The sequence below is a fragment of the Ornithorhynchus anatinus genome, chromosome 7, assembly GCF_004115215.2.
Source record: "Ornithorhynchus anatinus isolate Pmale09 chromosome 7, mOrnAna1.pri.v4, whole genome shotgun sequence".
Classification (NCBI taxonomy): Eukaryota; Metazoa; Chordata; class Mammalia; order Monotremata; family Ornithorhynchidae; genus Ornithorhynchus; species Ornithorhynchus anatinus.
In genome coordinates this window covers 59665431-59789725 of record NC_041734.1, presented here as the reverse complement: position 1 = coordinate 59789725, position 124295 = coordinate 59665431, and the positions used below count along the sequence as shown (strand labels likewise).

At 49.1% G+C, this 124295-nt stretch overlaps 3 protein-coding genes across 9 annotated transcripts; all 3 read right to left on the bottom strand.

Moving 5' to 3' along the window:
- Window positions 1–48300: 48300 nt before the first annotated feature.
- On the bottom strand, window positions 48301–57820 carry SNRPE (small nuclear ribonucleoprotein polypeptide E). Its single transcript, XM_001513264.5, has 5 exons — window positions 57675–57820; window positions 53453–53479; window positions 51326–51388; window positions 50644–50722; window positions 48301–48569 (listed from the first exon to the last, which is right to left on the bottom strand). The coding sequence occupies exons 1-5, from the start codon at window positions 57726–57728 to the stop codon at window positions 48514–48516; spliced, it is 279 nt and encodes a 92-aa protein (XP_001513314.1). The 5' UTR covers window positions 57729–57820; the 3' UTR covers window positions 48301–48513.
- Window positions 57821–60244: 2424 nt separating this feature from the next.
- ZC3H11A (zinc finger CCCH-type containing 11A) lies at window positions 60245–110423 on the bottom strand. Of its 7 annotated transcripts, XM_039912586.1 has the most exons (19): window positions 95186–95206; window positions 88228–88285; window positions 86863–87312; window positions 84385–84571; window positions 82308–82427; window positions 81407–81530; window positions 80623–80826; window positions 80270–80386; window positions 79989–80069; window positions 77455–77565; window positions 76584–76646; window positions 74128–74223; window positions 72057–72125; window positions 69385–69882; window positions 69197–69276; window positions 67042–67387; window positions 64696–64862; window positions 63239–63306; window positions 60245–62334 (listed from the first exon to the last, which is right to left on the bottom strand). In XM_039912586.1, exons 4-19 carry the CDS (start codon window positions 84436–84438, stop codon window positions 62070–62072), a joined length of 2463 nt encoding a protein of 820 aa, XP_039768520.1. In that variant the 5' UTR covers window positions 84439–84571; window positions 86863–87312; window positions 88228–88285; window positions 95186–95206; the 3' UTR covers window positions 60245–62069. The 7 variants fall into 7 exon arrangements, with proteins under 7 accessions (XP_039768520.1, XP_039768518.1, XP_039768517.1 ...); XM_039912584.1 differs by lacking the exon at window positions 95186–95206 and adding an exon at window positions 108671–110423 and having other exon boundaries at window positions 86863–88285; XM_039912583.1 differs by having other exon boundaries at window positions 86863–88285; window positions 95186–95221.
- Window positions 110424–110583: 160 nt separating this feature from the next.
- Window positions 110584–120912, bottom strand: LAX1 (lymphocyte transmembrane adaptor 1). Its single transcript, XM_039912471.1, has 5 exons — window positions 120408–120912; window positions 118084–118217; window positions 117705–117815; window positions 113461–113546; window positions 110584–111716 (listed from the first exon to the last, which is right to left on the bottom strand). Exons 1-5 carry the CDS (start codon window positions 120608–120610, stop codon window positions 110958–110960), a joined length of 1293 nt encoding a protein of 430 aa, XP_039768405.1. The 5' UTR covers window positions 120611–120912; the 3' UTR covers window positions 110584–110957.
- Between the last annotated feature and the right edge of the window lie 3383 nt (window positions 120913–124295).

Here is a 124295-nt window from a genome sequence, read left to right as displayed (position 1 = left end):
ACTGGGCCTTCCTTGCCATCGACCCCATGCTCAGGTCCTCCTTTCTGCCTGGAACTCCCTCCCTCTTCGGGGTCAACAGATCGCTGCTCTCCCCATCCTCACAGGCCTTCTGAAATTATGACTCCTTCAGACTGTAAGCTTGCTGCGGGCAGGGAACACGTCTTCCCACTCTTGTTGTATCGTGCTCTCCTGAGCACTTAGTACAGTGCTCTGCACATGGTAAATACTCAATAAATATGATTGATTGAATAATCTCTCATCTCCCCACGCTATCTTCCTTCCTAATGCCACTTCAATACTTCTGCCTTACGTGAAAACATATGTCCCTTCCTCACTCCTTCTCCCGCAGGCCCACCCACTGACAGTACTTATCTTTAAACCGGGCTGCATCCCTGCACTTGTTTAATTTATTTTAGTGACTATCTCCCTAACTAGACTCTACACTCTTTTGTACTCTAACTCTGTTGTACTCAACTAAGTGCTTAATTCAGTCCTCGGCACACAGTGTTCCCTCACAGGGTCTCACCCGGAGAGTTTCCAGTATTCTACCAGTCTTGACTATGGGAGGGAGAGTCAAGCAGAGGCCTACCCATTCTTAGTTTGGGCAGTAGCTAGTGAGTGGAAAGGAATCTGTTACAAGGCAAAACTCACCTGTGCTGGGCAGCAGCGGCACGTTAGAGAGTCGAGGGTGGAGACTCAAGTTTACTGCGCGGAAGGAGGCAGTAAGAAAATTCTATGGATCCACTATCGGAACGATTGCAGATGGAGGTGGGGCGTTCTAGGAGAGATGCGTCCAAGGTGTCGCTATGGGTCGGAGATGACTCGATGGCATAAGACAAGACAAGACTGCACACAGTGAGTGTCCAATAAATACCACTGATTGATCGAACAAGCTTACAAAATGTCCCCCTAAGTCAGCACCTCTCCCCAAACAGAAGGAGAGAGGTGTCTGCTGGGTGACTCTGAGCAGGTCACTTGACTTGTCTGTGCCTCAATTTCCTCATCTGCAAAATGGGGATTTACTCCTACTCCCTCCTACTTGGACTGTGGGCCCCACTGGGGAACAGTGACTGTGTCCGACCTGATTGTCTTGCATCTACCCCGATGCTTGGTACAGTCCTTAGCACATACTAGACCCCTAATAAATACCATAATTAATTATTATTCATTTTTCTGAACTTGTTCAACTTGTCTCTTACCAAAGAACTCATGATTACCTTTCTTAAACTACAGCATGTTTTAAAGAAGCTGGCATCACCTCATTTCACATCCAGAATGAAACGTTCTGATCCCTCTTCGCGATTAGCACCCACTGTGAAGGGCATGCAGGATTTTACACACAAGAGCCATTTATGGCCAGAGTGACTCCAGCAGAGGGGCAGTGGTTGCCAGTGGTAGCCAGGGTTCGTGCCACAGTCTTCATTCCGAGATCGTGAGCCCCTCGAGGGACAGGGTCCGTATAGTCTTTCCCAGTGCTTAACAGTGCTCTGCACACAGTAAGCATATAATAAATAATAATAATTGTGGCATTTGTTAAGGGCTTACCATGTGCCCGATAATCAGGTTAGACAGAGTCTCTGTCCCACAAAGGGCTCACAGTCTTAATCCCCATTTTATAGAAGAGGTAACTGAGGTCGAGAGAAGTTAAGTGACTTGCCCAAAATCACAGAGCAGACAAATGGGGGAGTCAGGATTAGAACCCAGATCCTCTGACTCCCAAGCCTGTGCTCTTCCCACCAAGCCACGCTACTTCTCTATTGCTACTAGAAGGGAAGATAAAGGGAGTTAAATTTAAGACAGAGGGAGCCTGGGCTCCTTGTCTGGCTGCCTCGGCTATTCAACCTAGGTGTGTGGGCTGAAGCCTCTCACATAGACGTCTCCTGATGACTTCATTAATTAAACCAAACGGGAACTAATTTGACCTTCGAAAGACTCAAGTGCGATTTGGGTCTCAAAACTCAACTCAACCTGGGCTTTTGAATGTTCCGATGCTACTTGTCCAAGGAACCCGAGCCCTTCCCCAGTTGCATTTCCATCTCCTGCCACCTTCCATGGTCTTCAGCTAGTTCCATGGTCTCCGGCTAGTTGCTTGGTCGGGGCGAGGATGGAGGGGGTGTTTGATGCTGGGGGGGGTCATGAAAATGGGAGAAGGAAGTTGATTGAGTCCTCCCTGAGAGTATTCTCTACAATACCCTCAGAGCCCGCCCAGGGCTCTGGACTGAGAAGCTAGTATGGGAAATTAAATAATAATATTATATTAGTATATTATTAATAATATAGCAATACTATTATTATTATGGTATTTTTTAAGGGCAAACTATGTGCCAGGCACTGTTCTAAGTGCTGGGGTGGATACAAGAAAATCTGGTTGGACACAGTCCCTGTCCCATGTGGGGCTCACAGTCTCAATCCCCATTTTACAGAGGAGGTAACTGAGGCGCAGAAAAGTGAAGTGACCTGCCCACGGTCACACAGCAGACAAAAGGCAGAGCCATGATTAGAACTCATGACCTTAATAATAATGTTGGAATTTGTTAAGCGCTTACTATGTGCAGAGCACTGTTCTGAGTGCTGGAGTAGATACAGGGTAATCAGGTTGTCCCACATGAGGCTCACAGTCTTCATCCCCATTTTACAGATGAGGTAGCTGAGGCCCAGAGAAGTGAAGTGACTTGCCCACAGTCACACAGCTGACACGTGGAAGATCCTGGATTCGAACCCGTGACCTCTGACTCCCAAGCCCGTGCTCTTTCCACTGAGCCATGTTGCCAGGCCCATGTTCTATCCACTAGATCATAATTCTGGTATTTGTTAATTGCTTACTACATGCCAAGCACTGAACTAAACACTGGGGTAGAAGAAGCAGCTTGGCCTAGTGGACTGAGCACAGGCTGGGGATCAGAAGGACCTGGGTTCTAAACCCGGCTCTCCCACTTGCCTGATGTGTGTCCTCGGGCAAGTCACTTCACTTCTCTATGTCTCAGTTTCCTCATCTGTAAATTGGGAATTCAACAACCGTTCTCCCTTCCTCTTAGGCTGTGAGCCCCATGTGAGACGGGGAATAGGTTTGATCTGCTTATGTCAACCTTAATACGGTGGTCTGCACATATTAAGCACTTAACGAATACCACAGTTCTCATTATTATAAGTGGAGGAGCCGGGGATTAGAACGCAGGTCTTCTGACTCCCAGGCCGGTCCTCCTTCTACTAGGCCACACGCTGGTACATTTTAGGCAGAAGAGGAACAAGGTCTGCGGGCGGTGGGATCTGAAGAGGGGTGGGGCCAGAGGAAGCCCAGTGGGACAGAGAGAAAGAGGATAGAAGAGGAGAAAGAAGAGGGAAAGGGGAGAGGAGGAGAGTGGAAGTTAAAGTTCAACCCTTTCTACTGTTACTGCTGCTGCTGTGCCACCATCCTCCAACTTGAAAGGGCTGGGTAGTGCGGGCTGGACAGTGCAGGCCAGGGAGTGGGGGCTGGGCAGCGGTGGCTGGGCAGTGCAGGCCAGGAAGCGGGGGCTGGGCAGGGCGGACTGGACAGTGCAGGCCAGGAAGTGGGGGCTGGGCAGCAGGGGCTGGACAGAGTGGACTGGACAGTGCAGGCCAGGAAATGGGGGCTGGGCAGGGTGGACTGGGCAGTGTAGGCTAGGAAGCAGAGGAGAGCAGAGGGGAGAGAGCAGAGCAGAGGGGCCGGGCGGCGCAGGCCAGGGAGGGGGAGGCTGGGCAAGTGAAGACTGGACGGTGCAGACTGGACAGTGCAGACTGGATGTGAGGGGTCGAGCAGCAAGTGCCGGGCAGCAGAACCACCGCCCCCGCTAAGCAGGAGGGCCGGAAGCCAGGGACGAACATAGCAATAAGGTGGCCGATGATGGCCCTTCCATTTAGGGAACAAGGGGATGACCATGACATCACCTGAGTTCCAACGGGCACACAGCCGGATGCCAGCACGTCCTTGTGACATCGGTTGGAAATGTGCGGATCCCGCCCGCTCCTAGAGCATTTCTCTACGGTGCTCCCCAATTCCCCATTAAAAAAAAATTTCTTTTTGGTATTTGGTAAGGACTTATTATGTGCCAGGCACAGGTCTAGCCGCTGAGGTAGATACAAGGGAACCAGGGTGGACACAGTCCCTGTCCTACATGGGGCTCACAGTCTTAATCCCCATTTTACAGATGAGGGAACTGAGGCCCAGAGAAGTGAAGTGACTTGTCCGAGGTCACGCGGCACTTCCCGCAGGGACTCGGAAGCAGGAGCCGCGATGGAGGGAGGCTCAGGGCCAAACAGAGGGGCCCCGGGATGGGTCATCTGAAAGTCGGACTACCCCTAAAAAGTGTGGGTGGCTGGTCACCCTTGGCCCCAACAGAGGCTGCCGCTGGCCATACTTTGCTACTGGAGGAGGAGGATAGGAGGAGGAGGAGGAGGAGAAAGAGGAAGAGTTCTCCTCTCCTTTCCTCCAACAGTGGCCACTGAAGCTGTCAACACCACTACTGACCACCCCCGCTGTCAATACTGGCTATTTCCACTGCCAACACCATCCCCGACACCACCCTCCATCACTATCACCACCACCCACCGCCACTACCAGCTGCTGCCACGATAATAATAATATTTAATAATAATGGGGGTATTTGTTAAGCACTTACTGTATGTCTATCGTTGTATTCATTCATACAATAGCATTTAGTGAGCGCTTATTACGTGCAGAGCACCCTCCTAAGCGCTTGGAATGGACAATTCTGCAACAGATTAAGTGCTGGGGTAAGATACAAGACAATCAGGTCCCACATGGGGCTCGCAGTCTAAGGAGGAAGGAGAATACGGAATCCCCATTTTGATGTTCATTTTGCAGATGAGGGAACTGGGAAGTGAAGTGACTTGCTCAAGGTCACACAGCAGGTAGAGGGTAGAGATCAGAACCCAGGTCCTCTGACTCCCAGGACCTGTGCTCTTCCCATTATTCATTCATTCATTCAATAGTATTTATTGAGCGCTTACTATGTGCAGAGCACTGTACTAAGCGCTTGGAATGGACAAATCGGTAACAGATAGAGACGGTCCCTGCCCTTTGACGGGCTGACGGTCTAATCGGGGGAGACAGACTGCTTCTGATGCTATTGCTACGACCGCCATCCACCGCCGCTACCCCTCCCCCTCACATCTGCCTCCACAACCAACACCGCGACCAACCATTGCCGCCACTCCCACCACCACCGGCCGCCACCACAATCGCCGCCTCGGCTGAGAATCCCAACGGGTCCTTCTGCGGTCTTTCATGTGACTGAAAGCCCACCAATAAAACATGACCCTCCGGCCCAAATTGGAACAAATGGTCACCTTGGGCTAGTGGCCCCCAGAGTGGGGCAGAGCAGTAGCTGGGGAGAGTGGAAGTGGAGGAGTTGGCTGATTTAAGAAGGACAGAACTGCCGTAGACTTGGGGATACCTAGAGGGGACGGGAGGCCTTCTCCATGATTTTACAGAGGGAGACTGAGGCCAGGGAGGAAGAAGAGGAGTCCAGGCTCCACAAGAGGAAGGAAAGGCCCCACCAGAGGATAATAAAAATAGTAATTATGGTATTTGTTAAGTGCTTACGTCTCCCAGGCACTGTTCTAGGTGCTGGGGTGGATACAAGCAAATCAGGTTGAGCACAGTCTCTGTCCCATGTGGGGCTCAATCCCCACTTTACAGACGAGGGAACAGAGGCACAGAGAAGCGAAGCGACTTGCCCAAGGTCACATAGCAGACAAGTGGCGGAGCCGGGAATAGAACCCATGACCCAGGATGCTTGGGCAACTGAGCCAGCCTGAGAGGGGAAGGAGCAGCAGCTGTTTGGAGGGGGCGGGGTGGGCGGCATGAACTCCCGTGTTCAGTGATTGTGGGGTTGATACCCAGCTCGGAAGCAGGGCTTGTTGTGGGGAGATAACCCATCTGCTTCTGAGGGGAAGAGGAGGCCCGGGGGGATCTTGGGATCTCACTGACAGAGTTCTGCAGCCGCCTGAAAAAAACACCTGAGCCGTTGATTCCCATCCAAAGCAGGGGACTGAATTTCAGTCTCTCTTCCAGCTTCTCATCCACTTCATAGTGTAAACACTAATAAACAGAGAGTCGCCAGCCTCTAGTTCCCCCAAACAATCAGTCGGTGACATTTATTGAGCTTGTACTGAATGCAAAGCATTGTACTAAGCACCTCGCTTAGTAAAACAGATGCAAGACGCATGCTTCCCGCTCTCAAGGTGGTCACAGTTAAATGGGGAAGACTACAGACAGGCAGACAGGCAGGCAGACAGACTGGCTGAAATGATCTATAAGCAGCAGTAGCAGGAATAGAGAAGACAGTGTTGGCTTCCATCCCAAGCTGGGCATGGGAGAGCCAGGAACAGAAGGCTTGTTATCCCACCAAGGGCCTGGAAGGGGTGGAGAAGACTGCAGTAATAACACCCCTCTTAGGGGTCTTCCTCTGGATTTTCCACTCTCTTCTTTCACTACACTCTAATTGACACCTTTCATTCCTCTCAAGCCAACCTCCTCACTGGGCCTACTTTTCATCTCTCTGGCCAGAGACCCCTCGCTCTGGCCCTCCTCCCTGCCTGGAACTCCCTCCACGGCCCTGTCCATTGTCAAAGCCTTCCTGAAATCACACCTCCTTCAGGAGGCCTTCTGTGATTCATTTCTAATCTCTCCTGTTTATATTCCCTGATTCCCACAGAAGCACTTGCTTGACACCTTAGAAAGGCAGAGTGGCCTAACAGAGTACGGGTTTGGAAGTCAGGAGATCTGGCTTCACGTTCTGGCTCCTAGACTTGCCTGCTGGGTGACCTAAGGCAAGTCATTTTACTTCTCTGTGCCTCAGTTTCCTCATCTGCAAAATGGGGACAGAATACTTGCACGCCTTCCTCCTTAGACTGGGAGCCTAATGTGGGACAAGGACTGAAGATCCTATTCCCTTGTGCCTACCCCAGTGCTTAGTACAGCGCTGTGCCCACAGTAGATGCTCAATATAAGCTACTAGTGGCTTGATGGATTGTCTGCTGTAACCGGGTCAGGGGAGGTGAAAAATCGGAGGCAGTGGCGATCCAGGCCTACCTTACCAGAGAGGGGCTACAGAAAAGATAAGATGGCCACCCCTCCTGGGGCGATGGCCCAGGGTGAGTCACACTGGGTCAGTGGATGGGCCATCAAAAGGATCAAACTTTAGGGGAAGCTGGAGCTGACACAAGAGTAACAGGGGCTGGGAGCCCTGGGAGGAGAGGAGCAGGAGCTGGAGGCCCTGGGTGGGGAGGAGCAGGGGCTGAGAACATTTAATAATAATAATAATGGTATTTAAGTATTTGACTATGTGCCAGGCTCTGAACTAAGCGCTGAGCTGGTTACAAGCAGATAGGGTTGGAAACGGTCCCTGTCCCGCGTGGGGCTCATAGTGTCAGTCCCCATTTTCTAGATGAAGGAACTGAGGCCCAGGGAAGTGAAGTGACATGCGAGAACTGACGCCCAGGGAAGTGAAGTGACCTGCCCAAAGTCACACAGCAGACAAATGGCAGAGCCGGGATTAGAAGCCACGATCTTCTGACTCCCAGGCCTGTGCTCCCTCCACTACGCCATGCCGCTTCTCTGCAGCAAGGAGAATTCCTGAATATTCGGGATTTATAATAATAATAATAATATTGGTATCTGTTAAGCGCTTACTATGTGCAGAGCACTGTTCTAAGCGCTGGAGTAGACACAGGGGAATCAGGTTGTCCCACGTGGGGCTTACAGTCTTAATCCCCATTTTACAGATGAGGTAACTGAGGCCCAGAGAAGTGAAGTGACTTGCCCACAGTCACACAGCTGACAAGCGGCCGAGCTGGGATTCGAACCCATGACCTCTGACTCCAAAGCCCGTGCTCTTTCCTCTGAGCCACAGTGCTTCTCTATTTATGGCAGAAGAGAAAGATGCCAGTGAGGTGCAAACCCCTCTGGAGTGCAGAGCCTAGTTTCTCTTTGAGTCAACAGCTCAGGCAGCCGTTTTTGGTCACCAGGACTTTTCCACCCCTCCAACTCTCCCTTGCCCAACCTCCGGGCAGGTAGAGGGTGACCCCACCCCCAGCGACCTGCCTCTGAGATTTCCCCTCTCCCTCACCCCATCCCCGGACAGGAGAAAAGGAGAAAGAAGGGGAGAGAATGAGGGACAAGGAGACCGCGGATCCAACCGAAACCGTCTCATCTTTCTATCTGCAACCATGCAAGGAATATTGTTCAGTGTGGCACAAAAGCGGCCCTGAAAATAGCAGCAGCAGAGGCTGTCCTGCCGCCAGCCAGGGCCTGAGATAGCGTCTACTCCGAAACACTAGTGTCTTTGTGGGCTTGTCAGTGCCTCTATTGTTCCCGGCCCATTGCCTGGGGAATACTGTTCCCAGCTTTTGTCTCCCCCGGCTCACTTTTGTTTGCCTTTACTTACCATTTCATTCCTCTCTCTCTTTGTGTCCTCCCCATTCCTTCCTTTGTCTCTCCCGCTCCTCTGCAGCCCGAGGGCTGCCGTCCAGGGGGGCTGGGGGGGGGGGACCCTGGCCTCCGGGGAGTCGCGACGTCCACCGCCTCGGTTTTCCATCCTGAGTAATGGGACCACGCGACCGGTCCTTGGCGGGGAAGGGAAAGAGGGAAGGATCCACAGCTTGTCTGCCTCGTGGCCTTGGAAAAGCCACTTTACTTCTCTGAGCCTCGGTTACCTCATCTGTAAAATGGGGATGAAGATTAGGAGCCCCACGTGGGACAACCTGATTATCTTGTAAATAAATAAAATAAATGATGGGATTTGTTAAGCGCTTACTCTGTGCCAAGCACTGTACTAAGCACTGGTACAGATGCAAGGTAATCAGGTTGCCCCAGGTCTTCATCCTCATTTTACTGATGAGGTAACTGAGGCCCAGAGAAGTTAAGTCACCTGCCCCAGGTGACAGAGCGGAGAAGTGGCGGAGCCGGGATTAGAATCCACGACCTCTGACTCCCAAGGCCGGGCTCTTTCCACGCTGCTTCTCCAGTGTTTAGAACAGTGCTCGACACACAGTAAGCGTCTAACAGATACCATCGTCATCATTACTATAATAATTAAGAGAGAGAGGAGCCCTGCCTCGCAGTCCAGGGACCCCAGGCCCGAGCCCTGCACACTCCCCCCTCCAAAATCTGCCCAGCTCTCTGCTCGCCTTTGCCCTCCGGCCCTCTCCCCTTCCCCCTCCGCTCTGCATTTCTCCATCAAAGCAACTTCTGTTTATTTGCACATTCAAATCCGGCCGCCTCCAGTAACCCGATTCCCCCAGGCGCCAGGGTGGTGGGGAGAGCGGCCTGCCTCTCCCACCCGTCTCCCCAGAAACGGGCTAGCACCCCACCTTCACCCCCAGCTTGGCATCTCTTCGGCCCGCAGCCCCCAGCCCCGGGTTAGGGCACCGAGATCCCAGGACAGGGACATTTTGGGACGGCAGGGTTAAAACCAGTTCCCTGGGCATTGGCCGGAGTGGGAATAATAATAATGGTATTTGTTATGCGCTTACTATGTTCCAAGCGCTGTTCTAGACACTGGGGTAGATACAAGGTAATCAGGTTGTCCCACGTGGGGCTCACAGTCTTCACCCCCATTTTACAGATGAGGCAACTGAGGCACAGGGAAGTTAAGTGACTTGCCCAAAGTCACAAATCCGACAAGTGGAGGGGTCAGGATTAGAACACATGGCCCCTGACCGCCAAGCTCCTGCTCTTTCCACTGAGCCACGCTGCTTCTCTGGGAAGGGGCGGGGTGGGGGAAACTGAGGCCTGGCAGAGGGTAAGGGGGTTCAGCTCACAGCTCAGCGAGCAGGGAGCAGGATGGGAGGCCCGGAGGGTCCCCAGGGATGCACCAGTAGGGCCCAAGACCTCATAGGGAAGCAGCGTGTCTTAGAGGAGAGAGCACGGCCTTGGGAGTCAGAGGGCGTGGGTTCTAATCCCGACTCCTCCACTTGTCAGATGTGTGACCTTGGGCAAGCCACTTAACTTCCCTGTGCCTCAGTCATCTGTAAAATGGGGATTGAGACTGTGAGCTCCACGTGGGACAGCCTGAATACCATGTCTCTACCCCAGTTTTTAGAACAGTGCTGGGCACAGAGTAAGCACTTAACAAGTACCACCATGATGATGATGATGATTATTATCCTCTGCCTAACTCACGGTCTGCTTTGATCCTCTGAGCTGGGGGTGGGGGAGGGGGTCGGAAGCCCCTGACCCGAGTGGGAAAGGCGGGGGAGGGGAGTGGGGGCGTGGCTGGGCCCGTTGTCTCATTGTTCTGGATTCCAGGGACAATAAGCATTGTGTTCTCCGGAGACCCCATTGTTCCGCTAGGCTGGAGGTGGGGGAGGGAAGGCTTCCTGAAGCCTGGGCGGAACCCACAGTGGTGGGCTGGGCTGGCCGGGGCTGACCAGAGCTGGCCAGAGCTGGCCAGAGCTGGTCACGGTTGGGAGCCGAGCAGAGAGAGGAGCTGCAAGCCGAAACTCTGCCTGTCAGCTCATTACTCCCTCCCTCTTCATATCCTCCGGTCCACCACTCTCCCCACCTTCCAAACCCTCCTAAAATCACATCTCCTCCCAGAGTCCACCCTTGACGAAGCCTTTTATTTTCCCGCCCTTCTAAGTCGCTTATGCACTTGGCTTGTGGAGAACTCTGCTGGTCACCCCGGCTCCACGTTATTCATGTAAATATTCCTACACTGTACTATTTCCTCTATCTGTAATTTGCTTTGATGTCTGTCTCCCCTTGTAAATAATAATAATAACTGTGGTATTTGTTAGGCACTTACTATATACCAAGCCCTGGGGTGGATACAAGAAAGTGGGGTTGGACACAGTCCCTGTCCCTGTTGAGGCTCACAGTCTTATATCCCCATTTTACAGATGGGGTAACTGCCAACTTCTTGGAGAAACAGTATGACCTAATGGATAGAGCATGGGCCTGGGATTCAGAAGGTCATACGTCCTAATCCCCGCTCTGTCACTTGTCTGCTGTGTGACCTTGGGCAAGTCGATTCACATCTCTGTGCTTCAGTTCCCTCATCTGTAAAATGGGGATCAAGACTGTGAGCCTCTCGTGGGACAGGGACCGTGTCCAACCCTATTTGCTTGTATCTACCCAGTGCTCAGTACAGTGCCTGGCACATAGTAAGACCTTAACAAATACCATTATTATAATTATGATTAACTTCTTCTGGGCTGGGATCATGACTCTGTTGTGTTGTACTTCTGCTGCCACTATTCACCTCAGCACTTATCTAGATATCCATAATGTATTTATATTAACGCCTGTCTCCCCCTCTACACTGAAAGCTTGTTCTGGGGCAGGGAATGTGTCTACCAACGCTGTTATATTATTATATTGTATCTCCCAAGAGTTTAGTACAGAGGCACACAGTAAGTGCTCAATACAGTTGATTGATCTGATTGATACTTTTCCAAGCTCTTAGCACAGTGCTCTGTATCTAGTATTCATTCATTCAATAGTATTTATTGAGCGCTTACTATGTGCAGAGCATTGTACTAAACGCTTGGAATGAACAAGTGGGCAATAGATAGAGACAGTCCCTGCCGTTTGACGGCTTACGGTCTAATAGGGGGAGACAGACAGACAAGAACAATGGCAATAGAGTCAAGGGGAAGAACATCTCGTAAAAACAATCACCCAATAAATACCACTGAACGACTGCTTCCCCAAAAAAGCAATTTTCACACCTGCAAACCCTCTACTGTTCAGATTGGAAGCATCCTCCAACCTTCCTTAACGTCCGTCTCCCCCTCTATCTAGAATGCATGCTTCTTGTGGACAGGGAGCACATCTAATGCTGAGCTTCTAACTGTGCCTCGATTTTGTCTATCTCACTGCCGACCCCTCACCCACATCCTTTCTCTGGTCTGGAACGCCCTCCCTCCTCAAATCAGGCAATTACCCCCCTCCCCTGCCCTTCAAAGCTTTATTGAAGGCCCATCTCCTCCGAGAGGCCTTCCCTGTCTAAGCCTCCCTTTCCTCTTTTCCCACTCCCTTCTGGATCACCCTTTGTTCTTTGTTCTTTCCTTCTTCCAGTCCCACAGTACTTATATACAAACCTGTAATTTATTTATTTATATTTATGTTTGTCACCCCATCCTCTAGACTGTAAGCTCATTCTGGGCAGGGAATGTGTCTGGTTATTGTTTTATTGTACTCTCCCAAGTGCTTGGTACTGTGCTCTGCACACTGTAAGGGCTCAGTAAATTCGATTGAATGAACTATTGAACTCTGCTGTATTGCACTCTTTCAAACACTTAGTACAGTGCTTTGCACACGGTAAGATCTCAATAAATACCACTGATTGATCCCTCTCCTTCTAGGCAGGACGGTGGGCCTCAGCTGGAAAGGGGGTGGGAGTTCCTGGAAAATACCCTGGTCTGGGTGGAGGTTGAGTGGGGAGGGATCAAGGAGAGGGGAGAAAGACAGGAAGAAGAATCCCTGAGGCTCCAGACCAATGCAGAACCCTCCAGCTTCTCCTGCTGGAGTTGACTCCGGAAGGAGCCAATCATTCAATCAATTGATGCCATTTATTGAGTGCTTACTATGTGCAAGCCACTATATTAAGCACTTGGGAGAGTACAGAACAACGGAATTAGCAGATACGTTCCCTGCCCATATCGAGCTTACAGTCTAGAGGGGAGACAGACATTGATGTTAATAAATATGTAATTTATAATATAGGATTTAAAGATTTGTACATAAGTGCTGCGGGGATCCCGTCGGTACCTCTCCACAGCTGGCTTCAAGAGTTTGTTCATTCTTTCATTCATTCAATCATATTTATTAAGCTCTTACTGTGTGCAGAGCACTGTACTAAGCGCTTGGGAAAGTACAATGCAGCAATAAAGAGAGACAATCCCTGCCTACAACTATAGAGAGGGGAGACAGACATCAATACAAATAAACAGGCATCAATACAAATAAATATAATGACAGATATATGCATAAATGCTGTGGGGCTGGGAGAGGGGGGAAGAGAAAAAGGAGCAAGTCAGGGTGATGCAGAAGGGAGTGGGGGATGAGGAAAAATCGGTTCTGCATCGGTCCCACTGGGGGCCTCAGTTTTCCCATCCAGAAAATGAGAAAGCAGTATCTGTCCCTTTAGAGAAAATGATGAGTGCACTTCATTACCCAGGGACTGGTATTGATGGCAACAATAATAATAATGGTCTTTGTTAAGCACTTACTGTGCGCCGGACACTGTACTAAGCGCTGGGGTGGATATAAGCAAAACAGGTTGGACACAGTCCCTGTCCCACATGGGGCTCCCAGTCTCAATCCCCACTTTACAGATGAGAGAAGTGAGGCCCCGAGGAGTGAAGCAATCTGCCCAAGGTCACTCAGCAGACAAGTGGCAGAGATGGGATTAGAATCCACGACCTGACTTCCAGGTCTATGCTCTATGCACCACAACATGCAGCTTCTCTAGTGGGGGCTATTTGAACTTCTTGCCTTTCTGCCTCTTAAAAATCTGCCTGCTTCTCAGCACCATTTCTAGAGGGTGACGGGGGAAAGGGGTAGAGGAGGAGGAGGACGAAATGGATAGGGGGAGGGAAGAAAACACACAAGCCTATATATTCCTCCCTTCCTTGTTAGCAGAGAATAAAGAAACTGTCAGATACACAGGAATTTTGGCTTATCAGTTGATTTCAATTATCCAGGTCCTGCTTATCTCTTAAGGGCAAAGATGAGTAAGCTTTGGCAGTATTTTAAATGTAAAATTATGGGTTGAGTATTCCATGGGAGTAACAACATGGCCTAATGGTAAGAACATGGGCCTGGGAGTCAGAGGACCTGGGTTTTGATTCCAGCTCTGCCATTTGTCTGCTGTGTGACCTTGGACAAGTCATTTAACTTCTCCGTGACTCAGTTTCTTCATCTGTAAAATGGGGATTCAATACTTGTTCTCCCTCCTTTTAGACCGTGAGCCCCATGTGGAACAGGTTCTGTGTCTGACCTGATTATCTTGTAATTATCTACCTCAGTGCTTGGTACAATTCTTGGTACATAATAAGCACTTAAAAATGCCACAGTTATTACTATTGCTATTATCATAGGTATTAGATAGACCTAATTAAAGAATGGTATGTGTTGTTTACTACATGTCAAGGGCCGAGGTAAATACTGTCCAATTAGATCAGACACAGTCCCTGTCCCACGTGGGTTTATAGTCTAACGGGGAGGAAGAACAGATATTTAATCCCCATTTTACAGATGTGGAAACTGAGGCACAGAGCAATATAGTAACTTGCCCAGGGTAACACAACAGGTAAGTGACAGAGCCGGGATTAGAAAGAAACCAGGTTTCCTGACTCCCAATCCTGTACTCTTCTCACTAGGAAATGCTACTTAGTAACAATTAATAATCATTATAAATCATCATTATTACTGTTTCAGGCCCAGGACCAGGCTGTCCCCATCCCCTGATTTTTTCACCTCAAATAACCCTGACCCTGTTCTCGGCAAACTCTCTGCTTCCACTGGACCTATTCTTATTCCTATTCTTATTCATATTATTCCTCCTCTATCTCCTTCTCCTCCCCTATCCCCTCTTTTATACCTCCTCTCCTCTGTCTCCTCCGCCTCCTCTATCTCCTTCTCCTCCTCTGTCTCCTTCTCCTCCTTTTTCTAGTCCTCCACCTCCTTTTCTTCCTCCTCCTCCACCTCCTCTCCTCCTCTATCTCCTCCTCCTCCTCTTCTAGCTCCTCTTTCTCTTCCTCCACCTCCTTTGTTTCTTCCTCCTCTATCTCCTCGTCCTCCTCTTCTATCTCCTCATTCTCTTCCTCCACCTCCTTTTCTTCCTCCTCCTCCCACCAGGAACCACCCCAAGCAACCCACCAAGGAGACAATGGAGCTGTGAAAAGGCCCATTTCCTGACCTGAAGTGGACTGAGTTGCCACTCCTCTCCAGGAACCCGGAGAACGGCTAAGGGAAGGAACCAGCTCAGATGCAGGAAATCACTCAGGTCAGATGGGGCTGCTGGACAGTGGGGGACAGGAGTGAAGGCAGGACTGTGGCTTGACCAGCCCGGGGGACTGAGCCAAAGATCCACCCTTTCCTCCCTCAGGATCACTCCCTTCCTCCCTGCCCAGAGAGACACAAAAACTCCAAGGTGGCCTCAGGGACTGAACAGGGGTAAGTCTCATTCGCCCAGGAGGCATCTAGAGGACACTGAACTGACTCCTAGGTTCTTAATAATAATAATAATAATAAGAAGAAGAATTATAGTATTTGTTTAGTGCTTACTATGTGTCAGGCACTGTACTAAGAGCTGGGGTGGATAAGAGCAATCGGGTTGGACACAGCCCTTGTCCCACATGGGGCTTACATTCTAAATCCCCATTTACACATGAGGTAACTGAGGCCCAGAGAAGTGAAGTGACTTGCCCAAAGTCACACAGCTGATAAGTGGCAGAGCAGGGATTAGAATCCATGACCTTCTGACTCCCAGGCCCATGCCCTATCCACTACTCCATGCTGCTTCTTATTAATCAGTCAATCACTCTATGGTATTTATTTAGCAATTACTGTGATCAGAGCATAGTTCTACATACTTAGGAGGGTACAATGCAACAGAGTTGGTAGATATGTTCCCTGCCCACAACAGGCTTACAGTCTAATAATAATAATAATAATAATAATGAATGTGGCATTTGTTAAATGCTTACTATGTGCCAGGCACTGTATTAAGCACTGGGTGGATACAAGCAAATCAGGTTAGACTTAGTTCCTGTCCCTCATGGGGCTCCCGATCTCAATCCCCATTTTACAGATGAGGTACCTGAGGCACCAAGAAGTGAAGTGATTTGCCCAAGGTCACAGCAGACAAGTGGTGGAGCAGGGATTAAAACCCATGACCTTCTGACTCCTAGGACCGTGCTCTATCCACTACACCATGCTGCTTCTCTAGAGAATAAAGATATTGTCTAGTTTAGAGTGGGATCTTATCACGACTATTCTCTTAGCTTTCTGGTTTACATGGGACTATTTGCTAGTCCTCTCGGATCTGAATCATTGAGCCCTATCCCAATTCTAACACTATTGCCCATGACCCTCTCCCCATCCCATGGCCCAGAAGCACCCCACCCCAGAAGCAGTATAGCCTAGTGGATAGGGTACAGGCCCGGGAATCAGAAGGACCTGGGCTCTAATCCCAGCTCCGCCACTTGTCTGCTGTGTGACCTTGGGCAAGTGACTTCACTTCTCTGTGCCTCAGTCCCCTCATCTGAAAAATGGGGATTAAGACTGTTGAGCACCATATGGGACAAGGACTGTGTCCAACCAGATCAGCTTGTATCTTTCTCAGTGCTTAGTACAATGCCTGGCACATAGTAAACTCTTGAAAAATGCCAGTAAAAAAACCCTAGTAAGGATCTTTTTGGGCAAAGTGGTATAAATCAGTCAATCAGTCAGTAATATTTACCGAGTGCTTATATGTGCCGAGCACTGTACTAGGCATTTGGGGGAGGGCAACACAGGATGTGAGTTCTAATTCTGGCTCCTCCACTTGACTGCTGTGTGACCTTGGTCAACTCACTTGACTCTTTGGTGTCTCAGTTACCTCATCTGTAAAAAATGGGGATTAAGACCGTGAGACCCATGTGGGACGGGAACTGTGTCCAACCTGATTACTTTGTATCTACTCCAGTGTTTAGAACAGTGCTTGGTACATAGTAAGCGTTTGGTACATAGTAAGTACATACCATAATGATCATTATTATTATTAGAATTGAGAGATGCAGTCCCTACTCATGAGGAGCTCATAGTCTAGAGGAGGAGACAGAAATAAAATCAATTATTGATTGAAGAATGGGAAAGTATAGGGATATGTATTCAAGTGCTGTGGGGTTTGGGGTCAGGTGAATATCATGTTCAAAAAAAATAAAGGGCTTTCAGAATTCTGTTGTACTCTCCCAAGTGGCACTCTGCACACAGTAAGTACTTTGCATACAATAAGCAAACAATAAATACTATTGATTGATTGAGAACCCCATCCTCCCAATTCTCTTTCTCCTTCTCCCTCTCCAGGCCCGATGTGGATAGCACTTTCCCCATGTAAAACTTTATATCTGGGTACTTAAATCATGACCCTTGACTCTCCCTACCCTTCTTCAGTTCGTTCTTCCTCTCTTCCCCATATAGAGAAGGAAAAATCATTATCAGATTCATTCAATCGTATTTATTGAGGGCTTACTGTGTGCTGAGCACTATACTAAGCACTTGGAAAGTAAAATTCAGCAATAAAGAGAGACAATCCCTGCCCTTCAGACAGAGTTGTGTGGGTGGCTCGGCAGCTGTATTAGCTACCACTGGGCAGATAAATTAACTATCACTGGCCAGTTCTATTTCCTTTTATTGGTCAGCTGTATTAGCTGCTGTTGTCTGGTTGCATTAATGATCTTTGGCCATATGTATTAGCTACCATTGGCCACATGTACAAGTAAACAGGCATCAGTAGCGTCAATGTAAACAGAATTATAGATATATATACACATCAAATGAGAGCCCCGTTCTGGCCAGCCAGCCAGTCATCCCATGAGGCTGGGTCCGAGGACACATACAGAGCATTCACAGTGTCTTAAAAACCAGACTTCCACTACTCCACTCCCCATCCCCAGGCTTCTAGCCTCTGGTAGCTGATATAGCTGACCCATGATAGGTCATTCATCTGGCTAATGGCAGCTAATACAGCCGCCTAATGGTAGCTCATCCATGTGGCCAAAGGAATCTGATAAAGCTGGCCAATGTTGGCGAATACAGCTGGTCAGTGGTAGCTAGTACATATGGCCAAAGATCGCTAATGCAACTAGACAACAGCAGGTAATACAGCTGGCCAATAGGAAATACAACTGGCCAGTGATAGTTCGTTCATTCAATAGTATCTATCGAGCCCTTACTATGTGCAGAGCACTGTACTAAGTTCTTGGAATGTACAATTTGGCAACAGATAGAGACAATCCCTGCCCAGTGACGGGTTTAGAGTCTAATTCATCTGGCCAGTGGTAGCTAATAAAGCTTCCACACCACCCACACAACTCCACCTGAAGAACCCTGGCTTCTCCCCTGCAGGAACCCAAGGGGAAGCAGTGTGGCCCAGTGGGCAGAGAATGGGCCTGGGGTCTAATCCTGGCTCTGCCACTTGACTGCTGTGTGACCTTGGACAAATCACTTCACTTCTCTGGGCCTGTTACCTCACTGTAAAAGGAGGATTAAGACCATGAGCCCCTTGGGGGACATGGACTGTGTCCAACCTGACTAGCTTATGACTTCCCCGGTGCTTAGAACAGTGCTTGAAACATAATAAGCGCTTAACAGATTTCATAATAATTATTATTTACAGCCAGAATGAATAACAGTGGACGAACACCTCCAGCTTGACTGTGGCCAGTGTCCCTATCTCATATGCAAGCCTAAGCCCCCAGCTGTTCTTCCTCTTTTCCGGGAGCCATTTTCTAGGAAGAGGTCCAATTTGGAGAAATTGGGATGAGCCCACTTTGACATAGTTAAGGGGACGTTGGGTTTAAGCCCAACTAAAATCTGGGAAATCCAGAGGATCTGGGTTCTTAATCTGCCATTTGTCTGCCGTGCAACCTTGGGCAAGTCATTTACTCCTCTGCCCCTCAGCTTCCTCATCTGTAAAATGGGGATAAAATTCCCCCCCTCTCTGACAGACTTTGAGCCCAGGTGGAACATAGGTTGTGTCCCACCTGATTATCTCGTATCTAACTCAGTGCTTAATACAGAGTCTGGCACACAGTAAGCGCTTAAAAAGTATCATTAAAAAAACCCTCCAAAACTTCAAAAGAAACAGAGTGAAAGGGAGCTGTATGCTTGCTACCGGTCGTCATGAATAGTCTTGTAAACATCGAATCAGTTGAAGTTATATAAGTGGGCTCAGAGGAACCACGTGGAGAAGATACCTGGCGAAGCAGCATGGCCTAGTGGATAGATCATGGGCCTGGAAGTAGGAAAGACCTGGGTTTTAATCCCAGCTCTTCCACTTGTCTGTTATGTGACCCTGGGCAAGCCACTTAACTTCTCTTTGCCTCAGTTGCCTCATCTGTAAAATGGGGATTAAGACTGTGAGCCCCATGTGGGACACGGACTTGGTGCAACCTCATTAACTTGTATCTACCTGAGCACTTAGTACAGTGCCTGGCACATAGTAAGCGCTTAACAAATACCGTAACGAAAATTCCTTACCCTTGGCTCTAAAACACTCAATCGCCTTGCCTCGTCCCGCTGATTTCCTACCACAACCCACCCTGCTCACTTTGCTCCTCCAATGCCAACCTACTCACTGTACTTCGGTCACGTCCATCTCGCTGCCGACACCTCGCCCACGTCCTGCCTCTGGCCTGGAACTCCCTCCCCCTTTGGGGTACTCCCGGCTCTGCCACTTGTCAGCTGTGTGACTGTGGGCAAGTCACTTAACTTCTCTGTGCTTCAGTTACCTCATCTGCAAAATGGGGATTAACTGTGAGCCTCATGTGGGACCACCTGGTTACCCTGTATCTACCCCAGCCCTTAGAACAGTGCCCTGCACATAGTAAGCGCTTAACAAATACCAACATTATTATGTTCACCTTAGCACTAGGGCCAGAGAAGGTCACTTTCTTCCTAGCGCCTGGGTTTTGTGCGGTGGTAATACACCACCCAGCCCGCTGCCTCTGGCTCCCTGCCACTACCCACCGTCCCCAGTCACTCTCTTCTATGCCCTCATGCCTCTGCTAGGGCTTAGAGAATGTGGACAATGACCCTCTGCCCAGGGCCAACAGACCAGTGAGGGAATGAAGGGAAGACCCCTCTCCCCGGTCCCCAAAGGCCCAGGGCCCCCCTGGGAAACTGCCACCCTGCCCCTCATCATCAAGTGCCGTTGAGTCGTTTCTGTTTTATAGCGACTCTGTGGATGTATTTTCTCCAGAACATTCTGTCTTCCGCCATGATCCCTAACCTTTCTAACGGTTCTTCCGTTATCGCTGTCATGGTCTCTATCCATCTAGCTGCCGGTCTGCCTCTAAATAGATTCTAAATAGAATCCCCTTGATTCTATTTATCGTGATAATGTTGTCTTGTTTTTGTTTCGTTCTGTTTTGTTCTGTCGTCTGTCTCCAATTAGACCGTAAGCCCGTCACTGGGCAGGGATTGTCTCTATCTGTTGCCGAACTGTACATTCCAAGTGCTTATAGTGCTCTGCACATAGTAAGCGCTCAATAAATACTACTGAATGAATGTCTCTTCCACATTTCCCCTGGACTTTTCCTAGCATTAGTGTCTTCTCCGGAGAATTAGTCTTCCTGATTATGTGTCCAAAATACACTAATCTAAGTCGAGTCATTTGGCCTTCTATCCTCCAGAATCCCCTCCCTGCCTCCGTGTACCCTCAATTAATCTGTCAATCATTTTTACTGAGCACTCTGAGCAGAGGACTATACTAAGCACTTGAGAGAGTACAATATTACAACGTAACAGACACCTTCCCTGCCCACAACTAACGTACAGTCTCCCAGAAACAGCCCAAATCCATGCCAAACTGAGTTAACGGGACAGTATTCCCCTCTGCTCCCGGGCCAGGTTCTTTGGAAGTGAGTTGTTGGTGCCATGTAGACTAAATCCATTTCCCCACCCAATTATTGCTTGCAGAGCTCGTGGGGGCTTTCAGGGGCAGATGCCCGGTCCGACTCGAGGCATCTCTGAGCAGGCCCCACCCCTTCCTGAGTGAGGGCTGGGGGACTCAGAGGGGAGGGCCAAGCGGAGCCGACGGCGGGGAGGGCTGTGAGCTGTGTGGTGGGTTTGCCGTTGGCACAGCTGGCACTGACTGGGCGGCCCCTTGCCACCTGCTGTGCATATAGGCTCATCAGTGGTATCTTACCTCCTGCCCAGGAGGGAGAGAGGTGGGTGAGGGGGGGAAGAAGAGGCAGGACCACTTCCTCTCCCCTTCCCCCCGCCTCATGCCATGTCTTGCCACAGCGTCCTCTTTCAACCCCCTCTCAACTCCCTGCTCTTTCCTCAACAGGAACCGCCCCCGATTCTATCGCGCTTCCGAGATTCACCAGTGTTTGTGAAGCTGCAGATTGATGATAAACCGACTAACCTTCAAGGGGCTGGGGCCGGGAGGGGTGGAGGACTGACCCCATCTGAGCCCCGTCACTCCGGCAATCAAAGCCTCAAGACCCCTCTTCCCCCACCGCCCCCCCAGCCAGGTGCTGCTGTGATTTTGGGCAAGTCACTTCACTTCTCTGTGCCTCAGTTCCCTCATCTGTAAAATGGGGATGAAGACTGTGAGCCTCACGTGGGACAACCTCATTCTCCTGTATCTCCCCCAGCGCTTAGAACAGTGCTCTGCACATAGTAAGCGCTTAACAAATACCAACATTATTATTATTATTATTATTACCCACCCCTCTGAGTCTGGCTGGGTGGTGGGTATAATTCCCCATTTTGCAGAGGGGAATATTGAAGAAAAAACCACCTTTCAAGATCTGCGTCACTGGAGACAGCTCCCCCTTCCTCCCCTTTTAATCAAATCAGGCTCCTTCCCTCCTTTGACTCTACTAGGACCCATTTCCTCCAGGAAGCCTTCCCAGATTTATCCCATCTTGATTCTCTATAATCATTTCAGGTACCCCATGGTCCTTATGGATGTCTCTATCGTCTCTGTTTCGTATTTCTCTGTCTGTTTGGCTTTCTGAATCTCTCCTCCCTCCTCCACCGGATCAGCTGCAACCCTCTGTCTTCTGCCTCTCCCCAAAACATCCAGGCCCGGGCTGTGCCCCAGCTGGGTGCCTGATCTTGGAGGTCGGGGTACCCCAAAGCTTGATTGAGTAGAGTCATTTATTAGCTGGGGCCCTAGGTGGCAGGGCTGCATGACATTTTCACCACATAAAAACAGCAGTGAGAAATTTATCATAAGAAGCAAACAGCATGGCCCAGCGGAAAGAGCACAGATATGGGAGTCAGAGGACCTGGGTTCTAATCCCAGATTCTGTTAATTGCTTGCTGTGTGACCTTGGGCAACTTCTCTGTGTCTCAGCTACTTCATCTGCACAGTGAGGATTAAATCCTCCTCCCTCCAAGTTAGAATGGAAGCCCCAGGTGAGACGGGGACTGATAAACTCGTACTAATAATAATTATTATTATGGTATTTGTTAAGCGCTTACTGTGAACCAAGCACTGTTCTAAGTGCTGAGGTAGATACAAGGTAATCAGGTTGGATACAGTTATCCCGTCTCACATGAGGCTCATACTCTTAATCCCCATTTTATAGATGAGGTAACTGAGACACAGAGAAGTTAAGCAACTTGCCCAAGGTCACGCAGCAGACAAGTGGCAGAGATGGGATTTAGAACCCATGATCTCTGACTTCCAAGCCTGTGTTCTTGCCACTAGGCTATGCTGCTTCCTACTGTGCCTACCCTAGTGTTTGACACATAGTAAGCACTTAACAAACATCATTTCTTTAAAAATGGTATTTATTGAGCACTTGCTATGTGCAGAGCACTGTACGAAGCACTTGGAAGAGACTGTGAGCTCGATATGGGCAGGGGTTGTCTCTACTGCTGCATTTTACTTTCCCAAGTGCTTAGTACAGTGCTCTCCACAGAGTAAGCGCTCAATAAATACAATTGAATGAATAATGAATACAATATGACAGAGTTGGGAGACATGTTTCCTGCCCACATAGACCTTAGAGTCTAGAGCGTCATGTTGGCTATTTCTTTCTATAGCCCAGGACATACCTCTTCTCCCTTCTGCAAACGTATAAAGACATTTTCATATTATTATATTTTTATAACCATTATAAACAAGTGTGGGCCACTTTCAGGATCCCCTGGGCTCTGGACCCCCCCAGCTGAGGACTGACTGACGGATCAATTAAACAAACAAGCAATAGCATCGGCGAGCACCTCCAGGGCGCAGAGCACTCAGGAGAAAACAGTCAAATTAGTGAACATGATCCTTTCTCTGCACACAGTAGGTGCGTAGTATATTGATGATGATAATGACAGTGATCCACCAGATTGTAAGCTCCTAGAAGGCAGGAATCGTGTCTATTGTATTGTACAACTCTACTGTACTCTTCCAAGTACTCAAAACCTCTCTCTGCATACAGTAAGCACTCAATAAATACCGGTGATGATGATGACCAACTCTATTGCATTCTCCAAGTGCTTAGTACAGTGCTCTGCACAGTGAATGTGCCCAGTGAATTGCTGTTGGTGAAGAAGATAGGAAGAACTCGGCTGGGTAATTGTGAAGAGGATCCAAAAAGAAAATCCTTGCTGCTCTGAAAGCCTTTCCTACAGAACAATAAAAGGAACCAAATCCTTGGATTTCTGGGGCTTGAAGTGCTTTCCCAGCCCCAACCTTATGCATCCTCCCAGATTTTTTACTGGAAAAATTATTCCAGGGCAATAGATGGACACCAATAAATACTCCTTAAAACCTTTAAAATGAATACAAATTCCATTCTGATCTTCTAGAATTTTCAGAATTAGAGCAATTACATTTTGTACTTTCCTTATCTTACCTCTACTTAAACAGTAAATTTCCAAATGACAACAGAAAAGGAGCATTTGAATCTAAAGTTTTCTTCCAGGAAACCCCCTTCGATTCTTTGTCCCTCACCTTTGTCCCCACTGTTCCTAGGGAAGACTCTCTAGGCTGTAAGTTTCTCCTAGGGAAGGAATATGTCTACCAACTCTGTTCTATTACACTTTCTCAAGTGTTTAGTACAGGTGCTCTTCACACAGTAAGCACTCAATAAGTGTAATTGCTAAATTGATTGATAGGGCTTAGCTAATTTATCTCTTAATGACTCACGGATGCAGTTTCAATCAATCAATCCATTCATCATTGGTATTCACTGGGAATTCACCACGTGTAGCGCATTGAACTAAACACTTGGGAGAATACAATTCAAAAGAATTGGTAGACATGATCTCTGCCCACGAGAAGTTTACAGTCTAGAGGGGGAGACATTAAAATAAATTACATATATGTACGTTAAGTGCTGTGAGGTTGAGGATGGGGTGACTATCAAGTGCATAAAGGTTACAGATCTAAGTGCATAGACAATGCAAAAGGGAGAGGGAATAGGGGAAATGAGGATTTAATCGGGGAAGGCCTCGTGGAGATTTTAGGAAGGTTTTGAAGTTGGGGAGAGGGATAGTCTATTGTACCACTTACTACTAACCATTCATCGGTTACTACTACAAAAATGTATATAAAGAAACTGGAACTCAAAGCTGAACTCTGTTCCAGTGCCTCCACCCTCTATACTTCCCAGCCATCGGGGTCTATTTTTTTCCCCACTCACCCTCCTTTTCCAAAACCCTTGCCCCTCATTTTCTTAGGTCCTTTTCCCATCTGTGGTCCTCTTTCTGAGGCACCATCCTCCCCCGTACCCGGGATACCCTTGTTGGTTTTAGATCCTGAACGCTCTGCCTCTCCACGAGAGATTCGTCCACGAAGATACGCTTCCTCCGCCTCCTCCATCCCCATTATCGTAATATCGGTCGCAGATGCTTTAATCGGGCTCATCATGCATATTTCCTTCCCCTTGTCCGGTGCACTTCTTCTTATCAGGAGCTCTGGCTGCGGACATGTACTCTTAGAAGTCCCTAAATCACCCCACTCCCCTCCCACGGGGACGCTGGCCACACTGATGAAGAGCCTTGGCATCATTCCTAGATTCCCCTCAGTTTTCGGGACCCAATCCGACCCCACCTTGGGGGCCGCAACTGACCCATCTGCTTCCGGTGGCCATGGATGTGGGATTGGGAGGAGAGGGGCTGCCGCCGGGGTTTGGGCTTGTATAAAAATCACTTTTTAGAGATTGAACCATGCGAAGCTGATGCTTGGGGAAAATCCACAGGCAAGAAATAACTTTAAATTGATTCCCAAGGGTGGAAAGCCATGCCTTCCTGCCCCTTGCACTTGTCCTTGCTGAGGAACAATGGAGTACAGGTCACCAATTATTAGAATTTGAAGAAGTAATTTCCTTCCTGAATTCGGGGCCATACCACTATATAACACTAGTTGGTAAGCTCCTTCAGACAATTGTATTTATTGAGTGTTTACCATGTGCAGCACTCAGGAGAGTACGGTGTAACAGAGTTGACAGCCATGTTCCCTGCCCATAATGAGTGTACAGTCTAGAGGGGGAGACAGACATAAATCTAAATAAATAAATTACAGACAATCTTGTCTGTCAGATCTATCGTACTGTACTCTCCCAAGAGGACTCTGCACTCAGGAAGCATTCAAAAAATACTAAAAAAAAGAATTATAGTATTTGTTAAGCATTTACTATGTCAAGCACTGTACTAAGTGCTGGGATGTATACGAGCAAATTGGGTTGGACACAGTCCCTGTCCCAAGTAGGGCTCACAGTCTCAATCCCCATTTTACAGATGAGGTAAAGTGGACATTTTTGGACACTTTAACTTAGAAGTGTCAGTGGGACAACCAGGTAGAGGTAACCTGAAGGCCAGAGGAAATGCAAGATTGCAGGGAAGATGAGAGGTCAGAGCTGGAGAGGTAAATTTGGGAATCATCTGAAGCCCTGGGAGCAAATGAGTTCTCCAAAGGGAGTGGGTGTAGATGGAGAATAAAAGGGGACCTAAACTGAGACTTGAGGGACCCCCACTGTCAGAAGGTGGGAGGCAGAGGAGGAGCCACCAAAAGAAACTGAGGAGCCATCAGAGAGATAGGAGATGAAACAAGAGAGAACAGTGTCGGTGAAGTCAAAATTGGATAAAGTTTCAAGGAGAAGGAGGTGGTCTACCATGTTGAAGGCAGATAAGAGGTTTAGGAGGATTGGGATAGAGTTAAGGCCATCAGAATTGGCCAGAAGAACGTCATCAGTTACCTCAGAGAGGGTTGTTTCCATGGAGCTAAGGGGGCGGAAGCTAGATTGGAGGGGATCAGGGAGAGAATCGGAGGACAGGAAGTGGAGACTGCGGATGTAAACAACTCTCTTAAGAAGTCTGTAGAGGAATAGTAGGAGGGAGATGGGGTGATAAGCTGTGGGGTCAAAAGAGGGCTGTTGTTTTTTTAGGAAAGAGGAGACATGAAATGTTTGGAAGCAGTGAGGAAGAAGCCATTGGAAAGGGAACAGTTGAAGATGGCAGTCAAGGAGGGGAAAAGGGAGGGGGCGTATGTTTTAGAAAGGTATGAAGGGATGGGGTCAGAAGCACAGGTGGAGGGGGTAGATTTAGAGAGGAGGTGAGAGATGTCTTCTTGAATTATTGCAGGGAATATAGGGAGTTGAAGAAGTTCAAGGAGAGTGGGGCTTTGGAGAGACGGGAGATTTTAGGAGATCACACCTGATGGTTTCGATTTTGTTGATGAAATATGTGGTGAGGTCATTAGGGGGAAGAGATGGTGGGGGAGGGGGAATAAGAGGTTTGAGGAGAGAGTTAAATGTCTGGGGGCAGAGGGTACGGGAGTGATTTAGGAAGAATTATTGTTGTCAGGCAGGAGAGAGGGACAAATTTAAGCAGATAAGAATGAATTTAGGGTAGTCAGAGAGATGTCTGGGTTTTCACCAACAGCGTTGTGCAGTTCGGGCAGTGGAGCGGAGAATGGGTACTCCCAAGGTGATCTAGGGTTGCAAGTTAGTGGTACGAGATCGGTGGAGAGGCAGGGGAGCGAGGGAGTTGAGTTCGGTGGAGAGGATAGTGTTGAAGGCATCCATTTTTGTCTCGAGAGATGATATTTTGGGTTTGGAGAACAAATGGGGTAAGATGGCTGTAGAATATTAGAGGGGGTCAAAAGGACAGAGGTCTCTGTGAGGAATCAGGGCAGATTTGTTGGGGGTAGGGATATGGGAAAAACAGGTGAGAAGGTTGGGATCTGATAGAGGTAGAAATTATATGGATATATACATAAGTGATGTGGGGCTGAGGGTGGGATGAATATAAAGTGCTCAAAGAGTACAGATTCAAGTGCATAAGCAATGCACGAGGGAGAGCGAATCAGGGGAAAAAAGCCTTAATTGGGGAAGTCCTCTTGGAGGATGTGTGATTTTAATAAGGCTTTTAAAGTGGGGAGAGTACTGGGCTGGCATATATGGAGGAGGAGGGAGTTCCAGGCCAGAGCGGGAATGTGGGAAAGGGGTTGGCAGTGAGATAGAAGAGATCGGGGCTCAGTGAGTAAATGAGCTAGAGGAGCGAAGTGTGTGGGCTGGACTGTAGTAGGAGATTAGTGAGGTGAAGTAGGAGGGGGCGAGCTGATTGAGTGCTTTAAAGCAGACTATAAGGAGTTTCTATTTGATGGGGAGGTGGACGGACAACCACTGGAGGTTCTTGAGGAGAGGGGAGAAGTGGACTGAACTTTTTTTAGGAAAATGATCCGGGCAGTAGAGTGAAGTATGGATTGGAGTTGGGAGATACGGGAGGCAGGGAGGTCAGGAAGGAAGCAGATTGTGGTAGTCAAGGAGGGGTAGGTTAGGGGCTTGCCTCAGCACAGTAGCAGTTTGGATGGAGAGGGAAGGGGGGCGTTTAGCGATGTTGTGAAGTTTTCACCAGGATTTGGAGACAGATTGATTGTGTGGGTCATATGAAAGAGAGGAGTTGAGAACAAAGCCAAGACCGCAGGCTTGTGAGATAAGGAGGATAGTGGTATTGCCTACAGTGATGGGAAATACATGGGGAGGACGGGGTGGAGTGGGAAGATGAGGAGTTCTGATTGGGACATGTTTGGTTGGAGGTGTCAGTGGGACATCCAGGCAGGAGGAAATGTGAGATTACAGGGAAGGAGAGAGGTGGGCTGGAGAGGTTAATTTGGGAATCATCTGGGTAAAGATGGTAGTTGAAGCCATGGAAATGAATGAGTGGGTACAGATGGACAATAGAAGGAGACCCAGAACTGAGCCTCGTGGGACCCCCACTGTCAGAGGGTGGGAGTCAGAGGCGAAGCCAGCAAAAGGGACTAAGAAGGAGTGGTCAGAGAGATAAGAGGAGAACCAAGAGAGGACAGTTTCAGTGAAGCCAAGGTTGGATAAAGTTTCAAGGGGATGGTCCACAGTGTTGAAGGCAACTGAGAGATTAGGATGGAGTAGAGGCCATCAGATTTAACAAGAAGGAGATCACCTGTGACTTCAGAGAGGTCAGTTTCTATGGAGAGAAGGGGGCGGTGAACTACTCGTCCCCCTTTAAGGGGGCAGTGAACTACTCGTCCCCTTTTTGGCCCCCAGTTGTCTTCACTGAGCAAGTCTGATGGGGCATCAGCTTTAGACATCAGCCGAATGTTCGTTCCTGGGGTTTCAAAACAGACTCCTCTGTATTGTGGTCAACCCCTTTGCAGGCCTGATTCTTGGGGGACCCCATCCTATCTCTCCAGGCTGGCCCAAAACCAGAACGCTTGAAGGACCTTAACGGGGGTCGTCGCGGCCCTATTGTGTAAATCCAGGCCTTGGTCGAGAGCCTTGAGAGGATGGATTGGAGTTATTTTGCTCCACCCAAGCAGCATCATGTGGGTAATAAGGAAACAAAAATAAATACTATGCAAACTAAGTAAAATAGGAATTCCAATTACCCCAAGCAAAAGAACCAGAGTCAGCAAATGACATACCATTCAAGGACAGGGTTCAGTAGTCCTGCTGTACAGAATGTGTCTGTTTATTGTTATACTGTACTCTCCCTAGCGCTTAGTACAGTGGTCTGCACTCCATAAGTGCTCAATAAATACAATTGACTGAATGAATGAATGAATCTCCTGATCCAGAACCTGGGACATCTAGCAGCCAGTCACCTTTGGTTTGGCCAGCTGTCCTTTCCTCACCTTCCCTCGGAAAGAACTCACTTTTTCCTTCTTTCCCCCTTCCTGAAAAAGAAACTCGGCCTCTCTTTCATCCTTTTGGGGATAAAGCTGATAGTGATAGGATTTAGTGGGGATTACCAGTAGACCACATTCAGTGGGCCAGACAGAATGCTTCCTTCCTTCCTTCAGGATCCAGTCTGCATCTAGAGACCATTGGTCCCCAGATGAAGTCTTTATAATGGAAAGTCCACCTGCCACTAGGGAAAGAGTTGCCAAAGAGGAAGCAGGGAGGACATTTCTTCAAGCAGGCTGGAGGATGTGGGCTGTGGAATGTAGAGCCTGGAATTCCCATTCAGCTCCATTGGAATCCAAGTCTGCTGGATTCTTTCCAGTTCCTTCACCTGTCTGCGCAGTTCCGCGTAAGGCAGTCTTTTCTCTTGTGGAGACTTCGGGTTTGGAAATCTCTTTGGCCCAGCCTCCTCATTCACAAATCTGACCCTAGTTTGGCTCACTATTTCCCTCCCATTTTGGGATTCTCAAAGGCTGTCCAATAGCCTCGATATCTCCTGCCTCAGGCTATGTTCAGTTACACAAAGTCCAAACTCTCTCTCTCTGGATCCAAGCCAGGATTTAGTTCAACCAAAGACACTTATACATTGGCCTCTTTCTTCCAGAAGGATGTGGCTAATTGAAAAGCTTTCCCCCAGATGCCTCTCAGATGCCCAAGGTGTCTCATCTGGGCTTTGGGTTACCTTCTCCACTGAGAGGAGTCCCCGTCTGCCTTCGAAACCAATATCTCACCTCTAACCCCTGTCTGGTTTCTGAGATCTCTTGGGGCAGGTTTATCTCTTGGAAACATGGCTAGCAGCAAGGAAGCTCTGTCAACCTGCACGAGATTATAGGTCTCAGAAGTTTGGGTCATGAAACATAGGGGCTTGAGGGGATCCCCCTTGGGCTTCTGACCAATGAGATTCTGACCTCATTAGCCACATCGTGGCACTCCTGAGAGCTCAAGGGCATTGCCATGGGGACAACTTCCTTTCTAAAAGTCTCCTCTTCCGTTTATTGTCTAAATAACAATCAGACTAATTGCTGAGTTGCTGGTCTGCGAACCCTTTTTAATTGGGACTGGGTTTAATTGGGAAGCAACGTGGCCAGACCTGGGAGACAAAGGATCTGGGGTCTAATTCCGACTCCACCATGGACCTGCTGAGGGGCTTTGGGCAAATTACTTCAATTCTTCTTTTAGACTGTAAGTTTGTTGCGGGCAGGGAACGTGTCTGTTAAATCTGTTGCATTGTACTCTCCCAAGGGCTTAGTACAATGCTCTGCGCATAGCAGGCGCTCAACAAATACAACTGATTCTCCGTGTCTCAGTTCCCTAGCCTGTGAAATGAGGATTCGATACCACTTCTCCCTCCTACTGAGACTGCGAGCCCCGTGTGGGACCTGATTATCTTGTATCTGCCCCAGTGCTTAGTATAGTGCTCGGCACACAGTAAACCCTTAACAAATACCACAGTTATTATTATTACCTTGGTGACATTGGCAGCTTCCGGAATCCAAATCTCTGCTTGATTTCTCTTTCTTCATCTTCTTTTTAAAGTGACAGCTGTCCTTCGCCAACAGCACCCCTTTATCCTTTCTCATAGGGGACTGTAATTGCAGAGACTAATATTTTCACTAGCTCTAATTTCAAGACATCTACAACTCTTCACAGAAGAGAAGCAGCGTAGCTCAGTGGAAAGAGCACGGGCTTTGGAGTCGGAGGTCATGAGTTCGAATCCCTGCTCTGCCACTTGTCAGCTGTGTGACTGTGGGCAAGTCACTTCACTTCTCTGGGCCTCAGTTCCCTCACCTGTAAAATGGGGATTAAGACTGAGAGCCCCACGTGGGACAACCTGATTCCCCTGTGTCTACCCCAGCGCTTAGAACAGTGCTCTGCACATAGTAAACGCTTAACAGATACCAACATTATTATTATTATCATTCACAGGCCGTTAGCCGGGCCTGATTCTTCTCTCAGCTCTGAGCCAGGGTGGGAGCTGTGCTGAGGCAGGAGCCAAACAGATTTTCACTTAACTGGGAAGAACCCATGACCTCAGGTCCTCCTCTTTGCCCAACAGGGAATCTGATGAACCTGAGCCAGAGACCATTCTCCCTCTCCCCGAATTGATCTGGAAATCTGAGCTGGATCAGGCCTGGCCTCACTCCCGAGCTCCTTTGCTCTCTAATCAAGCCTTTCTGTGTGTTTCCCAACTCACAGGGCCTTATTTAACTCATTAAATGCCTAGTCAAAGATTTGTAGAGCCAACCCCTTGGCCTCAGAATGGTAGCTATTACAAAGTCTCTTCGTGGTTGCCAATTTATTAGACTTTCAAGGAGAAATAACTTCCTCCCTGGACTTATTCTGGGGTCTCAAAACTATATCTGGAGACCAGGTCCAAGTCTGACCTTTCTATTTTGAGGAGGATCATGGACCTAAAAATCCCAGCCAGAATCCTATTAATCAGGGAGTATAAACCCCACTGGCTATGACTGAACTGAACCCACAAACAGGCCAGAGAAACAAACAGGACTTCATTCTGAACATAAATAGAAAGAAACAAATACAGAAGGGCAAAGTTCACAATGTAACAATCTACAGAGAAGCAGCGTGGCCTAGTGGGAAGAGCGCAGGCCTGGGAGTCAGAGGACCAGGGTTCAGACCTAGGGTCTAATCCCGACTCTGCCACTTGTCTGCTGTATGACCTTGGGCAAGTCACTTAACTTCTTTGTGCCTCAGGTTCCTCATCTGCAAAATGGGAATTCAATACTTGTTTTCTCTCCTACTAAAACTGTGAGTCCCATGTGGGACCTGATTATCTTGTATCTATTCCAGGGCTTAGTACGGTCCTTGGCACATAGTCCTTTTCATTCATTCAATTCAATAGTATTTATTGAGCGCTTACTATGTGCAGAGCACTGTACTAAGCGCTTGGAATGAACAAGTCGGCAACAGATAGAGACAGTCCCTGCCGTTTGACGGGCTTACGGTCTAATCGGGGGAGACGGTCGGACAAGAACAAATAGTCCTTGTCACAGCTACAGCTCCTGAAAGATTTTAGGACTCATCAGCTGATCATCCAGCTAGAAATCGGGCCTAACTGACTGTCCGAGTGGGCTCAGGCCTGAGCTCGATCAATCAATCAATCTTATTTATTGAGCACTTAACTCAGGCAGAACACTACACTGAGCTCTTGGAAGAGTACAGTATAACAGAGTCGGCAGACACGTTCCCTGCTCACAAGGAGTTTACGGCCTAGAGAGGGAGACAGACATTAAAATAAGTTATGGAGATGGATGGCTGTGGGGCTGAAGACGGGGTGAATAAATGGTACAAACCACAGACAATGGAACAGGCTCTCGGGCTTTCTGCCTCATGTCCAACCTTCAGTGAAAAAGAACTAAGTTTTCTTCTTCTCTCCCCACCAGAGCTTGGCACCGCTCCACGGCCCCCATCCCTGGGACTGTTTCAATCCTAGCGGATAAAAGCCAGTATCTGTCCAAGTCATTCCAGAACACCCTGGCAGGAGCCTTGGGGCGGTGAGGGGAGTGGAGAGGGTCCTCAGTATCGTTCTTAACACCCTGGGGGCCGTGTAAGAAGAGGGTTTAAGCATTTTGTTCAGAGCGATGTACTAAATGCTGGAAAAGAGTGTACACATGGAGTTCGTAGTGGGCAGGGAACTAGTCTACAACTTTGTTATACTCTACTCTCCTGATTGCTTAATACAGTGCTCTGCTGTATTTGCAGCACAGTGCAGTAAGTGCTGCTGCTGATAGTATTTGTTAAGAGCTTACTATGTGCCAAGTACCGTTCTAAGCTCTGGGAGAGATAGAAGGTTATCCGGTTGTCCCACGTAGGGCTCACAGTCTTAATCCCCATTTTACAGATGAGGTAACTGAGGCACAGAGAAGTGACTTGCCCAAAGTCACACAGCTGACAAGAGGAGGAGCCAGAATTAGAACCCATGACCTCTGACTCCTAAACCCATGCTCTTTCCACTAGGCCACACTGCTTCTCTACTGTTAAGCGCTTACTATGTGCCAAGCACTGTTCCCGGCACTGAGGTAGATACATGGTAATCAGGTTGTCCCATGTAGGGCTCACAGTCCTAACCCCCATTTTACAGATGAAGTCACTGAGGCACAGAGAAGTTAAGTGGCTTGCCTAAATTCACACAGCACAAGTGGCGGAGATGGGATTAGACCGCACGTCCTCTGACTCCCAAGCCCGTGCTCTTTCCATTAAGCCATGCCGCTTTTCTCAATAAAGTGCTCAATAAATGCAATTGATTATACATGTGGGAATTAGGCCATGTGTGCTTTAACTTCTGGGACTTGGCCTGAGCCATGAGGAGTCTGACATTCTACTGCTCCTGTCATGTTTATCGTATTTGTCTTTTGCATTTTTGTTGACCTTGCTTTAGGTGTCTGTAAGCTCCTTGTTATGGGCAGGGCATGTGTCTGCTAGTTGTTCGCTCCCAAAGTGCTTAAAAAAGTGCCTTGTACATAGTAAGGGCTCAATCATAATTTGTTAAGCGCTTACTATGTGCCAAACGCTGTTCTAAGCGCTGGGGTATTCATTCATTCATTCAATAGTATTTATTGAGCGCTTACTTTGTGCAGAGCACTGTACTAAGCGCTTGGAATGTACAATTCGGCAACAGATAGAGACAGTCCCTGCCCGGTGACGGGCTCACAGTCTAATCGGGGTAGATATCGGGTAATCAGGGTGTCCCACCTGAGGCTCGCAGTCTTAATCCCCATTTTACAGATAAGGTAACTGAGGCACCTAGAAGCTAAGTGACTTGCCCAAAGTCACACAGCTGACAGGTAGCGGAGCCGGGATTAGAACCCATGACCTCTGACTCCCAAGCCTGGGCTCTTTCCATTGAACCATGCTGCCTCTCTCGATAAATACAGTTGATTGGTTGCACACAGTAAGCAGTCAGTAAATTCTATGGATTGATGTCACTGACCACCACATTTCTGAAGGGGCCTGTCCACTCCATTTTGCCTGCCCACTATCTCCCGGAGAGTGAGGGACCCGTCTTCCTCCCGTATCTGGGAAACATCCAGAAACTGCAGCCTGAGGAGAAATGGTTACTACAGGAACCGGGGAAAAGAGGTGGAAGTCCATTCTCGGGACTGACCGGGATGTTCACCGCCTATGGTTCCCACCGTACCCACTCACCGTGCCTTGACCTGTGCTGCAAATCCCAGTTGCTACTGGGAATGGCCTGTTGAGAAACAGGCTTCAGGAAGGAAGGTTAATTCCGATTTTCCAGCCCGGTCTGCTGCCCCTCCTCCGACCAAGCACGGGAAAAAGTTTCGTGACCGGATCCACTTCCGCCCTCGACGGGAATCGGGACGTGCAGAGGCGGATCCCAGCTCAGGCCAGGGCTGTTGGCGCTTCAGCTGATTGCCAGGTGGAGAGCGGGACCCAGGAGGTCCCGCTGATGGTGTCCGGGGGCTGGGACCCCGTCCCCAAGCTTGCCTTGGCGTATCCTGGGCCTAAAATGGCGAACCCTCTATGGATTCCACAGTCCTTGGTTTCCTTCTATTGCTGGGGCACACAGGGTTTGGACAGGTGGGGTTCAGGTGGGGCCTGGGCCGGGTGGATCTGTCTCCAGGGTCATCGAGGCACGTGCTGCCGGAGAGGGGTGGGCTGGATGGTGGCATCCTGGCCCGGCAGCGGGGACAACTGGCGGGCCAACCCGGATCACAGACCTTCTTTTCTTCTTCCTTCCGGAAAGTTTCCCCAAACTGAAATTCCCTCCCTCACAAATCCAGCAGTCCACAGCTCTCCCCATCTTCTTCCTAAAAGTCCTATTTCTTTATTTTTATGCCACTTGCGAAGCGCTTACAACGTACCAGGCCCTGTAGGGCCCTGGAGTCAGAAGGTCACGGGTCACGGGTTCATTCATTCAGTAGTATTTATTGAGCGCTTACTATGTGCAGAGCACTGTACTAAGCGCTTGGGATGAACAAGTCGGCAACAGATAGAGACGGTCCCTGCCGTTTGGCGGGCTTACGGTCTAATCGGGGGAGTTGGGTTCTAGAGAAGCAGCGTGGCTCAGGGGAAAGAGACCGGGTTTGGGAGTCAGAGGTCATGGGTTCAAATCCCGGCTCTACCACTTGTCAGCTATGTGACTGTGGGCGAGTCACTTAACTTCTCGGTGCCTCAGTTACCTCATCTGTAAAATGGGGATGAAGACCGTGAGCCTCATGTGGGACAACTTGATGACCCTGTATCTACCCCAGCGCTTAGAACAGTGCTCTGCACGTAGTAAGTGCTTAACAAATACCAACATTATTATTCTAATCCAGGCTCCTCCGCTTGTCTGCTGTGTGACCTTGGGCAAGCCACTTCTCTGTGCCTCAGTTACCTCATCTGTAAAGTGGGGATTGAAACTGTAAGCCCCACGTGGGACAGGGACTGTGTCCAACTCGATTTGCTTATAACCACCCCAGCGCTTAGTACAATGCCTGGTGATAAAGTACTTAACAAATATCAGAATTATTATTATTACTAAGCCCTGGAGTAGAAACAAGCTAATCAGGGTGGACTCAGTCCACGTCCCACATGGAGTTAACAGTCAGTCGGTCAATCGGCCAGTCGGTCGGTCAATTGTATTTATTGAGTGCTCACTGTGCGCAGAGCACTGTACTAAGGGCTTGGGAGAGTATAATATAACAATATAACAGACACATTCTCTGCCCACAACGAGTTTACCATCTAGAGGGGGAGAGAAACATTAATATAAATAAATTACAGATACAAATTACAGTCTTAATCCCCATTTTCCAGATGAGGTAATATTTCCTCTAGGAAGCCTTCTCTGATTAATTCACAACATCCCGGCCATGCCCATCCAACACCCACGCTTAGCTCTTATTAATCCTCAGCATTTATGCCCATATAACCATTGGCCTGTTTGACCATTCAAATATTTATACGGCGTTTCATCCTATGTTTGTACTGCTTCCTGCTCCATCGCCCTGTTCTTCCTCTTGCCTACACTGTTTGTAAATTATTTTAATGTGTCTCCTTTAGATTATGAGCTCCTTGGAGACGGGGAATTTTCAGTAGGCACTCAATAAATACCAGCAATTAATTGACCCTGCCCTGGAGAAGCTGACAGTGTAATGGAGAGAAAGTCATACACACAGAGACAGATGTTAAACACACATGACAGGCAAAGACTAACCCCAGGAGATACATAAACACACAACAGAAACAAATTAATACATAATTTGTGGAGTTGTTTTACTGAAGAGACTGGAGTGAGGAGGTATGTGATCTGAGACTTCCTAAAGAAGGCTCTGCCACTTATCTGCAGTGTGACCTTGGGCAGTCACTTAATAATAATGGTGGTATTTGTTAAACGCTTACTATGTGCAAAGCACTCTTCTAAGCGCTGGGGGGATACAAGGTGATCAGGGTGTCCCACGTGGGGCTCCCAGTTTTAATCCCCATTTTACAGATGAGGTAACTGAGGCACCGAGAAGTGACTTGCCCAAAGTCACACAGCTGGCAAGCGGGGAGCCAGGATTAGAACCCATGACCTCTGATTCCCAAGCCCGAGCTCTTTCCACTCTGCCTTCTCTGTGCCTCAGTTACCTCATCTGTAAAATGGAGATTAAGAATGTGAGCCCTATGTGGAACATGGACTGTGTCCAACCTTATATATTTTCATTACCCTATTTATTTTGTTAATGAGGTGTACATCCCCTTGATTCTATTTATTGCTATTGTTTTAATGAGATGTGCATCCCCTTGATTCTATTTACTGCTATTGTTTCTGTCTGTCTCCCCAGATGAGACTGTAAGCCCGTCTGTCAGTGGGCAGGGACTGTCTCTATCTGTTGCCAATTTGTCCATTCCAAGCGCTTAGTACAGTGCTCTGCACATAGTAAGCACTCAATAAATACTGTAATACTATTGAATGAATACAATGCCTGGCATATATATACATATATCTTAACAAATACCATAAAAAATGAGGCTGGCTTTAACTTCAATTTTTGAAGCAAAGGAAAATGTGGCTTTGTAAAGAAGGCTAGGAAGGCTAGGAAAATTGGGACAGATTCCTGTTCTGCAAGTGTTAGAAGGTGAGTTCACAGTCAAAGCATTAAAAGCATTAAAAGAAAACCGACGTATTTCAGCACTCAAAGGGGCTCTTTGCCTACATCTGCTGGGAAGCAGCGTGGCACGGTGGAAAGAGCCTGGGCTTCGGAGTCAGAGGTCATGGGTTCGACTCCCAGCTCCGCCACTTGTCAGCTGTGTGACTGTAGGCAAGTCACTTAACTTCTCCGTGCCTCAGTTACCTCGTCTGTAAAATGGGGATTAACTGGGAGCCTCACGTGGGACAACCTGATTACCCTCTATCTACCCCAGTGCTCTGCACATAGTAAGCGCTTAGCAAATATCAACATTATTATTATTACATCTCCCAAAGGTCACTGGGACTTTTGGGAGAAATCTACTTCCCCTATCGATCCTGGAAGAGCTGTTGCCCATCTCCGGGTGGAGCTGAATTTTCCACTGGGAAAAAGCTTCCGTTTGCTGTGCTGCTTTGATTCCTGCTGCTTCATTTGGCTCTCTGCTGGAAGAAATTGTCAATGTGGTGAGGTCATTTTCTCTCTGCTTAAACTATCCTAGGAGGAGGAGTCTAGAATGAGCTAACTTGGAGTTATTGGAGCTAAAGCTTCTCCCACCCTCTTCAACTAAAGGCATCTGTGTGGCCAAGTACATGGTGAGTGGCATTTATAATCAAGCTTTGCCTTTTCTATTCAAAAGAAACCTCAGTGACTTTAAATATCTTTCCATAGACTTCAGTCTTTGATTCTCTCTGATGGTCGTCTTTCCCGTTTTAATCTTGATTAAAAGACCAACTGCAGAGAAACAGCATGGTGTAGTGGATAGATTACGGGCCTGAGAGTCAGAAGGTCACGGGGTTCTAATTCCGCCTCCACCACTTGTCTGCTGTGTGACCTGGGGCAAGTCACTGCACTTCTCTGTGCCTCGGTTACCTCATCTGTAAAATGGGGATTGAGACTGTGAGCCCCATGTGGGACAGAAACTGCGTCCAACCCGATTTGCTTATCTCCACCCCAGCACTTAGTACGGTGACTGGCACATAGAAAATGTTTAGCAAAGACCAACATTATTATTATTACACACCCTTTTTTCCTCTAGATTTCACCCTTTTTTCCTCTAGATTTCTCTGAATATAGAATAATCCCTATTTTAATCATTTTTAGCCCCATACTCCTGTTATGCAGCCCAGCCGATCCAACAGTCTCTAAAAGCAAAAGCTTCCTAACCTAACGAAGAGGTCTCAGGACGGCTTCTAGACCGTAGGCTCCTTGCGGACAGGAAATATGTCTGTCAACTGCGGTACTGTACTCTCTGAAGCGCTTCGCACAGTGATGGTGATGACGGTATTTGTTCAGCGCCTACTATATGCCAAGCACTGTCCTAAGCGCCGAGGTAGATACAAGGTAAGCAGGTTGTCCCACGTGGGGCTCACAGTCTTAATCCCCATTTTACAGATGAGGTAATGAGTTAAGTGACTTGCCCAAGGTCACCCAGCAGACGAGTGGCGGAGCCGGGATTAGAACCCACGACCTCTGACTCCCAAGCCCGGGCTCTTTCCACTGAGCCACGCTCCTTCCCGGTGCTCGGCACACATTAAGTGCTCAATAAACACCCCTGAGTGAAACCAAGAAAGTCTTGTCCGGTGCGAAATGCCCGACCCCCGCTTCCCTTCGTCCACCTTCGACCCAAGGACGATGCTGATGGGATCATTTGAAAGGTAGAAGAAGCGAAAGGAAGGACACAGCGAACGTGAGGCCGAATCCAACACCGAGAGAAAATGTCCCTTGTCTTTAAGGGACCATTCAGTCACCGAGAGCACATTGCACTAGATGCTGAAGTCCGACTGAGAGAACATCCCCAGAACTTGCTCTCAGGTTGTTCAAGTCTACTTGGCGCAGTGGATAGAGCACGCGCCTGGGAGTCGGAAGGTCATGGGTTCTAATCCTGGCTCCGCCACCTGTCTGCCGTATCGCCCTGGGCAAGTCACTTTACTTCTCTGTTGACCTCATCCGTAAAATGGGAACCCCTGAGGACTGAACAGCAATCACTCCTCTCCCACCATAAACCCCGACACAACCTACTCCCACTCGCTAATCCCTGTGTGTGCTTGTTTCTGCATGTACATGCCCCTGTGAATGATGCTGATGGTATCTGTTAAGCGCTTACTATGTGCAAAGCACTGTTCTAAGCGCTGGGGGAGATACAAGGTGATCAGGTTGTCCCGCGTTGGGGCTCACGGTCTTAATCCCCATTTTACAGACGAGGGAACTGAGGCCCAGAGAAGTTAAGTGACTTGCCCAAAGCCACACAGCTGACAAGTGGCCCAACAGGGATTCGAACCCATGACCTCTGACTCCCAAGCCTGTGTTCTTTCCACTGAGCCACACTGCTTCTCCAAATCAAATAATTCCTGCATATGCTACGTCATGGGTAATTGCATATGAGGAAGCAGCCTGGCCTAATAGAAACAGCATGGGCCTGGGGTGGTCAGCGGATCTGGGTTCTAATTCTGACCGCTGTTTACCTTGTGACCACAGACAAGTCCGTGAACTTCCCTGGACCTCAATTTCCTTATCCAGAAAATGCTCTCCCTCCCACTATGAGCCCTGTGTGGGACAGGGACTGTGCCAGACCTAATTATCTTGTGTCCACAGAGCTTGGCACATAGTAAGTGCTTAATAAATACCACGATTATTATCTTTACTCTCTATTACTTCCTCCTAAATGCAATTTAGCATCTGTCTCCCCCACTGTCTTCTAAGATTCTTGAAGAGAGAAATCACGTCTATCACCTCAATTGTATTCTGCTAGTTCTCTGTATCCTCGTATCCTTGAGAAGCAGCGTGGCTCAGTGGAAAAAGCCCGGGCTTGGGAGTCAGAGGTCATGGGTTCGAATCCCGGCTCTGCCACTCGTCAGCTGTGTGACTGTGGGCAAGTCACTTCACTTCTCTGGGCCTCAGTTCCCTCATCTGTCAAGTGGGGATTAAGACCGTGAGCCTCACGTGGGACGACCTGATCACCCTGTATCTACCCCAGCGCTTAGAACAGTGCTGTGCACGTGGTAAGCGCTTAACGAATACCAACATTTTTTGTTGAGGACAGGGAATTGCCTACCGCCTCTGTTGCGTTCTTACATTCATTCATTCATTCAATCATATTTACTGAGCACTTATTGTGTTCAGAGCACTGTGCTAAGCACTTGGAAGGCACAATTCAATAACAGATGGAGACAATCCCTACCCAACAACGGGCTCGTAGTCTAGAAGCGGGGAGACAGACATGGAAACAAGTAATCGGGCAAAACAAGCAAACAGGCATCCAATCCTTTAATATTATACCTGCAAATGGACACAGGGTCTGGGTCCAACCAGAGTTGCTTGGATCCACCCCAGCGCTCAGTACAGTGCCTGGCACATACTAAGTACTTAACCAAAAAGCCAGATCTTGCAAGTGGATGAACACCAGCAACTGCATTTTTTCCCAACTGGTCAGAACAGTGCTCTGATTGATTCTCTGCACACACTAGACACTTGATGAATATTAATAATGTTGGTATTTGTGAAGCACTCACTATGTGCAGAGCACTGTTCTAAGCGCTGGGGTAGATACAGGGACATTAGGTTGTCTCACGTGAGGCTCACGGTCTTAATACCAATTCTACAGAGAAGGTAACTGAGGCACAGAGAAGCTAAGTGACCGGCCCACAGTCACGCAGCTGACAAGTGGCAGAGCCGGGATTCGAACCCATGACCTCGGACTCCCAAGCCCGGGCTCTTTCCACTGAGCCACGCTGCTTATTACTGTTGGCTCATCAGATCTCTAGGTCTCCGCACCCTTCCGTGCTGCCGGGGAGTGGGGAGCGGAAGAGGGGAGCCAAAGCTGGGGTTGGGCCAGAGAGAATCCCTTGAGGGTCTTTTGTAGATTCCCTAAGCGGCTAATAAAAGTGGGCTGCACTCGGGAAACACCGGTAAATACTACTGCTGATGGTGGTCTTGGCCTTTCCCGCAGTAGGGCCCACCCTCCCCGGAATGGAAAATTAATTAAATTACATTTACTGGGTGCTTACTGTGTGAAAAGCACTGCCCCAAGCACTTGGGAACGTACAGAACGGCGACAGATACATTCCTGCCCACAACGAGCTCACGGTCTAGAAGGGGAGACGGACATTATTATAAACGCGTGGCTCCGTGGAAAGAGCCTGGGCTTCGGAGTCAGGGGTCATGGGTTCGACTCCCGGCTCTGCCACTCGTCAGCTGTGTGACCGTGGGCGAGTCGCTTCACTTCTCTGGGCCTCAGTCACCTCATCTGGAAAATGGGGATTAACTGGGAGCCTCACGTGGGACAACCTGATTACCCTGGATCTACCCCAGCGCTTAGAACAGTGCTCTGCACATAGTAAGCGCTTAATACCAACATTATTATTATTATTATTATTAAATAAGTAAATTGATAAATGAATAAATAAATTACAGGTAAATACATAATCTCTCCAACTCTTGACTTGGGCCATCTCAATCTCTGGGTGAGGCCCAGAATTCCAGCTCCTTCAGTTCAGAGGGAAGGGATCACTGCGCTAAAAACACAGATTGTTGGCACGCCCTCTGTGTGCCTGCCTTGCTCCAGGTATAATAATAATAATAATGCTGGTATTTGCTAAGCGCTTACTATGTGCCGAGCACTGTTCTAAGCGCTGGGGTCATCGGGTTGTCCCACATGAGGCTCACAGTCTTAATCTCTATTTTCCAGATGAGGTCACTGAGGCCCAGAGAAGTGAAGTGACTGGCCCACAGTCACACAGCTGACAAGTGGCAGAGCCGGGATTCGAACCCATGACCTCTGACTCTCAGTCCCGGAGGGACTTTCCACTGAGCCACGCTGCTTCTCTAAGCATTCTCTAAGTATACAGAGAAGGCACAGTCCCCGTCCACAAGCCGCTAACAGCCCAAAGGGCAAGGTCTTGTAAACCCGCAGCCGTTCGCCGCTTCGAGAAAACGTCACAGAGACACGGGAGAGCGGCAGCGGCGACCCCGGCCCTCAGGAGCCTCGGATTCCAGTCTCGGCTCCGTTACCGACAAGCTGTGTGACCTCGGACGGGTCACTGAACCTCTCTGGAAGTTACGAGAAGCTATGAAATTGTACGTTTGAAAGTGGTTTTTGTGACCTACTGAGTCTAGAGGCCGAAGTGTAATAATAATAACGATTTCACTGAGGTGTTCGTTAGATGAGTACTATGTGCCGAGCACTGTGCTAGGCGCTGGGGTAGATGCAAGATAATCAGGTCGGACACGGTTTCCGTCCCACAAGGGGCTCACGGTCTAAGTAGGAGGGAAGACAGGTATTGAATTCCCATTTTCGAGGCGAGGAAACTGAGACCCAGAGAAGTTACATGACTTGCCCAAGATCACATCATAATAATGTTGGTATTTGTTAAGCGCTTACTATGTGCAGAGCACTGTTCTAAGCGCTGGGGGAGATCCAGGGTCATCAGGTTGTCCCACGTGAGGCTCACGGTCTTCATCCCCATTTTACAGATGGGGAACTGAGGCACAGAGAAGTAAAGTGACCTGCCCACGGTCACACAGCTGACAGGTGGCAGAGACGGGACTCGAACCCATGACCTCAGGCTCCCAAGCCCGTGCTCTTTCCACTGAGCCACGAACTGGGGCATTTCCTAAGTGCTCACTATGTGCCCGATACTGTACTAAGCACTGGGGTAGATACAAAGTAATCAGGTTGGACACAGTCCCTGTCCCACATGAGGCTCAGTCTTAATCCCATTTTAATAATGTTGGTATTTGTTAAGCGCTCACTATGTGCCGAGCACTGTTCTAAGCGCTGGGGTAGACACAGGGGAGTGAGGTTGTCCCACGTGGGGCTCACAGTCTTCATCCCCATTTGACAGATGAGGTAACTGAGGCACCGAGAAGTTAAGTGACTCGCCCAAAGTCACACAGCTGACAAGTGGCCGAGCCGGGATTCGAACCCATGACCTCTGACTCCAAAGCCCGGGCTCTTTCCACTGAGCCACGCCGCTTCTCTGAAGCATTTTACAGATGAGGTAACCGAGGCACAGAAGTTAAATGTCTTACCCAAGGTCACACGGAAGACAAGTGCCGGAGTCAGGATTAGAACCCAGGTTCTTCCGACTCCCAGACCCTTGCTCTATCCGCTGGGCCACGTCGCTTCTCTAGCAGGTAAGCGGTGAACCCGTGATTAGAACACAGACCCTCTGACCCCCAGGACCGTGCTCTTTCTACTAGGCCACGTTGCTTCTCCGTATGAACGTATCAAAATCCCAGGCCTTCCCCGACTGAGCTCCCCCCTTTTCCCTCTGCTCCCCCTCAACCCTCTGCTCTTCCCCCTTCACCTCGCCTCAGCTGAGCCCCCCTTCCCTCCGCTCCTCGCCCCCTTTCCCTCCTCTCAGCATTGTGCTCATTCGTATATAGTATTTATTATCCTATTTATTTTGTTAATGAGGTATACATCCCCTTGATTCTATCTATCGTGATAATGTTGTCTTGTTTTTGTTTCGTTCTGTTTTGCCCTGCCGTCCGTCTCCCCCCATTAGACCGTGAGCCCGTCACTGGGCAGGGATGGTCTCTATCTGTTGCCCAGTTGTCCATTCCAAGCGCTTAGTACAGTGCTCTGCACATAGTGGGTGCTCAATAAATACTACTGAACGAATGAATACAATGTACTGTACACAGGCATGTTTAGATTCATGTTCCTCCTCCCCTTCACCCCAAATCCCTCCCTCTGCTCTCCCCCCCCTCCCGGCCCCACAGCACTTGTGTAATATCTACAGATTAATTTTTCTATTAATGACGTGCGTACATCTATGGTTCTCTTTATCTATTTCGATGGCATTGCTGCCCGTCTACCTGTTTTGTTTTGTCACCTGTCTCCCCCTTCTAGACTGAGAGTCCGATGCTGGGGAGGGATCGTCTCAATTTGTTGCCGAACTGTACTTTCCAAGCGCTTAGTCCAGTGCCCTGCACACAGTAAGCGCTCAGTATGCACGATGGAACGAACGAATGAGTTCACGGGGGCGTGTACACGCAGGCACACACACGGGGATGGGCCGGTGGGTGGATTGTGTCGGGATTTAGGTTGGGAGAGGGGCGATGGATCTTCAGTCCTAGGGTAGCTCCCGGCTCTGTCACTCCTTCGCTCTTCCCAAGTGAAGAACGAGCTTCGGAGGCACCTGCGGGCTAAGGTGGAGCGTGTTCTGGTCACCACTGGCCCTAACGGGCTTCCATCCTCACGGCTACGCTCACGTTTCTCCCCGGAACCACCCGTCTTGCAGAGATACAAGCCAGAGGCCGGGGGGGGGGGGGGGGGGGGGGCGAGTCCTGAATTGTAGCAAAACTCCTCGCTCATTAACGCCCAGGGGTTTGAACGGTTCCGTGCCCCGCTGGCGAGAGCCGCAACTGGAATAAGTGGGTGGGAAGGAGACCGAGGCCTAGTCCAGTGCAATCGCCGCTCCCGGGCCAGGGACCATCGGGAGGGAGCGGTTCCCGCCGGCGTGGTGTGACGGCCTGAGCGCCGCAGAGCGCTCCACCCCTCCCCGAGACATCCTCCGTCTGGAAGAGGAGAAAACCCACGGGTCGTGGAAAAGTACGACTTAGAAAGTCAACGCAACAGGCTCCGGTGGAGCAGAGAGGCAAGCGAGGAGCTTTCTAAATACAGAGCCCAATTGTCGGAGCTCACCGTCCCTCATTCCTTACCCTCGTCACTTGCTCCGTCGAAAATAGAACCTTCCGTCCCCTGTCCCGTTCAGCCGCGGCAGGCACAGCTCCTCTTACAATCTGTTTTTCTTTTAATATTCTCCCGGCCTGACCGTCCTGCTACATAGAACCTCTCCAGGCCACGCCTCCCAGAGCCCCCAAAACCGAGGGGACGGGGTCTCCTCCCTCACCCCAGCCCGTCTCCTGGGCTTTGGAGGTCTTTTTTCTCACTCCTCTCTCCATCAGCCAAAGGACCGACCCACGGCCCAGGGCGTTGGCCAAGGGACGGAGGCAGATCGTCGGAGGGCGGCCGGGTCAGAGAGGACGGAGAGGGAGGCGGAGAGAGCGGCCGGCGGCTCTTCTTGGGGATTTCGGTGGCGACGAAGGAGCCGGGCCGCCTCCGGCGCCCATCAGAGAAAGGCAATGTGTGGGGGGCTGAAGGGTAGACTCGGGGCGAAGGCGCCCTCTGCTGCTCCGGGCCACCCCGGCATCGGGTGAGACCGGAGCACCCAGCTCAGAGTCACCGCTGAAAAACTACGCGACGAAGGGACGAGAAAGGCACCAGGAGAGAAGGAAAAGGCAACGGGGCGACCGGGGCCGTTCCACGTCTTTAGTCTATTCCGTCGTATTTACCGAGCGCCGACCGCGGGCGAAGCGCCGTACTAACGGTGATTATGGTTTCTGCTAAGCGCTTACTACGTGCCAGGCACCGTACTTGGTGCTCGATACAAGCAAATCGAGTTGGACACAGTCCCTGTCCCGCCAAGGGCTCGGTCTTCATCCCCATTTTACGGACGGGGTAACTGAGGCACAGAGAAGTGCCTCGCCCAAAGCCGGACGGCAGACAAGTGGCCGGGGCGGGATTGGAACCCATGACCTTCTGACCTCCGGGCCCATGCTCTAGCCACTACTCCACACTGCTGTGCTCTTAGAGGACCCTCCCATAGCTCATCTGAGAACTTCCTATCTCGGAAAAGACTTAGGGCGTGTCGGTCCCTCGGGCCGGGCTAAGACACGTCCGAGAGCCTTAAAATAATGATGATGATAATAATAATAATAATAATAATGCTGGTATTTGTTAAGCGCTTACTTTGTGCAGGGCACTCTTCTAAGCGCTGGGGTAGATACAGGATAATCAGGCTGTCCCACGTGGGGCTCACAGTCTTAATCCCCATTTTACAGATGAGGCAACTGAGGCCCAGAGAAGTGAAGTGACTTGCCCACAGTCACACAGCTGACGAGTGGCAGAGCCGGGAGTCGAACCCATGACCTCTGACTCCGAAGCCCGGGCTCTTTCCACTGAGCCACACTGCTTGGGCCTGGGAGTCCGAAGGACCCGGATTCTAACTCAGGCTCCGCCCCTTCTCTCCTGCGTGACCTAGGGAAAGCCATTTAACTTCTGTGTCTCAGTTACCTCATCTGTAAAATGGGGATTAAGACCGTGAGCCCCATGGGGACAACCTCATTATCTTGTAACTACCCCAGCACTTACAACAGTGTTTGGCACACAGTAAGCCCTTAAATACCATTATCATTAATAATCAATTGTATTTTTTGAGCACTTACGGTGTGCTGGGCACTGTGCTAAACGCTTGCCAGAGAATAATACAGCAGTTGGATCTATAAGAAAGTGCCCGGGCTTGGGAGTCAGAGGTCACGGGTTCGAATCCTGGCTCTGCCACCTGTCAGCTGACTGTGGGCAAGTCACTTTACTGTGCCTCGGTTGCCTCATCTGCAAAACGGGGATTAACTGGGAGCCTCACGTGGGACAACCTGATTATCCTGTATCTACCCCACTGCTTAGAACAGCGCTCTGCGCTTAACAAATACCAACATTATTATTATCTATAAAAGACTGTAAGCCAGACTGTGTCCAACTTGATTAGTCGCTATCTACCCCAACGCTTAGAGGATCTGGAACCTAAGTGCTTAGTAATAATAACAAAGCTCACTGTGGGCACTGAACACGTCTATCAACCGCTATACTGTACTCTCTCTCCCAAGTCTTTAGTAAAGTGCTCTACATAGAGTGAGGCCTCTATAAATACGATTAATAAAAATCACAACAAAACCCTCCCTCGGGGACAGCTGGAGCTGGACCTTTTTCTCACTCCTCTCTCCATCGGCCAAAGGACCGACCCACAGCCCTGGGCACTGGCCAAGAAATGGAGGCAGATTGTCAGTGGTACGGCTACCCTCGTCGCCCTGGAACGTGCCCCCGTTCGATGGGGTGCGGCCTCGCCTCAGGGTTGGGAAGGAAGAGAGGATACGGCCATCCCTGTAGGGTCTGGGAAGCACCCCCAGATAGCATCCGATTTCTCCTAAATGTTCTATGCTTTTTACCCATTCAATCACGCAGCCACACCCCCGGCCCACCTTCCTAAACGCTTGGGCTGCTATTTCTGTCCAACCTTTCCCTTGCTACCTGGAACCTCCAAGGCCCACCTTTCTAAACGCCGTCCCCGTGAGACTGCCCCGTCCTTCCTCGCGTAACCTCCCCAGGCCCCACCTCCCAGGACCTCCAAAAGCCCAGGAGACAGGCCGGGGGGAGGGAGGAGACCCCGTCCCCTCGGTTTTTGGGGCTCTAAGAGGTGTGGCCTGGAGAGGTTCTATGTGGCAGGACAGTCAGGCTGGGAGAATACTAAAAAACAACAACAGAAAAAGCTTGAATAAGTTAGGATTAAAAAATATTTTCAAAGTTACTTAATTTCCATTTTTTTAAGTGCCGTAACATTTTAGGGTTTTTTTTAATCTGACCATAGGGGATCCCCACCCATTTGCCCTGTGGGGGTTGCTGTGACCGGGGCTTCCCACACACGCGAGCTGGGGGACGGAATGACGGGTGGAGGGGAAGGGTCACCGTACTTGCCACTTGTTTTAGCCTCGGGTCCCGAAGAGGGTCCACGAGGCTGGACCTAAGCCCTCCCCCGTCAGTCCAGAGCTTGCAGGATCCATCATCGGGAAGCGAATACCTTCTGCACGGGGAGATCGGGCTTTCCAGGAAAGGAGGAGGCCGTGCCGGCCATCACGGCGCCCCTCTTGCTCATCGTCCTCTGGCCCGCTTCCCTGTTCTAAGCCCCGGGAGCCAGTTCTGACCTCGGATTGGGCTCCGGCTGTATCACTGGCAGCCTTGACTATTACCCGATGCTGCCAGGATGGAGGTGGAGAGAGACGTCCAGTCATCTTAAACCATTCGTCCCTCACCAAGTCTGGGACGGTATTCTGAGAAAAGCCAAAGTTCACGAAAAGTGAACCAGGATTTCTACCGCACGAGGCGGTTGCGCCGAGGGGAAAGCCCAAGCTAAGGGCAAGTAGCTTTTACAAGGGAAAGCCATCTCAAACCCTCCACCCGTTCTTCTGCGGGATGTGAGGATAACGTTTCCGACTGCCTGAATGAAAAGATAGCGCTGTGCTCTTTTCCCATCAGGCAACCTTTGCATACCATCTTCTACCCTGAGTGTCATTTCTTGGGCACAGGCAGTCTAAAATTCTTCCAAAATTCTGGGTCAGCCAGCTGTGGAACACCCTGCTGCAAACCCGGATAGTCCTAAAAGGACCTGGGGAAGGCAAGGTCAGGGCCTGGGAGAGAGCACTCCACCGTGGCTGCAAAGAAATCCAACACGAACCCTTTAAACAAAAACACTCCTGGAATCCTTTATTCCAAGTGAAAAGTTGTAATCAAAGGCATCACACAGTTCAAAATAGACCAATAACAAAAAATTAAAGGCAAAACCATCACGGTTCTAAGATGTACAGGGACAAATGGGAAGAAATAGCCAGGGTATCTGGCCTTCATTAGATGGTGGTTTTCTATAGCTACTGATTTCATCCTTGAGCAGTTCTAGTTAGACACGCTTTGGAGCAAGGTGATGTTGTCTCCTTTTAACATGACCCGACCTGCAAGACAGAGGGAGCCGTTAGGAGCCACATAATTATACAAAGACACAACTAACTTCCCAACCCAAATCCTTGAATTCTGACCTAAATTTATTTTTTCTCCAAACTAACATTAATTCCCGAGCCTCAAAATATTTAGAGCGGGCCCCTCTCTCACACACAGGCACACTCTGTTCTTTCCAAAAAGTTAGCTAGTTTGTTTCCCCTATGAAAACTCAAGTTCATAAAGGACAAACTTGGATCGGATGCGTGCCAAAGGCTGACTCTGCAGTACACAGGACACACTGTGAGATGGAAGGCCCTCTGAATATTACAAAATGATGAAAATAAGCAGTCAAGATACTTGGTCTGTAGATTGTCAGGTGACAAACTTGCTCTTCTCGAAACATCAAGACTTCAAGGAGAAAATGCCTCCGAAGCATAAGCTTTGCAGCTCCGTCTGGCTACTTTTCTGGCAGGGAAGGGGAAAGAGTACCTGGCTTGGGAAATCTGGCCCGACGTATAGAGCTGCTTTAGCCACCCAGACACAGTATAACAACATGGATTAAAGCATAATACGAAAAAGCCAAAAAAAAAAAAAAAAAAATTGTCCAAATTAGTTGGAATCATAGTTTCCAAATTTCCTGGGAGAGGGAAGACAAGGAGAGCAAAAACACCAGAAAGTCCAGATCATTCAAAAACCTCACTTTAGGCAGCCTTCCTTCTCCTCCCTCTGCCTTTACCAAGCAACCTAATCTTTAGCCAAAACGACTAAGGAACGACCCTGGGGTGGAGGGGCCGAAGGCAGAAACTGGAAGGGAGGAAGGGACCATTCATTCATTCAATAGTATTTATTGAGCGCTTACTATGTGCAGAGCACTGTACTAAGCGCTTGGAATGGACAATTCGACAACAGATAGAGACAATCCCTGCTCATCGACGGGCTTACGGTCTAATCGGGGGAGAGAGATGGACAAAAACAAGACAACTTAATCGCAATAGATTCAAGGGGATGTACACCTCATTAACAAAATGAATAGGGCAATAAAATAAATAGGGTAATAAAAAGATATACAAAGGAGCACAGTGCTGAGGGGAGGGGGAGGAGTAGAGGGAAAGCGGGGAAAGGACTGTCAGCATTTACTGCAGGGACTGTCTCTATCTGTTGCTGAATTGTCCATTCCAAGCGCTTAGTACAGTGCTCTGCACATAGCAAGCGCTCAAGAAATACTATTGAATGACTGAATTGCCCAGATGGTGCTGGGACTGTACAGACTGACAAAGTGACATGGTCCCTACCCACTCTACTGAGGGACTAGATAATCCACGAACGGGATTCAAGCAACCCTATCAGTATTTTCTCAGCCTCTGCCGAAAAAATGGGCAACTCCCTACACGGGCCTAGAGCCTCTAGTCTGTAAACGCGTTGTGGGCAGGGATTGTGTCTGCCAACTCTGTTGTATTCACCCAAGTGCTTAGGACAGCGTTCTGCACGTGGTAAGCATTCAGTAAATACCATCGACTGATGAGCTATGGCAAGAATTTAGTACAGCGCTCTACACACAGCAGGTACTCGGTGAAAACCAGCCACCGATTCAAAGCTGGGCCCCTGGCCTTCGAGCCATCCGGCCGTAGCCCTCCCGAATCCCTTGCCTAGAAATCCTCACCAGGACCATCTTCCTGACGGAGCCGGTGACAAGCCGATGATCCAGCTGGCGGTCAGAGAATCAATCGACGGTACTTATTGGGTGTTTCCCGAGTAGAGAATATTGTCTGACAGGGACACACTTCTCACCTGCTCCTCCCTGGCTCACCGACACTTTCCAATACCCGACCCCACTCTCTGCCATTACCGGCCACGCTCCTCTCAACGCTTCTTACCCGACATCTCAGCTAAGACCTCTATTTCAAAGACTCGCGGGTGGGGTAGAAAGAGAGAGAGAGAAAGATATTCGCGTGTACGGGTCCAAGGAGGGCTCCTTTCAGACAACCCATATCGCATGTCCACCATGAAAATTAGCCACAGGCCTCGAAAATGAATCCGTACCACCGGCTGATCTTCCCGTTACGTTGGCGGGGCTGCTCATGGACTTACCCAACTGCTTCCTTGACTTTGTTTTTGAGTGGATCTCCTCTGCGTCGTCCAATACGAGATTCATGTATTCGTCGAAGCCCTAGAAAACAGGCCAGGCAGACAATCCGGAGTCCCTGAGTGCCTTGTGGGTGCCCAGAGCTCGATTAAGGGCTTGGGAGAGTACAAAAGGATATACCTAAACCACTCCGGCAATCAATTCTGTTATTTTTACGCTTCTGTGACTTCGTACAATTCCCTTATATAATTCATTCCAACCCAGGGCTCTAAAAATGACGAGTCTGCACAACCCTGATTTTTAGAGCTATTTGTGGAAAAATGATCATCATGATAATCGCCGTATTTGCCAAGTGCTTACTATAAGCCAAGCACTGTAGTGAGTGCCGGACAGATACAAGACAATCAAGTTGGACCCAGTCCCTGTTCCACATTAAGCCAATGATGAATACAGCTGTTCAAGCTGAGATCCACCCTTGGGGCTTGGGGGGAGGGTGTGTCAACCTCTCCCTTGCCTCGTTATAGCATGTGAGCTAAGCATTTCCCCTTTATTATCCCCCACTCGTTTCCAGTCTTCTCGTTCCTCTGCTAAACAACCTTTCTCCACAAATTCCCTCCCTCAGCGCCTGCACGTCTGCGGATCCTGGCGACAGTACGGGGGAGTAGATGAAATGGCTGAAATACTCACAATGATGCAGCCTTCTATCCGCATGTTCACTTGCTCATAGAGCCACACCTGAATCCGGGATCTCTGAAATCAGCATGAAAACCCAAACGCCAATTAAATTCATATCGAATTAAGGCAAACACACCACCTCTTGTGCTATAATTACAGAAGGAGAAACAGGTTGTGGCTTTTTAAAAGGCACCACGACCAATCAGTTGCTTGAAAATCATACTACTTGAAACGGGACAGAAAGTTAAATAAGAACAATTACTATTGATAATAACAACAATAACGGGATTTGTTAAGGACTTACTATGTGCCAGGCACCGTACTAAGTGTTGGGGTGGATAGACGCAAATCAGGTTGGATGCAGTCCCTGTCCTGCACAGGGCTCACGGTCTTAATCCCCATTTTACAGATGAGACTGGGACTGTTTCTCGGGAGACTTTCTGAATCATCAATCAAGGAATCAATCGATGCTATTTATTGAGCACGGAGCACTGTATTCAAAGCTTGGGAGAAGCAGCACGGCTCAGTGGACAGAGCACCGGCCTGGGAGTCGGCGGGACCTGGGTTCTGATCCCACACGGGTGCTACGTGACCTTAGGCAAGTCACTTCACTTCTCTGGGCCTCTATTACCTCACCTGGAAAATGGGGATTAAGACTGTGAGCCCTATGTCCAGCCCAATTACCTTCTGCCCACCCCACCGCTTTAGTACAGTGCCCGGCATAATAAGCGCTTAAGAAATACAATTATTAATATTACAGTAGAGTTGGTAGACATGATCCCTGCCCTCAAGGAGCTTACATGTCTAGATCAACCCCAAGTTAGACATGCCATCTCTCTCCAGGTTCCTGGATGTTTGGATTATGTTATTATGATTCATATGTTCTCCAAGACTGGTTCCAGCCATTCAATCTAAGGGTTTTTAGGGATGAAAACTAGGACATCTTGGTAGCAAGGGGGAAAGTCACTTTCGGCTAGTCAAAACCCAATGTTTACAGGTTTCCCTCCTTGAAAACCTAGTCTTTTATCACCACCACTTGGACTCCACCTCCTACAATCTGCCAAATCCAATTTCCGTCCCCACCCCGGGGGTTTTTAACTGGCATCAAAGCCTTCTTTCCTTAACAATGTTGTACTGGCATATTCTAGAATCCTGGTTGAAGTTTTTCCCTGCAGTGGACAGGGAATGTGTCTTCCAACTCTGTTGCCAAATTGTACATTCCAGGCGTTGACGACAGTGCTCTGCACACAGTAAGCGCTCAATAAATACGACTGAAGACCGTACTCTCCCACACTGTATAAGTTCAACAGTACTCAGGACAAAGTAAGCACTCAATAAATAGCACTGATTAACTGATTGCCCCACCTGGCCGGCAGAGGACTGGGTTTGGGTAGAGATAAGCATCATCGAGCTCCTGCCAGAACCCAACTTTCAAAAGAACATAAGCATTGTGGTCACAGAATCCCTGTTTCGGGCCCATCCAGACTGGTTAGGGGCCGGGCAGCGATGACAGGAAATCACCAGATGGTCTTCCTCCTCGATACCCACCAGACTATACTGAGCACCTACTCTGTGCAGAGAACACCGTACTAGACGCTTGGAAGGGTATACTGGAAAACAGCATGGCGTAGTGGATAGCGTATGGGCCTGGGAGTCAGGTGGCGATGGTTTCCAATCCCGGCTCTGCCACTTGTCTGCGGTGTGACCTTGGGCAAGTCACTTCACTTCTCTGGACCTCAGATACCTCTTCTGTAAAATGGGGATTGAGAGTGTGGGCCCTGTCCCACATGGGGCATCGATTTGCTTGCATCCACCCCGACGCTTAGTACGGTGCCTAGCACGTAGTAAGCACTTAACAAATACCATCGCTATTATTATAATCCCTGCCCTCAAGGGGCTCACACACTTAGGTTTGGGACGGGCCATACATCCACCCAACATTTCTAAATTCTCGCCTTTTGACCGCCATTTTTTGCCCACCCGAACCTAGGCGGGCACTGCGGGGCACGTCTCTTTTGCCCCTTTCAACCAGGCTGAGGCGCAGGAACAAGAGAAAGGGGCCCTATCCGGAAAGCACCGAGGGGGCAGACGCAGATGACCACCACCTCCCACCTCCAAAAGAGCAGAGGTTTTACTCACGTTTTGCAGGTAGCGGAAGATGAGATTCTGTTCAGCAGCGGCTAAGGAAAACTCTCGTCTGCGAGCGCGTCGTGGGCGGGGACTGTCACTCTTGATTGCTGTAGTGTACTTTCCCAAACGCTCAGTACAGGGCACCGTAAGCGCTCAATAAATACGATTGAATGAATGAATGAAAACGACAGCAGCAGAGTCCGGCCGGGCAAACCACGCATGCGTGGGCCTCCAAGAAGGGATGCATATGTATATATTCAATCGCATTTATTGAGGGCTTACTGCGTGCAGAACACTGTACTAAGCGCTTAGCACTACATATAGCACTATATGTTACTTATTTTAATGCCTGTCTCCCCCTCTACACCGCGGGCTCGTTGTCATTACCTCGGGCTGACCGGTGAAGAAAATTTACTCCCTCCTAGCCCTGAGCTGACCCGGATAATCCCATCCACTCTGTGGAAATGCCGGGGAGATGTCTTTGAGTGTGCGTTGGGGAGGGCGCGGGGGTCCTCGGGTATTCATTCTTTAACCTTTTTATGGCTCTGCTTGGAAAAGAACTGTGCCTGGGTTCCCGCCCCCTCCCTCCACCCCCCCGCACCAGATCAGTCTCCCAGGGAAAGGTGGCACGACCACAAACCCGGGCGCCACAGAGACCTGCAGGGACCCGACCGCTGCCTCGGTGCAAAAGCAGAAATGTCGCTTAGGAATTTCAACCCCAAATGAGGTGGTTTTTTTCACTGCCCTGAGTGGGGGTCCAGAAGCGGGTGCCTGGCGCAGTCCTCTGCCATTGGTACCATCTCTCTGCCCAGCCAAAGTCACGCTGTCTATCTTTCATTCGTTCAATAGTATTTATTGAGCGCTTACTATGTTCAGAGCACTGTACTAAGCGCTTGGAATGAACAAGTCGGCAACAGACAGGGACAGTTCCTGCCGTTTGACGGGCTTAGGGTCTAATCGGGGGAGACGGACAGACGAGAACGATGGCAATAAATAGAGTCGAGGGGAAGAACATCTCGTAAAAACAATGGCAACTCTCGTACTGTAATTAATGTTGGTATTTGTTAAGCGCTTACTCTGTACGGAGCACTGTTCTAAGCGCTGGGGCAGACCGCAGGGGAAACAGGTTGTCCCACGTGGGGCTCACAGTCTTAATCCCCATTTTATAGATGAGGGAACTGAGGCACAGAGAAGTGAAGTGACTTGCCCACGGTCACACGGCTGACAAGTGGCAGAGCGGGGATTCGAACCCATGACCTCTGACTCCAAACCCCGCGCTCTTTCCGCTGAGCCTCGCTGCTTCTCCAAGTACAAGAGAGCTTGCACTCTCCCAAGCGCCCAGTACGGTGCTTTGCACGCGGTAAGCGCTCTCAATAAATACGACTGAATGATCGGAAGGGACTGGACCGGCCTCCCTAAGGGGCTCCCCAAGATGCAGCGTGGCTCGGTGGAAAGAGCCCGGCCCCGGGAATGAGGGGTCGTGGGTTCTCATCCCAGTTCCGCCACTTGTCGGGGGTGTGACTTTGGGCCAAACCTCCAGCGGTTGCCCTATCGACCTCGGCACGAAACAGAAACTCCTCGCCTCTCGGCTTCAGATCTCTCCATCACCCCTCCTACCTCACCTCCCTTCTCTCCTTCTCCAGCCCGCACTCTCCGCTCCTCTAACCACTCACCTCCTCACGGTCCCTCATTCGCACCTGTCCCCCCTCCCGTCGACCCCTGACCTGGAACGCTCCCCCTCCTCACATCCCCCGAACTCTCTTCCCTTCTTCAAAGCCCTCCCGAGAGCTCACCTCCTCCAGGAGGCCTTCCCAGACGGAGCCCTCCCTTTCCTTCTCCCCCTCCTCCCCTCCCCACAGCACTTGTGCATATTTGTATGTATTATTTATTACTCGACTGTATCAACCATGTGTCTGTATCTATGATTCTACCTGTCTTGCTGGTATCGAGGTCTACTTTTTTGTTTCGCTGTCGGTCTCCCCACTTTTGGACCGTGAGCCCATTGTTGGGCGGGGATCGTCTCTACCTGTTGCCGAAGTGTACGCTCCAAGCGCTTAGTAGAGTGCTCTGCGCCTACCCAGTAGGCGCTCAATAAACACGACCGAATTGAACTTCACTTCTCTGCGCCTCAGTCATCACCTCTGTAAAATGGGGGTTGAAACTGGGAACCTGCTGTTGGGCAGGGATCGTCTCTGTTGCCGAACTGGAAACTCCAAGCGCTCAGTACAGTGTTCTGCACCCAGTAAGCGCTCAATAAATACGACTGATGCGCCTCAGTTACCTCCTCTGTAAAATGGGGGTTGAGACTGGGAGCTCCACCTGGGACAGCCTGATCACCTTCTCTCTTCCCCGGGCACTTAGAAGAGTGCCTGGCACATAATAATAGTAATAATAACGACGGTGTTGGTTAAGCACTTACTACATGCCAAGCACTGTCCTAAGCGCGGGGAGAGAGACACGGTGATGAGGTTGTCCCTCGTGGGGCTCACAGTCTTCATCCCCGTTTTTCAGATGGGGTTACTGGGTTCCCCGTTTCAGATGGGGGAACCCAGGGAAGTGAAGTGGCTCAGTGGCAAGAGCCCGGGCTTGGGAGTCAGAGGTCATGGGTTTGAATCTCGGCCCTGCCCCTTGTCAGCTGTGTGACTGTGGGCCGGTCACTTCACTTCTCTGGGCCTCAGTGACCACATCTGTAAAACGGGGATGAAGACTGAGCCTCACGAGGGACAACCTGATGACCCTGTATCTCCCCCAGTGCTTAGAACAGTGCTCTGCACAGAGTAAGTGCTTAACAAATACCAACATTATTATTAAGGGACTGGCCCAAAGTCACCCAGCTGACAGGGGGCGGACCCGGGATTAGAACCCACGACCTCTGACCCCTATACCTGGGCTCTTGCCACTGGGCCACGCTGCTTCTCGCAGCGTGATTCCCCCTTATAATAATCATCTTATTCGTTAAGCGCTTGCTATGTGCAGAGCACTGTTCTAAGCGCTGGGGGAGATACAGGTTCATCAGGGGGTCCCACGTGAGGCTCCCAGTTAACCCCCATTTTACAGATGAGGGAACTGAGGCCCAGAGAAGTGAAGTGACTTGCCCACAGTCACCCAGCTCACAAGTGGCAGAGCCCCACTCTAATAATAATGTTGGTATTTGTTAAAGCGCTTACTATGTACAGGGCCCTGTTCTAAGCACTGGGGGAGATACAGAATCATCAGAGTGTCCCACGTGGGGCTCACATTTTTTAATCCCCATTTTCCAGATGAGGTCACTGAGGCCCAGAGAAGTGAAGTGACTTGCCCACAGTCACACAGCTGACAAGGGGCAGAGCCCCCTTATAATAACAATGATAGCATTTGTAAAGCACTTACTATGTGCAGAGCACTGTCCTAAGCGCTGGGGGAGATACAGGGTCATCAGAGTGTCCCACGTGGGGCTCCCAGTTAATCCCCATTTTACAGATGCGGTAACTGAGGCCCAGAGAAGTGACTTGCCCACAGTCGCCCAACCGACAAGTGGCAGTGCCCCTCACAATAATAATGTTGGTATTTAAGCGATTACTATGTGCAGAGCACTGTTCTAAGCGCTGGGGGGGCTACAGGGTCATCAGACTGCCCCCACGTGGTGCTCAGGGTTAATCCCCATTTTCCAGATGAGGCAACTGAGGCCCAGTGAAGTGACTGGCCCACAGTCGCCCAGCTGACAAGGGGCAGAGCCCCCTTATAATAACAATGGTAGCATTTGCAAAGCACTTACTCTGTGCAGAGCACTGTTCTAAGCGCTGGGGGAGACAGAGGGTCATCAGACCGTCCCCACGAGGTGCTCAGAGTTAATCCCCATTTTCCAGATGAGGCAACTGAGGCCCAGTGAAGTCCCCCAGCTGACAAGGGGTAGAGGCGGGATTCGAACCCATGACCTCCGCCTCCCCCAGCCCGGACTCTCTCCACTGAGCCGCGCTGCTTCTTCCTTCTGGTTCCCCCTTGCCCCCCCGGCCGCCTGCCTCCCCCTTCTCTGGGAGGAGGAGGAGGAGGAGGAGGAGCCGCCGCCGCCGCCGCCGCCGCCGCCGCCGCCATTGAGGCAGACAAGAGGCGGCGCGTGGCTCGGCTGGTCCCCGCCGCGGAGGCTGACGGGTAACCCACTCAACTGGTCCCCGCCGCGGAGGCTGTCGGGTAACCGGCTCGGCTGGTCCCCGCCTCGGCCCACCGCCGCCCGAGCGCTCCTCGCGGAGGATACGATGGGCTGCACCATCACCTTCTGCACCTTCTGGCCCTGGCCGCGGTACGCCATGGCGGGACCGTTCCACAGGATGGCCGCCGCCTCGCGAAGCCGTCCGCCCGGAGCGACTTCCGGTTCCCCCAAGAGCGACTTCCGCTTCTTCCCCGGGAGGCGATGGGACGGCCGGGACTGTACCAACTGCGACTTCTCAGCGGGGGGGACGGGAGGGGCGCGCGGGGAGGCCCAGGACTGTACCAAAACAGACTGCTCGATGGGGGGGAAGACCCGGGAAAATTTGACTAGGCCTTTCATTCATTCAATAGTATTTATTGAGCGCTTACTATGTGCAGAGCATTGTACTAAGCGCTTGGAATGAACAAGTCGGCAACAGATAGAGACGGTCCCTGCCGTTTGACGGGCTTACGGTCTAATCGGGGGAGACGGACAGACGAGAACGACGGCGATAAATAGAGTCGAGGGGAAGAACATCTCGTAAAAACAATGGCGACTAAATAGAATCAATAGGCCTGAGGGGAGGAGGCTACCCGAGGCCCATATTCATAATAATGTTGGTATTTGTTAAGCACTGACTATGTGCAGAGCACTGTTCTAAGCGCTGGGGGAGAGATACAGGGTCATCAGGTTGTCCTATGTGAGGTTCACAGTTAATCCCTATTTTACAGATGAGGTAACTGAGGCACAGAGAGTGAAGTGACTTGCCCACAGTCACACAGCTGACAAGTGGCAGAGTGGGATTCGAACCCAAGACCTCTGACTCCCAAGCACGGGCTCTTTCCACTGAACTATGCTCCATCCATCCATCCATGCAGTCATCCATCCATCCATTCATTAATCCATCCATTCATCATCCATCCATTCATTCATTCATCCATTCATCAATCTATTCATCCATTCATCATCCATCCATCCATTCATTCATTAATCCATCCATTCATCATCCATCCATTCATTCATCCATCCATCCATCCATCCATCCATGCATGCATTCATCCACCCATTCATCCACCCATCCATCCATCCATCCATCCATGATAATAATAATGATGGCATCTGTTAAGTGCTTACTATGCACAAAGCACTGTTCTAAGCACTTCGGGGGGATACAAGTTGATCAGTTTGTCCCACGTGGGGCTCACAGCGTGGCGCAGTGGAAAGAGCCAGGGCTTGAGAGTCAGAGGTCGTGGGATCAAATCCCGGCTCCGCTTGACAGCTGGGTGACTTTGGGCGAGTCACTTCACTTCTCTGTGCCTCAGTTACCTCATCTGTAAAATGGGGATGAAGACTGTGAGCCCCACGTGGGACAACCTGATCAGCTGGTATCCTCCCCAGCACTTAGAACAGTGCTTCGCACATAGTAAGCACTTAACAAGTGCCCTCGTTTTTTTTTTGAGAAGCAGCGTGGCTCAGTGGAAAGTACCAGGGCTTGGGAGTCAGAGGTCATGAGTTCTAATCCCCCTCCGCTGATTGCCAGCTGTTACCTCAGCTGTAAAATGGGGATTAAAACTGTGAGCCCCACGTGGGACAACCAGATCACCTTGTATCCCCCCAGTGCTTAGAACAGTGCTTTGCACATAGTAAGTGCTTAACAAATACCACCATTTTAGAGAAGCAGCGTGGCTCAGTGGAAGGAGCATGGGCTTAGGTCAGAGCCCATGGGTTCTAATCCCGGCCCCACCACCTGTCAGCTGTGTGGCTTTGGGCAAGTCACAACTTCTCAGTGCCTCAGTTACCTCATCTGTAAAATGGGGATTGAGACTGTGATACCGGCTCCAATCCCGGCTCTGCCACTTGTCAGCTGTGTGACTGTGGGCAAGTCACTTCACTTCTCTGTGCCTCTGTTACCTCATCTGTAAAATGGGGATGAAGACTTTGGGCAGGGAATGTGTCTTTACTGTTGTAGTGGACTCTCCCAAGCGCTTAGTACAGTGCTCTGCATACAGTAAACGTGCAATAAATATGATTGAATGAATGACTCCCTGCCCAAAGGCAGCCGCTGACATTCAGGTTAATAACAGTAATAGTATTTGTCAAATGCTATGTGTCCCACACTGTGCAAAGGGCTGGGGTAGATACAAACTGGCACACACCCACATCTTGTTTAGTTCAGGCTCTCAAGGAACTTTCCATCTAAACTGGGAAGATGCAGCTCAGCAGAAGATACAGTATGGGTTTTTAGAAAAATGGATCCTGCAGCGATACTCAGTTTTCATCCCCATTTTACAGATGAGGTAACTGAGGCACAGAGAAGTTAAGTGACTTGCCCAAAGTCACACAGCTGACAGGCGGCAGAGCGGAATTCGAACCCATGACCTCTGACTCCCAAGCCCGGGCTCTTGCCACTAAGCCACGCTGCTTCTCGCTGTCCCACGTAGGGCAGGGACTGTGTCCAATCTAATTGTTTCCATTCCAGTACTAAGAACGGTGTTGGACAGACAGTAAGCGCTTAATACCATAAAAAAAAAAACCTGTCACTATAAGAAGTTCACGATGCTAGTGCAAGATGCAGTGTCGGTGACTCTGCCGTGACGGACGTGGAGGTTGAACGGAGTCACTTAAGAGCGTGAAGAATCGCTTACACTGGTTTTTATTCCAAACACAAATTAAGTATATTCTTCTCTGTAGCAGTCGGCAGTTCAAGTAACGCTGAACGTGAGTGATTCCGATCCACAGACTAATACAAGTGCCTTAAATAGGATACAAACAAAATCTTAGAAAACGAGAATAAAATAGTTATTTACAAAAGGGAGATGAGATCGGCAGGCTCGGGTCCCAAGCGTGAAATGGCGGGAGAGGAAGGGGGAAGCTGGTCCTGAAAATGTTCCATGCGCTGTCTTTTGGAAGGGCCATCCCTTCATCCAGGCTCCCCCGCCCCGCCGACGGACGCCTCTATATACACATTTTATTTATAGATCTTGGAGAGTCACCACGTTACGCGAAAGCGAACGGGCCTCGCCAAGGCGGAAGTCTTCTGATCTGCTTCCTGCTCTCTCGCGAGATTCCATCGAGTTCCCCTCACGATGAGCTGCCTACAACAGCAGTTCTTTAGGAGTCGATGGCGGTGGCTCAGTTTACCCCCTGGGAACCGAGACTCCGCTCACGGGGAGTTATCAAAATGAGACACGCCTGTCTGTCTCTTCAAAAGACTGAACGCGCACAAATATTTACAACGTCGTATTTCTCCTTCTGAGAACGCAGGTCTGAGTACGCTTTCCTAGCATACGCCTTGAGGTGATAACGGACCGACGACGGAAACGGGAAGTTCAATCCTCAGACGGGGGGGGGCGGCTTCGGAGGAGTGGGAAGAGGTGGCTGGTAGGCAAGACCCGGCCTCCGGCACCTCTCCGAGCCTTTCCGCCCCTCGCTCCACCGGGATTCAATCGACTGCCACGGCACGGCCTCGGACGGGCAGCCTGCGGCTCGCGCGCCTTCCTCGGCGGTCGGGGGCCGGAAACGGAGAGCACGGGGGTCGGGGGCTGCTGAGGTCAGGGGCCAGGGAGGTGTCCCGCTCTTCCAGGTTGGCCGCTGCCTCGACCGCAGCAGAGAATCCGGAGGGTGGACGAGGCAGGTGGGGAAACCTTCCTTCGGCCCGGCCCCGACGCGATCGGAGGATCCGGGGGAGCGCTGGCAGCCGAGCGGTTCCTGGGACGTCCGAGGCACTTTTCGAGGCGGTTGCTTTTTATCCTACGAATCCGTCGTCCGACGCTCCTCCGGGACGGTCGGAGGAGCGGCGGCAACAGCTACCGTAAAGTAAGACTTGGGCAGGGGAAGGGGAAGGCAGAGGAGGTGTCCGGCCCAGTCCGACACGCTTCCTCCCAGGAGCCGCTGGGCACCTCTCCGGTTAAACGAGTATCTTAAACACATGAAAATAACGGGGGGAAAAAAAAACCCAACAAAAAAAGGGACAGGGTAGCACAGGCTGGGAAGACTCTGCTCATGGGCAGCATGAAGTTTGGTCCCTAATGGTAACAGCTGTCTCCTTCCTTTTTAATTCAGGGAGCCCTAAGCGAGTTAAGACAAAGCGCACATACACGAAACAAGTAAAAACCAAAGAAACGGGGCAAAACTACAATGATGTACAAGACTCCCTCGTGTCCCCTCTTCACCCCCTTTAACTTCTGGACTGTAATAAAGCCATTCACTTTATCCCGAAGAAGCTCAGAGCCCGCGGCATCCAACTGCCACGATGGCTAAACGGACCCGCCGATGGGAAATCGGTCCAAGGGCAGACGCTGCTGCGGTGTACTTTAAAATCTGGGGCCTGGCCTGTCTTGGAAAAAGGGCAACTTTAAGGGAGATGCTAAAATGGATAAAATATAAGGGTGCAGTTTTTTTTGGGGGGGGGGGGAGTTGGGGGGAGAAGACGGGGGACATGAGAGATAGGGGCCGCTGCCCTCAGCTGTCAATCATCTCAGACAACTCAAGCAGGAGGTCGTCTTCATCCTTGCCGGGATCCAAGTCGATCTCGGCCTCCAGTTTGCCCCCCGAGATCTCCCAGATGAGTTTCTCGAAGTCATCCTCCACGGAAACGGGGGTCTTCCCAGCTGAGGAGGCGGAGCTAAGGCGGCGGGTTTTCGCCGCTGGGGCCTGCGAGGAGGTGGGGCTCGACACTTCGGGGGCTGGGAGAGCTGGAGGGGCTTGGCTCGGAGGCAGCTGGGGACTGCGGGAAAAGGGAGAAGAACGCTGCCGTTGGAAAGCCATCCTTCTCCCCTGCTCGGCCCCACCCTCTTGACTCTGCTACGGAGGAGCACGGCCCCGGGACCTGGGTTCTGACCCCAGCTCTGCCACTTGTCTGCTGTGCGACCTTGGGCAAGTCACCTCCCTTCTCCGCGCCTCAGTCATCTCACCCGTAAAATGGGGATTAAGACTGTGAGTCCCCTCACAGGAAAGAGACTGGGTCCAACCCAATCTGCTTGTATTCACCCCAGCGCTCGGGACGGTGCTCGGCACAGAGTGAGCACTTAAATGCCACAGTTATTACAGTTATTATTTTGATGTGCCCGAGGCCCTAGGACTGAGCGGCACAGGCTGTAGGTGGGAGAGAGAAACCGGCAGAGCCCCAGGAGTCACATCTACGAAGGGATAGGTCGAAACCGCTGATCGGTGCCTAGGGGATCAGGCCCAGGGTTAAAGACTACTTCCCCATCGCCACGCAACACGACGCAAGAGGCCAGCGGTGCGGCTCAGACGTGACGAGAGGGACAACGGTAGGTCTCACCCCAACCCTTACATTAGTTTGGAACTGGTGGTCTCGGGGAAGGCGGAAATTTGCACTCATAAAGACTGTAGGATTCTACCATTCTGGATATCCCAGGTTCGTAAATCTAGAGGCAAGGGATCCAAGTCCATCTCGGCCTCCAGTTTGCCCCCGGAGATCTCCCAGATGAGTTTCTCAACGTCATCCTCCTCGGATGACTTGAAATCCGGAGGCAAGGACCCGAACGGGACTTTCGGCCTCTGAACTTCATCAACCTGCGGCTGCCCCCAAGATCCCCTCCTTGACTGTGAGTCCTCCCGAAATAAAAAGCAGGGCGGAAGACCTGGAACCAAGAGGGAGGTGTTACCTGTCCTTGCGTTTCTCGGACTCGACCGCCGGGACCGGTTTGTCATCCGAAAGAATGGGACCGGCAGCCTGCAGGAGAGACATACGAGTGAACGGAAGGGTTCTTAACCCTCATTTATCCGAGCGCTCCTTTTCCCGCTGGGAGGCGCCAGGCCCGGTGGAAAGAGCACAGGCCTGAAAGTCGAAGGACCTGGGTTCTAATCCCAGCTCCATCAGGGATCTGCTCTGGGGATCCTTGGGCAGGTCACCTAACATCTCTGTGCCTCGATTCCCTCCTCTGCAAAACGGGGATTCAATACCTGTCCTATCTCCTACTTAGACTGTGAACCCCATGTGGGATCTCACTTCCTCGTCTCTACAATGGCGCTTAGTACAGTGCATGGCACATAGTGAGCACTTAACAAAAAACACAATTATTATTACTACCCTGGTGACGCCCTCTTTTCAGCGGCAGCTTCCAGAATCTGAATCTCTGCTTGATTTCTCATTTTTTTTTTACCATCTTCTTCAAGTGACAGTTCTCACTCGCCAACAGCACTCGGTACAAAACAGTGCTTCGCACATAACAAGCTCTTAAAAAATACCACAGTTATCATTTCGCTGCTTTGCACATAGTAAGTGCTTAACGAATACCTCCCTTCTTATTTCCCCTTCCGCTTCTTGGGGAAGCTTGAGCTCTTTCACCCCCTTCCCAGAACTCAAGACTATTCAACCTCAGGGTGCGGGGGTCTCAGGAAGAGAGGCGGGCTCAGTCGACCGATCAACGTGGCTCAGTGGAAAGAGCCCGGGGCTGGGGAGCCAGAGGTCATGGGTTCGAATCCCGGCTCTGCCACTCGTCAGCTGCGTGACTGCGGGCAAGTCACTTAACTTCTCTGTGCCTCAGTTCCCTCATCCGTAAAATGGGGATTAACTGTGAGCCTCACGTGGGACGACCTGATGACCCTGTATCTCCCCCAGCGCTTAGGACATTGCTCTGCACATAGTAAGCGCTTAACAAATACCAACATTATTATTAATAATAATAGTGGTATTTCTTAAGCGCTTACTACGTGCCAAGCACTGTTCTATACTGTGCAAGGGTTTTCCCTAAAGTCCTATTCCAAGGCAGGTGTTTGGTGTTTAACCCATCCTTCCCTGTCCCATCACCTGCCCAGCTAATACGCGGGCAGGAAAGGACAACGATACCACCTGAAGTTTACAGCACTTTTTCCAGCTCACAATGAGTTCAAAGTCCCCCTGTAAACTGTAAGCTCGCTGTGGGCAGGGAGCATCTACTGGACTGTACTCTCCCAAGCATTACTGAAGTGCTCTGCACGCCGTAAGTGCTCAATAAATACTATTGCTGCTGCTGATGAAGCGGTAAGGGGCTGGCAGTCCCCCAGCTCGAGAGACCGGACAGGGAACGGTCGGTCTGGCCGGCATCTCTCCGAACCACCGGTACCAAGTGCTGTTCCTTACCACGGCCGCCTTCTTGGAGAGGCTCTCGGGCGGGGCGCCGCTGGAGCTGAGGGGCTTCACGGCCGCAACGACGGCAGGGTGACTCTCTGCCGCCTTGCGTTTAGTTGCGAGCTTGGGGGCCGCGATCGTCTTGACCACGGATGGCTTCACGTTCACCTTGGGTTTGGCTGAAGGGCAAGAGAGAAGAGCATGGCGGCAGTCCAACACCACTTTTCTCAGAAACGAAGCAGGGTGGCCTAGTGGATAAAGCGCGGGCCCGGGAGTCGGAAGGACCTGGCTTCTAATCCTGGCTCCGCCATTTGTCCGCTGGGTGACCCTGGGCAAATCACTTCACTACTCTGTGCCTCAGTTCCCCCGTCTGTAAAATGAGGATTAACACTGTGAGCCCCATGTGGGACAGGGACTGTGTCCAGTGCGATTTGCTTGAATCCACCCCAGTGCTTGGAACAGTGCCTGGTACATAGTAAGCTCCTAACAAATACCTCAATTATCATTACTACACGTGCGGCAGCAGGAGTGGATCACGGAGAGCTTTACAAAGCTGTCAGATCTGGTGGCGGGCAGCTCATTCATTCAATAGTATTTATCGCGCGCTTACTATGTGCAGAACACTGTACTAAGCGCTTGGAATATGCAATTCGGCAACAGATAGAGACAATCCCCGCCCAATAATGGGTTTACAGGATCTGATGGCAATGAGTCAGATTATCCTCTGGGAACTAAGGTTCCCACCCATAACAGATTATTCAAATGGGTTGGAAACTAATTTTAGCTCTTCTTCCAAGGTCCACAGGAACCCAAACATTTACACTGCAACGTAGCCCCTTCTGCGGGGGTGGGGGTGGGATGCAAACTGGAGTGTGCTTGAGTTCCCCAACGCAAACAGGGAGACCCTCCCCGATCTGCTGCCCTAGGTTGGTTCAGGTCCGCCCTCTAGATCCGCCACCTGGCCCGGCCCGGATCCTGGTTCAAGGAGCCCTTGGTGAGGCTTGGTCTGTTCACACTGGGGTTCGCCTGACTCCTTAAAGAGGCTTTGGAGGGACCCAGGGAAGGGGAGGGAAGGAATACCCCAACGCCCCTCTCCCCGTAAACCCGCCGCCAGTTCTCAGAGCTGAGAAGCCCTGGCCCGCCCCCCGGCAGAGTACAGCTATTTAAGCACAAAGCCCCCTGCGGGGGAGAAGCTCGTGGCTACGAGGCATCAGCAGGACTTCGGGACGGTACATTCCTTCTGCACAGGGAAAGCAGCGCCAAAGTCGCCTTATTTCCTGGCAGCCGCTTCTCCGAGCTCCAGAGGACAGCGAAAGGCCCGAGCGTACCCTCCTCGCTCTGCCCGGGGAGGACTTCACCCCACTGGGGATCCTCACAGTCACCGCTGCCCGAAGCGGGATCTGTGGTGTCACCCTGGGCTCCACCCGGATCCCCAGAGAGGCGTCAAGGTGCTTAATCGTCACAGGGGCTGGGTGACGTAACCCAGCGGTTACATTTCGGCTGCTGGGTGATTCTCTGGCAGCAGGAATGGTCGCCTGTGGGGCTTGGCCAATCCCATTAACGCTGATAAGGATTCACCTCCATCTCCCTGAGTGGCCAGAACGACACAGGCCTTTACAGACGTTGCGGTCCTCTATGGCGAATGCACGGACGGTGCTGGGAAGGGAATACACTCAAACCTACTCCCCTTCCAGTCTTTAAATGTTCCAATAAAGGAATTGCCACAACCAGAGGAGGTTTCCCAAGGTTGAGGCAGCCCTGCCCTGTCCTGCTCACCCACCCCTGAAAGCAGTCACTGGAGTCTAATAAGTAGATGACTGTTTTTCCAGCTGCTTGGGGGAAAGAGGACGCTGGTAGTGGAAGTGGGGAAGAAAACACTCCCCATTTCTGGACACATCTTGATGTTCCTCGCCCTTCCCACTGAAGGACGTGGAGAGGAAACCCACCCCCCCCCCCCCCCCCCCGCAACACACACACACACACACACACACTCCTTCCTCCACCAAGTGCACCCCCCCCCCCCAAATCAAAGAATAAGCCAGAGACTCATTAAGCTGAGAAACCCCTCCGCGGAAGATACAGAGAAGCAGCGTGGCCTAGTGAGTAGAGGGCGGGCCTGGGAATCGGAAGGACCTGGGTTCTAATTCCGGCTCCGCCACTCGTCTGCTCTGTGACCCCGGGCACACTTCTCTGTGCTTCAGTTACCTCGTCTGTAAAGTGGGGATGAAGACTACGAGCCCCATGTAGGACGAGGGACTGTGTTCAACCTCGTTTGCCTGCATCCACCCACGTGACTGGTACAGCGCCTGACAGACGCCACGATTCTGCTCCTTTTAAATAACAACAACGGCTACTCACCTTTGCCTCTCCTCTCCAGGGACTGGGCTGCACACTTCGCGTTCGACACCGCTTCCTCGGCGCTGGGGTTTTCCGCTTCTGTTTTCTGGGGCGGCCTCGTAGGCGGCCTCTTCGTCTGCTGGCGGGGCACCCCCGGAACGGGGGTGGGTTTGGGCTTCTCCACCGCTGCGGCGCTCTTGCCCGTGGCTTCTTCCCGGGGGTTTACGGCTGCGGCCTTCTCCTTCTGTGAGGCTTCTGCCTCCTGCAGTTTCTGCAGGCGCTTCTCTCTCATGATTTCCTCAAATGTTTTCACCTGGACTTGAGAAGGGGCATCAGCCAAGGGCTCTCCTGAAGGTTGGGGAGAAACCTGAAAACGAGCCAAGGCGACATTCCAGTCCAGCTCGTCTGGCACCTCCTCGGTGCAATTCGCTACGTTAGAGGAATTAAGAGAGAAGAACGGGGCAAGGTCCGCGCTCCCAGAGAATCTGCAATCTAACAGTAGCAGTATCGATGGTTGAGCGTTTACCGCGGGCAGAGCACGGCTCGGTATAATACAACAGACACGTTCCCTGCCCACAGCGAGCTTCCAGTCTAACAGGAGGAGTATTCCAAGAGAAGCAGAGTGGCCTAGTGGATAGAGCGAGGGCCTGGAAGTCAGGAGGACCCGAGTTCTAATCCCGGCTCCGCCACTCGTCTGCTGTGTGAGTGGGCAAGTCACTTCACTTCTCTGTGCCTCAGTTATCTCATCTGTAAAACGGGGATTAAGACTGTGAGCCCCATGTGGGAGAGAGACTCTGCCTAACCCGCTTTCCTTGTATCCACCCCAGCTCTTAGCACAGCGCTTGACACACAGTAAGCACTTAAATACCAGTTATTATTACTATTATGATTATCCTTCTAGCTCTCGTTGGACATGCCACGCTAAAATCTCCAACGAAAGGAATCAAAGTGACTGAGAGGCACAGTCCTTCGAGAACTGATGTGTGCTTTGATTCCAAGGGAGAGTCCAAGAACCCCAGTGATCTCAGGATGAACTGCTGGAATAATCAATCAGTGGTATCTATTGAATAAAGTGACAGACGGCTGAAATCTCTGCTGGTCACGTATGTACGTGCAAGATAAGGTAACAGCACCCCGGGTCAACAACAACAACAACAACAACAACACAAAACCCCGTTTAAACTAGCCTGACAGCAGGGCCTAGAGGAAAGAACCCGGGCCTGGGATGTTGAGATGTACCTCCTCTACTGAGTGACCCTTGCAGGTCACTTTACTACTCTGTGCCTCAATTACCTCATCTGTAAAATGAGGATTAAATCCTACTCCCTCTTACTTGGTCTGTGAGCCACATGTGGGACAGGGACTGTGCCTAAGCTTGTCTTATATCCACCCTGGTGCTTAGAACAGTGCTCGGCGCATAGTAACTGTTCAACAAGTAGCATAAGGGGGCGGTGGGGGGGGGGGGCATGGTGCATACACAGAATATTTCCCAGCCTACACTTTCCATCTGCTGGCATGCCTCCTCTCTCGATGGACGCTAAGAGCGTGTACCTGCCACTTCCCTCCATGACCCGCTCCCCGATTAACACTCCAGGTCATCCCCACACCACCCTCACTCTTGGTTGTAAGTAACTTATATCTGCCCCTCCCCACCTCTCCCAGGATGTAAGCTCTTTGAGGGCAGGTCATTGACCTCAATTAGACTTTTCATTCATTCAACAGTATTTATTGAACGCTTACTATGTGCAGAGCACTGTACTAAGCGCTTGGAACTGAACAAGTCGGCAACGGACAGAGACAGTCCCTGCCGCCTGACGGGCTTACGGTCTAATCGGGAAGACTCCCAAGAGCCCTGCCCGCAGTAGGCACTCAAAAAAGGCTACCGAATGCTCGAAAGGCAGAGTAAGTGTGAAATTAAAAAAAAAGAAGTGACAAGACTCAAAACCTGCCCAATTATTCCCCATCGGCATGTAGCTACTTCCCAGGCGGCTTCGACCCAATCGGTATTGGTGGTCGTTGTGGTAACGGTATCTATTCAACGCTTACCGGGTGCAGATCACCGGACTGAAGAAGAGAAGAGCACCCGGCTGGGAATGGGATCCGGACTCCGCGGCTCCAGGGGCACGCCATCCCTTCCGCCCTTCCAACCCTGCTTTCTTTCCCCCCGAGAGCTCACCTCCAGAGCCTCGAACCTCGGACTGCCGTTCTGAGAGGAGGAGTCGCCTGCTTCACGGAGTTTCCTCTCTTCCTTGGCACCTGGGATCAAATCGAGCCCCCCTGAGCGGGAGTCTCACCGGCCGGGGGGCCCCCCTTCTCCGCGACGGGGCGGTGCGGCCGGAGGGACCCCGAGGGCACCGCTCTTACCTGCTCTCTTGGCGAGGCGGAGGGGTCTCCTCCCGGCCGAGGTGGCTTCGGGCCGGGCCTGGGCCGCGGCGGGCTCGGAGCTCTGCTGCCCCCTCAGAGCCTTTTCTCGCTTGATCTCCTCCAGGGTTTTGACGCGGACTTCCGGCGCGGGCTTGGCCTTGCCTACGGGCTCCTCGGGCTGCCCTCTGCCAGCGGGGGAGGGAAGCTGGATCACCTGCTTCTTGGGCTCACCCTCGCCTCTCGGCTTGGTCGGGGGGCTTTCTTGCTCCGTTTTCTGTTTCTCGCCCTCCTGCTGCCGGTGTTTCTTTTCAGCCAGGACCTCGGAGAAGGTTTTAATTCGGATTGCCGAACCGCCCCTGGATCCCGGGCTGGGATCCTCGGCTCTACCGGGCCCTTCGCTCTTGGCTTTGGCTTGCTGATCTCTCCTCTGGCTGGCTTTCTCGAGACGGATCTCTTCTAGCGTCTTCACACGGATCTCTCCGGTCTTAGCGGCCTGTCCTGTTACCGTCAGGGCAGAGAGGACAGGACTTTTAGAATACTCTGCGTGGGATGAACCCCGCTTTTCCGCAGTTCCCGGCGGAGAGGTTTGGAGTTGGATAGATAATTCTCCTCGGTCCAAAGGACGGGTTAGTGACTCAGACTTGAGTCTCAGAGCTGTGGTACTCGCTCCAAAGGGGCTGTTTTCACAGCACGCTGAATGGTAATAATAACTGTGGTATTTGTTAGAGAAGCAACGTGGCTCAATGGAAAAGAAAAAAAGGCTTGGCAGTCAGAGGTCATGGGTTCAAATCCCGGCTCCGCCACTTGTCGGCCGTGTGACTGTGGGCAAGTCACTTCACTTCTCTGTGCCTCAGTTACCTCATCTGGAAAATGGGGATTAAGACGGTGAGCCTCACGTGGGACGACCTGATCACCCTGTATCTACCCCAGCTCTTAGGAGAGAGTGCTCTGCACATAGTAAGCGCTTAACAAATACCAACATGAATTAATTAAGCGCTACGCGTTAGGTTTAGTGGATAGAGCATGGGCCTGGGAGTCAGAAGGTCCCGGGTTTTAATCCTGTCTCTGTCACATGCCTGCTGAGTGACCCTGGGCAAGTCACTTCACTTCTCTGGGCCTCAGTTACCTCACCTGTAAAACGTGAATTTCAAATGCGAGCCCCATGTGGGACAGGGCCTTTATCCAACCTGATTAACTTGTCTACCCTAGCGCTTAGCACATGGTAAGCGCTTAACAAGTATCAAAATTATTACTATCAATCTTAATTAGTAATAATAATAGTAATGCTAAGCAGCAGCATTGGGGTGGATACAAGGAAATCAGGTTGGACAAAGTCCATGTCGCACATGGGGCTCACAAGCAGCACGGCTCAGTGGAAAGAGCCCGGGTCTGGGAGTCCGAGATCATGGGTCCGAATCCCAGCTCTGCCACTTGTCAGCTGTGTGACTGTGGGCAAGTCACTTAACTTCTCTGTGCCTCAGTTACTTCATCTGTAAAATGGGGATGAAGACTGTGAGCCTCCTGTGGGACAACCTGATTACCCTGTATCTACCCCAGTGCTTAGAATAGTGCTCTGCACATAGTAAGCGCTTAAATGCCAACATTATTATTATTATTTTACATATGAGGCATAGAGAAATTAGGTGACTTGTGCGAGGTCACAGAGCGGGAATTAAAATCCAGGTCCTTCGGACTCCCAGGCCCCTGCTCTATCCATTCGACCACGCTGCTTCTTGGTCCAGACCTCTTCCAGAAACCACAAGACTTAGCTTTACCAAGGAGGGATTAAAAACAATCTGTTGACTTGTTGCCTTGAGAGGATGGTTAGCGTTGGAGTCGCTTCCTGAGGAACTGCCAGAGTCCGTAAGACATGTCTTATTCTCCATTCTGGGGCTGTCGGCTGCCTTCCATTCCAACCGGAGAGGGGGCCAGTGATCCAAAATGGGGCCAACTACCCACTGATAGTCGATACTCCAAAAGGGACAAAAAAGCACCAGACTGAAGCAAAGGGACCACGAAAAAGCAGCCGCTCACTATTTTACTACATTCTCTTAAAATTATTCATTTTTACGTCTGTTCTGAAGGGGTACTATTTGCCGTGAGCTTTCAAAGGAGAGGCCGTTTCTCAATAGCCGTCAGTGGAGAATTGTTCCGGTTACAAATCTTGAAACCAAACAGGCATCAAGTAGAAACTGCACTTGCACTTGTAAGCTTCATGCTCCTACAGAATTTCTACATCTGCTTACAGTGGAAAACAGCCATCAGCGGCAGGAGATGTACCTAACTTGGCAAAAAACGGACAGGAGATAATGGATCCCTAAAAGCCCTATGGGGTCGTAATAATAATAATAATGTTGGTATTTATTAAGAGCACTGTTCTGAGCGCTGGGGTAGATACAGGGTAATCGGGTTGTCCCACATGAGGCTCCCAGTTAATCCCCATTTTCCAGATGAGGTAACAGGGAACACTCTCCAGGCGCAATGGGGTACGTAAGGAATGGCAGAGCGTTAACCTGACGCAGGAAAGGGAGACAAGGGGGAGGAGAGACAAAGAGGGAGAGAGTGGTTCTTTGGCAGCAAGCAAGAAAATGCTTTTGCAAGCAAAGGCGCAGCTCTGCTCTGACGGACAAGTCATCAGGAAGGTCTTGCCGATTTTGGGAGAGACCCGTTACCTGTTGCCTCCGTTCTGTTCTGATCTGCTGGCATTCCTAGCCTCTCCTTCAAAGACTTGGAAACCTGAACTGGAAGCAGAAAGTGATCATTGGAGTAATGAAAAGTGGCTAGGGACTTGATCCTCTGAAGTGATGCCGGCTGGGAGGCAGCGTGGCTCAGTGGGAAGAGCCCGGGCTTGGGAGTCAGAGGGCACGGGTTCTAATCCCGGGTCCACCACTTGCCAGCTGTGTGACTTTGGGCAAATCACTTCACTTCTCGGTGCCTCAGTTACCTCATCTGTAAAATGGGGATTAACTGTGAGCCTCACACGGACAACCTGATTACCCTGTATCTACCCCAGTGCTTAGAACAGTGCTCTGCACATAGTATAAAAAATACCAACATTATTAAAATGGGGATTAAAACTGTGAGCCCCACGTAGGACAATCTGATCACCTTGTATCCCCCCAGCACTTAGAACAGTGCTTTGCACATAGTAAGTGCTTAACAAATACCACCATTATTATTTTTTAAACATTTTAGCATCTCATCATTTCATAAATTCTATATTTTCACACCCCTAGACGGTAAGCCAGCTGTGCATAGGGAACATGGTGGTGATGGAATTTGTTTAGCGCTTACTATGTGTCAAGCACTGTTCTAAGAGCTGGGGTAGATACAAGCTAATCAGGTTGGACAAGGTCCCCACCCCACGTGGGGCTTTTAGTCTTAATTCCCATTTTACAGATGAGGCAACTGAGGCCCAGAGAAGTGAAGTAACTTGCCCAAGGTCACACAGCAGACAAGGGGCAGAGCTGGGATCAGAACCCATGACCTCTGACTCCCAGGCCCGTACTCTATCCACTACTCCGTGCTGCTCTACCCACGCTTGTATTATATTCTCCCCAGCACTTAGTTCAGTGCTCTGCACACAGTGCGTGCTCAATAAACACGACTGATGGATTGATTGTTGCCCAAGGAAAAAGACCCTCAGTATTGGGTCTTTCAGGGCCCACACTTCTTCTTCAGTCGGCTCCATGAGGGAACTGGAATGTATCATTCATTCATCAGTCACTCAATTGTATTTCTTCAGCACTTACTGTGTACAAAGCACTGTACTACACACTCGGGACAGTACAATGTAACAACAGACACATTCCCTGCCCACAATGAGCTCATAATCAGGAGGGGGAGACAAGACATTAATATACATAAACAGATAAATATATACATATGTGCTGTAGGGATGGAAGGGAGGATGCGTGAAGGGAGTAAGTCAGGACGAGACAGAATGGAGTAGGAGAGGAGGAGAGGAGGACTTAGTCAGGGAAGGCTTCTTGGAGATGTGCCTTCGATAAGGTTTTGAAGTGGGGGAGAGCAATTATCTGTCTGCATCTTGTCGTTGGCCGTTAAAACATCTGTTTGTCAGTGCCAATTTTGCTAGCAACAAGCTATATTCCTGTACCTCTGTATGCATTAGAGAGGGACCACCAGTGTCACCTAGAATCCGGAAAGGGGCCGAGACCAAAATGCACCTTGATTAGCCTGGATGAGGCGACATTTTCGTAGGCTGGGGGGTGCTTGCCTGCCATTCGGCAAGAAAACAAAGTGACTCAAGTAGTTCTGGGCCAAGGACATCTCTAGCCCACTCTGGTTTGCCTTCAAACCCGCTTGCCTTCCCTACAATCAGTTAGAAGTCCTTGAGAGAGGCCATTTCATCCATTCCCCAGCCTCCTCCAGCAGAACTGCGCCTAGTCACCTTAAGACAGTTTTATTCTTAATCCCCATTTTACAGGTGAGGGAATTGAGGCACAGAAAAGTGAAGTGACTTGCCCAAGGCCACAAAGCAGACAAGTGGTGGAGCCGGGATAAGAGCCCAGGTCCTTCTCCACTACGCCATGCTGCTCCTTCAACTTCGCACCCCTTGTCTCTCAAGCCTGGCAGTGTTCCAGAAGAGTGTTAAAAAGGCAAATCCATCGGGATGTTATCTGAAATGCATTCCCTGGTTTGTGTCAGCGGGTGGGGAACGAAGGGAACACCCCTGCTGCCTTTAAGGCAAATATAAAGAAGTGTGGGAAAAAGCGGGGATACCTTTCGGGGAAACTTGCTCAGTGTCCACGTCCGGAGCTTCAACCTTCTTTCCAAGTCTTTGAGCAAGACTGCGCTTCACTGGAGGTGCACCGTCACCTTCAGTTCAGAGGAAGAAAACACGGGGTGAGTTCTACCATAACCCCTTTAGTTCAATCCCTGGCAGACAGAACAGGGCAAAGGAGAAGGGCACCAACCAATACACAGTGCAGAGAGGACTTCTGGTCACACCTTGCTGTTCACCCCCATGCGTGTTCATCTGCACACGTGATTAGTGGTCACCATCACGCCAGGGTGGAACGACGCTTGGCCGGCTACCCCGAGACCCTCTTTTTCGTATGGTATTTAAGTGCTTTCGTTGGGGCCAGGCACTAAACTAAGCGCTAGGGTAGAGACAAGCTAGTCAGGTTGGATATCGTCCACGTTCCATGTGGAGCTCAGTTTTAATCCTCATTTTTCAGATGAGGTAATCAAGGCAGAGTGAACTTAAGTCACTTGCTTAAGGTCACAGATCAGCCCCATGCCATTTAAGGAGTCCCATTCCAGAGCCCAAGGGCCAACAACTTTAAACTCTGGCCACCTAAGGCGGCCCCAGGAGGGCGACCCAGTAGACGCTTCTAGGCACCCGGAGTGGAAACCTAGTGACTTGGTCACTTCTTGGTGGGCACACAATCTGGTGGTACTTAGGCTCGAGGATCGTGAACTCTAGGGTTAAGATTCAGGATTACGGTAGTGTGAACCATTCCTAGTTGGCCAAGATAAGCTGTAACCAATCACTGAACTCCAGCCACCAGCGGCGACATCTTACAGTTGACAAGGCCGTCTCCTAAACGTAAGTCAAAATGGCAGACTCCGGAGAAGGGCCTTGACCGAAGGTGGACCGCAGGAGCCGAGGGTCTTGTAAGGTACCGATCTCCAGTCCTCTCAATTAACTTTTGAGTGGCATGCTCAGGCTGCATTAGCATATGGTGGGGCTGGCTGTTATTCTTAACGGCAAAACATATGTCACAAAATTACCATCCCATTTCCTGGTTGCTGGACACCTGAAGGAAAAGTATTTCATTGGGGATTTCTGCATGATTAAAATGATACTCTCCTCAACTGCCATGTCAACACTTAAAAAAGGGGCCTGGAGAGAATCTTTAAAACATTGGCCAAGTCGTCTCCTGGTAGCTGATCCATATAAAGTATCGCACCTCTGCTTTGGGTGGTGGAAAACTGTAAAACATCACTTCCAGAAAGCCTATAATAATATGGGGAGAGTACTTAAATGTCCTCTTCTTATGTATGAGTCCTGAGCTCAGTCACTGCTACAGCCATTTTCAACAGAGGGGCCTAAAATTCAGGTAACTGAAGAGGTTTGATTCAAAAATCATTTTGAAAGTCAGATTATTTTCTCCCCCTTTGAAAACTATCAGATGAGCTCACATCATGGCCCCACTTTTGAGGGATAAATCTTAGAACACTAAAACAGGGAGGGGGCCATTACACAGGTCATAGAACATCAACAGCAATAACATGCATGCCAGAGAAAAAAGGAGGAAAGGAAAGGAGAAGGAAAAGTATAAGACTATTTGAGATGGCTCTCTTTCTTCTACTGTACTCTCAAGTGCGGCAGACAATAGGCACTGATTGAATTCTTGGCCCTAACTTCTCCTCTTCCCATTCCAGGTGGCAATTTCAATGAAGAAATTTCCCAGCCACTCTACGAGCCAAACTCTGTTGCGTGACAGCATTTTCGGATCCATCTCCTCTCCTTCCCCGGAGCGCTGCCAAAACTACTTACAATTACGTGGCGTATATTTAAAAAAATTGTATTTTTTCTTCAACCATCAGGGTGGGGTAATTTGGGGTGTAAATACGGTAACTTGCTCAACCTTCACTGGGGTCAAAGAGGTGGGGAAAAAATTCGGGTTCTACAGCTTCAACTCAGTGCTTTCTGAACGTGTGCTCGGAATCAGAACAAACCAGCAAGGTTCCAAATATCACAGCTCTAGGGGGACACCATAAGGAACAAAAGTCAACACGTTGGATGGGGAAATTTGGAGTTACACTGACACTACTGAAGTGGCAGGTTAAAGTGATAGCACAGTTCACCGCGGAAAAGGGAGCTTGGAGAGAGGTGTTTTGGGTGTGTCATTTCTGAACTAGTACAGGTTCAAGTTCCCCTCACCCAGGACTAATAATAATAATGTTGGTATTTGTTAAGCGCTTACTATGTGCCGAGCACTGTTCTAAGCGCTGGGGTAGACATAGGGGAATCAGGTTGTCCCACGTGGGGCTCACAGTCTTGATCCCCATTTTACAGATGAGGGAACTGAGGCACAGAGAAGTTAAGTGACTTGCCCACAGTCACACAGCCAAGGGGCAGAGCTGGGATTCAAACTCATGAGCCCTGACTCCAAAGCCCATGCTCTTTCCACTGAGCCACGCTGCTTCTCCAGCCACGCTGCCCTTACCTATCGAGAATTTCCGCTTCCCCAATCTCTCAGCAAGACTCAGTCGAACCAAGGGCTCTTCTCCTGAAATGGCAAAGAGGAAATGAGTTGGCTTCGCATCTTTTATTATTAATGTGTAATATTATATAATAATAATGGTAATTGTGATATTGGTTACACACTTACGATATGCTAAGTAAGCACTGAGGTAGACATGAGATAATCAGGTCCCGCATGGGGCTCACAGTTTTAGGAGGGAGAACAGGTACCGAGTCCCCATTTTGCAGATGAGGGAACTGAGGCACAGAGAAATTAAGTGACTTGCCTAGGGTCACACAGCAGGTATCTGTATTACTAACATTAAGATTGGAACAATGGGCTGGCTAAGGGTCCCTTCTTTTCCTCTAGACTGTGGGCAGGGAATGTGCTATATTGTACTCTCCCAAGCACTTAGTACAGTGCTCTGCACACAGTAAGCCCTCAATAAATACAACTGACTTGTCTTGAGTTCCTGGCTCGGCTGCTTGCTGTTGTTTCCGATTGACTGCCCAGTGCTTGGCCCGCACCAAGCTCTTAATAAACAGCGTAACTAAGAATGGCAGGTGTCATTCGGAAGGTAGGGGCAGACACGGCTCCCACCTTTAATACTGCTTACTTATATGTATTTTTTTTCATTTAAAGGGCCTATCTAGCTCCTTGGGAGGCGCCTTGAAAGGTGAAAGGATCACCTCCTGTCATTTGATATTTTGAAAAATCAAAAACGTCAATCTGTCTCATGCCTCTCCACTGGAGTTCAGAGTGGCCAACTCCGCAGTAGTCCTGATACCGACCCACAAGGGCCCCATCTGCTGCTGCCAGGCCCCATTAATACCAACCCTCCCCCGGTCCTCACCTTGCTTGCTGGACAGGGTCACCGTCCTCACAACGGTCCGGACATTCTCCTTCTCGGGGCCTGGAATAGGATGGGTTTGGAGGACGTGAACGGACCCTCCTGATGGACCTTCTGGAGAGGGAAAGTCAGAGAAAACCAAATCGTTTGAGGAACATAAGACAGCGTCAATTACCGTCAAGTAGAATTTTAGAATTAAAGGCACGTTTCATTTGGCCAGGGAAAATAAAACCTAAATTATGTGTGAGATTTTTCAACTGCCTACCGACCCAAAGATCGTTCTCTAAAACGTATCAGCCACTCGTTAATACAAAATTTGGGAGCCAAACCAGAACAAAAGCAACACACAACTTTTCCGAAGTCTGGTTTAGTCATTTGACTGTTACTACTACTATTACTATTAATTTGCTATTTTTTATATTTATTACTTTCTATAATTCCATAAGCAAACTTTCCCGCTATTCCCGTTGAGCTCTTCACTGTGCCAAAATGAGGCTCACATCATCCCTACCAAAGATGGAATTTCTACTTTTCCAGCCAACTTTTGGCAAGGCCTGCGGAGGGGCAGTAGGAGTTACAGAAAGGTAGCAGTTACGTTCCCAAATTAAACCCTAAGCATCCCCATTCCCCGGGGTTTCCACCCCGATTTGCCCTTTCCCTCTTCCTTCTGACGGGGCAGGGAGACACCCTACAGGTGACGGGAACTACGGAAGTTGGAAGTCAGCCTCAGGGCACCCTGGACCTTGGCTTCCGTGATTTCGCCTACCCAAAATAACAGGGGAAAGGCCAACCCAAGGATGGTGGATTTCCCTTCCCCCGAAACCTAGCTTTCTCAGGGGGTTTGAGAGGCTTTGTCCATCTCTCACCTACCACTGGAGGAAGAAGCCCCTCCCTGTCAGAAGTCGAGGAACGGGAAAAATCAATCTAACGACACCTTCCTCCACCCTGGACCACCCACCAGTACCCTTTCAGATGCTTTCAAATTGAGACACTTGGGGAATCTGAAATCTTCAACTAATGGGGAGGTTAAATCCTCCTAAGACACCTCTGGTAGCTTTCCTCTCTTGTCCTCGTTTGAGTATGCTGGCCCCTGAACTTTTAAACAATGTTTATTTTGTCCGTATTTATCTCCCTCCCCTCACTCGGATTGTAGACAGGGACGGTGCTTTATTCACTCCTTGTATTTTTCCCCAAGCACCTACTTAAATGGTTTGCACAAGGAAGGTGCTCAATAAATAACTGAAGATGATGACCACCCTGAATCCAAAAATACATTAAAAAAAACTGGATTTTAGAAGCAGCGATGAGAAATGGACATTGAACTGGGAACCAGCAAACCTGGCTCCTATTCCCAGTTCCTACTTGGACTTGTTCTGAAATGAGAGCCAATCCCTTCCCCTCCCTGAATCTGAATTTCTCCACCAGTGAAATGGGAACAGAAATCACTCCTTCCTACTTCTCTTCTTAGGAACACTGAGAATTCCTGGGGGTGGTAAATGGGGGAGGGGTGTAAATGTCTCCGAAAGGGTGGAGAGGGAAGAGCAGCCTGCTGTGTCTCGCTGGTCTTGCCAACTCATCACTTTGTTTCGCTGAGCTTTCCTTCATTTCCTTTGACTTGATTTCTTCAAGGGCTTTTATTCCAGAAAATGCATTACATTATAAATGGACACACGGTGGAAATGCCAACAAGAGCAGGCTTGGAGGCCCGCCGGGTCAGCAGCCTGCCTTCTTCTAGGCCCTCGCTAGCAGGCCTACCCTAGGCTGGGGCTGCACTGAGGAAACCCAGGGGAGGGCTGTGGCTTGCTCTGCGTCTGCGCCGATCTCTGGTGGAGAGGGTGGACTCCCACAGCTGGAAGGTTATCAGCCTGGCAAGGGATTCCACGGACAGAGATGGAGTTCACAGTGAAGCTGCTCTTTTAAATCGTTCCTTCTCGCTCTTTGAGGGGGAATGCTGACCCGAGGAGGTCAAGGTAGGCTCCAAGAGAAAACGAGCGGCAGCGGGAGGAACTTCACTCTACCGAGTAAAACAAAACCCACTCTCGTATTGCCTCGGGGAGAAGGGTTTGTCGCCCCAGACCCGTAAACTCTGCCCCGAGCACCTTGAGTGCAACCGGGCTGAATGGGTAAAACCACTTCCTCAGAAACATGACTGTCCCCTCCAGGAAAGAGCCACAATGGAACTGGATTATTCTCTCCACTGGCTCCAGAGAAGTTAAATTTCTCCCCGGAGGGTGTGACTGTGGATGCCAACTCCACTGGGGTGAAGTCACTGCTTCTGACGTCACAACTATGGGGGCGGAACTCTCGGGTCTCTGAGAAGATTCGAGAGGATCTGGACAGGGCCGAAATGACCCCACGTCGGGCCGTTCTGACTCGTTAGCTCCATGAAGCCTCTCTCTCTGCCACGACCAAGCCCGGGCCCGTTTGTTTGCCCCCGCCCCCTAAGGCCTTTCTCCCTATTCGACCCCTCTTTCCAAATGAAAAGTTGGCTCTTAAGAGTGTCGGTCCTCGGTAACAAATTGTTCTTGCCAACTCACCACCTTGCTTCTTGGATTTTTCCTTCATTTTCTTGGATTTGATTTCTTCGAGGGTTTTTATTCCAAAATTCAAACCATCAGCTGGAACCGAAAGAGGAATCACATGAGGAACCGGAACGTTAAAGAAACAGCGCCCACCTCTTGGGAACACCTTTGGAATAATGTGGTTTTAACCAGACCGGCATCCCAAGCCAATAGCAACTTAGCCGAAAACAGCCTTGGGGCCAACCAAAATGGCCGCACAACTCATGCTTGTGCTGGCAACGAGAGTCTGTTCTTACATTGCTTCAGGTTGACCCCAGGTTTCCGGGTAGCAGTTATCCGCAATCCATTATGGGCTTCGGGAGTTGACTGTAGGATGGCCGTTTTAGCTTCATCGCCCTCCTCAGAAAACTGGTCTGGAGAACAACATTTAAAGCAAATAGAATTAAAGCTGGGCCTTGGCGTAATTCCAATTCCCATCTGACAGTGACCTTGGGTTAATGAATTCTCTTCTTCAGCATCATCATCATCATCAGTATTTTCTGAGCACCTACTCGTGCAAGGCACTGGAGGAGTACAGTAAAAAGGAAGCCCACGATCCTCAGTCAGTGGCCTCCGCTTCCTCACCTCCAGAGGGAGAGGACCGACTTACCGTCATCATCTTCGTCGTCATCCGCGGCGTTGATCACCACCGGGGGATGGGTAGGGCTGGGAACGTTTTCGGAACTTTCCACTTTCATCACACCCCGCAGCTGAGGGGAGGGGTTCGACTGGACAGACAGCTTGTTCTGCGGGAGAGAGAGCGGGGCTGTCTTCACCTCCTCATCCGCTGCTTCGGGCACACTGGGGAGCACAGCTGGAAGAACAGAGAGGGCACAGATGAAACCCCCCATTCATCGAAATTCTTTTTAATATCTGCCGAAAGTGCTGGGAGCGGTTTTGGACGGTCGAGACGTACCCTACCTATGCTAGGTCTAGAAAAGTAGGGCTCTGTGGGATGGGGAATAAACAGCAGGGGAAGATGTTGGCCCCATGACAGATCCTTTTTTGTTTTGCTTTTAAATACAACATATTTATGGGTTTAAACTCATGGTTCTAAGATTTGTAATAGAGTATTCAGAAATGTATTAGATTTCCTTTTGGCAACCAATACCCACTCCCACCGGAAATCAGACAAAAAAGAAAAATTGTTGTCTATCCTGCCGATAGCTGTTAACTGCACTTGGGAAGTTGGGTTTGCTTTTCCTGAAAAATTCCTCAGATTATTATGCTAAAATAGATTGAATTTTGGGGGGGGGGGGGCGGGTTGTGGGGGAGAAGATGTGGCTGGGTCCACAGAAATTAGCATTCTAAAAATTTCTGCAAATCTGAGATGAGAAATCAGATACTGAATGAAGTACCTGAAACTACCCGGCTCGACTGAAAGTTGCACTTACTCTTGCTTGGAGGTAGGAAAAGACCTTCAACATAACGTCCTTTAATGTGATGGAAAGCACAATTCAATTTCTGACATCCCATTGGCTGATTTTCCCAGTAACAAGGAATCTCACTGCGCTTTTTCTATGGAAGAAAAAAAAAGACAATCTTAAAATACAAAATGACTTAAAGGAACAGAGAAGCATTTAAAATTCAAAGGACAATTTTCCATGGGTTCTACAACTCACATAAAATATTTTATGACCCTCCCCAAAATTAGCATTCTGGCAGAATTCAAAAGGACTACTCTAATCTAAAAGGAGTTTGTATGAATTAAATTAGCGACTTTGACTTGCATAAAGAACGCTAGATGCACTATACCAAGAAAAGTCCAGCAGATCCAGGAGTTTTACACTGCAATGCAAATAAAACCAAAATTTTCACCCTCAAAGGACTTTACTGACACTAATTACTCCTTGGGATACTTTCTGAGGTTTGGTTTTATCACCATGGCTTCTTAGCATACAATAATAACCACTATAATGATTCAACAACGTTTTCCCCCAAGGCTACAGAGAAGGATCTTGAAGTCAACCTTCGCGGCACTTGGCCCACATTCTCCTGACAGGCGATCTCCTCTATCTCTTTTTCAAATAACAGCAGGAACTTTCTAACGGAGGAATGAACCCCGGATCTTCTGCCTAGTGTTTTGTCTTTAGCGGGCTGGCTGTAGCTCAGCTTTGTAGACGAGTCCAAAAAACTTCCCAGACCACAACAAGTATTTCTCATCAGGCAGCGCTCCCCCAAATACCCCCACGATGAAAAACCGTGTAAATACATCCAATCTAGATTCGTCACTACTAGTGGCCTCAAGCCGCTGGCTATAAAGCCGCTGACGGCACCGGCAGGATAAATACTCACATCGATTTCCATGTGCCGGAACCGGCAGACCTGCCGAAAGCAGCGTCCTTCTTGCCACAATGTGCAAACCGTTTCATTTCCTAGCGCGGCTTCACAGTGACGGAACGGGCAGCTGTCTCCCTAGAACGGGCAGAGGAAAGACAGACCAAAGGGTTACGCCAGAACCAAGGACAAGGCCTTACTGCGAAGTGATCAAGCACTGCATCGAAGAAAGACAGAACGAGAATCCGAAAGTGGAAACGAGAGCCTAGGGGAAAATCTGAGGGTATATAATTCCATGATCCGAGAACGCCTCCTAAACTGCTCTCCACTCGTTACCGCCACTTATTTAATGTCAGCAGAGATGCGGAAAGAAAAATTCTAGGGCCGACTGGAAGAAGGAATACGGCACTTGGTTTTTCTTTAATTCCCAAGCGTCTAATACAGTGCTCTGCACCCAATACATGTATTTATTCCGATTATCGCCACTACCACCTCTAACCTCTTATCATGACAGCAGAGGCCCAGAGCAGATGTGGACAGAAAGCAGAGAACAGCCCGGGCCTCCCGACATCCCAGCTGGATGGAGCGGTTCTGATAAGGACTTTTCCATGCTTGTCGCAGAAGACCCAGAAGGCCTCAAAGACTTCAGAAACCTCCCTGAGGGGACAAGCACGTCCACATCGGGGCCGGGGTCCGATAAACAGAGGAACTACAGGGTGAGGGGAGGAGGGATGACGAGAGTCTGTTCAAAGAAAAAACAGGGAGCCAGGAAGGACATTTCTCAAAGTAAGAGCTGTAACACAGTGTCCTGGGAATTCCAAATTTTATCCACCTTCAAGCTCAGAGGCCAATGTGATCTCCTAGGTCTTCTGGGTTAGCCTAAGTTCTAAGTATGTGGGTCCCTCTCTCTTCCCCCATTCTCGGTTCATTAATGGCACTCCTGGAATCATTTTTAGAATGGGACTAGTTGCTTGTAGCCCTCGAAAGGGACCAAGCTTGCGGGGGAGTGACGGAGGTAATTAACGCACTAGGAGCCATCAACATTAGGGATGAAAAGGGGAGGGGAGAGAGAACTGGACGACAGACCCTCTCTCGGAATAGAAGCCTCCCATCCCTGACTGTTGGTGACTATGATGACTCGCTGGTATCTTACATATTTATATTTTTTCCTTGTCCTAAGATATTCATGCTCGGAGCTTAAAAAACCAAATCAATAAAGAATTGCCTTCCTTTATTGGACAAAAGCTTCATTGCAGTCCGACCCCACACTTCCTGGCACCTTTAGACTTAGCCCCAAATTGGTGAGTCTAATTCCAACTGCAGACTTAGACTGTAAACTGGCTGGGCGGAGAACAAGCTCAACCGATGTTCTGTAATGTTCCGAGTGGCACTCAGAAAACTGAATTCCACCCACAGACTAGATTCCTCCACAATAGAAGATGTTGCATTTCTAACCGATACCAGTATTATTGTGATTCAAAATCAAATGTGAATTATTCACCTCAATGAAACATTCTGAGGTGGGAGCACAGTCTTACAAAAATAAGAAGGAAGGGAGAGGGTTCTCCATACCAATGTACTCAAATGGATGAAATCAGCTCTCAGCATAGCCAACAGGAGAAATACGTGAGAGAAATACTGAAATGGGACTTGAAATGGAAGATAGTCAAGATGTGGGGAAAAAACAGGAAGGTGGGATTGAGGAGGGGTAGTCACAAGGGAAAAAAAAGGGCATACACGGAAGGATGACTTCCTTGCCACAGCTGCATCATGGGTTTTCAGCAGAGGAGCTGGTAGAAAAAAGTTGAATCCAGCTCACACTCGTGGCAATGTGCTAGTGAATATTCCCGTGCATCCATGGAAAGAAAAAAACCCCGCAATTCTGCAATGCTAGCAAAATCAATCTGGAGTCAAAGCCTATAAAATGACCCATTCGACAGAGAGGAAAAGATGCTGCCTTACTCAAAGAGATGCTAGCGGGAGCCATACCGGCCTAATTGAGAGAGGAAAAAACCTCAAGGAATTTAATCTCATCTATCAAATAAGCAATTTTGAAATTCAAAAGGAACTGCCAGGACCATCTATTCTTACTTACCTTGGTACATGTTGAATAGAAAAAAAAGTAGCAGTCCTCTCCCTGATTAGACATGCTGGCCAGAACCCCAGATCAAGGGCTGCTCAAACCCTCTGATTTCTCTGGATGGGTTTCAGCTTTAGTTCTTCTCCAATGGTATCAATCTTCCACAGGCAATTCAACCAATGAAATCTTCTTTAAAAGAAACCTTGAGGTGGGAGAAAAGCCAAAGTGTCAATGACGGATCTCCCCGCTTATTCTACTTGCTGCTCCAGAGAAACCCTCCCATCCCCTCTGCGTTCAGTGAGGTCAAAATCCAAATGCAGTAAGGCCCTATCTAACCTTAGCTAATGTTTAGACTATTTCCCACATTTCTGGATTATTTGATACGTCCACGGCCCTGGAGGTCTGCATTTTGGAAATAACCCGGCTTTTTCGATTTGAAGCTCCAACATATGGTTTGCAATTTTCAAATATATCTCCCTTAGATCTCCCACGCGGATCTGCCTGACTGCTTTTTGGATGAAGTGAAGGACAGTGCATTTTTACACCAACTAAATGGCAGGGAAACGTAAAGCATTCAAACCGACAGTAGACGACATCACTCTGCCAATATCAAAGTGAACAAACGGAATAAAGTGAACAACTCAGACCGTGCCCTGTGTGGGTCAGGGCCTGGGTTCAACCTGATTAGTTTTTATTTAACCCAGAGCTTAATGCCTGGCACAAAGTAAGTGCCCAACAAAGACTATTATTACTTAGTGCTGGGCTTTCCACTGATCTCTTGAAGCACAAATTCATAATTTATTTCCCTTTCAAGTTTCCAAAATACAAGGAGCTCTGCATCTGTCTTCTCAAAACAAATCATCCTTTTTTTGAGGCAGCAGCAGCAACCCGGAAAGCACTTAGCTTTACAACTGTGTGTACACAAAATATGAAGAACATTTGCTAATGGGGGTAAAAAAAACAGATGGCAATTTTAAAAGTCAAGGAAACCAAACATAAGGATACTGCCCGTTGCTTCTGAACTTTTCTGACGAGTCCTCAGGCGTGTTCCTCCTGGCCTAGCCGAATAAACAACTGAACCCTAGGCTGGGTTTCTGCATAAGGTTTCAGGGCTGTGGCAGAAATGAAGCCATCCCCAGAGGGTCTTAAAAGTAGACTGCTCCAACGTCCCCGCTTCCACTTGGGGAGTCCAGCAGGCCAAGAGCCCTGGGCATCTGTGCGCCAACCAAGCTCTACCTAAGACTAGCGATTCTTTAGGTATGTTGCATTTGCTGCAACTGGAACTCAAAACATTCCTGCCTGGGTGGTGCCAGCTTACATTCAATTGCATTTATTGAGCGCTTACTGTGCGCAGAGCACTGTACTAAGCACTTGGGAGTGTACAATACAACAACAGACACATTCCCTGCCCACAGTGAGCTTATAGTCTAGAGACAAGTTTACATGATTCAGGCTCTTCTTAGGAGTTAGAACTTTCCTTCATAAGCATCGTCATCAACAATTTATTGATGCTTACTACATGCGGTGCTAGGGAGAATATAACGGAGTTGGCTGACGTGTTCCCTACCCACAACGAGCTTTCAGCCTAGAAGGGGAGAGTTTCCTTCCAAGCACCTATCGGCTCTGTTACACTTACTCTCCCAAGCATTTAGTACAGTGTTCTGGACGAGTAATTACTTGTGGTATTTGTTAAGCACTTCCTATGGGCCAGGCACTGTACTAACCGCTGGAGCGCCCAATAAATACCACTGATTGATTTCTTTGCTTGGGAGAGAATCAAAACTCGGAAGTTACCCACCCGTTAAACTGCAAGTGATTCCACACAGGCCTTGAAACGGCCCTCGACTGGCAGTAATGGAGGGAGCCTCTAGAAGGGCATGCTGGAAACACACATTTCCATTCTTCAGCCACTTTTTCCCTTGCATGAAATTCACGTGTCTCCAAATTTCCCCCCAGGAAGGCATTCAAGTTGTGCAATTATCATACCACAGAGATTACCTTTATTTAAACCAATGTCTGAAATATAAATAGTTCTAGCTCAATGATGTTGCTAAGTAACAAACTGTAGTGCCTTCAATATTTAATAATGGGGCTGCCAGTCTGCAAAACTATTATTATTTCTCCCCCAAAATGAAAGAGGGGGTAATTTCCTAAAAAATTCACAATGGAAGACTTGATTGCCTTTTAAAAACAAAAGAGGAAAAAGCAAACAAACATTTAAATCCAATTAGTCAACATTTCTAAAATAGGCCAGCTGAGCGGCTACGCTACTCCCTGAGAAATCTAAATTTGAATCAATTCGCTTTGGCCTACCTTCTGGAATTGAAAAATGATTTTTTTTTTAAAAGCTCTTCTCCTTGTGGAAGAAACCGCCTCTGAGAACTACCCAGGTGATGACTATTATATGCATTTATAATATAAGGCTCAAAGAGCAGAAATGTCCTCCCTTCAAAAAGGAAAAAGAATGGGAAAGAAAACAAACTCTGTACTCACACATCTGGCTGACCCCAACAGCAGTGTCTATCTTCAATGAGTTCCAATTTATCACTCCTGTAGGTCGAACCAACACTCAATCCATGAATTAATAATAAAGGGGGAGGACGAATTTTCCTCCTCACACTGCCAAGGAAACACCTCTCAGCCACAAGTCAAATACAGGCTGCACTTTTTAAACATCTCCCAGCTACTGGAAGGATGAGTCCATTTCAATAAGCTCTGTCAGACTGGAGAGAGCCAGGTTTAATTTTCTTTAAAAAAAAAAAAAATCCAATCAAACAAAAAAACCCAACAGTTCATTTAAAGATGAACTTGAAACCCAAACGGGCTGCAAAACAGAAGATCCATCTTCCAAAGACGACCAATTACTTTAAAAACAAAAAACAAAAACAAAAACAAAAAGCCAAAACAATAAGATCCAATCTCGGGTCTTCAAGATTTCTTCACCTATTAAGAAAAAAACAGAAACCTTCCCCCATCTTTATTATCTGCATATTGAAAATAGACCCACATATATAGACAGGATGCGTGAACATTTATAGAGACATTAGCATGGACATTTTTTTTCCAATTTTTTATACACACAAGCATACACACAAATGTGCAGTGACGAAACACATTTGAGTAATTTGTCATTTAAATATTTCCTGATTTAGGATCACGTCAAAATGGACGAGTCGTAAGTTCCTGCTTAAAAAGTGTCGTCAGTCTACGCTTGGCGAGCCGGGCCGAAGCTCAGTTCGGTGCACAAACACACGCTCGGGAACACGCTTGCATTAGCGTGAATGGTATGGGTGTGTGGATAACCACAACAAGACCCCAAGATGATGGCCAACTGAAAGGTGCCATGGATTCAAGGAGGTTGAGGAGCAAGTGGGCTGAGCAACGGCTGAAGGAAGAGCAGTAAAAATGCTCCCCTGCAAATTGGCCTACAGGACATTCTGCGCTTACAGAAGCCTACTTCTCTTTGGCACTGGGCGACCTTAAATAATGGTCTCGCTACAATCACTGATGGGTACACTTTCTTGAGCAGTTTATTTTGAAATTCTTAACAGCCTGTTGCTCCCTAAAAGGTGCAAATTGCCCATTTCTCCAAGTTAAAAACCTGAGGGTTTAAGAGCCTTTTTATTCCCCCAAGGCCCACGGCATTGTGGAAAACGAAAATCAATATAAGAATCTACTTGGGATTTTGAAACCAGTCCAAATAAACTAGGGTTTAAAGTAATTCCAATCCTCACATTACCCAAGCTGTACATTTTCAAGGTCAAATCTTCACAAACGCTACCTAGCACTAAACAAAAAAGAAAAAGGAAAAAAAATTCAAGTATTTTCCCAAATAAAAGGTGGGAACCTTTTACTCACACTTAACATTAGTCAATTTTCCAGGATTTGGGGGGAAGGGGCAGGGATTATCCCCAATCTAAAATAAAAAAGAAGGAAAAGCCAAGGTTTTATATTAGTTACCTGATTTGCAAAATGTGACAATGGGAATTGTTTTTAAAATATTGAGACGGGGGAAAAAAAATTTCCCCTTTCTCTGTTGGAATGATCCTATCCCTCATTGGAATGTTGCAGCCAAACCGATAGCAGGAGGATTCTATTTCTATTTCTCTGCACAAAAAGCTTCCACCTGGTAAGGGTCCATCAAATGTGACATACTTAACACTCTTGGTAATGCTGACTGCTTATTCTTAGCCCAGTTTACGGGGACCAAAACAATTTCTTGGCGCAAACAAGAATTCGCTTCATTGGCCATCCAATTTCTACAAAGATTGATGTGTTGAAAGACTTGTGGGATTGAAGCAGTATTCCCTCTGGGAGTCTGCATGCTGGTTTGGGGATTTTTAGGCATTGTATTCTCTGCAGCCTGTAAATAGCGCCATATGGCTTTCATTCAAATACCTACTCAATCTCATCAATCTCTTTCCCTCCTTCCCTGCTTTTTAAACATTCTGCCAATACTCAACCTTTCTAGGGGTGTCCCTTACCCCAATTTTCTTAGAGGAATGTCTCAATTTATCACAGAGAGCGAAGAATTTGGGCTTGTCTCTACTGGTACAAGCTCGACAGAACTCTCCCATTTTTTCAATGGAACTATTAACAGAATTTACATACTAAACGAGGCATTTAATCCTATAATTTTGGGGTAACTCTAATGCACACAGTAAATTTAAATAAAAATACTGACCAATACAATGGTGTCCTACTAGACTACAGTTCAGCCTATTAGACATTTATACATCTACACCGATTTCAGATTTCTTGTTAATATACTCTTCACTCTCTTTCTTGGCACAATGTAAAGTCAAATCAGTTCAGTCCAACTGGGAACTGGGTCATCTTCTTTACAATGGGAAAAACCTTTAGATGCAGGCATCTGCTTAAGTCCAATCACCGACCAGCAAATACTAACCCAAGGCCTGTTCAGGACTTGGTTTACATAAATACGGGGCAGAGACCAATAAAGGTTTTCACCTCAAATGGCACTGAAGAATTTCTTGGGCCCTAAATTGTTGTGGCTGCCATTTTTGGGTTCCATCCATTTCTAGATACAGTATTCCTTCTCCTATCGATGCTCTGGTCTGAATTTGGTCCTACCTTGGTGGGAAATTTTTTAGTTTTCCAGCCAAAACGGAATTTTCCTACAGATCCTACGTTTCATTAGCTGTTCGGAAAGGTAGCGGCATCTGGCCTTGGAAGTAAATCTGTCAGTCCAATATGGAAAGGAAGTTTAAAGTTGCGGTTGCTATAACGCCTCATTACTCTGCACAATCTTGCCTCGGGGAGTGAAACTGAGTCGACAGTTTTTCGGTTTGTTTGCCAGAACGCGAGCTGTTCTAGATTGTCAAGAGTCCAGGTCTGTGCTCCGGGCTGAGAAGAAGCAAGGATACCCTCAGAATGCACGTTTCAGGGAGAGAGAGCAGCTTAAATCCTGACGGGCAACTTGGGTTAACAATGCTAGTAATTTAGACGGTCCCCTTTGGAGGGATTCCTGGCCCTGGAGCATTCTTCTATTACTGAAGTTTCTGCTTTCTGTGGTAATACAGCTGGAAGCCTTTCCTGCAATAAATGAGTCAGTGCCTGCTATAGCAGAGGAGCTTAAAACTTCCTGGATCTGCTTGCTGATAACCCTCCAACGAGGAGTACCCACGGTTAGAAATTTCTTCCAAACGGATATGCTTCCGAGTTTCTAAATCGGTGCCTTCCAGTACGAAATCTAAGCTGTCTTTAAAGCCTGGATCTAAAGGAGGAGGATTTAGAGCACCACACTAAGCCGGGTGTCAGTCTCAAGACTTCAGGATAAATCAACCACATGACCGAGGGCTGGGGTGGGCCCTTTGATTTGGAAACATTTTCTCGTGTTCTCCGGGAAGGAGGGGCAGGTGCCGGATTTGGGACAGCTCCTGACTCACCCCTGCTAGGCTCTCTTGAACTTCCCGGGCAGCTTCCTCAAATAATAATGATGGCATTTGCTAAGGCTTACTATGTGCCAGGCACTGTTCCAAGCGCTGGGGTAGATACAAAGTAATCAGATTATCCCACGTGGGGCTCACAGTCTTCATCTCCATTTTACAGACGAGGTAACTGAGGCTCAGAGAAGTTAAGTGACTTGCCCAAAGTCCCACAGCTGACAAGTGGCGGAACCGGGATTAGAACCCACGACCTCTGACTCCCAAGCCCGTGCTCTTTCCACTAGGCCACGCTGCTGGTCTGACCACGTCCCAGGCCAGTGGAGGGAGGTTACTAAAACCCCACCCGCCCTTCCATGGTCTTCTGTTGTTCTAGGCGCATGCAAAAGGTGGAAACCCACTGGCCAGCGACTTCCTGTGTCAAGATGCCCAGGGGAGATGGTTGGTGTGGTGAATCCGACAGGTTTTGCGGGCTGACTGAAACGATGGCAAGTTTTCCATCCAGCTGGTAACAACACGCTGTCAATGCTTTTATGCTCCCAGGGAAAGGCCTGAATTACTCAACTTTAGCAACAGAGAAAGCACGGTACTGGTGGGTAAAGTCTCCTGTCCTGACTCATTGCCTGCTCCACATTAGGAGAGTTGCCAGAAACAGTGAAGGCAGAGACCAAGGAATGAGGGGAAAGCCAGATGCCAAATTGGTAATTCAATTTTTGTAAAACGCTGGCTGCCAAGTGATCTTTGGCAAATTCAGATGCTTGCTGGAGTGGTCGAACAGAGAGGTCTTTCCAAAGTGACTCAAGTAAGTAGCGGGTTCACGTCTCCACCCTACAACGGCCAAATGGATCTTCTGATTTTGAGCTTTCTTGAAGCCTTGGAAAATACCCTCACCAGTGTAGATGATGGGGATACAGCCTTTGTTTAAAGAAAAAAGATGTCTCGGGTGGCAACAGATAGCTGGGAGTCCAGATATGCATAAATCTTTGGAAGAGAGGGGTTGGGAAGAACAAAATCAGTTTGGCTAGGTTCATCCGTTGTGCTCTCAGGTTTCCAGATTTCATTTTTCTCTCTAGTGTAGGCATCAGGCTACCTTGCTGGCAGAAGGGCTGAAAAAAGGCCGCCGGGACACTGAGATAGTAGACCCCACTTGTGTACAAACTTTTCACTTAGCTGAGGAACCGAATTCGACAGATCCCTTCTTTGGATAAGAAACAAATCTGTATTTCACACCACCATTACCCTTTTAGGTCATTGTCCAATCAATGGGATGTGGGGGCTGCAGATGGTAATATAGAGGAGACTGCCCGGGCTATCCGGCTCACATTCTTTTTACTGCAAATATCACGGCTTCCCAGGTGTCCTGAGGGTCAACAGTGAAAAAAATTCCAAATGCAGAGGCCTTGCTCCATGCAGAGGGGCATTTTTGAGAGCACTGTTTTCAATGAGAATGCTCCCTCTTCCCAAGGGGTAGTGAGGATAAAGGTAGTGGTAGCCACACTGGCTGCTGAAATAGCCACCGACAGATCCAAGTCTTTGCCAAATTTTTGGACAGTTTTAGTTTGGCCAGGTAAAGTATAGTGTCCTCTAGGAGTCTTTTTGCTTTGTTTTTTTTTAAGTGGAAAACCAAACAGATTGGCCAGTCAAAGTCACGTGGGTCTGTTCCCCTAAGCTGCTCCCACCAGCTTTGTCTCGAGACGGTGCTGAAGCTTGGAAGGGCCTGGGTGAATTCCAGGTTGGGCCCGGTCAATGTTTTTTTTTTTCCCCATGCTACAGATGATCTACTGAGGGTCAACGAGGTAAAGTCCAACATGCTGGAGATTTTGGCTCACACCAAGCAGCAGGACCTGTTTGCCGTTCCGCTCTCGTCATCCTGTGTTAGGAAACCAGGAACCATCTCGCTGGTAACAGCTGTGGAACTCCCTCCCTGTGGGACTCAGATCTTGAACCGATGATTTTGAAAGTAGCTACTTTTTATGGTGTGACTTTCCCATCCTTTCTTTTGTTTTTCAAAGGCAACTCTGCTTCCTTAACCATTCCTTCTACCATCATCTTTCCTTCCACCAACAGAGTCAGAGGGGGCCTTAAGGCCCTGGCCCAGGCACCCAGCGCGACAAACTGCTGCATCTGCCAGAGACGCTGGCACACAAAAGGCAAACACGCTCATTGTCCCTCGGTTTCCAAAGTTCACGCCAGGATCTGGTTGTGGGCTTACTCCTGGAGCAATAATACAACTGCTCTTTCTCGCTTAATTTTTTTTTTCTTCAATTCCTGGGAGATACAGGTTTCCTCTGAATCACTTCCTTAAAGTACTACTACTTGGGGAGGAAAAGTGACACCAGGCAGACCATCCTAAGACTTTTTTTTTTTGGCAAAACGTACCCTGCTTTAACAGTTTTAAATGCATATATACTTCACAGTTCAAGTCCCTTTGCTTAACTATTTCCAAAATATTTAAAATAATTTGATAACATTTGATCCTTCTCTTGTAACCACCAAGTGCTCAACACAGTGCTTCGCACACATTAGGTTTGCAATACATTCTAATGATTGGCTGAATGAAACCATTTGGGAACACAACTTGCAGATCACCCCAAAAAGCCACCTAAGGGGAAGGCGCCGGACCCCATATTCTCGACCCTCTATCATTATTTAGTTTTTGTAAACTAAAAGTAGAATGGGATTTGCTTGAAAATTTTGTTCCGAAAGAAAAGATTCACCGGCACATCCATTTACTGTTTGCATCGAGTTAACCCCAACCTGGTTCACGGTGCTTTCGGCCCTGGAGAAATTGAACATTGTGTAAAGGACTCGGGTTACTGAAACTGAACCTCGGGAAAAGGGAGCATAAGGACCAACTCTCCTGGTCCCCCTTGGCTGGAACCTGCCCTTCACCCCCCAAAAAACCCTTCTTTGAGGTAACTGAACCCTGGGGAAAGGAGAATAAGGACCAACTGCCCTGTAACCCCTTAGCTGGAACCTGCCCTTCACCCCCCAAAAAAACACTTTTTTGGATTACTGAAACTGAACCCCGGGGAAAAGGGGAATAAGGACCAACTGCCCTGTTCCCCCTAAGCTGGAACCTGTCCTTCACCCCCAAAAACCTCTTTTTAGGGTTACTGAAACTGAACCCCAGGGAAAGGGGAATAAGGAACAACTCCCCTGTTCCCCCTTGCCTGGAACCTGCCCTTGACCCCCCAAAAAACCTTTCTGGGGGTTAATGAAACTGAACCCCAGGGAAAAGGTGAATAAGGACCAACTGCCCTGTTCCCCCTTAGCAGGAATCTGCCCTTCACTCCGCAAAAAAACCTTTTTTTAGGTTACAAAAACTGAATCCCAGGGAAAAGGAGAATAAAGACCAACTGCCCTGTTCCCCCTTGGTTGGAACCTGCCCTTCACCCAAAAAAAGCCCTTCTGGGGGTTACTGAAACTGAACCCCGGGGAAAAGGGGAATAGGGACCAACTGCCCTGTTCCCCCTTGGCTGGAACCTGCCCTTAACCTCGCAAAAAAAACCTTTTTCTTTTTAGGTTTCTGAAACTGAACTCCGGGGAAAAAGGGAATAAGGACCTACTCTCCTGTTCTCCCTTAGCTGGAACCGGCCCTTCGCCCCCCAAAAACTTCTTTTTGGGGGTTACTGAAACTGAACACCGGGAAAAAGGGGAATAAGGACCAAAAGCCTCTTTTTGGGGGTTACTGAAACTGAACCCCGGGAAAAGGGGAATAAGGGCCAACTGCCCTGTTCTCCCTTGGCTGGAACCTGCCCTTCATCTCCAAAAACCTCTTTGTGGGGGTTACTAAAACTGAACTCCGGGGAAAAAAAGGGAATAAGGACCTACTCTCCTGTTCCCCCTTAGCTGGAACCTGCCCTTCGCCCTCCCCCCAAAACCTCTTTTTGTGGGTTACTGAAACTGAACGCTGAGGAAAAGGGGAATAAGGGCCAACCCCCCCCCCAGTTCCCCCTTGGCTGGAACCTGCCCTTCACCCCTCAAAAACTTCTTTTTGGGGTTACTGATACTGAACCCCGGGGAAAAGGGGAATAAAGACCAACTGCCCTGTTCCCCTTTGGCTGGAACCTGCCCTTCACCCCCCCAAAACCTCTTTTTGGGGTTACTGAAACTGAACACAGGGAAAAAGGGGAATAAGGTCCAACTCTCCAGTTCCCTCTTGGCTGGAACCTGCCCTTCACCCCCCCAAAACCTCTTTTTGGGGGTTACTGAAACTGAACACCGGGAAAAAGGGGAATAAGGACCAAAAACCTCTTTTGGGGGTGGTTACTAAAATTGCACACCGGAAAAAAAGGGACTAAGGGCCCAAAATCTCTTTTGGGGGGTTACTGAAACTGAATGCCGGGAAAAGGGGAATAAGGGCCAACTGCCCTGATCCCCCTTGGCTGGAACCTGCCCTTCATCTCCAAAAACCTCTTTTTGGGGGTTACTGAAACTGAACCCCGGGGAAAAGGGGAATAAAGACCAACTGCCCTGTTCCCCCTTAGCTGAAACCTGCCCTTAATCCCCCGCAAAACCCTTGCTGCCGCCGGCTCCAGCAACTCCTAGGGGACCCCGAGTAAAGAAGTGGGGAGAATTGGAGGTGGGGGGGAGCCCCTGAATTTCCCCGGGGGTCGACGCCCGTTTCTAAGGAAGCGCTTAGTACGATAAGCGTTCAGTAAACACCACCGATCGACTGACTGATTGGCCCGGGAGGTCCTGGAGGAGGCCGGAGAAGGGCAAGATGGAAACCGGAGGGGAAGGGCGGCAATCCAGGAGCCGTCCCAAGGCCCGAGGGAGACCCCGGGTGGGGTCCCGGGATTGGGGGGGTCTCGGGGGGGCGCCTGGCCTAGGCCGCAGCCAGGCGGGGCCTCCATTGCTCTCCCCCGCTCCCGCCCGCCGCTCAGGGTGGGAAAGCAAGAAGTTACCGAAGAGCAGAGACTTTACCGAACCGCAGCCCCGTCCGTCCTTCCGTCCGTTCGTCGCCGGGGCCACCGAGTTCCCCCCCCCCCCCGGGGCCACCCGCCAGGCTCAAAGATGGAGCCGGACTGGCTGGGCCGGTCCCCGGGTGCTGCCAGGCCCCGCCATGGCGGCCGCGCGGGGCAGGCCGGGAGATGCAGTTTCGGCTCCCCTCAGCGCAAAATGGCCGCCCGAGGCCCACCAGGCCTCATTCCCCTATTCGCCCACGGAAAGCTGACCTTTCATTCATTCAGTAGTATTTACTGAGCGCTTACTATGCGCAGAGCACTATACTAAGCGCTTGGAATGTACAAATCGGCAACAGATAGAGACAGTCCCTGCCCTTTGACCTGCTTACAGTCTAATCAGGGGAGACAGACAAGAACAATGGCAAATAAATAGAATCAAGGGGATGAACATCTCATTAAAACAATAGCAAATAAATAGAATCAGGGTGATGTACATCTCATTAAACAAAATAAATAGGGTGATAAAGATATATACAGTTGAGCGGATGAGTAATAATAATGTTGGGATTTGTTAAGCACTTACTATGTGCAGAGCACTGTTCTAAGTGCTGGGGTAGATACAGGGTGATCAGGTTGCCCCACGTGAGGCTCACAGCTAATCCCCATCTTCCAGATGAGGTAAATGAGGCACAGAGAAGTGCCCACAGCCACACAGCTGACAAGTGGCAGAGGGGGGATTCGAACCCATGACCTCTGACTCCAAAGCCCAGGCTCTTTCCACTGAGCCACGCTGCTTCCCACAGTACAGTGCTGAGAGGATAGGAGCAGAGTTGCCATTAAGTCACTCTCACTCATTCAATAGTATTTATTGAGCACTTACTACAATAATGTATTTGTTAAGCGCTTACTATGTGCAGAGCACTGTTCTAATCGCTGGTGTAGATACAGGGTAATCAGGTTGTCCCACGTGAGGCTCACAGTTAATCCCCATTTTACAGATAATAATAGTAATGTTGGTATTTGTTAAGCGCTTACTATGTGCAGAGCACTGTTCTAAGCGCTGGGGTACGTTCAGGATCATCAGGCTGTCCCACGTGAGGCTCACAGTCTTCATCCCCATTTTCCAGATGAGGGAACTGAGGCCCAGAGAAGTGAAGTGACTTGCCCACAGTCACCCTGCTGTCAAGTGGCAGAACCGGGATTCGAACCCATGAACTCTGACTCCCAAGCCCGGGCTCTTTCCACTGAGCCACGCTGCTTCTCCAAGCCACACTGCTTCTACTATGTGCAGAGCACTGTACTAAGTGCTAGGAATGTACCAATCGGTAACAGAGACAGTCCCTGCCCTTTGACGGGCTTACAGTCTAATCGGGGGAGACAGACAAGAACAATAGCAATAAATAGGATCAAAGGGATGAACATCTCATTAAAACAATAGCACATGAATAGAATCAAGGTGATGTACATCTCATTAACAAAATAAATAGGGTAATGAAAATATATCCTCACGCATTCATCCAGTCGTGTTTATTGAGCTCTTAGGGTGTGCGGGGCACTCTTTTGAGCGCTTGGAAAGTACAGTTCAGCAACAATCATTCAGTGGTATTTATTGAGCGCTTACTAGGTGCAGAGCACTGGACTAAGCGCTTGGAATGGACAATTCAGCAACAGATAGAGACCATCCCTGCCCAGTGACGGGCTGCCAGTCTCATGGGGGGAGACAGACGGACAAAAACAAGACAATATAGTCACGCTAAATTGAATAAAGGGGATGTACATCTCATTAAAACAATAGCAATAAAAAGAATCAAGGGGATGTACATCTCATTAACAAAATAAATAGGGTAATAAAAATCTATACAAATGAGCAGACAAGCACAGTGCTGAGGGGAAGGGAGAGGGGGAGGAGCAGAGGGAAGGGGGGGAAAAGGGAACTTAGCTGAGGGGAGGTGAAGGGAGGAGCAGAGGGAAAAGGGGAAGCTCAGTCTGGGAAGGCCTCCTGGAGGAGGTGAGCTCTCAGTAGGGCTTTGAAGAGGGGAAGAGAGTTAGTTTGGCAGAGGTGAGGAGGGAGGGCATTCCGGTACCGCGAGAGGACGTGGGCCAGGGGTCAATGGCAGCAACAGAGACATTCCCCACCCAACGGGCTCAAGATCTGGAATAAAATAAAAACGGTAGTATTTACTATGTGCAAAGCACTGTTCTCAACGCTGGGGGATACAAGGTGATCAGGTTGTCCCCCAAGGGGCTCACAGTTTTAATCCCCATTTTATTGATGAGGGAACTGAGGCACAGAGAAGTTACATGACTTGCTCCCAACACATCCCATCCTCCTCTCCTTCTCTATCCAACCCAATCCCCACTTGCCCCATCCCTGTCATTCTATTGAATGAATGAATTCTAACCCAGCACCTCTCCCTGCCCATAATAATAATAATGTTGATATTTGTAAAGCACTTACTATGTGCAGAGCACTGTTCTAAGCGCTGGGGGAGATACAGGGTAATCAGGTTGTCCCCCGTGGGGTTCACAGTCTTAATCCCCATTTTACAGATGAGGGAACTGAAGCACAGAGAAGTGAAATGACTTGGCCACAGTCACCCAGCTGGCAAGTGGCAGAGCCAGGATTTGAGCCCATGACCCCTGACTCCCAAGCCCGGGCTCTTTCCACTGAGCCACGCTGCTTCTCTAAGATGCTTGCCCGTCTGTTCAGGCCCCCGGTTAGCTCACTTCAAAGCACTCAGTCACCTTGCCCCCTCTTAACCTCACCTCGCTACTCTCCAAAACTGCCCAGCCCACGTACTTCACTCCTCTAATGTTAACCTTCTCACTGTACCTCGATTTCATCTATCTCACCTCTGCCCCCTCGTCCATGTCCTGCCTCTGGCCTGGAACGCCCTCCCTCTTCATATCTGAAGTACAGTTACTGCCCTCTCCTTCAAAGCTTTATTAAAGACACATCTCTTCCAAGAGGCTGTCCCTCTTTTCCTTTTCTTCCACTCCCTTCTGTGTTGCACTCACTTGCCCCTTTTATTCATTTTTAGGCTGTGAGCCCGTTGTTGGGCAGGGATTGTCTCTATCTGTTGTCAAATTGTACATTCCAAGGGCTTGGTACAGTGCTCTGCACACAGTAAGCGCTCAATAAATACGATTGAATGAATTAGAGAAGCAGCATGGCATAGTGGATAGAGCACGGGCCTGGGAGTCAGAAGGTTCTGATCCTGGCTCTGCCTCTTGTCTGCTGTGTAACCTTGGACAACTCACTTCACTTCTCTGTGCCTTAGTTACCTCATTTGTAAAATGGGGATTGAGACTGTGAACCCCACGTGGGACAGGGAAATTATCAACTTGTGCCTACCCCTGCGTTTAGCACAGGGCCTAGCACTTACTAAACCACAGTTATTATCCCCCTCCCAGCCCCCTGCACTTATGTACATATCCATAATTTATTTATATTAATGTCTGTCTCCCCCTCTCCCTCTCACTGTGATCAGGGAATATGTCTATTTTATTGTTATATTGTACTCTCCCAAGCACTTAGTAGAATGTTCTGCACACGGTAAGCACTCAATAAATACGATTGACTGAATGACTGATAAGTAACAGGCTCTGAGTCTTTTTGACAGTGAGCCCCATATTAATTCATTCAACTGTATTTATTGAGGGCTTACTGTGTGCAGTGCACTGCACTAGTCGCTTGGAAAGTACAATTCAGCATATGAGACAAAGAATTCTCTGTGATCTGATTGCATTGTATCTGAGGAGCTGGGTTCTAAACCCAGGTTTGTCACTTGCCAGTTGTGTGATTTAGGAAAGTCACTTAAGTTCTCAGTGTCTCAGTTTCCTCATCTGTAAAATGGGGATTCAATATCTGTTCCCCTCCGCTATTTAGATAGTGAACCCCATAAGATAGGGATAGGGACTGTACTGCATCTACCTCAGTGCTTAGTACAATGCTTGTCACCTAACAAGGGCTTAATAAAAACCACAGTCCTTATTATTGGTAGTGCTAGATAGTGAGCGCCATGTGGGACAGGGACTGTGTCCAACCTTGTTTACCTGTATCCATCCCAGCACTTAGTACATTGTCTGGCACAAAGTAAGCACTTAACAAACACCACAATTATTATATTATTAGTAAAGGTAGAGGAAAGGCTGTGGGGTTTACCTGGTCCCCACTCATGCCCTAGGACTAAATGTACTTTGCCTAGAAGTAAAATTCACCACTCTTAAAAAACAATAGTTCATTCATTTCTTCATTCAGTCATATTTATTGAGCACTTACTGTGTGCAGAGCTTGGAAAAGTAAGCACTTGGGAAAATACAATATAACAATAAAGAGTGATATTCCCTGCCCACAACAAGCTTACAGTCTAGAGGCAGGGAGACAGACCTCAATGCAAATAAATAAAATTACAGATATGTACATAAGTGCTGTGGGATTGGGGTGGGGGGAAGAGCAAAGGAAGTCAGGACAATGCAGAAAGGAGTGGGACATGAGGAAATGTGGGGCTTAGAATGGGAAGGCCTCTTGGAGATAAAGTTTTGAAGGAGGGAGAGTAATCGTCTGTCTGATTTGAGGAGGGAGGGTATTTCAGGCCAGAGGCAGGACGTGGGCTAGGGGTCGGCAGCGAGACGGGAAAGAGTGAGGCACAGTGAGAAGGTTAGTACTAGCGGAGCGAAGTGTGCAGGCTGGGTTATAGAAGAGAGAAGTAAGGTGAGGTAGACGGGGACGAGGGGACGGAGTGCTTTAAAGCCAATGGTGAAGATTTTCGAAGTGGATGGGCAACCGCTGGAGTTTTTTGAGAGTAGGGTGACAAGGCCTGAACGTTTCTATAGAAAAATGATCCGGGCAGCAGGGTGAAGTATGGATTGGAGTGGGGAGAGACAAGAGGCTGGGAGGCCAGCAAGTAGGCTGATGCAGTCATCCAGGAAGGATAGGATGAGTGATTGTGCAGCAGTTTGGATGGAGAGGAAAGGACGGCTTTTGGAGATGTTGTGAAGGTGGGACTGGCAGGATTTAGTGAGGGATTGGATATGTGATCACTTTAACAGGTTATTAGCAGTCTCTGAGGTGTTTGACAATGGACATTTACAGATGATTATCCGAGTGGACCTGCCCTAGCAGAGAGACATTTTCTAGGTAGGCCCATTTGCCCTAGGAGGCCCCACCCAGGATTCTGGAGAGTTACTCCCACACTGGGTGGGAAGAGCAAAGCAGGCCACCAGCACCCTAGCTAACTGCCTCTCTTTCCTCAAATTGCAGAGCTGAGATCTGGGTCAGGTCAGCTCATCTATGATATGTGTTACTGAAAAGGTCACTTCGTGCACACTCAAGGACTATCTCTTGTTATGCTGTTATGCTTGATGTTTATCGCGCCTGGGGCCATTTTCACTTTTATCTTCCTGTTCTTCCATCCTTTCAGAGACTCAGCTCAAAGAGAGCCTCTTTCTTGGTTGCAGTAATCTAAGTGGTAATCTATATGGTATTTGTTAAGCACTTTCTATGTGCCAGGAACTGTACTTAAGCGCTGAGGTGGATACAAGCAGATCGGATTGGACACAGCCCCTGTCCCACGTCGGGTTCACAGCCTCAATCTCCATTTTACAGGTGAGGTAACGGAGGCCCGGAGAGGTGAAGTGACTTGCTCAAAATTCACACAGCAAAGTGGCAGAGCTGGGATTAGAACCCAGGTCCTTCTGACCGCCCCCCCCAACAGGCCCATGCTCTATCCACTACACCACTCTGCTTCTCACTATGCTGTCTGAGATTTTGTTTTAGTGTTCTTAAAATGTTTCCCCTTTCCTCCTTGTTTTTAGTTCCCCAATTCCATCTCACCATATAGCAACTCCATTTCCCTCCTGGCATGGCTGTGTCAGGGTGAGACTAGCTTCAGTAGTAGGAAACTGACTTTATTACAGTGCTTCATTTTTTGTGATCCTGTCTTGATTCATTCATTCAGCCGTATTTATTGAGCGCTTACTGTGTGCAGAGCACTATACTAAACGCTTAGGAAGTACAATTCGGCAACAAATAGAGACGATCCCTACCCCACAACGGTTTCACAGTCTAGAAGAAAATATAGCCTGTAAATGAAGCTGAGGGAACTGTTCAAGGAAACAGACGTGTTTTCAGATACCACAGCTCTGTCACTACTTAATGTTGTATTGTACTTTTCCAAGCGCTTAGTAGAGTCTCTGCAAACAGTAAGTGCTCAGAATGAATAAGTTTGGATAACACTACAGCTTTGTAGATGTTCAGTTTCGTCTGGAACCTAGTACCACACTACTGCCATGCTCTTGTAGACAACTTCTCAAATTCATCTACCTCCGTATCAAACAAAAACTCCTCACCGTTAGCTTTAAACACTTTGCCCCCTCCTACCTCACCTCGCTTCTCTCCTTCTATAACCCAGCCCGCATACTTCGCTCCTCTGGTGCTAACCTTCTCACTGTGCCTCCATCTTGCCTTTCTAGCCACTGACCCCTGGCTCACGTCCCACCTCTGGCCTGGAACGCCCTCCCCGCTCAAATCCACCGAGACAATTCCTCCCCTCCGCTTCAAAGCCTTATGGAAGGCACATCTCCTCCAAGACGCCTTCCCAGCCCCAGCCCCACATTTCCTCACCTCCCACTCCCTTCTGCATCACCTTGACTTGCTCTTTTTGCTCTTCCCCTCACCTCCCAGCCCCACACCACTTATTTACATAGCTGTAATTGTAGTTATTTGCATTGATGTCCCTCTCCCCTCTTCTAAACGGTGAGCTCGTTGTGGGCAGGGATTGTCGCTGTTGTTTTATCGTTCTTTCCCGAGCACTTAGTACAGTGCTTTGCACACAGTAAGTGCTTAATAAATACGATCGAAAGAATGAATGAGTGAATGAGTATATTCTAACTCCTGATTCTAGGTCTTGATTGCACCTTCTAGCATGGATGGAATTGAATAGCCCTGGGTCCAGTGCACATCCCCACTCGATTACTCCTTTACAAAAGGGAATGGATTAAGCAGGGCACCTCCGGCCAATTACAGCTGTGATTTAAGGATACACCCAAACAAAGTCTCAGGCAATGGCGTGCTGGAAAGACCAGCATGGAGCACTGCTAGCAGGAACGAAATGTCACCTCTATAGCAGAAGCCTCAGGGATGCTCCAAACAAAAAATATGACAGTACAACAAAAATCAACTTTCATGCTTAGAGAAGCAGTGTGACTCAGTGGAAAGAGCCCGGGCTTGAGAGTCAGAGGTCATAGGTTCTAATCCCAACTCCACCACTCGTCAGCTGTGTGACTTTGGGCAAGTCACTTAGCTTCTCTGGGCCTCAGTTACCTCATCTGTAAAATTGGGATTAAGACTGTGAGCCCTACTTGGGCAACTTGATTACCATGTATCTACCCCAGGGCTTAGAACAGTGTTTGGCACATAGTAAGCACTTAACAAATGCCATTATAATTATTATTATTATGAATCCCCACCCACAACGAGCTCCCAGTCTAGAGGATGGCAGGCAGACATCAATACAAATTAACAGACATCAGTACAAATAAATAAAATTACAGATATATACATAAGTGCGTTAGGGCTGTGGGGGGAGAGCAAAGGGAGAAAGTCAGGAAGATGCAGAAAGGAGTGGGAGATGAGGAAAAATGGAGCTTAGTCTGGGAAGACCTTTTGGAGGAGATGTTGTGAAGGTGGGACTGACAGGATTTGGTGATGGATTATGTGGGTTGAAATGAGAGAGAGGAGTCAAGGATCACGCCAAGGTTATGGGCTTGTGAGACGGGAAGGATCTACAGTGATGGGAAAGTCCGGGAGAAGACAGGGTTTGGGTAGGAAGATAAGGAGCTCTGTTTTGGACATGTAAAGTTTGAGGTGATGGGAGGACATCCAAGTAGAGATGTCTAGAAGGTGAGCCTGGATAGAGGGTGAGAGAGATCAGGGGAGGAGATGTAGAGTATCCTCTGCGTAGAGATGGTAGTTGAAGCCATGGGATTGAATGAGTTCTCCAAAGGAATGAGTTCTCTTCATGGTGGGGGAGGGGATGAGGGGTGTGTCTGGCCATGCAAGGGAAGAGAAGCCTCTAGGCTCAATAATTCTTTTTATGATATTTGTTGAGCACTTACTGTGTGCCAGGCACCATAAAGCACTGGGGTAGATACAAAATAATCAGGTCGGACACAGTCCCCACATGGGGCTCACAGTCTTAATCTCCATTTTAGAGATGAGGTAACTGAAGCTCAGAGAAGTGAAGTGAGTTGCCCAAGGTCACAGAGCTGACAAGTCACGTTGCCAGAAGCAGAACCCAGGTCCTCTGACTCCCAGGTCCCTGCTCTATCCCTTAAGCCACACAGGAGTGGAGAATGTTTAAAGCCGAGCAGGGGAGCGAAGGGGATGGGTTCACCTCACCACCAGTTGGTGGGGCGTCTCAGGGAGGGAGGACATAGTATTGTACAGCAGAGCGAGTGCCAGGAAAGAAGCTGGGCTTGTAAACTCAAACCTGGTGTGTGGGCGTTCATTTAGAAACTTCAGAAGGGTCGTTCGTGAAAAGTAACAAGGTGTAAGTCAAGAACCGCTAGGACAAATTGAAGACTCCCTGCCCTCCAGGAGCTCAGAAGGTAACAAGATGATAGCATGGTAGCAGAGGATTGTCTGCTAATTCTGTTCTCAACCAAGTAAGTGGCCAAGTCATTAGGGGCAAGAGATGGGGGAGGCAGGAGGACAGGAGGTTTGAGGGATGCTTAACTTCTTTCCTCACGGCCGAGATTTAACTCTCAGGACCAATTACGGCGATGGCAGGCACACAGACCTTTCCCTCCGGGCCACAAAGACTTTAAAGATGGAACTCTGCAGTCTCCTGGTGAAAGCAGTAGCTGCAAAAAATAATTATCCCTATTTTCAGAGAGTGGAGAAACAGAGGAGCGGGGAAGCGGTTAACTTACAGGCTGCAAGATCAGAGGCAGAATCCATCCTTCATACCACGGGCCTCTCCTTTAGGAGCCATTGCTGCTATGCCCTGCCAAGTGCCCGTCTTCTCTGCACTACAGGCTGACTAGAAGCTGGGCAGAAGGTGATGAGGTGGGGCTATCTTTCAAATGAAGAGCGGCAGAGGAGACTGGAGGAAGGTGGAGCTCCTGGGCTTGCTCAATTCCAATCAATCAATCGCTGGTATTTATCTAGTGCTGACTAATAATAACAGCTGGGGTATTTGTGAAGAGCTTATTATGTGCCAGGCATTGCACTAAGCGCTGGGGTGGATATGAGCAAATCAGCACGCAGTCTTAATCCCCATTTTACAGACAGAGGAGGGAACTGAGGCTCAAGAAGTGAAGTGACTTGTCCATGGCCCCTTAGCAGACAGATGGAGGAGCCGGTATTAGAAGCCAGGTCCTTCTGCCTCCCAAATCCGTGCTCTATCCACTAGGCCACACTGCTTTTCTGGGAGCACCGTGTTCTGTGCACTCTACCAAGCACTTGGGAGAGTACAATACAACAGAGTTGGTAGACGGGTTCCCTGCCCACAGTGAGCTTACAATCTAGGGGGAGACAGACATTAAAATCAATTATGGATATGTACATAGGGAGTTGAGGGGGGAGTGAATATCAAATGCTTAAAGGTTACAGTTCATAGGCCAAGCAGAAGGGAGAGGGAGTAGGGGAAATGAGGGGTAGGCCTCTTGGAGGAGATGCTATTTTAATAAGTCTTTGAAATTGGGGAGAGAGGTGGCCTGTCAGATATGAAGAGGGACGAAGTTCCAGGCCAGAGGGTGGACGTAGACAAGAGGCTGGCAGTGAGATAGAGGAGAACACTGCCCAGTGAGTAGGTTGGTATTAGAGGAGTGATGCTTGCGGGATATGGTAGTATGACTACTGATGAATAAGCTGGAAAGTATCTCTCCTTTTTTTTCTTTTTTTATGGTAAGTGTTAAATGCTTACTATGTGCCAGGCATCACCCTAAGCACTGGGATAAATACTAGGTAATTAGGCTGGACACAGCCTATGTCCCACATGGGACTCTGTCTTAATCCCCATTTTACAGATGAGGTAACTGAAGCATGGAGAAGTTAACTGACCTGCCCAAAGTCACACAGCAGACAAGAGGCAGAGCCAGGATTATAACCTCGGTCCTTCTGACTCCCAGGCCTGGGGTCTATCTACTAGACCACATTGCTCCTCTCTCCCTCTCCATTCCTGCAAGGTCAGCGTGGACCCAGCACAGCTTGGCTAAAATCAATCCTGCTTGGGTTTTGCTCAGGTGCTCTCAGCTTCAACCAGACTTCTGCAGTTGTCTGGAAAGACTGTAAACTTGTCCTCTAGACTGTAAATTTGTTGTGAGCAGGGAATGTCTGACAATCATATTTATTGAGCACTTACTGCCTGCAGAGCACTGTATTAAACACTTGGGAGAGTACATTATAACAATATGCAGATACATTCCCTACCCACAATGAATTTACAGTCTGTGGGGGAGACACACATTAATAGGAATTTACACTCACTCCCTCGGTGAACTCATCCGCTCTCACGGCTTTGACTACCATCTCTACGCAGATGACACGCAGATCTACATCTCCGCCCCTGTCCTCTCCCCCTCCCTTCAGGCTCGCATCTCCTCCCGCCTCCGGGACGTCTCCACCTGGATGTCGGCCCGCCACCTAAAACTCAACATGAGCAAGACTGAGCTCCTCATCTTCCCTCCCAAGCCCGGTCCGCTCCCAGACTTCTCCGTCACCGTGGATGGCACGACCATCCTTCCCGTCCCGCAGGCCCGCAATCTCGGTGTCATCCTTGACTCGTCCCTCTCGTTCACCCCACACATCCTATCCGTTACCGAGACCTGCCGGTTTCACCTCTACAATATCGCCAAGATCCGCCCTTTCCTCTCCACCCAAACGGCTACCTTACTATTACGGGCTCTCGTTATATCCCGGCTAGACTACTGTGTCAGCCTTCTCTCTGACCTCCCTTCCTCCTCTCTCGCCCCGCTCCGGTCTATTCTTCACTCCGCTGCCCGGCTCATCTTCCCGCAGAAACGCTCTGGGCATGTCACTCCCCTTCTTAAACAACTCCAGTGGTTGCCTATCGACCTCCGCTCCAAACAAAAACTCCTCACTCTAGGCTTCGAGGCTCTCCATCACCTTGCCCCTTCCTACCTCTCCTCCCTTCTCTCTTTCTACCGCCCACCCCGCACGCTCCGCTCCTCTGCCGCCCACCTCCTCGCCGTCCCTCGGTCTCGCCTATCCCGCCGTCGACCCCCGGGTCACGTCCTCCCGCGGTCCTGGAACGCCCTCCCTCCTCACCTCCGCCAAACTGATTCTCTTTCCCTCTTCAAAACCTTACTTAAAAATCACCTCCTCCAAGAGGCGTTCCCAGACTGAGCTCCTCTTCCCCCTCTACTCCCTCTGCCATCCCCCCTTTACCTCTCCGCAGCTAAAGCCTCATTTTCCCCTTTTCCCCCTGCTCCTCCACCTCTCCCTTCCCATCCCCACAGCACCGTACTCGTCCGCTCAACTGTATATATTTTCGTTACCCTATTTATTTTGTTAATGAATTGTACATCGCCTCGATTCTATTTAGTTGCCATTGTTTTTACGAGATGTTCTTCCCCTTGACGCTGTTTAGTGCCATTGTCCTTGTCTGTCCGTCTCCCCCGATTAGACTGTAAGCCCGTCAAACGGCAGGGACTGTCTCTATCTGTTGCCGACTTGTTCATCCCAAGCGCTTAGTACAGTGCTCTGCACATAGTAAGCGCTCAATAAATACTATTGAATGAATGAATAATAGGAATAAATAAAATTACAGATATGCATGCAAGTGCTGTGGGGCTGGAAGGGGATAATAATAATAATGACATTTGTTAAGCACTTACTTTGTGCCAAACATTCTTCTAAAGCACTGGGGGGATACAAGATAATCAGGTTGTTCTATATGGGGCTCACAGTCTCAATCCCCATTTTACAGATGAGGTAACTGAAGGAGGCCCAGAGAAGTTAAGTGACTTGCCCAAAGTCACACGGCTGGCAAGTGGCGGAGCTGGGATTAGAATCCATGACCTCTGACTCCCAAGTTCTTGCTCTTTCCACTGAGCCATGCTGCAAGGGAACAGGTCAAGGCAGCACAGAAGGGAGTGGGAGAAGAGGAAAGGGGAGCTTATTCGGGGAGGGCCTCTTGGAGGAGATGTGCCTTCAATAAGACTTTGAAGGGCGGGAGAACATATCTACCAACTGTTATAATAATGTTGGTATTTGTTAAGCGCTTACTATGTGCAGAGCACTGTTCTAAGTGCTGGAGTGGACACAGGGGAATCAGGTTGTCCCACGTGGGGCTCCCAGTCTTAATCCCCATTTTACAGATGAGGTAACTGAGGCACAAAGAAATTAAGTGACTTGCCCACAGTCACAAGGCTGACAAGTGGCAGAGCTGGGATTCGAACTCATGACCTCTGACTCCAAAGCCCGTGCTCTTTCCACTGAGCCAAGCTGGCATATAGTGATATAGTGTACTCTCTCAAGTGCCTTGTACAGTGCTCTGCACTCAGTAAGGGCTCAATAAATACGATCGATTGACAGAGAGTCGATGCCTGCGCTTCCTTCTGAGGAAACAGTCTCTGGGCCTGCTTCTTTCACAGGGTTTCCCATTCAGAAGGGGCCTATCTGCGAACTGGCCTTGGAGCCAGGTCATGTTGCAAACGATCAAACCCTGGCTCCGCAGAGTACGTCTCTATCTTGGGCCCCCACTGGGATGACAGGCCATGAACACACTCTGACAGAGAGCTATTTTTTCATGGCATTTCTTGAGCACTTACTCTGTGCTAAGCACCTTACTAAGCACTGGGGTAGATACAGGCTAATCAGGTTAGACACAACCCATGTCCTACAAGGAGTCATGGGGACATCACACTTCCCCCCTTCAAAGCCCTACTGAAGGCTCACCTCTTCCAGGAGGCCTTCCCAGACTGAGCTCTCCTTTTCCTCAGCTCCCTCTCCCCTCCCCATCGCCCCGACTCCCTCCCTCTACGCTACCCCCTCCCCCGGACAGCACCTGTATATATATGTGCAAATTTATAATTCTATTTCTTTATATTGATGCTATTGATGCCCGTTCACTTGTTTTGATGCCTGTCTCTCCCCTTCTAGACTGTAAGCCCGTCGTGGGCAGGGATTGTCTCTATTTGTTGCTGAACTGTATTTCCCAAGCACTTAGTACAGTGCTCTGCACACAGTAAGCGCTTAATACGATCGATTGAATAAATACGATTGAACGAATGAATGGGGCTTTCAGTCTTAATCTCCATTTTACAGATGAGGGAACTTCAGTCACGGAGAAGTGAAGTCACTTGTCCGAGGTCACATAGTAGATAAGTGGCGGAGCCGGAATTAGAAGCCAGGTCTTTCTGGATTCCAGGTCCCTGCTCTGTTCACTAGGACAAACTGCTTCTTGTTGATATTTCAGGACAGATAGCTGCACCTCATAGATGATGAAGGTGACTCACCTCAAAATAGCAGGAAGCAGGAGTCAGCCAGGTCAGGAATTCAGAAGAGATCCTTCAAGTGGCTGGGTTGGGCCTTCTGACTCAACAGGTGAATACCAAAATTCCTCAAATGTTCTGTCAGATTTCTGAGGAAAGTGGACCATTCTGACAGCAATGGCAGCTTCTTTTTTCCCTCTTCCCAGTCCTCATGGGGTATATTCACCCATCGCTACAACTCTCCCACACTGACAATACGCATCCATGCCTGACTGTGACGCCCTAAGACTCTGAGACGTGCCAGCTTCTGACTGTTCCAGTTGAGAAGAGGGGAGTTCAGAGCATCCAGAAGAGAGAGGTGGGCAGGAAGTCAGGCACAGGAAATTGGAATACTCTTTCTGACCAAGAAGAAAAATGGCCCACTGGTTAATTCTTCTGTTTTTATGAAACTTCTGGATTTTCAATGTTCTTCCTCAGTCCCATTCCAGTCAACCACACACTCTCTATCCCCTTCTCCCAGAGTTGAATCTAGTTGGCCTAACAACACCTCATCCTTTCCTCAAGATGCTCATCGTAATTGAATACTGGATCCAAGCTTCACACATTGCTCAGTCTAGTTCAAAGAGCAAACCCATAATTTTAGCAATTCTCTTTAATGCCAAGATTCTGCTTTGAGTGTGTGAGTGTCTCCCTTTTCCATGTGTGTCTGGTCAGGAATATTAGCTTATATAGCTCTAGAATCCTCTAGCTGGACTACAGAAATTTTGTTTCTCTCACTACCTCCAGTCAAAGAGCAACCCCATCCGTGATCCTGAACGGGAAAATTTATCTCTGCATTTTCACCCATTTTCCCTTGGGAGAAGGAGTGCACTGCCCCTCTTTTCCAGAGTGCAACCGAAACAATGCTGGGTTTACTTCAGTCTTCCCTTCTCTTCACTGTTAGGAACCCTGGAAGGATGTTCTGGACCCAGGGTGGGGAAAGATGGAGCAATTAACAATGTGTAGCAAAGTTTCCTCTTGCTTGAATCTTTTTGAAGAGGCCTGACAATGGCTTCCATCTTTTATTTTATCTCCAGAAAGTAGAACAGCAGCAAACTTTAGGATAAATTAGCATCACTTTCACCCTCCATCCCATTAAAAAGCCCTTGAAAAAATTCGGATAATCTCAGAAATTCATTTGCCACAGGTGTCCAGAGTAGGTCCAAAGCCACTTCACTCCTGAAACAAAACCATCTATGAAATATAAAAGAAATATGAGGCTAGCAACTGCATTTAGTGTGGGATGGAAATAACACATATATTGAACCTACAAATAGTTTCCTCAAGTACAATTAGAAAAGGGTATCTTTACAAGCAGAGGGGATATAAGGATATGTAAGTGTGGGCAGGGAACATGTCTACTGACTCTGTTATATTGTACTCTACCGAGCGCTTAGGACAGTGCTCTGTACACAGGAACTGCTCAATACATAAAATTGATTGAAAAGTGCTGTCCCAAGCGAGACTCCCCATTTAACGGATGAAATAACTGATCTTCACAGGTGGATCCTAGACCCCACAGAAGAGTCCAGCCACCAGATTGGACTCCCTCTTTCCAGCTCTTAGGAAAGGGAATATTGACAACAGAGTTGCTTCTTCCCTCCTCTTCTTTGGTTTCTTTCAGGTAGGGATGTTGTTCAGGGTGTTGGGAGGGACATTAGCGTGGCCTAGTAAAAAGAGCATGGGACTGGAAGCCAGAGGACCTGGGTTCTAATCCCAGCTCCGCCACTACCTGCTGTACTACCTCGGGCAAGTCACGTAACTTCTCTGAGCCTCAGTTACTTAATCTGTAAAACGGGAATTAAATGTCTATTCTCTCTCTGTTTCAGATCATGAGCCTCCTGTGGGACAAAAACTGGGTCCGACCTGATTATCTTGTATCTACTCTAGCTCTTAGTACAGTGGATGGCACAGAGTAAATGCTTCCTAAGAACCATTCGAACGAAACAAAACAAAAAAAACCCCCAAAACTCTCCTTCAGCGCTTCCCGGACCCCATTGCTCTTAGATCACTCCCACACGAGCCATCCTCTTTCCCTGCATGGATCATCTCCACATACAATGAGGTTCATCCCCTCCTTCCATCGATCCCTTTCCCTGGTAGTTATTTTAGAAACGGTTGCTCAGCATGCTTCCCAGAGTTTCAACACTCCTTTCTCATCTCAGAATTTGTGCCCAGAGGCAATCGAGTCCAAACTGCATTTGCCACTGACCGCTAGGAGACCCTCCCCAACCAGTGGATCTGGCTGTTGTTGCAATCTGCCGTTGTTGCCTCACTCTGTCCTCTGGCCTGGAAAATCGGACTCCTGCTCAACGGGCAAGTCCTTGGCATCAGGCACATGCTCAGCGTCACGTCCGGGTGGCACGTTCACATAATCCTCAGACTCCTCACAGTGCACCTCTTCGGCTTCCGTCTCAGGGTCTTCACTGCCTTCCAGGGCGGGGACATTCACGTAATCCATGCTGTCTGAGTCTGGGGTCACTGATCCTTCCTCTGTCCGTAGGTGGGGGTCCGCAGCAACGTCCTTGGAACCCCCCAAATCCTGTAACTTCCTCCCCTGGCCGTCCCCCTCACCTGCGGGGTCTGGCACGTTGACGTAGTCCTCGGAGGTCTCAGAAGATCCATTTCCGTCCTCGTGTTGGTCAGGATCTTTCAACCTCAGAGACCACCAGGTATTGACATAATCCTCGACATCTCCGGGGTTCCCTTCGCCCTCCCCTACCTGCCGACTCAAGGACGTGGCTTCCGGAGAGCCGGGCTGATTGGGTGGTGACGAGGAGCTCGCCCCAGCTGGGATCTCAGCTCCATCTCCTGCAGCTGGGACATTAACGTAATCTCTCGAGTCCCCCGAGGAAAGGCTCGTGCTCTCCGCCGAGGTCTGGCTGTTGACGTCGTCATAGTCATCGACAACAATGGGGAGGGTGTTTTCATAGTCGCTGGGGGCTGGGACATTGTCATAGGTGCTGATCTCGCCTCCTCCACGGTGGATCCAGGCTCTGTGGAGGTGGAGAGGCCTGCCCAGTCCTGGGAGCTGTAGTTTGGGAGGGAAAAAGGTCAGATCTGGATTGGAACTGAGGAGATTCCAGATTAAGAAGCTCGCTCGAGGTCAAACGGCAGGCAAGTGGAGGAGCCCAGGCCAGTGCTCTGTCCACTAGTCAGAAGACCTGGGTCCCCAGCCCTCTCATTTACCAGTTGTATGACCTTGACCAAGTCACCTATTTCTCTGTGCCTCAGTTAATAATAATAATAATAATGTTGGTATTTGTTAAGCGCTTACTATGTGCCGAGCACTGTTCTAAGCGCTGGGGTAGACATAGGGGAGTCAGGTTGTCCCACGTGGGGCTCACAGTCTTAATCCCCATTTTACAGATGAGGGAACTGAGGCACAGAGAAGTTAAGTAATAATAATAATAATAATGTTGGTATTTATTAAGCGCTTACTATGTGCCGAGCACTGTTCTAAGCGCTGGGGTAGACACAGGGGAATCAGGTTGTCCCACGTGGGGCTCACAGTCTTCATCCCCATTTTACAGATGAGGTAACTGAGGCACAGAGAAGTTAAGTGACTCGCCCACAGTCACACAGCCGACAAGTGGCAGAGCTGGGATTCGAACTCATGAGCCCTGACTCCAAAGCCCGTGCTCTTTCCACTGAGCCACGCTGCTTCTCCTCAGTTACCTCATCTGCAGAATGGGGATTCAATATCTGTTCTCCCTCCTTCTTAGACTGTGAGCCCCACATGAGACCTGATGATCTTATATCTATCCCAGGGCTTAGCTCAGTGCTCTGCACACAGTAGGCATTTAAGAGAAGCAGCAGGGCCTAGTGGCAAGAGTATGGGTTTGGGAGTCAGAAGATGTGGGTTCTAATCCTGGCTCTGCCGCCTGTCTGCTGAATGACCTTGAATGACTTTACTTCTTTGGACCTAAGTTACCTCATCTGTAAAATGGGGATGAAGACTGTGAGCCCCATGTGGGACAGGGATTGCATCCAAACTGATTACAGTACAGTGCTTTGGCACATAACAAGCACTTAACAAAATTCACAAGTATTATTAAATAGTCCCAAAACTCTACCTGAAATTTATTCCCCTGCATGTATTTACTGCACAGAAGGAGACAAGGGTAAACCACTTCCACATTTTAACCAAGAAAAATCTATGGATACTCTACCAGAACGGTTGCAGATGGAGGTGGGGCATTCTGGGAGAGATGCGTCCATGGTGTCGTTATGGGTCGGAGACGACTCCACAACACAAGGCAAGATGTAATCTATGTTAGTGTCTGTCTCCCCTTCTAGGTTGTAAGATCTTTGAGGGCAGAGATGGTGTCTACTGACCCTATTTTGCTCCCCCAACCGCTTCATACAGTGCTCTGCACAGAGTAAGCACTCAGTAAATACCACCGAATGATTGATTGAGAATAAGAAGAGAAAGAAGCTTGTCATCATCCCTGAAAAGCAGAGCATAGTGAAGATGACCTTCCCCGTTTTACAGGTGGGGAAGTTGAGGCCCAGAGGTATCAAGTGATTTGCCATTTTCATTCAGGAAATCAATGGCCTATCTGGGACTAGCACCTCAGTCTCCTGAGCTCATTATGAGCAAGGAATGTCATCGTTTGTCATTGTATTCTATTTTCTCAAGTACTTAGTGCAGCACTCTGCACACAGTAAGTGCTCAATAAATATGACTGAATGAATTTCCAGCCCGGGATTCCATCCACTCTGCTGCAAACACAATTTCTCCCCAGAGAACCCTCCCTCTGCCAGAACCTTACCGCGTGGCCAGGAACACGACTTTCCGAATTTCCAGAAATAAGACTCTCGGTGCTGAAAACACGGTTATTCCGTGGCGGGTGGTGGCCTGAAAGAGACAGTGGAATGAGATTCATTCAGTTCGGTAGTATTTATCGAGCCCCTACTTGTGTGATGAGAATGGAAGTCTGAAAGACCGAGTGCCACCGGACTGTCATTTCTTGGTTAGTGTTTCGGGGGGAACCTTCATTCATTCAATAGTATTTATTGAGCGCTTACTATGTGCAGAGCACTGTACTAAGCGCTTGGGATGAACAAGTCGGCAACAGATAGAGACAGTCCCTGCCGTTTGACGGGCTTACAGTCTAATCGGGGGAGACGGACGGACAAGAACAATGGCACTAAACAGCGTCAAGGGGAAGAACATCTCGTAAAAACAATGGCAACTAAATAGAATCAAGGCGATGTACAATTCATTAACAAAATAAATAGGGTAACGAAAATATATACAGTTGAGCGGACGGGTACGGTGCTGTGGGGATGGGAAGGGAGAGGTGGAGGAGCAGAGGGAAAAGGGGAAAATGAGGCTTTAGCTGCGGAGAGGTAAAGGGGGGATGGCAGAGGGAGTAGAGGGGGAAGAGGAGCTCAGTCTGGGAACGCCTCTTGGAGGAGGTGATTTTTAAGTAAGGTTTTGAAGAGGGAAAGAGAATCAGTTTGGCGGAGGTGAGGAGGGAGGGCGTTCCAGGACCGCGGGAGGACGTGACCCGGGGGTCGACGGCGGGATAGGCGAGACCGAGGGACGGCGAGGAGGTGGGCGGCAGAGGAGCGGAGCGTGCGGGGTGGGCGGTAGAAAGAGAGAAGGGAGGAGAGGTAGGAAGGGGCAAGGTGATGGAGAGCCTCGAAGCCTAGAGTGAGGAGTTTTTGTTTGGAGCGGAGGTCGATAGGCAACCACTGGAGTTGTTTAAGAAGGGGAGTGACATGCCCAGAGCGTTTCTGCGGGAAGATGAGCCGGGCAGCGGAGTGAAGAATAGACCGGAGCGGGGCGAGAGAGGAGGAAGGGAGGTCAGAGAGAAGGCTGACACAGTAGTCTAGCCGGGATATAACGAGAGCCCGTAATAGTAAGGTAGCCGTTTGGGTGGAGAGGAAAGGGCGGATCTTGGCGATATTGTAGAGGTGAAACCGGCAGGTCTCGGTAACGGATCGGATGTGTGGGGTGAACGAGAGGGACGAGTCAAGGATGACACCGAGATTGCGGGCCTGCGGGACGGGAAGGATGGTCGTGCCATCCACGGTGACGGAGAAGTCTGGGAGCGGACCGGGCTTGGGAGGGAAGATGAGGAGCTCAGTCTTGCTCATGTTGAGTTTTAGGTGGCGGGCCGACATCCAGGTGGAGACGTCCCGGAGGCGGGAGGAGATGCGAGCCTGAAGGGAGGGGGAGAGGACAGGGGCGGAGATGTAGATCTGCGTGTCATCTGCGTAGAGATGGTAGTCAAAGCCGTGAGAGCGGATGAGTTCACCGAGGGAGTGAGTGTAAATGGAGAACAGAAGAGGGCCAAGAACTGACCCTTGAGGAACTCCAACAGTTAAAGGATGGGAGGGGGAGGAGGCTCCAGCGAAGGAGACCGAGAATGACCGGCCAGAGAGGTAAGAGGAGAACCGGGAGAGGACAGAGTCCGTGAAGCCAAGGTGAGATAAGGTATGGAGGAGGAGGGGATGGTCGACGGTGTCAAAGGCAGCAGAGAGGTCAAGGAGGATCAGAATGGAGTAGGAGCCATTGGATTTGGCAAGAAGGAGGTCATGGGTGACCTTAGAGAGCTGTATCAGAGCTCAGCGTTTTGGGGGAAACTGATAACAGAGCTCAACTTCCACCATTGTTCTTGGGGGCTGGATCAGTTGTGAGTAGAACCTGTTCAGACTTGGGCACTCCTGACTTTGCTCAAGCTGAGCCTAAAGGAGAGAGGTTGAGCACATGTATGTAAACTATTCATTATATTAATGCTCCGCTCAGTCAATCAATCCTATTTATTGAGAGTTTACTGTGCGCACAGCACTGTACTAAGCACTTGGGAGAGTACATTATAGCAATACAGCATACAGGTTCCCTGCCCACAACAAGCTTACAGTCTAGAGGGAGAGACAGACATTAATATAAATAAATAAAATGACAGATAGCCCCGTAAGTACTGTGGGGTGGGGATGAATAATGAGAGCAAGTCACAGTAAATATCATCGTTTCATTGATTGAGTCTCAGAGGAGAAGAAATAATGAGTGGGTAAACATGCAGCTCATTTTTCCCACCCTGAGGCCTTGGGACTAATCTGATTCGGCCCAAAATTCCCTCTCAGGACTCAGGGGTTCACCGTAGGAGATTCCCAGTCATGAAAATCTCCCTATCTCCCCGCCACCTCCCCCTCTGGTTATCCTCACAGGATTGGACTTCGGTTCATCTCAATACCCCCAGGACGATCTCAAGCCAGAGGTACAAAGTAAACTCCCCTTCTAGCCAGGAAGTTTCTTAAGGGCAGAGATTCTGTCTACCAGTTCTACTGTACTCTTCCAAGTGCTTAGTACAGTGCTTTACACGGTACTGAGAAAGTACCACTGATTGATTAATTGGTTCATTCATCGTCGTACTTACTGAGCGCTTACTGTGTGCAGAGCACTGTCCTAGGTGCTTGGAAAGTACAATTGAGCAAAAAATAGAAACGATCCCTGCCCACAATGGGCTCACAGTCCAGAAGGGGGGAGACAGGCATCAAAACAAATAAACAGGCATCGATGTAAACAAATAGAATTATAGATATATACATTTATACACAAGTGCTGTGGGGCAGGCGAGCGGGGAAGAGCAAAGGGAGCAAGTTGAGGTGACGTAGAAGGGAGGGGGAGCTGAGGAAAAGGGGACTTAGTCTGGGAAGGCCTCTTGGAGGAGGTGTGCCTTCAGTAGGACTTTGAAGCAGGGAAGAGAGATGGTTTGGTGGATTTGAGGAGGGAGGGGTTTCCAGGCCAGAGGCAGGATGTGGGCCAGGGGTCAGAGGTGAGACTGGTGAGATGGAGGCACGGTGAGAAGGTTAGCACCAGAGGAGCGATTGCTTGATTCCAAGACTCTCTGGGACTGATTCAGACTCCCAAAGGGCTGGGCAGAATGGATTCACGTGGAGAGGAAAAGAATGATGTTCCTGTTGCTCTTGGCGGAGCAATAGAGAGGTCATTGTACCCCAGTGAGAGAGAGAAAAAACAACAACAATGGACCAGTGAGGGGAATAAGGGCAGACTTGGAATGATATGCATTTGTACCAGCATGGCCTAGTAGAAAGAACCCTGTTCTGGAAGTTAGAGGACTTGGGTTCGTTCGTTCATTCATTCATTCATTCATATTTATTGAGCGCTTACTATGTGCAGAGCACTGTACTAAGCGCTTGGAATGAACAAGTCGGCAACAGACAATCCCTGCCCAGTGACGAGCTCAGGTCTAATCCGGGGAGACAGACGGCAGAGCAAAACAGAACTCATCACAGCTCTGGTACCTTTTTAAAATGGTATTTGTTAATCATTTACTTTGTACCAGACACTGTTCTAAGCACTGGGGTAGATATATGATAATCAGGTTGGACACTCGTCTGCTGTGTGACCTTTGGCAGGGTGGCCTAATGGATAGAGCACAGGCCTGGGAGGTAGAAGGACCTGGGTTCTAATCCCGGATCCTCCACTTGTCTGCGGTGTGACCTTGGGCAAGTCACTTCACTTCTCTGGGCCTCAGTTACCTCCTCTGTTAAATGGGGATTAAGACGGTGAACTCCGTGTGGGACAGGGACTATGACCAAACCGATGACTTTGTTTTTACCCAGTGGTTAGAGCAGTGCTTGGCACATGGTAAGCCCTTAACAAATGCCATTATTATTATTGTTATTAATAATAACAATAATAACTTTTCCATGCCTCAGTTACCACATCTATAAAATGGGGATTAAGACTGTGAGCCCCATGTGGGACATGGTCATTGTCCAGCCTGATTAGCTCGTATCTACCCCTGTGCTTAGTACAGTGTCTGGCGCATAGTAAGTGTTTGACAAAGACCGTAAAAAAAACAACCCATTCTCTGCTCTTGCAGGTCCCCAGGGTCTGAGTGTGTGTGTCTGTGTGTGTGTGTCTGGACCCTGGCCCGAATCATCCTAGCCAGGATCCTTAAAGCCAAGAGAAAGAACAGCCCGAGGGATGGTGTCGGGACCCCGTGCCCCAGCCCCAAGATGCTGGAGAGCCACGTACCCCGTCTCTCATTCCTCCGAGGAAGGAGCCCATAGACGTTCTTCGCTCGATGTCTGGATCGGGTCATGGACACCATGGGAAGGACGGTGACGCGAAGGTAGGGCACTTGTTCTGTAAGTTCGGAGGGGGTGGTGAGCGTCACGGAGAGATCGCCGTCCCCGACCCTGAGACCGGGACGGAGACTAACCGGTTTCCCTCCTGGAGGACGAGGCAACGTTAGGTCGGAACCACCGGGTTCCAGGGTCCCGGGGGCGCTCCCGCCAACCCCACCGGCAGGTTTCCCAGACCAGCAGGAGCGGAAGGACTCTGGGGAGAAAGGGGCTGGGGTCGGGTGGGTTTTCTGGACATTTTGACCACGGAGGACGGAGGCCCAACTCACGTTTTTTCCGCCTGTTCCAGATCCACAGGGTGCAAAGAACGGCTATGACCAGGAGGAAGGCCAGCAACCCAGCAACTATTGAGTACAGGATGCTGGTCTGGTCTTTAAACCTGAGAGGAGAAACAGTGCCCCCCCTACAAACCCCCCAAAAAACTGAATCAGTCATTCACTGGTATTTATTGAGTGCTTACTGTGTGCAGAGCTCTGTACTAAAGGCTTGAGAAAATATGATACAACAGACATGGGAGATGAGATCCCAGTCAAACTTTTCCATCCCTCATGGAGAGCCTCTCCAGTGTGTCACCAGATCTTCAAGTTAGGGGGATGACCTCAAGAATAATTAGCCCATTATGGGCAGGGAAAGTGTCTGTTAATTCTGTTGTACTTTTCCAAGTGCTTAGTCCAACACTCTGCTTATAGTAAGCACTCAATAAATACCACTGATTGGCAATAATGATAATAATAATAGAAACTGTAGTATTTGTTAGTTGCTTACAATGGATCAAGCACTTTACTAAGCGCTGGGGTATATACTAAATGATCAGGTCAGACACAGTCCATGTCCCAGATGAGACTCACAGGCTAAGGAGAAGGGAGAACAATTCCATTTATTTATATTAATACCTGTTTTACTTGTTCTGATGTCTATCTATCTATCTATCTATCTATCTATCTATCTATCTATCTATCTATCTATCTCTCTCTCTCTCTCTCTCTATCTACCTATCTAATTCTATTTATTTTTACTGATGCTTTTGATGCCTGTTTACTGTTTTGATATCTGTCTCCCCCCTTCTAGACTGTGAGCCTGTTATGGGCAGGGTTGGTCTCTCTCTGTCGATGAACTGTACTTTCCAAGTGCTTAGTACAGCGCTCTGCACACAGTAAGTGCTCAATAAATAGGATTGAATGAATGAATGAATGAACAGGAATTGAATCCCCATTTTATAGTTGAGGAAACTGAAGTACTGAGCGGTTAAGTGATTTGGGAAAGGTCAAGCGAGTGACATTTGTCGGTCCTTCCATTCACTCCCCTGCTCCCAAGCAGGACTGCAAATCTATCCCTCTCTACATATAGCCACCTCCCCTTTTAAAAAAGACCGTGAGAAGCAGCATGGCCTAACGGATAGAACATAGGCCTGGGAATCAGAAGGACCTGGGTTCTAATCCCGGCTCCACTACCTGTCTGTCGCGTGACCTCGGACAAGTCACTTCACTTCTCTGGGTCTCCGTTATCTCATCTGTAAAATGGGAATTGACTGTGAGCTCCATGTGAGACATAGACTGTGTCCTATCCTGATTATCTTGTATCTGCCCTATCGCTTAGAACAGCGCCTGGCACATAGTAAGCGCTTAACAAATACCATTAAAAAAAATGCAGTCATCCATTGAGGAGCAGTGTGGCCTGGTGGAACGATCACAGGCCTGGGAGTCAAAGGACCTGGGTTCTAATCCCACCTCTGCCTGTTGCCTGTGGTGTAACCTTGGTCAAGTCACATAGCTTCCACGTGCCTCTGTTTCCTCATCTGTAAAATGGGAATTCAATGTCTCTCCTCTTACTTAGATCAAGTAGGACCGGGGGTGTTTCCGACCTGATTAACGCGTATCTACCCCGGTGCTACCTGATTAGCTTGTATCTACCCTAGCACTTAGTACAGTGCCTGGCACGTAGTAAGCACTTAATAAATACCATTAAAAAATTTAGTAATGATAATAATAGTACCCGTTAAGCTCTTACTATGTGCCAAGCACTGTTCTAAGCGCTGCGGTAGATACAAGTTAACCAGGTTGGACAGTACAGTGCTAGATACATAGGAAGTTCTTAACAAATTTATCATCATCATTGTTATTATGATCATGGATTATATTACGATTATGGAGTATGACAATAAACCATCATCCCTAAGCAGATGACCCCAAGCACATAGGACGCAGGCAGGATTCATCGAGGGCAGCGATCCAGGGTTAATTTCTCCAAGAGCCGACCCAGGGCTAATTCCTGGTCTAGTGGCAAGAGATGGACTTGGGAGTCAGAGGACATGGGTTCTAATCCCGGCCCCACTACTCGTCTGCTGTGTGACCTTGGGCAAGTCACTTAACTTCTCTCTGCCTCAGTTCCCTCATCTGTAAAATGGGAATTAAGACTGTGATCCCTATGTGGACAGGGACTGTGTCCAACCTGATTACCTTGTGTCTATCCCAGTGCTTAGAACAGTGATTGGTCCATAGTAAGCGCTTAACAAATACCATTATGATTATTATTATTGTTATTATCTGTGGGGGGATAAATAAGTGGGCATGGGATCATCACATTCCAAACTCACCCATCTCTGTTCTTGCTGGTGAGAGTCACAGTGCCAAAACTGAGGTTCGGAGTTACCCTCTGGCTTGTGGGTGGAGTGCTCTTCATCGCCGAGCGCTCAACTGATGGAGGGAGCCGATTGACCTGCCGTCGTTCTGTGTCCGGTCCGTCCTCTGTGCAGGGAGACGTGGTAGCCGGAAACTTAACAGGGCTGCACCGCATCATAGACTCTCTTCCCAATAAGGAAGTCGCTTAACCTGTGGTTTCCTCCCTCGGTTTTCCCCAGATACTTTGGATTTGGATCACAACCGTTCCCCCTGAGTTTGCCCCTGGGCGTCCTGAACCAAGGAGCGGTGCATCCTCGGGAATCGGACCATCTTCATCCTCCTACTTTCCTACCCTCTTCCTCCTCCCTTCCGCATCATCTGTGCCCTATAAGTCTACCCCCTAGCACTTTGATCAATCAATCAATCAATTATAATAATAATAATAATGATGCATTTGTTAAGCACTTACTACATGCCAGGCACTGTACTAAGCGCTGGAGTGGATACAAACAAATCGGACTGTCCCATGTGGGGCTCCCAGTCTCGATCCCCGTTTTACAGATGAGGTAGCTGAGGCGCAGAGAAGTAAAGTGATTTGCCCAAGGTCACAGAGCCGACAAGTGGCGGAGCCAGGATTAGACCCACGATTAGAGAAGCAGCGTGGCTCAGTGGAAGGAGCCCGGGCTTTGGAGTCAGAGGTCATAGGTTCGAATCCCGGCTCTGCTACTTGTCAGCTGTGTGACTGTGGGCAAGTCACTTAACTTCTCCGTGCCTCAGTTACCTCATCTATAAAATGGGGATTAAGACTGTGAGCCCCACGTGGGACAACCTGATTCCCCTGTGTCTACCCCAGCGCTTAGAACAGTGCTCTGCACATAGTAAGCACTTAACAAATACCAACATTATTATTATTATTATTATCTCTGACTCCCAGGCCTCTGCTCTGCAGTGTGGTCTAGTGACTACAGAATGAGCTTCAGGAAATCAGAAGTACCTGGGTTCTAATCCCCGCTCTGCCATTTGCCTGCTCTGTGACCTTGGGCAAGTCAGTTAACTTCTCTGTGCCTTAGTTACCTCATCTGTAAAATGGCGATTAAGACGGTGAGCCCTATGTGGGACAAACTAATTACCTTGTATCTACCCCAGTGCTTAGAACGGTGCTTATCTTTTTTCATTTAGACCGTGAGCCCGTTACTGGGCAGGGATTGTCTCTATCTGTTGCCGAATTGTCCATTCCAAGCACTTAGTACAGTGCTCTGCACATAGTAAGCGCTCGATAAATACTATTGAATGAATATGGACTGTGTCCAACCTGATTAGTTTGTATCTATCCCAGCACTTAGTACAGTTCCTGGCACATAAGGGGTGCTTAACAAATGCCATTTTAAGAAAGTGGTATTTATTGAACACTTATTGAGCAGAGAGAACTGGACTAAGTGCTTGGGAGATGAGAATTCAACAGAGTAGGTACATACATTCCCTGCCCACAGTAAGTTTACAGTCTTGAGAGGGAGAAAGACATTAATATAAAAAAATAATTTGTGTATATGTGCATAAGTTCTTTGGAGCTGAGGGAGGGGTGAATATCAAATGCCCAAAGGGTACGGATCCTAACGCATAGACGACACAGAAGGGGGAGGAAGTCGGGGAAAAAGAAGGCTTAATTGGGAAAGGCCTCTCGGAGGAGATGTGACTTAATAAGGCATCGGAAATGGGGAGAGCGGCGGTCTGTGTATATGGAGGGCGAGGGACTTCCAGGCCAGAGGGAGGGTGTGGTTAAGGGGTTGGCAGAATTAGATGAGATCGGAGCACAGTGAGCAAGCTGGCACTAGAGGAGTGAAACGTATAGGCTGGGCTGTAGTAGGAGATCAGTGAGGTAAAGTAGAAGGGGACAAGCTAATTGAGTGTGTTAAAGCCTATGCTAAGGAGGTTCTGATGGAAGGGAAGGGATGGACAACCAGAGGAGGTTCCTGAGGAGTGGGGAGATGTGGACTGAATTTTAAAAAAAAAATAATAATAACCCTAGCAGCAGAGTGAAGTATGACCTGGAGTGGGAAGAGCCAGGAGTCAGGAAGGTTAGTAAGGAGACAAAAAATAATGATAATAATGTTGGCATTTGTTAAGTGCTTACTATGTGCAGAGCACTATTCTAAGTGCTGGGGGAGATACAGGGTCATCAGGTTGTCCCACGTGAGGCCTGGATCAACATAGTAGCCCTTTGGATGGAAAGGAAAGGGAAGATTTTAGCAATGTTGTAAAGATTTCAACAGGATCTGGGGGACAGATTGAACATGTGGGTTGTATGAGAGAGATGAGACTAGGATAACATCGAGGTTATGGGCTTGTGAGATAGGGAGGCTAATGTTTACAGTGATGGGAAAGTCAGTGGAGGACAGGGTTTGGGTGGGAAGATGTGGAGTTCTGTTTTATATGTATTTAGTTTGAGGTGGCACTGGGAGAAGCAGGTAGAGGGGTCCCGAAGGCAGGACGAGATGGGAGGCTGCAGAGAAGGAAAGAGGTCAGGGCCGGAGAGTTAAATTTGGAAATCATGTGGGAAAAGATGGTAGTGGAAGTCACCGGCACAAATTTGAGTTCTCCAAGGGAATGGATGTACCCTACCCACACCCTCACAGCACTTTAGTCCATACCCTTATACGTTGTTCTTTCCTCTATCGGAAATTTTAATATTTGTCTTCCCCACTGCATTATAAACTCCTGGAGGGCAGGGAATATGTCTATCCACCCTATTATAATCTCCCAAGTGTTCATTCAGTTCAGTGCTTCGCACACAGGAAGGACGTAATAATAATCATTGTGATATTTGTTAAGTGCTTACTATGTGCCAGGCACTGTACTAAGCACTGGGGTGGATACAAGCAAATGGGGTTGGAAACAGTCCCTGTCCCACGTGGGGCTCACAGTCTCAATCCCCATTTTCCAGATGAGTTAACTGAGGCCCAGAGAAGCGAAGTGACGCCCCAGGTCACGCAGCAGAGAAGTGGCAGAGCCGGGATTAAAACCCATGACCTTCCGACTCCCAGTCCCGTGCTCTATCCTCCATGCTGTGTTGCACTTGATAAATTCCTTTGCTAGATTGATCCTGACCAGACTAGCTGTTGTCCTTCTTCTGACCTTGCCAGATGTTGGTTGGCTGGTCTCGGTCTCCTCCGGGCTCACTGGCCCACTGTTCCCAGAACAGAGGTGACTCGTCTTCCCCATCTCCAGGAGTCTGGGGTCTTGTGGAGCTAAGATGGTAAGCTTGTGTGGGTAGGGAATGTGTCTGTTTATTATTGTACTGTACTCTCCCAAACGCTTAATACAGTGCTCCGCACACAGTAAGTGCTCAATAAATACCATCATCATTATTATTATTTTATTATTCTCCGTGCCTCAGTTATCTCATCTTTAAAATGGGGATTAAGAGTGTGAGCCCCACGTGGGACAACCTGATTACTTTGTACACTCAGTACAGTGCTCTGCACACAGTAAGCGCTCAATAAATGATTGAATGAATGAATGAATACCCCAGTGCTTAGATCAGTTCTTAGCATGTGGTAAGCGCTTCACAAATACCATTATTATTATTATTATTGATAAATATGATTGAGTGATGATTGATCTCAGGGTCACTGCTGATGGAACTGAACTCTCGGGGGCGCTCCCAACCTAACTGGCCCAAGGGGTAGCCCATAACTGGTCCACCTTGAGGACAACGGGGAGGAAATAGCCAGCCGACTGTCCTACTGTCTGTCTTCTTCAGGTTCTCAAGGGGCACACGTAATAATGAAAGCAGATTTGCATCATACGCAGTTCTTAAAATGAGGCCCTGGGACCTATTTTTAGTCATTTAGTATCAAATGCAC

Coding starts and splice junctions, on each gene's coding strand:
- SNRPE (XM_001513264.5), bottom strand. CDS start 57,728: ATGGCGTACCGCGGCCAGGGCCAGAAGGTGCAGAAGGTGATGGTGCAG. Junction 50,723..51,325: donor GGATAGAAGGCTGCATCATT/GTGAGTATTTCA, acceptor CCTGTTTTCTAG/GGCTTCGACGAATACATGAA. Junction 48,570..50,643: donor AAAGTCAAGGAAGCAGTTGG/GTAAGTCCATGA, acceptor TCTGTCTTGCAG/GTCGGGTCATGTTAAAAGGA.
- ZC3H11A (XM_039912584.1), bottom strand. CDS start 84,438: ATGTCTAATCAGGGAGAGGACTGCTACTTTTTTTTCTATTCAACATGT. Junction 80,070..80,269: donor TGGGGTCAACCTGAAGCAAT/GTAAGAACAGAC, acceptor TTTCGGTTCCAG/CTGATGGTTTGAATTTTGGA. Junction 72,126..74,127: donor TGAGCAAGTTTCCCCGAAAG/GTATCCCCGCTT, acceptor TTCTGCTTCCAG/TTCAGGTTTCCAAGTCTTTG.
- LAX1 (XM_039912471.1), bottom strand. CDS start 120,610: ATGATGCGGTGCAGCCCTGTTAAGTTTCCGGCTACCACGTCTCCCTGC. Junction 117,816..118,083: donor CTGGAACAGGCGGAAAAAAC/GTGAGTTGGGCC, acceptor CCGAACTTACAG/AACAAGTGCCCTACCTTCGC. Junction 111,717..113,460: donor GTCGTGTTCCTGGCCACGCG/GTAAGGTTCTGG, acceptor CCCAAACTACAG/CTCCCAGGACTGGGCAGGCC.